Source organism: Acipenser ruthenus, chromosome 49 (genome assembly GCF_902713425.1).
Source record: "Acipenser ruthenus chromosome 49, fAciRut3.2 maternal haplotype, whole genome shotgun sequence".
Classification (NCBI taxonomy): domain Eukaryota; kingdom Metazoa; phylum Chordata; class Actinopteri; order Acipenseriformes; family Acipenseridae; genus Acipenser; species Acipenser ruthenus.
This window is the reverse complement of record NC_081237.1, coordinates 8088610-8227551: the sequence shown is the minus strand read 5'-3', so window position 1 is coordinate 8227551 and position 138942 is coordinate 8088610. Positions and strand designations below refer to the sequence as shown.

Below are 138942 nucleotides of genomic sequence, written 5' to 3'. Positions count from 1 at the left end.
GCACGCTCACAGAGAACGCACCAGGCAGGTCTCGCTGTAAGAGCTGAGCCTGGTCTGCAGGATTCATGTCAATGCATTCGTTCATTCACAAAGGGCAAGAGAGGGAGTGTGGTGTCATAATGGACAAGCCTTTTCAAAAGCAGAGCTACTCACTATCAGAATAGCATCTACAGTGTGCAGAGCTCTTAATGCACTGCCTGTGAAAGGACTGTAACATTCAAACCAGCCTTTGATGCAGAATGGATATTACACAGCAGGCAGCAGTCACTTTGTCAGTCGGTATTTCTAGTCTGGATCCTGATTATTATTATTATTATTATTTATTTCTTAGCAGACGCCCTTATCCAGGGCGACTTACAATCGCAAGCAAATACAAATACATTCAAGTGTTACAATATAAGTCATACAATAAGAACAAGAAATACAATAATTCTCAAGTGTGACAAACCACAATTCAATAATACAGCAGATAATAGTGAAAGTTACATCAGGATATGATTAAGTAGTGATAGTTACATCAGGATATGATTAAGTACAAAATACTACAGATTAAACACTTGGGAGATTACAATATTCTGAGGTACAGGATTAAATGCAGTAAAATAGGGGGCAGATAAGAGCAAAATAAAGCATATTTAAATGAAGGGTGATAGTGTCCCAGGATACAACAGAGGAGTTCTACAGGTGCTGTTTGAAGAGGTGAGTCTTAAGGAGGCGCCGGAATGTGGTCAGGGACTGGGCAGTCCTGACATCTGTAGGAAGGTCGTTCCACCACTGCGGAGCAAGGGTGGAGAAGGAGCGGGCTCGGGAGGCAGGGGAGCGTAGCGGAGGTAGAGCCAGTCTTCTAGTGCAGGCGGAGCGGAGAGGTCGAGTGGGGGTGTAGGGAGAGATGAGGGTCTGGAGGTAGCTGGGTGCAGTCTGATCAAGGCATCTGTAGGCTAGTACAAGAGTCTTGAACTGGATGCGAGCGGTGATCGGGAGCCAGTGGAGCGAGCGGAGTAGTGGAGTAGCGTGGGCGAAGCGAGGTAGAGAGAACACCAGGCGAGCAGCAGAGTTCTGGATGAGCTGGAGCGGACGGGTGGCGGACGCAGGGAGGCCAGCCAGGAGGGAGTTGCAGTAGTCTAGGCGGGAGAGTACCAGGGCCTGGACCAGGAGCTGGGTAGCATAGTTGGTGAGGAAGGGTCGGATTCTTCGGATGTTGCTCAGGAAGAATCTGCAAGTGCGTGCCAGAGTGGAGATGTGCTGGGAATAAGAGAGGCAGGGGTCCAGGGTGACTCCAAGGTTCTTAGCTGAGGAAGAGGGAGAGAGTGTGGTAGATTCCAGAGGAACAGAGATAGAGAGATCAGAGGAGGGGGATAGAGAGCTGTGTGCTGTTGGATAGAGTGTGCCTTGGATAGAGAGCTGTGTGCTGTTTCCGAATTCAATCTCATATAGATAGAGATATAGAGATTGATTATTTGTGCGATTTAGCCCATTATTTGAACCTCACAATATTTTTTCTTGCCTGCTCATATTAAACCACCATTTCATTTAAACATATTTTCTATGAATCTACTTTGAAGAATCCGCGCCAGTAGTTATTGAATAAAAGGGAAATCACACACGCTGTTGTAAGGTCAATAATAATAACATGAATCATTACCACTAGGATACAAAAATATGTCCAGAAAATGTTACGACTGGAGAATAAAAAAAAGCAACGTTTTGTCTCTCGTTATACAAGCAGCCGAGGTGACGGGGGGGGGGGGGACAAACAGCTGGTTTGATTTTCTTTAATTGGGAACGCTGAGCACATTCAGAGCAATAGCAAGACTAACAAACAGCAGCAGGGCCAGGTTATTCATTTTAATTGAGAGACAAACACAGGAAGAGTACAAAAGCTGAAACATTTATAAATAAACACACACACACACACTGAGACACACACACACACACGTACACACACACACACAGTGACACACACACACAAACACACACACTGACACACACACACGCACACACTCACGCACACTGACACACACACACACACATACAGACACACACACACACAGATAGATAGATAGATAGATAGATAGATAGATAGATAGATAGATAGATAGATAGATAGATAGTGGCTGTGATAAACAGATACTGTATGGTGAAACAGATGGTGATAGAAACGTATCTTTAAAATGGACGCCCCAGATGAAAAGAGATCTAGATAAAAGATAGAAACAGTTAGAAACTGGCCCTGGAAGTCTTGTCTGTTTTTTTTTTTTAACTCAGGGTATAGCTGTGGGCGCAGTTCCAACTTTATCAAACAATTGATTTTCTATTTCAAACTGTTTGTAGTTTTTCCACTTAAAAATATATATATATATATATATATATATATATATATATATATATATATATATATATATATATATATATATAATGAAAGAAACCTTCCTCCTTCCAGAGAGACTGCGAAGGAACAATCTGTCCTTCTCAGTTATCATATGCATGTGAACATATAATACAAATGTGTGCAACTGGAGTCTTTTTTTTTTTTTTGGAGCAGCAGCAGGTGATCAGATGTTTACAAGTAATAAAATGGAGCTTGTTCATATTTACGCAGGTGCAGCAGAGAGAGATTTCTAAAAGCAAACAGAACCGGACAGCTTGACACATTTATTACAGCAGCTGGCTTTATCATCCCTTCTCACGTTATCTAACAAGATCAACAAAGCTGGGTTTGGTTTGAAATCCCTCGCCTGCTGCTGTGTTCCTGGATTTTAATTTGCAAATCAGATTCAGTTCAGTGCTTGTTCTTCTTATTTACATGTCTTTGCTGTCTATGGAAGTTCCAAAAAAAAACAAAAACAGTCGTTGATTGCATTCCAGTTTGTTTATTCGTCCCACGTGTAAAAAAGACGAAACGTTTGTCATTTCATGTTTTAAGTTTCTTATTTGTAAATTGAATTGGTTTTGGCAGTGCTGTATGCCGCTATTGCAGTGGTGGTTAAACAGTTCAATCTGCTGTATTCTGCAAAAGGGGTGAGAGACAGGAATATACTCTCCTGTTATTTTCTCATCTCATCGGAATCGTTTTGAAACTTTGTTACCTCCATCCCTTCACACGCTGCTGCTGAGCTGCAGCCCTCTGCTGTCTTTTCATCTTGATTCGAATGCAGAAATCCTGGCTGACATATCGGAGCCCCAGGACAGCAGCTTTTAACACCCCTGAAATGCGGTGTCTCAGCCTGGGCAAAGCACCACACCGCCATGCTCTAAATAACACTCGCGGGACAAGCTGACAGCTTTGTTATCGTTCAAAAGCCATTAATGAAAATCTAGCTCCCCCCGACTCCAGTATCTCGCTTTGGCAGCTGGCCCCGAGTGAACCGCTTGGCTAGATTATCGCGGGAGGGAAGCAGCAGGATAGACAGCAGACTTGGTTTGATCAAGGCTACTGTTCATTTAGTACTGTGTACTGTATTGAAATAGTGACAACTTATTTTTGTATAATTTTTTTTAACGTTGTGTAACACATGGTAGGTATTGACATACAAATCTCATTGAAATGTGCATCTCGTTTTATTACTGCAGTATTGCTAATGTAAGTCTTTCGTGGACGGACACGGAGTCCGAGTTGCGGGGGGGGGGGGGGGCACTTTCACAACCCTGTTGCTGTAGGGATCGGATTCTGGAAGGTCTGAGTTCGGTTCGACCGACGGCAGACACTTCCAGGAAACTCTCAAAACGCAAACTTCGACCTGCGCTGATGCAGCCACAGGCTGTGAATCAGCAGCGACGGAAAGATGCGCTCAGTCGATCGGTCTGTGCCGCAGCATGCCTGATCAAGCAGGGCAGCCATGCCTGCAGAGACAGCGCACAGGGCTGTGTTTAAAATGGGAATCAATCGAAGGTATGGCAGCGTGTCAGCTCAGCTGTCAACCGCAGCTGTAGAGTTAAACCCAGTTACACAACTGGACCCAATGCCAAGCGCTTTCATTAACCGAGGCAGGAATACAATCTGCAAGTTGATGTTTGTGGACGCTAGTTATAAATCTGTGGGTTTTTTTTTCTGAGATGAGATTATTGCATGGCAGTTTTCTTAGTATTCATTAATAAGAAAAAAATAATATGGTAATTAATATGGTAATTAAGCATTTGAATAAAACCAGAGAATACACTCACTGATTAAATACTGACCCCAGATAATTGGAATGAAAAGTCATTCTCATCATAATGCAGCTTCGGATTTGAAAACACAGATTATTGCATATTTATAATAAGCAGTTGGTTAGACGAGCTGGTATGTGGATTCCTGGTGTGGTTACTGAACTTCAGCCAGGATTAGCAACATCATTATGTCTGTGTGTCTGTCAATATTATTTTCTGACTTACGGAGTTCTTGATAAACCATTGGTGATTAAAAAAAAAACAACATTCAACATTGGACTGGAATCCCCTCAGTTTAGATCCACAGCCTCTCATATCTGTCGCTCAAGTTTCTTTTTTGACAAGCAGTCTGTGGGGTGGAATGAATTCGTCAATAACAAGTAATTAGAAAAAGTGCAGCTTTGAAAGAAACACATATTACAGTCATCATTTCTGGCACGAGGTTACAGAAATTTCTCACTTTGCTTGCTTTGCTTGCGGCTGCAAAGGAGGCGGAGGGGAGGAGCTTCAAGAGATTGGGGTAAACCAATGAGGGGAGCAGAGGGGTGCTCATCTGCAAGCCTTTAAAGAGCTTTGAAAACTAGGCAATTCTAGTTATTCTAAAATGCAATTTATAAAGGAGTTCCACTTTTAGTTTCGCAGCCTGAATGGATTTGTGGAAGGGATGCGCTGAAAGGTCATTATGCACTCACCTCTCCTCCTACATACAGCTGTGAATTCTCTGTTCCTGCTCCAGCACCAGCGGGTGGGTTTGTGAGCCAGGCTTAACTCTACTGCTGTCAACTAATTAGAAAAACACTGCAATATTGGAAAATAATATACAGTATATAAATACACACAGGGATGGAAATAAGACTCTCATTGCACAGCAGTTTGATCCATTCCTGAGTTTAATAAGACACACCTGAGCTTGTTACCTACACTCTCAAGCTCGTAGTAAAACCTGGGTGAAACTGCTATGCAATAGGAGTCTTATTTCCATCCCTTTGATACATATAAAGCTACAAAGTTTTGGCTTCTTCAGGTTGCATGGATGGAATTAAGATTGCAGGAGGAGCGGTTTTTGAACACAGTGTCTTTCTGTTTATCAGTTACTTCTTATCTGAAATGGTCCTGCTGTGATTGGTTTGCATCCTTTGGGATAGACATGGGATAGACCGTGCTGTTTCTGTGTTTAAATCTTTATTTGCAGACTGCTGATAACACCAGCTCTTCCTTTCCTATATTGAACAAGATTGATTGAGCTTTAAAAAACAAAAACAAAAAAAAACAGAAGAAAAACAGCCGTACTTTTTTTTTGTACAAAATTATAACAAGATACAAAGTAATATAATTGAAAGCGTTTTTAGCTTATTTTTTAGTTGGTGGAATTTTCAACAAAACAAATTGCAGTTAGTTGAAGACTGGAGGAAACACCTGAAAAAATCTGGGTATTGCTTAGTCCTCTGGTCACCCTGCAACCCAGAAGAAAAGTGAAACCAAATCCTTGACAGGTTCACTGCACTGCTCTGATGAAATAACAGGTAGATCTGGAGAAGTGACAGCCGCTATAAATACTCAAAACTAAATGTTTAAATGAAACCTTTAAATTTTGCTCTTCGGGGGATCAGCCATAATTACAAAGGCAGAGTCACGCTGCGATGGAGAGCAGTCGGACGCAGTGGGGTGAGGGATTTTGTAAAAAGTTCTCCTCACAGCCAGCGCCGTTTCTAACATATTGATTAAAAAATAAATGAGGCTCCACATGCCATTATAATGATTCTTTTTTCGTCTTTCTCTTACCCTTTGCAATCAAGCGCTTCTCAGTGCTGTTGCTCCTGACTTTGAATTCTCACAATTTTTACAAATTACTCTCCAACTAATGTCAGATAACTCAAGCCTCTTAAGGGGGTGAGGGAGCAGTTCAGTCTCTGCGCCTCAAGCCTGTCCTGGACTGGAGGGAGCACCCTTTCTCTTAGGGGATGAGGGAGGGAGGGAGCAGTTCAGTCTCCATGCCTCAAGCCTGCCCTGGACTGGAGGGAGCACCCTTTCTCTTAGGGGATGAGGGAGGGAGGGAGGGAGGGAGCAGTTCAGTCTCCGTGCCTCAAGCCAGCCCTGGACTGGAGGGAGCACCCTTTCTCTTAGGGGATGAGGGAGGGAGGGAGGGAGCAGTTCAGTCTCCGTGCCTCAAGCCTGCCCTGGACTGGAGGGAGCACCCTTTCTCTTAGGGGATGAGGGAGGGAGGGAGGGAGCAGTTCAGTCTCTGTGCCTCAAGCCTGGAGTCTGCATTGAGACCCAATGATGAGGCTCAAGACAGATTTGAAGCCCAGTAAACCCCTTCAACCCCTGTGGTGTTTAGCTCTGCCTGAAACACAAACATTACACTGCAGAATATGCCTGTCCTTACTGCTGTTCTATAAAGCATGATAAATAATACAATTAAAAAATTATACCATTTACTTGATAATTACAACCAAGATAATTGGCAGCGTTTCCAGCGTTTTTCTGATGCGCTTAGATGCCTCCTAATTAACAGGAGCTCTTTTTCAAAGAAAAAAATGTTTTTTTTCGCCGACGTTGGAAATGTGCCATCAAAAATGAACAGTTCAAACTGAAAAACAAAAAACAAAAACTTGCACTAATGACGATTTGGACAAGCTTTCAGGATCGAGTTACAAAGCTTTGTGAATAGGGAGCAGGTCGATTACATGCAATTCACATATCATTTCTGAGGTCACGTAAGATCCGAATGTTGCTTCTTCCAGGTTAGAGTATAAATCCAACCCAAGGTTTTATGAAGGAGCTGCACGCTTATTGACAGGAGAGTGACAGGAGATTGACAGGACATTGACAGGAGATTGACAGGAGATTGACAGGACATTGACAGGAGAGTGACAGGAGATTGACAGGACATTGACAGGAGATTGACAGGGCATTGACAGGAGATTGACAGGACATTGACAGGATACAGCCCAGTTCAGAATACCAAGCAACAACAATGGCGACTTCTCTTGACCTTCCTCTAACCGGAAGTTCCGCCTTCAATTAGTTCTCCAGGCGCATTAACCCGAGTGTCACTCATTCATGATTGCGATTACAATACTAGAAGAGGCGCACGGTCTAGTGGAGAATAAGCGATGTTGACTCAACAAAATACAAACCTCCTATTCCGGTAATATTACAGAACTTCTGCTATGGGCAAATAAACAAAATCCTATTTGGTTAATTGGAAACTCTACTTGTAGTGGGATGGATTTGAATTTGGAATCACACACTAACGGGATAAAGGGCAGTCCAGTAAAGTCAACAGGATTGTCAGGGGAGCTGAAGAACCGCCCCTCTGGCTGCCTCTCTCTTCTGCACAAGGGTCTTTCAAAGCACCCTCATCTTGCAGGCAGGTCGCGTGTTTAACCAATTCAAAGAGCGACTCGGCCCATTTTGCTAAGACGTGGATTTTAAATTGATTTTCAAAAGTCTCCTTGACAGTCTTCAGCGGAGAAGGCCGCAGGAGAGATAGATGTTCTGATTGTGTGCGAGGGCCTGGGTTTAATCAATGTGCATTACCTCTTATTAACTCGAGTGACATTATCACTGCGTGTGTGTGTGTGTGTGTGTGTGTGAGCGCTCTGTGCTCTGTGTGTGTGTGTGTGCATGCTCTGTGCTGTGTGTGTGTGTGTGTGTGTGTGTGAGAGCACTCTGTGCTGTGCGTGTGTGTGTGTGAGCGCTCTGTGCTCTGTGTGTGCATGCTCTGTGCTGTGTGTGTGTGCATGCTCTGTGCTGTGCGTGTGTGTGTGTGAGCGCTCTGTGCTGTGCGTGTGTGTGTGCATGCTCTGTGCTGTGTGTGTGTGTGTGTGTGTGCATGCTCTGTGCTGTGTGTGTGTGAGAGCGCTGTGTGTGTGTGTGTGAACGCTGTGTGTGTGTGTGCATGCTCTGTGCTGTGTGTGTGTGTGTGCATGCTCTGTGCTGTGTGTGTGTGTGTGTGTGTGTGTGTGTGTGTGTGTTTTAAAAGCATCTCAATGCTATTTATTAGATTTTGCTCTGACCAAATGTAATGATATTACTGTCCTATTGAAAGTGTCATTTTAAACATCACTTGTTTCTTTGCATTGCTTAATTAGGCATCCCTGTGGGGTTGGGTTACACGTCAGGGCAGCCTGGGTCCACCAGTGCAGCTGTGTGACCTGCATCTCAGGAAGAGCATTTAATCTAATGAAACATGTTGATCTGTGGAGGAGAGAAGCAAAGGAGAAATAACAGCTGGGTGTTTGTCTCACCGAGCCGGGACCCAGGGCAGTCGCGGCTCCTGTCACTCCTCTGCAGTCATTAATTACCGTGAACGCTGGTGGGGAAGTCACCGGAGCACGCGTGAACCAGCATGCAGCCGCCCACAGCTACAGCTAACGATGCATCATTTAAAAACGGGAAAGGATTCATTTTCACGAGACACCTGAAGCAGGATCTCTGGCCTCCAGTCGCTAATGAATTTACCAATTCAAACTGGTAAAACAACAGTCACTTCACTTCACGTGATTGCTATGCATGGTATGTAACGAATGTGATTGACATAGTTCTTAATGCAGCTGGCCAGCCCATTAAGAAACCAGAACGTGTGACATTTAGAAATCCCGTTCGCTCCGAGTTAATGATCTTGACTTGTGATCCACAGGGAGGATCGCTTTACCAGCGTTGCACTGGAATGAAAGTCTGAAAGATGAAAATGACGGCGCAGTTAGCCATGAACTAATTAAAAAATGCATACCCAGGTAGGTTAAAAATAAAATCGAGTGGGTAGTTTTATATGGTTTTACAAACTCCAGCTTATCTGACTTGACCTAAGAACTCCGCTCCACAGCAGATACGGACCCTGAGCGGTGGAGTTAGACACGATTAGCCCAGGGGAACGCGCTGCAGCGTGCTCCCTCCATGCTCGCTGTCAGTTTGAATTCTTCTCTCATTTGATGCAAAGTTACGAGGTGGGATCCGGAGCGAGAGTCTGTGTTCAGTCCTTTGGCCCCTCTGTGCAGAACCGGTAAGTTTCCCTATTAGAGAGGCTAGCTTTTAGAGAGGCTAGCGAAGGTGGATGTCGCCTTTGAGGTGAGTGGGCGCTTCGCTACGCAATGCCGATAATGAACAGATAGTTTGGGGCGTCACGCACACCCAGCGCCGTGTACCGCTCTCCTGAAAAAGATCACAGATTAGGAGAGCCGGTTTTTCCAAGAAATACAAAAAACAAAACAAAAAAAAAACAACATCTCTGGTTGAGCCTGTTTGCTGTAAGATTTGAAACGCCTGCCATAGAATTGTTAACAGTACGTTGGTATTAGCGCCTACTGGAAATGAGGGATTTCGTTACAGCTACAGTGGAACGCAGATTCAAATGCAAGGGCAGTTCGATCACAGTTACTTGATCAAACTATGACACATGCTTTATTGTTTTGCCACGCGTGTGTATTTTCCTGAGTCACGACTTGTTGTTCTTCTTCCTCTTAATACGGTTATATTCTGCACCCTTAAGCAGTCTAGAAAAAGCAACGGGAGGTAAAACGCAAGTGCCCTTCCTGCAATGAGCAATAACATTAAAAGTTATAAAAGCATCAAACCGGATAGTCTGTGTTTTTGTTTGTTTACAGTCTGGTACCATCTCCTGCTTTATTGGAATACTAAAAATGGAAACTCCATCATCCGTCCCTGTTTGCAACAGCTGCCCCCTCGACGCTAGCAATTACACCCAAGCGTGATCCCAATACTGAGGCACGCAGAGACCAGCCTACCCTGTGTGAGCTCCCTTCGAGAGCCTTCCTTCTGCAGCGATATACTCTTGGGTCCAGGGGTGCTGAGGGTGCCGTAGCACCCCTTGACTTTGCATGGCAGTTTTGTTCAACGGCTTTCAGCACCCCCACTTTAAAAATGGTTCCAGCGCCACTGCTTAGGGCCTAATCTGCTCATATCGATTCAAATGTTCAAATCTTAGGCCAGGAGGCAGGTGGAATTGGGCAGTCACTGCGCAAATCTGAGAAATGTAACACCACAACCCTGTCCCCCACCTCCCTGCATGCTGTTGTCTTAACGAGGCACCTGACTGTAGAATCTACAGAGCGCTGATCAAGGCTTGTTCTTGAGATTCTACAACTACAGCGCTGGCCAAAAGCATCACCCAGAATTCTAGGATTGAGACTAAATCTAAAAAAAAATCTATATGAAGACAATTTAGAGATTTTATTTAACATCGTGTAATCAAAGAAACTACAAAATGAAATTGCAATTGTAGTACAGTAGTATTTCATGTTAGATTTCGAAATTTTAAAATCGTTGTCATATGGAAAACTACAAAGCGGCGCGTGATTCAATATGTTAAGGTAACATTATTCAGCAGGTTTCATTCGACTTGATGAAGCTAAATGATTTGATTATATAGGGAGATGCTATAGCTGTACTGCTAATTCACTGCATTCTAATAGATACTTTACAAATGATCCTCACAGCAAACAGACCTAAAGAAACAACATGTTGTATTATCTACAGGATTTTGTTCTGGCTGCAGGCGTACAGACTTGAGGTTTAACACTTTTGGTCTGTTCCCACTGTTAATAGCACTTGGGTAAATGGGTATGAAATATGAGAGTGTTTTTTTCTTATATTCACTGGGGGAGTGTTGCAGGAGGGACAGGTTAATGGTTACACTCTGGTGTACCAGACATGTTTGAGGGACTCTAGAGTCCACAGGGGTTCCATTTGTACTGCATGGAGCACTCAGCTTCTTTCTATTCACCTGCTGTCACTGTGCTACACTTCCTGTTGTGTTTCTGTTTTCATAATGGTATATACCAGCACCCCTCCAAAAAAAAGAAAAGTGAGCCAGTCTGTTTCCAGGGCAACACCCTCCACTTATTTTGCAAATAAATTATGTTCATAAGTTTACACAGGGTTATCTAAATAAGACTAGTTTTAAAAAGTCAGCAGGATGTGAGCAATGTTATACAAAGTGCTTTTAAACAACAAGAGAGAGAAAATCAGCAAAGATATTTTTGTAACAAGTTGCTCTTCAAATCTATGTTTCTTTACAAAATGCACGTCCACATATTTACATATTTTAAACGCAGTATAATTAGGCTGCATACAATGCAATTTTAAATATAAGCATTTCTGATGCTATAATTATATTTATGGCGGGGGGGGGGGGGGGGGGGAGCACTTAAAAAAACATAACAACCTTCCACTTCAGAAGTCATCTTGTTCTGTTTTTAGATGATTACAGCGCAGCGACACAGCCCGCCTTGCATTCGCTAAATGCCATAACCATGGAAATGCGAGCGTCTTTTTCTCGGCCTCCTCTGCTAACATTGTCGGCTTTTTTTGTTGTGCTAATTACTCTTTATCATTCAGAGCACCCCGCGGGCTCATCAGGAATCTAACCAGCAGCCCTTCTCTCCTCTGTTTCAACGAGGAAAAAAAAAACCCTTCACCAGTCTTTCTAAACCCAGCAGCCTCTCCACTCTCCAAGTTTACAGATAACGCAGCAGCATAATAAGACAGCGAGCTGATCGTTGACATTTCATCCAGGAATTAAGTTTCCCAGGAAACTCTGAACAGGATGAATATGTGTCTGTTTATTAAAGCAATTGAAAAAGGTCAAGTCTATAATAAATAAGAGGCCGATATTTCCACTTCAAGAGCTGTCAGATGCTTCCGTATGTGCTCAGGCGTCCCTTGTGATTTTGTTTCATTCCTTCTTCTCTTTCTTTTTTATGTCTTTCTTGGCTGGGGACACACCTAGGAAAGGGACAGCAGTACAGACTAGGAATGTGCCGAAACTCGTATTTTCCCCAGAGTACTTGCTTTGGAATCGCATTAATAAGCAGTTGGGTTTTGATTTATTTAATACTCAGCACACCCCTAGTAGAGATGAATACCTAAAAGCCTGGGAAGCAAATACAAGCATGATAAAAGTACAGCACAGCTTTGAAAAAAAATAATCGTACAATATGTTAAACTGCAAAATTGCACCTTGCATGAACATCAAATCACCTGTCTTTTCATGTTTAACATTCACAGTGGCGTGTCAAATTGAAGATGCTTTTGTGATGGTATAACAGCAGCTATTTCTAGGGAAGTGAACTCAGCGTGAATATGAACGACAAGCTCTGGAATATATAATTCACCTCCACGACGCAATAATAATAATAATAATAATAATAATAATACAAAGAAGCCGTTTACAGCCGTGCATTCAGACTTAATAAGCACAAAGGAAATGAATGTGTCTGCTTTCCGAGTGCAAGGAGAATCAGGCTGTTCAATATCACAGCTGGCTGTTACACAAAGCAAAAAAAAAACTATTTGGATGGGATTTAAACGCTCAAAGAAACAAGGTGTTTTGGGCACAGGTAATCCTCCCAGTGCTTCTGTTTGATTCCTCTGTTGTTTCTGCTGCTCTGAGTGCAGTCGACACGCTCCACTGCAATCTGAAAATCAGGAGGCAAGCACAATTTTCCCATGCTTTTCCTATAGTTAGACTCTGACTCTAGTTTGCCATGTCTTTCCATTTGCTTTACCACACCTCTCTGGTCTTTACAATGCTGACCTCTGCTTTCGCTTGGCATTGCTTCCCTTTTGCTGTGGGTCCTGCCAGCTTCAAAGCGTAATGCTAAAACGTAAAGCCTCTGCTACGTAATGGGTGAAAGCAAAGTTGGAAAAGACTTTAACGAAGATAGTTTTGTAATGCTTTGCTGGTGCTACCGAGTCCTGGTACTGTAAAGTGCTCTAAAGAAATCAAGCTGTGGGGTAAATCCAACTCGGGCGGGGTAAAAGCTGCTCAGATCAACCCCTAAGACTTCGCCACAGGCTACAGTACTATCTGTCAAGCTGCCAAACAGCTTGATGCATTATTACAAAGTGCCTGCCACACTGAATATAAAGACAAAACAGGAAGGGAACTGGCCTGCACCTCCGCGGTGCCCCGGCCTTTAAGTGTGCAATTGTGAAAGTACAGCAGAGTGTGCTTGCAAAGAAAAGACACGGCAATCCCATTCTGGAGCGAGCAGCGGGTTTGCAAAGCCTCTGCTTTCAGCTGCTGCTGTCGCAAGGGCTTCTGCAGCTCCAGCCGAACTGCATTCAGAGACAAAGTGCAAATCCTGATGGGGTGGAATGTCAATCAATGTGTGTGTGTGTGTGTGTGTGTCTAAGTCTGTAACTTAGAGCATGGTAAATGTAACTGTTTGTGAAACGTTTCCCTTGAGATCCCCTCGTAACACGGATAAGGCTTTGTTTATGTGATACACTGAAGCATCATTACCACTGTGTAATTGGATCTTCATATGAAAATTGGTCTGGTAAAAATGTTACGCATTGTTCAGCCTCTACCAGTGCAGAGTATCCTGATACTGGGAGCAAGGGTGCCTCCATCCAGCCCTGTAGTATTTTATTTAAAGTGTTGTTGCTAAACCAATTCAAACACTATTAAACCGCGCTGTAAAATAATTCCTAGCCCGTAAACCGCAGTATACATATTTTGATTAGCTCTGTCTCTTTGGGTTTCACATGCAAATGGAGGAGAATCCTTTTATCTTCCTCTCACAGCTCCCACAGACACCTGCCTGCCAGCTTTTCAAAGACTGTTATGATAATTCTCTTTGAAATGACTTAAAGATGGGCTTTAATTAGAAAAATAAAGCATGGTTGTGCATTGTGTGGCACTGTCTCCTGGCTATCTCTGCCTCTCAGTGATGGATACAGTGGCTCATGCTAATGCACAGGTGTTTGCGTCATCCTGTTACCATGACGACACTTGAAGAATCAGGGGTTATTGATGAGGGAGTTTTATTAGATTTGGAAGGAAAATGCAGACTCCTGTTTCTGTCCCTTTAATTCAACTGGCGAGCTCCAGCTTGGTTTGCTTCTTTGTTTGTTTTGTTGATTAATGTATTTATTCATCAGGGACACATGCAAATATAACATAAGTGTCACTTGCATGACACAAGATGCATTGCATTTTCAATTGAGCTAGGAGGCTCATTTCCATTGACAATCCCCGGGCAGACATGGATGACAACTCTAATAAATCTCCATATTACATCTACTCTAAACTATAGCAATAACCTCCTATTGCATATTTGATTAAAAATACATACAACATTAAAATCATAAATTACCTGTTAAAAGTGCATAACAAAGAACAGCTTACATAATCAAGCTACATTACAATTTATATAATATAAATATACAATATACGGAATTCAAATACATCCTGAATAAACGAGTGATTGCATAACTGATTATGTTTCAACCAAGCCTTAAGTTTATTACAAAATATTTTAAGATCCCTTAATAAAGTACCTCTTCTAGAGAGAGCTGTTTGGGCACGTGATGGTTCTATGCCTTTCCACTTTACAATTCCCACATACAGCGTCCCTTGTGAGCCTGTTAGTATCTTCAGAGAGCTTTTTCATGAATTCCTTTCAGGGTGGAGTACGTAATCCATGCACAGTTTTAAATACCATTTTTGCATAAGAAAAGTTGACATAATTATCAAAGCTCAACAAATGGTACTTAGTCAAAATGTTACAGTGACGATATCTCACAGGTTTTTTATCCAAGATTTTTATTATTATTATTTATTTATTAGCAGACGCCCTTATCCAGGGCGACGTACAATTGTTACAAGATATCACATTATTTTTTACATACACGTACCCATTTATACAGTTGGGTTTTTACTGGAGCAATCTAGGTAAAGTACCTTGCTCAAGGGTACAGCAGCAGTGTGTCCCCCACCTGGGATTGAACCCACGACCCTCCGGTCAAGAGTCCAGCACCCTAACCACTACTCCACAGAGCTTGCTTATAAAGAGAACGGATTGGTTTAATTACTGATTCACTTGAGACCAAGAGGTAATACAACCTGATATGTGAGAGAAGATCAGTGTGCATGAATAGTGTAGCAGCGTTGGTAGTTAAATTACCCCTAATATGTCTGAAAGTTGCTGGTGGTCTGCTGAGTCACCCTGGTAGCCTCGTTGGTATAGATGGAGTTCCTGTTTCTTCATCTCCAGCACTGGGTATGGCAGCAGTGTGTCTTCTCAGGGAAGGGAACCCTGGCTGATACAGTGAGAGGAGACGGCAGCAATGCAAACACACTAAATGCATAGCAACTGGGGCGGCTGAAACGCTCTGCCACTTTCTTCCTTGGTACCAATGAAATGTTAAGTGCATTCGTGTCTGAATGTACAGCTGTGAAGGTTTGGGCTACAGTACCTGTGTTTATACCTGGAGAGATCCGCCGAGAGGAGCTACGGGTCACAGCTGCACTATCAATGTCAACACAATGGACATGGAACCCCAAACGCCGATCCTGATGTGACAACAAGCTGTCATCAAATGAACCCTCGCAGAACCGATAAGACTAGTGGAACTTCCCTTCAGTTCAGCTGTGACCGATAACAGGGGACAAGATTGTTCATTAGATTTTATTTGGCAATTGAAGACAGTTAAGGTTGGCAACATTCTTCTCGTAACAAACACATTCAAACAGTGTGGAGGCTGCATGTCCTGTCTTTCCTTGATGCAATTTCACTTGTTAACCATTTCTCAGAGAAGCAGCTCCTCCTCCCTTAATCTCAACTAATCTTAACTAAATGCTGATCGATCGGCCAACACAGGCCCTTTCTCCAAGGCAAGCAAGTGTAAGACTAGTAAACTGTACTTGTGTATATTAACCTGGAACGCAGAGCTATTGTATATTTTAAGATTATGTAACATTTAAATACTCATTCCAGACAAACGGCACACGCAGGGTTAGGGCATCGTAGGTAACACTCCATTCAGCATACACTCACAGTACTTTAACTCAGAGAGAGAAGAGAAGACCTCACTACAATGTTTCTCCATTGGGGTTTGCGTTTACAATCAACCTGGAGAAGTCTGATTCACATAGTGTTCCAGGTAAGTGAATGAATGAACTAAATCAAAGCACACCTGTAACCACACACACACAGAGCAATCACAATGGTCTATTAAATATTGCTCTTTCAGGTGCTGTCGGCACTTGGAATGAGTCCATTTCATTGAGAGCAAATAATTATTTTCAGGGTTTTGTTTTCATTCCTCTCTCTCTCTCTCTCTCTCTCTCTCTCTCTCTCTCTCTCTCTCTCTCTCTCTCTCTCTCTCTCTCTCTCTCTCTCTCTCTCTCTCTCTCTTTCACACACACAGACCAGGCGATTTGCACATGTATAAATAGCAGTTGGTTGATTTGCATGTGAACAGCCGGACACACGTTCAGCTGTGTTTGATGCTGAAATTGCGATTGCTTGGTCGCTGATAAGCCTAACCCTTCCATCTGTGCTCTGGGGCCCGCTTTGATGAGGAGAGCCAGCCAGGAGGGAGTGGGCGGCTCAGGGTGTAAAAAGAGTCCAGGCTGGAAACACAGGGGAGGGACCACTGGAAGAATGGAAGTCTGTTCTGCGCACTGATCAAAGATTAAACAAGTGCTATCTTTAAAAGCCCATTCTCTCACCTCGTGTCTGATCTCTACTGGGGCAACAGTGTGGAGTAGTGGTTAGGGCTCTGGACTCTTGACCGGAGGGTCGTGGGTTCAATCCCTGGTGGGGACACTGCTGCTGTACCCTTGAGCAAGGTACTTTACCTAGATTGCTCCAGTAAAAACCCAACTGTATAAATGGTTAATTGTATGTAAAAATAAAGTGATATCTTGTAACAATTGTAAGTCGCCCTGGATAAGGGCGTCTGCTAAGAAATAAATAATAATAATATTGGGCTCGGGATCTTTGGGATTTCACTCGTTGTGCTTTTTATGTTCAGAGTTTGCAAATGCATACAGCGCTCCCTCGCTATTTCATGATTCGATAATTGACTCATTTGGGTTATTCGCTGCCAGGCCATGTTGACAGCAAATTGTAAAAGCCCTGTATTTTACTGTGTAAGGGCTCTGCTAATTCACTGCTTCCTCTACTGAAGAGAGAGAGCTCTCTACATGTCATTATTATTATAAACACAACCACCACAGATAAGCTGCAGACACCAGGAACCTGAAGTGTAAAATACAAGCAGCAAACCAACAGGAGGAGGAAGGACGGGCCCGGTAATAATATCGCGGGCGGAACTTTCTTTTGCTTTCAATGTCTATCTATTCAAGGCACGTATTCGCTCTCCTTTGTGGAGGACCTGAAAGGCAGCCTCCCTTCGTTCATCCGCCAAAGAAATGCCCCTCTGACCCAGTCGGAAATATCTTGTCAGTTTCTTTATGCGAGTCACTATAATTAGCCCCTCGCTTGTCAACTGAAATGTTGAGCTAAATGCTATTAGTCAGGTTTGCAGGGTATTCCTGGAGATCACACCCCTGTCGTAACGAACGGCCGGGAACGATTGGCTCCCTGCGGCATGCTACAAAGCGACGATTCTGTGAGGAAAGATGGATTCGATTGAGTGTGCACCCACACATCAAGGAACCGCTGACCTTCCACAGTACCGGCAGACACTGCCACACAAGAAAGGGAAGCTCTTACTCACAAACCAAACCTCCGGTCTCCCCTTATGAAAGTTTACTGTGGAAAAGCACAGTGGAAGTATGGTAAAGCCGAGGTAAGGTAGAGACGTAAGGTAAAGCATGGCAAACCATGGTAACTGCATAGTATAAAACCGCAGGAACAGCATGGCTTAGATCAGATTTACAAAAAAATAAATCAAATCTCTGTATGACATCAATAGCAGGGTCTGTGCTATATTACAAGCAGAACACACGAGCAGGATTCTGATAAGCATAAGAAGCTTGAGAAGCTGCTGTGATTGTAAAAATGATATTTCTGTGAGAGGCGGCAGTCTGTCACTGAGGGACAGGAGAAAGATAATGAGCATGAAAACACAAAGGAAATGCAATCACGCAACGCTCCACAGTGCTTCTTTCTTCGTCTCTTTCTCCGGGGCGAGCGACTTGTTCTTTAGATAGATTTAAAAACTCATTAAGGCTTTGCATTCCAGCAGCTTCGTGGTGTAGACTTGACTGCCAGCCATTTCAGCCTCACAATGAAAGAACAGCAGGTTACAGGCGGCCCAGCGTGGCAAGTGTTTCGGTTGGCTGCGTTTGCTGCCCTTTTGTTTTCATGAGCCGGAGTTTATCACGCTTACCAGCGCATTTCGCTACTAAATTAGTCAAGGCAAATGTTTGAACAGCGTTTGCCCGACACGATATTGGTAAATTGATTAGGAAACTGGGGTTTTCATTGCTATATACTGTGACAGTATATTAATTCATACACCAGAATACTATACAATCCTATATACTTTAGCATTATTCTATACAAGTGCATACACTAGAATACTATGCAACCCTCCTAACACGACTCTGTCTGAATGCTACAGCTGTTTGTTAGTAAGAGCTAGGAATGCTCATCTCAATAGGGAGGTCATTCCATACAGGGTGGTATTTAATCAAGGCTTCACTGGACATTTTGACTAAACCACGGGGGCAGTGATACAATTCCCTGGGATGTTGTGATCAAGTCAGCAGTATTTATTTTTTAATGCTCTTTCTCCCCATGCTGGCACTGTCGGAGCTGAATTTCCATTCTTTGAAGGACTAGAAGACTCTCTCGAGTGTGATTAACCGAGACACACAGGGGCAGGAGCTGCAGTGAAGGATTTCATCAGTGCTCAACGAGATTAGACTCCTGCCTTTCTCTCTGTCACTGTACATACCTGCTAAATCTAGCTGTACTGTAAAACTCCACTTGACTATTAATGTCCATTTTTTTTGGTTTTGTTTAGCAGTGTTGCTTTGCTCCTATGGTGGTGTGGCGGGCAGTGTCGTGCGATGCAGTGCCGTGGCGGATCCTGCCCCCTGTTGGTGGAAAGGCGTAGGGGTTGAAGGCTGTAGGACCACGAATGCAGACGAGCCCGGCTCTTTTACACTGCGGTGTAGACGCTGTCATACAGTATTCAGTAAGATTCAGTATTAAGGCCACCATCAGCATCCCTAAACTTATCAAACCACTGTACACTACCCAGCCCTCTGAAAACTTGGATGCAACACAGTGCAAAACATTTGACTAAAAAAAAACACTAAGAACAAAAACATTAATTGTGTTGACTGCACATTGAACGAAGAGGAATGAGTCAGTGTGGCATCACTCCTGATCACGCCTCCATCACACCTCCTGATTAAAAGCTGTGATGCAAAACCGGTCCCTCGTTGTGACCTCCACCCACTGACCACACAAAGACCTACGGGGGTGCAAGCCATTCTCCTTTAACCCCTTCTTTACACCGCTGCTGCCTATTGGCTTGCGCGACAGTAAGAATCAGAATGCCGACCAATGGGAGAGGGTCTGGTATTCAAACATTCAGCTTTTCCAGAGGCATGCTTCTGTATACACAAGCTTGCATTGTAAAGCCCAGAGAGCTGTGGCACACTACAGTAAATGGAGAGCATAACCCTGGGAAATGCATGTGGGGAAGCTGCAAAATGACATTGTGAATTCACTGTGGTCGCTTCACGCGACGACGCACACTTTTGATTGATAGGAGCCTATTTTTTTGCGTCTATTTGGGTTTAATTTATTTTTTTGAGCTAATGATTTTTAGTATTCCACTCATGCAAACCCTGAACCTGTAAATCATATTAAAAAAAAAAAAACAATTTAAAAACCTAATTGCATCCACCCCAGAGTTTAATACTGCACAAGAAGCCTGTGCAGTTACAGGGAAGCAGCTGTGGTCTCTCCACATGCATACAACCCAATCACCAGCCCTGTGTGCTTTCACCTTGCAAACCAGACTCATTCACTATTAATAGCCAGGGATTACTACACAGATCATACATATCACTATCGGGTGGAAATCACGCCAGAGAAATTGATTCCTATTAAACGTCTACAGTGGCTAATTAATGGAAATGAAGGATCTAGACGTAACAGTTATGATTTTTTTTTTTTACACATCCTTTTACACAGAGCCACCGCACATTCCCTTGCAGATCGTGTGATGATCTGCAAACAGAGCGCTTGTGAAGCCCTGCACATTTAAAGAGTATGCTCCTAATTGTAAATGATGGTGTTTCCGCATCAGCCTCTTTCTGAGCGGACACCTGCCCCCTTGCGCGCTGTCCAAATGTTAATACCATTCATCTACTATAGTTTGCCATTGTTTTCAATGATTCCTTACCATACCGCTCTAGGCTTTATAATGCTTATCACTTCTGCTTCCTCTGTGCTTTATTACACTTTGCTAGGATTTTAATATAGTGAACTTTTGTTAGGGATGTATTATTATCCAGGATTAGTGCAAGTGTACAGTATTTATTTCAACTCCTTTTCCAGGAGGATGAACACAGCCAGGAGAGTGGCTGTGCTTATCAGGTAATAGTTTAGGAGCTGATTTATGTCAGCCTGTGTTGATGAGCGAGCGAATCTCTCCCTAGGCCTTTCTTTGTTCATTAAGCACGCAGTCAGAGGCAGTTCTTGGCGCAGGTAATGGTCCTTGACTTTGTTGTTATTCTCTTAAACTCCTCCAGTGCCTGTCAGACCGATCCCCTCCCTGCTGCCCCGGCTCACAAGGGACTAACCCCACTTAGGACTCGGATTTAGAGATCAAAGTGTATCCAAATCGAGACACGGGCCCTGCAATCAGGACAAAAGGGAAGCCAGGCAGGGGCTTAACAAGCGCCACGCGTTGCCAGGGCAACCGAGGGCTATTTCGCCCTGATAAAAGGTCTGCTCCTGTCCACCTCTTCTTGATTGTAAGTGCCTGCACTCTGGGTTTCTTTGTTTGTCAAGTAATTAAATTGTTCCTGAATATAAACCCCCTCTTTGACTCTCTCTTGGTGGTCGACTGCCCCGCATTCCCATCAGTCTGTTATAATGGACCTCAAAGCTCTCCTCTGCCAAAGCTACAACAGGCTCTGCCTTACACAAGTTCTTGAAGCCTTATACATTCTATAAGGTTGTATATTCTATCTAGCATGAGGACCTTCTATATAAAGTTATCATGGCTGACTTGAATGCCAGTTCTCACCTGCTTTTGCCATGCTCATGCTATTCCACGGTTCCATGTCTGGTCTCATTTGCAAGCATTTGCAATGTCTTCATTCAGATGCACCGGTAGCATCTACACTTAGAACTTAGCAGAGAGTGTAGATCTCTCGCTCAGAATGTCCACGACACATTCTAAATGTTCTGTGTTCTGTGTCACCAGATGGAATACGTTAGTTAATTAGGCTTTCTGTCTTTTCTTTTGATCTCGTTTCGTTCGCTGGCCTGAAACAACAAAGCCTGCGCGAGGAGGAGCACACTCTCAGGAGGATTAGAGGTAGCCAGCGAATACTTCGAAACATTCAACGTGACCGCGTCTTTCCATAAGAAAGAGGTTCCACATGGCAGGACAGGCTCGTAAAAACACAGGCAGTGCAGAGAATGGGCCGAGACAAAGGTGACTAGAAACACGAAGACTGACGCAACTGCAGAAGAGCTTTTGTGCGTTTGAACTTCAAACTCATTTCAGAGCGCAGTGGGAGCGCACAGCTTGAGACGCAGTCTAAAAGCAGAACCTTTTCAAGGGGAATGGTTTTGGAAAACCTTCACTTTCACCTGCCTGTGCTTGGGGGTAACTGTTGTCAGTTCCCAGAAATACTAAGTTGGTACGACTGCTTTTATCTTTCTGTTGGTACGACTGCTTTTTTTCTTTCTGCAGTCGCTGCGCGCTGCTCTTTCTCAGCTTTCTGAGCCTCTCTGGTTGAGCAGCCTGTGAATTGAAAAGGTTCATGATAGTGACTCCCCGGCTAGTCATTAGGGGAGTGCCCATGCTCCTACTCGGAATTCATCAGCAGGTATTCCAGGAATCCATTCACTAATGTGTGGAATTCAAACCAAGAAAAGCTGTCCTTCCCTCACCTTTACAACCAAATTCCAATGAATGGAGATTAACTTCCACATTGAGAGTTTTAAAAGTGGATTGGAGCTGAAATTTCATTTTACAGCCTCGGTATGGCAGTGAAAATGTCAGGTTTTCAGAACAGTGTACAAGGATATAAAGAAAACGACATCATTATTTTTATTATTATTATTAAATATAGACAGGGTAGATTTTGATCAAGAGCTTTATTTTAATAGGAAGCACATATAGTACAAACACTTTAACACAATATATGTGCTCTATTTTTTCAGACAAACTGCTATCGCTTTTTGCCATTACCAGTATTACAAATTCAGCATCTATTAAAGTGTGCCCTGTGCTATAAGAAGTTCATTTAAACAAAAATATAAAACCGTTTTTTTTTTTTTTTAAATCAAACAGATTTTGCCCCCTCCAGAAGCCAGACTCCTTTGTTTCAGCGCTTATTTCCAGGTAATTGCCCGCGCCACTCTACCATCTGAGAGCGTATATTTTTATCCAAGCAATTGCCCTGGCATTTGCTTTCCCGTGTTTAAAAATAAACAAGGGATGCAGTGCGCGCACGAACGCACTTGAAGACAAAGGCTCCTTCGCTGAAATGGTATTGCAGACAGCGCCGTGTGCACTTGAGCAGATTGGTGACTGTGTTATTACAGATGACACACCGCAGTTTAATGTGAGTTTCAACCAGCATCCCGGTCTTCCTGGGATGTTTGCTAACTGTCTGGCTGGCTCTTAGCAGACCAGAATTGGAATTGTGGAATTCGGAGTTAATTGCAATTACAATGGTGATTTGCAGCGGAACCTTGGCACACCTGTGGAATTGTAATGATACTGTATAATTGATTGATTACAGTCCTATTACGTCTATTTGCACAACAGATCAAAATGCAAGACACGGGACAATACTCTCAGCTGATGGGTCAGAAAAAGGGATAACATGTTAGGAATGCATTGACCGTATGTCTTACATATATGAAAAATGTGTTGGATATTTCAGAATACAAAAACTGCATTGCACGTCAGACACAGACATACATAATGAAGCCTGCAGAGGAATCAAAAAGCTTTCAAATGTTTAACAAGGAGTAGAGCCATTAGTGCTTCTGGAGTACTGCAGGCAAGGAAAGACCTGTTATTGTCTATGAGGTGCAGGGCAGGCGTGGGAGGAGGGGAGAGACTGGTTAACCGTGTCTCAAGGAGCTCATCCAATTAAGAGCCCACCAGCCTGCATGCCTGTCTGCCTGCCTCTGTGAATCCCCCCTCAGAGACCCTGCTGCGCACAGTGCTGCTGCTTTATCGGTTTATTGATGACGATGGTTCGGCCCTGATGTTAGTTGTAAAAAGGAAGTCAGCTTTTCAGAATAAATTCTGTTACACAAGAGGTGTTCAATTAGTCCTGGAGGGCCATTATCCCACTCCGGGTTTAACAGGTACAGTGAGATCATGAACTGCTCCAGGGGCTGGATGAAGCTGTAATCAGTTCAATTAAACAATTTGAACCGATTACAAAGACCAGGAGTGGAGGAGCGAGCTTCGGCTGTCCCTGTGTTACACAATGCCAGAAGACGGCAGCAAAGCAAACAGAGGACTCTGTTTAAAATGTTCACTGAATAGCAAAACAGCGTGGCTTTGTAAGAAATGACCAAAAAAAAAAAATCTCTTAATTTAGCTCTAAAAGTATCCCATTAGCGTGACTATTAACAAATAAAACCCACCACACATAAAAAGAAAAGAAAATGCCTTTTGTTTTACAGGAATCCTTTTGGAATATGAGTCCATAATTGACACTAAAAGTGAATCAGCATCAGCCACAAAATCATCAAGTAAGTGCCAAGCAGCCACAATCATGTTTAAAGCAATGCGAAAGACAAGTGCTGCAACTGAGTGCAATTTGTTTTGTGCTTAGACTGAGCTGAAAGATCAAACCCGATCCAAACCTCCATCAATCGAGTCTTATTGAAAAACATTTCACCCAGCCCTCGCTGATAATAACGATGACGCCATCCTCGCTTTCAACGAAATTGAATGGAAGTAAATGCTTCACCGGATTCACATGAAGAGCCTTTCAGAAAGAGGTGTCTGTAAATCCAACCACAGCGGCAAAGCAACGTGACCACAATGCCCTCACCTGTTATTGTGAGCGTCTCCTCTTAATGCCCTCACCTGTTATTGTGAGCGTCTCCTCTTAATGCCCTCACCTGTTATTGTGAGCTCCTCCTCTTAATGCCCTCACCTGTTATTGTGAGCGTCTCCTCTTAATGCCCTCACCTGTTATTGTGAGCGTCTCCTCTTAATGCCCTCACCTGTTATTGTGAGCGTCTCCTCTTAATGCCCTCACCTGTTATTGTGAGCGTCTCCTCTTAATGCCCTCACCTGTTATTGTGAGCGTCTCCTCTTAATGCCCTCACCTGTTATTGTGAGCGTCTCCTCTTAATGCCCTCACCTGTTATTGTGAGCGTCTCCTCTTAATGCCCTCACCTGTTATTGTGAGCTCCTCCTCTTAATGCCCTCACCTGTTATTGTGAGCGTCTCCTCTTAATGCCCTCACCTGTTATTGTGAGCGTCTCCTCTTAATGCCCTCACCTGTTATTGTGAGCGTCTCCTCTTAATGCCCTCACCTGTTATTGTGAGCTCCTCCTCTTAATGCCCTCACCTGTTATTGTGAGCGTCTCCTCTTAATGCCCTCACCTGTTATTGTGAGCTCCTCCTCTTAATGCCCTCACCTGTTATTGTGAGCGTCTCCTCTTAATGCCCTCACCTGTTATTGTGAGCGTCTCCTCTTAATGCCCTCACCTGTTATTGTGAGCGTCTCCTCTTAATGCCCTCACCTGTTATTGTGAGCGTCTCCTCTTAATGCCCTCACCTGTTATTGTGAGCGTCTCCTCTTAATGCCCTCACCTGTTATTGTGAGCATCTCCTCTTAATGCCCTCACCTGTTATTGTGAGCGTCTCCTCTTAATGCCCTCACCTGTTATTGTGAGCGTCTCCTCTTAATGCCCTCACCTGTTATTGTGAGCGTCTCCTCTTAATGCCCTCACCTGTTATTGTGAAGCTCTCCTCTACTAAAGAAATGTGTGTCTAGTCTTTGATGTTGTTGATTCCCTCCCAACTCTAACCTAAAGTGCAATACACCTGCATAAACACAATTGTACATTTCTACAGAAACGGTGACTGGGAGTCTCTGTAATGTGTTTTTTTATCCAACCTGTACCATTTCCTGTTATCACACGGGAGGAACAGGATTTGGAATGAATTATTACTTACAGATTCTAAATAATATCACTGGTCCGGATTGCAAGATTAGAATATGCTTTTTAAATCATTTCTCTTTCTATACGATGTGATCAGCATTCTACCGGTGTTTCATATATTATTACCTGGTTATAAAGATCTCAGACTCGTTTCCTGTTGTATAACTGTTAGTAGGCCTATTCAATTCATTCAGGGCTTCAGAGGTTCAGAGCTAACAGACTGTCATATACCACAAGTGTTGTTATCTTACAACGATCTCAATTGCTGGGCATGTGCTCACTGTCCACTGAACAAAGCGACAGCAGTGAGCAGCCGCTTGATTTGAACAGCCAGGCTTTATAGAAACACCAATTAGAGATTCGAAGTAAAGCGAGTGCGTTTCTGTTCTAGGAATGCCTGGTTTGAGCTGCCTGGCACAGGGTGTTTGTCTCCAGTCCGGGCTCTTGGGAATTAGCAGTTCGGTTTTGACAGAGTGCTTTCACCTGCTACAGTCACAGCCGATAGAAACAGGTGGGCGGTTTGTCCGTCTGTCCCCCGCAGTATTACTCTCCCGCTACCCAGAAAAATGTGAAAACGCATTTATAAATAGAAAACCTAAAATAAAGATTAAAAATACAATGGGTTAATAAGACCCTGCAAATCCACCTTTTTTATTGAGGATATCACTTTATACAGACATTTACAAATGCATTCATTATATACATTACAAACAAATACAAAAAAAAACCCAACAAACACATCCCCCCTTTTTTATATATATATTTTTACATACACTGAGAACGTACACCAAAGTTATCAAAACCAAACCGAGAACATTGCTGGGACGTGCTTTGTGTAAAGTGTTGTGTGTGTGTGTGTGTGTATATATAAATTCTTCATGCGCTGACGTGTTCTCCTGCTTGAATGGTTTCGTTTATACGTTTATATTGAAGCGGTATTTCTGATCGAATAATTAGAAACTGACATTTGATATCAGACTAAAGGGAAATGGAATATGATCGCGTCTGTCGTGCTTTAATTGAAGCTGGGACATGAATGGAAACGTTAGCTTTGGTTGACTGAAACTGCAAAGAGGATTCTCTTCCTTATTTACACGTTAATATTGACATGTAATAACCATGTGCGCTTATTTCATTTTCATGAATTGATGACGTGTCATAAATTAATACTCCCCACTCTCAAGGGGGGGGGGGGGGGGGGTAATTAAGACAGATAAAAAAACAAAACCAAAGCTATAGAACCCAACGACGTCGATAGAACCCAATGACGTCTATAGAACCCAATAGTGAATAAAGAGCTTCCTGGACTGTAAGCGTTGTGCATGGTGCGGTATTTCTCATTTACCAGAGACACCAGAGCACAGCGGCTGGTTTTGTTTTTGAAACTCACCCAAAGAAGACAAAACGTTGCACAGTAATTATATCGTATAAACGAAACCATTCAATTACTAATGACACAACACAGGGAGTTAACTTTACCTTTTTTTAAGTGTGTTGACTTTTGTCTTTTGTCAATAATAGTGCTTAGCTTATCATACAAACATTACTGTTTTTTTTTTGTGTAAATTTCCCGAATCACTGAGTTAAACAACCAAAATAATTACAATCACCTGCTTCCAATGACTTAAACAGTAAGTGGCAGGATTTTTTTCCCCCTCTTTACAATACTTTTCAGTAATTCTTATCAAAGCGGTTTTCAGTAACTCTTGCGTTTCCTTCACAGGTACCTCCATCACAAGTCCTTCATCACGACAACAGTCCGTTTCCAACAGTAACCATACATCAACACGGGCGCCTTTAAACCAACACATCAATAACGTGTACAAGGAACGTACATGCAGCATATGAGAGGCTATGTAGTCAGATGCTTTCGTTTTAATACATTCAATTGGGTTCAGGAGAGCCATCCGATAAAGGAGATCCTTGGAGGGGGAACCCATCTCCAGAGGGGTCAGTCTTCACAAAGCCAGGTTAGTTTACAACCCAGACAGCAGCTTGGCCAAGGGCAGCTCCCGCTCCCCTAACAAGGTATCCCTCTTGAGGCTGGTGCCCTTGTTGACCACCTTCAGCTTGAGGGAGAGGTTCTTGATCTGCACGGAGGGCACCCCGTCGAAGAAGAAGTCCTCGTTGAAGATGGGGTTGCGGCTGTTCTTGATGATAGTGCTCCTCTGCTTCTGCAGCTTGCCAGGGTTCAGGTAGAGGGCCACGCAGCAGTTGATGCTCTTGATGTCAAAGTGCTTGTCGTAGAGGTCCTCTGCAGCGATCACCCTGATCCGCAGCCGGGCACTGCCGGCGTCGTACTCAGCGTAGAGCCGGGCGGTGCCGCCCTTGTGGAGGTTGACGGTGTGCTCCTTGAGAAGCCGCTCCTGGCAGTGCTGAAGGTCCGAGCCGCTCGCGCCCCCACCGGCAGACAGAGAGGCCAGGCAGCGTACCCTCCGCGGCACGTTGGGGCTGGTGTCCGTGGAGCTGCACTCGTCCGTGGACAACGAGCTGTGGCGGGCGAAGGGGTGCTTGGCCTTCGCCACCTTGGACTGGGCCTCGTGGGAGAAGATCTTGAGAAGGGAGGCGGAGCGGGAGAGGAGTGGGGAGTTGAAGGGGGATGACTCCGCGGAGGAGCAGGTGTCGCTCTCCCCGCCGCTGAAGTAGCGGTACGGGTTGACCAGGGAGATGTTGAAGTCGGGAGTGTTGAGGTGGTGGCTCTCGCCGTTCACCTTGGCGGTGGATTTCTTCCGCGGGGAGCTGGGAGACTGCACCGGGCTGGTGTGGTCGCTGTGGAAGAGGGACTCTTTCCTCCGGGTGTGGGGGCTCTCCATGAGGGTGGCAAAGCCGTAGGAGGTCTGGGTCTTGGGGATGTAAGGGAGGGACATGGCCGTCTGGGCCTGGGGGTCTGCGTTGGTGTTCAGGTCCCCTGAGTCGCCGTCCACCAGCTCGTCCGCGCTCTCGATCTGGATGATGTGTCTGTTGGCGGCTCTCAGAAGGTTCTTGGTGTCGCCGGCCAGCTTGCTCATGAGTCGCGGGCTGCTCGGGGGCTTCCTGGTGCTCACGTTCTGCTCGGAGCTGGAGGGCTTCAGGTTGGATTTGGGCTTGACGTCCGGAACCTCCGGCTCCGTGGGGATGCAGGTCAGCTTGGGAGGGATGAAGAAGTCGGGGATCTTGTCCGGGGTCAGGACGTTGCTGTACACGGGAGCCTTGCCCTGCTTGTCTGCAGACTCGCCCTGCCGGAGAATGTTCTCCTCCACAGACCCCCGGATCTTCTCCAGCATCCACATGGTTTGCGTTTCGTTCGTAGTGACGTAGCGGATTTCCTTTTAAAGAGAAAACGCAGCTGTTAATTTCCTTCGGCTTATTTTTTTTTTTTTGCTCTTATGATGCAACTTGTTTACAAAGGGGTACCATCCTATGCACATTAAACCAAGATTTAATAAACACCTCAACAAAGATTTATAGAAGCCAAATGTGATACCTAGTCTACAGCCTGAGACCAATTGCCCATTACAAAAGTTCACCATGGTAAATTTGCAAGGTAGTTTTATAGTTTCACCATGCATTTCTCAAGATCATGCTTTGCTTTTACCATAGCTATCTCTGATTTGCCATGTTTTTTTTAAATATGCTTTACCTCTCTTGGGCTTACCAGTTTGATAACGGCTATTGAACCAGTACGATTCAGAACATAAAATATTATGAAAACACTGTCTTCAGCAACAAGTGTACAGTGAAACAGGTGGAAAAACTGTATCAGTGTGCCAGCTAGCTGCCTGCTACGTACTAAAAGGCTTGTGAAAGTGGGTGAAACGGCTCTGATTCGTGTGCGTCTTGTACATCTCAATCCCTGCTGGGCAGCGCTGCTGTCTGCCATCAGACAGGGACTCAGCCTCAGCCAACAGATGGGTCTTTATGGGAAGATAAAACAATGAGGCAGAGCAGACCTCCCTCCCCAGCTCATTAGAGGTAATTGAAGGTCTCGCCTTACCCGTTTATCAAGTGTTTGTTCGCTGGATATTGAAGTGTGGCCGAAATGGAAAAGGGGAATGGGTAAATAGATGACTGCTTGCTATGAAATTTCAAGTATAAATATATATATATATATATATATATATATATATATATATATATATATATATATATATGTATATAATTTCAGATACAGGAGTTGTATTTGTTGGCCCTGTGCTATATACAGTATGAAATGCTGCATACAGGAGATGTAATCTCTTCTGGAATGTATTCTTCAAACACATTTAAGACAACTTATTTAAAAAAAATAGAGACACAGAGTGTGAGAATGTGAGTGTTTGGAGAGAGAGAGAGAGAGAGAGAGAGAGAGAGAGAGAGAGAGAGAGAGAGAGTGAGAGAGAGAGAGAGAGAGAGAGAGAGAGAGAGAGTGAGAGAGAGGGAGAGAGAGATCTATGTGTGTGTTCATAATTATCTTAGAAAATTTGAAAACAATTAGAGAAGTCCCCTTGGAGAAATCACTTTTTTAAAATTTTTATAGGGCTTGTCCGTGCACCACCAACACAGACGAGTCGATATGCGTTTGTCCGTGTTCTTGAAATGACTTAATTGATGTGCAAATTAACATTCCCAGTCAACTGTGTCTTTATTTACAATAGAAACCATGCATGTACTAAGAGCATTGTAAGACCTGCACACAATGTATTAATTCTGAGTAATCCTTTTATCCTCTGTATGCATCTACCTCAGTTTTAATGTCTGTTTTCTAATTACTTATTTGATCTTAGGGGGGATTCAGTATTCCATTTTAATTACAACAGGACTTCATGATATTGTACCATGTATAAATGTAAACATTATCAATAATATTTCTAGTCAAGAAAGCTAAACTTTTTTTTAGCAACTGTTACGAGTTCTCTTTCCTATACTTCTAGAGTTATGACACCTAGCTTCATAAAACATTATTATATGTACTGTAAATATTAATATTGAAAATAACGACAGTAAAATGTACCTGTCAGTTTCCAGGAAAACAATTCTTATTATTTACAAGATATTGCATGTTTGCAGTGGATTGTCATTATTAGCACTCAATAACCACTACAAAATTAACTCAATGTTATATATTCATGAAAAACACGATACAATGTATACATTTTTCCACATGTAATCTCCAGCTGATCCTAATCTTGCATTATTTTGCCTCTGTACTTTATACAGAGCATTAGAATACATTGCAATTAACTTTACCAGGACATGCATTAAAAAAAAAAAAAAGTTATTTAATATAGCTGCAAAAAAAGAAAAGAAGATCTATCGCTTCATTTATTACTAAACCAAGCTAGTAAATAACAAAGAAAAAAAACTTAACAATATGAATAAGATTTGCACTTCAAACCTGTCCCCCTGTGCTGTTGCTGTATACCCTGTATATGATGCTGCAGTGCTGGGTTCATCCCCATTAGGAGGGCTTCAGACATGCCGAGACATCCCTGCTGTACTTACTGTGGTGCAGCTGTGTAGCTTTAGGGTTCAGGCAGATTGAATCAGGAGTCCGTCGCTCTCTGGGCTGTGAGAACTGCTTGACAGAATGACACTCCAGCACCTGCAGTACCTTCATATAGACACGCAAGTACCCCTGTTTGTTAAAAGCAGCCAATGGCAGGCTGCGTCTCCACAGCTACCGTATTCCTCCTAATAGTTTTTCTTGCACTTGCTGTGGCATGCTTCGCTAAGCTCGATGGCTTGTGCTTGCTTTCATTGCATGCTGTTTGTTATGGTATGGTTTGGTTGTGTTGATCAGGGAGATAGTGATGCACACTCAGTCGGAGCGAGTATTCACAAATATCATTTCTGGTGCTTTGACTTCGGCATCTCTGGTGCAGATCATTTTGAAGACTTGATACTGTTTATCAGATTAGCTGTGATATACAGTACAATAGACATTTTGCAGGTGTGGAAAATTAAAGAAACAGGTACTGTCAGAACAGGTATGGTCAAATATTTGATTTCCAAAAACCTGACAATTTCTCAATGTTTTGTGCACTGCATATTTTCATAAGGACCATGTCAATAAACAGTTCAGGGTCAAACTGCCAGAGGCTTTATTTCTCATTAATCATGAGGATCAATATGTGCTGTTCTAAAAAAAAAATCATTTAAATATGTGATTGATACAAAGTTTACCTAAAGTGTTTTTAATGACATTCCAAGAAATGTAAAATACATGGCGGGTGAGGCCGTAATCCTTTTCAAATCTATCAAACGCTAAACATACAAGTGCGGTTTTGCTGTTCTCAAAGGATTTTTCCATTCCTTAATCTCTGATTTGACCTGCCATTGGTTTCCACGGAAACCTAGCTAGAGCTATGGCAACAAATCAAATCTTTATATGTATAGTTTCATCAAGCACAGAAGCTGTCTGGGAGACTCCACTCCAAGGGGGCGGTTCTTTCAGAACAGTCAAGCTGAGAGTTCTTTGTGACGTCACAAAGCAGTCACCTGTGCAGGTCTGTGTAGATAAGGGAGCTGAACATGCAGCTGATTGGATGGGACAGCCCTGACACGCCCCGTAAATGATTCTATAAACTGGATGATCGGATGACCATTATGGTAGGCTGGACAGTTTGCCCCCTTGGTGATTGCTGAAGTTCTGTGAAGCTTGCCTCTGTGACTAAATAGTGACTAAGTATGTTCTGAAAAGCACTGTGTCCAGCAGACCCACCACCTCATCTCCTCACCCCTGTGTGGCTGGGTTCATCCCGCAGTCACAGTTCCTTCTTGCTCTGTGAGAACATGGTGTAATCTATGTGAACCATGCTTTCCCCATGGCTATGCATGTACTTGATTACACTATGCTATGCTTTTACTGTGAGGCAATTTTGTATTTGGTAGTAATGGCGTCTAGTCGTTACAGGTATGCAATTATTAATATGAAAAGCTTATAGATAGATAGATAGATAGATAGATAGATAGATAGATAGATAGATAGATAGATATTAATTAGTATACAGCATTAGCCCAAAGGTGTGTGTGTTCTTGTCTTGGAAGATTTGTCTTGCATGGGTGGACCCACAAGGGATTATTTTCTGTTCCTACCTGTCAGTGGGTAGCCATGGCAACCTCACACAAGAGCACCGGCAGACACGCGCACGCAGGACTGAGTAAAGTTTACCCTCCCGGATCTCAGAGCAGCTTCTCCGGATCACATGCTTACATACTGACCTGGAAATGCGCAGCGTTGAGATTGACGTTCCTGGCGAGTGAACACAGCCTCATAATCCCTCACACTTGCAGGGTCTGGGAAGTGCAGCTTTGAAAGAAACACATATCGAAGCAAAAAAAAAACACGCACACTCGTTTTTAATACAGCTAGAGCTCAGGGGTCTCATTTGTAAACAGACAGCCCGCATTGCGATTTCTGTTTGCACAGGGCTCAGGGTAACATTACAAAAAAAAATACTTTTCATCTTTCCCAGCTCTTAATGCGGACGCTGAAATCGTGTCATCTGTTGTCTTAGTAACATTAAAAAGCCATTAGAAATGATGCGGTGGGCGCTCAGATCTAATTAGCAGGGCGTTCCGCGCTATTGCACAGCTCAGAGATGCTTCGGAGGAAATAGAGAGTTTATAAATATTTTATTTAAACGACGGTACCTAAAAAAAAAAAAAAAAAAAGTGATGTACGTTTTTCTGTCGTCTTGTTTAACTGTTTGTTTCTAAGTGTTCGCTTGCGGCACTTTCACAGTGAAAGCAAAGTTAAGCACAGCACAGCGCAGGCGTGGTGCAGCACAGCAGCGTGTAGCCCTGAGAGCTGTACAATGTGTTTCTGTTCTTAATGTATCCCATCTCTACGAGGCTGCAATGCTTCACTGTGCGGGACGACTCGTGTTGACGTCGGAGTCCTCAGAGGCTTCCGGGACACCAGGACAGAGATGTCTGTACAATGTATACAGCATACCCTGATACTGATGTGACACAGCCATCTGAGATGTCTGTACAATGTGTACAGCAGACCCTGATACTGATGTGACACAGCCATCTGAGATGTCTGTACAATGTATACAGCAGACCCTGATACTGATGTGACAGCCATCTGAGATGTCTGTACAATGTATACAGCAGACCCTGATACTGATGTGACACAGCCATCTGAGATGTCTGTACAATGTGTACAGCAGACCCTGATACTGATGTGACAGCCATCTGAGATGTCTGTACAATGTGTACAGCAGACCCTGATACTGATGTGACACAGCCATCTGAGATGTCTGTACAGTGTGTACAGCAGACCCTGATACTGATGTGACAGCCATCTGAGATGTCTGTACAATGTGTACAGCAGACCCTGATACTGATGTGACAGCCATCTGAGATGTCTGTACAATGTGTACAGCAGACCCTGATACTGATGTGACAGCCATCTGAGATGTCTGTACAATGTGTACAGCATACACTGATACTGATGTGACATTTTATATATATATATATATATATATATATATATATATATATATATATATATATATATATATAATGCATCAGAAATTGCACGTTTTCGCTTTGATAAACGACGTTTATCAAAAAACGACTCAGCCTGGACCTCGTTGTTCTCCAGCGCAGTTTCATTTCTACAACGCGGATCGGAAGCTGATCCCACACTGCTACCTGCTGGCCAAACAGCAGCACTGCAATTCTGACCAGGTGGTTGTATTTTTTGGCACTGCATCTTCCAGCACTCTGGAATCAGTTAGTATCGTGTTTACAAGTGGACGAAGGGGTATGTATTAGTGCAGTCACAGAACACCGGAGGAGAAGCCACATGCTTATTCCTATGGTACACACCAGGAAAGTATCTGAAAATCCTTTAAGTCACCACCCCCCTCTCCTCCCCTCAAATCTTGTCATCCCTCTCGTAATCACAGAAGCAGTTAGACCGCACGAGGAAGGGAGGGAATTCATTATTTTCCTCCTTAAAAAAAATAAAATAAAAAAACCATTGTCTGTGTTTGCTGCTAGCCAAGAAAAAACTGCTATGGAAAAATCCTACCTTTTTTTATTTTTTAAAAGCACATCCCTCGTCCCCCAATCGGAAAAGGCAGAGCGTTTGGTCTGCAAGTAACAGATTTGGGGTTCATGAAGGGGGGCAACCCTTGAATCTTGGGTATCCCTAGTAAATAGAGAAATACTCTGACATGTCAATAGAAATTCTCATGCGGGCTATTTAGCCAAACCAGTTTCGCAGCCACCCTGTAATGCACTGGGTGATGTTTTCATCTCTGCTGGTTCAGCGGCCCTGAACTCCTCACAACGCTGGCCGTCCTTCAGTCCACAGGGGAAGAAGATTGTCTTGAATGATAGCCTCATCTTATATACTGTGGACACGGCTTAGAGTGACCCCGAGGTCTTTGTCAGTCTGAGAGACAGGAGAATGCCCCAGGGGTATCACAGCAAACCTGGGTCACTTTGAAGGAAGGGTCCAGTAGAACGTTTCTGAGACTTGTTTAGAGTATTTTTTTTTTTAGATATAGCCCATCTGCTCTGACTTTAAGAAGGTTCAGTAAGATATTTAATCATTTTTTTTATTGTTTTTAAATAGCTTTACAAACAAATAAGAAAATACACACAAAGAAGAGGAAGTGATCATAAAAACAGGTGCATACGAAACAGGACTGGGGTAAACGTCGTTCTTTTCTTATTACAATCCCGTCAAAAGGAACAGGAATTGATTAAAAGGGAATAGGAACTGGAAATTCATTTTGAAAAAGGAAAAGGAATTGAAAATAAAGAAATGAAATCGACCCCAACCCCGCATACAGATGTAAACATGTAAGTTTAAGAGGTGAGAGCTGTGCCTGAATTCTGACAGCCCCCTTACATGTACGAGATCTTTATACATTCAAATAAAAGCATTCCTCCTGAGGAAATCATCTTAAAACCCCCACAGTAGATTTGTACTCGCAGCTGGATACATGGTTCATGGTATTGAAAACCAAACAGAAATATAAAAATCATAGAATAATTCTGCTTAGCTAGTCTTAAACACCACGAAACACCCCTAAAAAGTGATTGAAGTTTAATTATTTAAATATACTAGGAGCTCTGAATCGTGTTGCCGGCTCTCTGATTTTAAATGCACATTATTGTTGTGTGTTTTTGTACATGTGTTTATTACAAAAAAAAAATAGCAGCACCCACTGCTGATCCAGCACAGTGCACTCACAACTTTACAATATATATACACACACGCACGCACGCACGCACGCACGCACGCACACACACACGAGAGAGAGTTAACCATGCCAGCCCCAACACATTCAGAAAGTATTAGTCTTTATACAACTGTGACAAGAAGCAGCTCCAAAAGCCAAGGGAGCATTGTGTTTATAATATTTATAAAAACACGTTTTTAGTTTTAGCAATGCTCAAGAAACCCAATTCTGTTATATTATTATTATTATTATTATTATTATTATTATTAATAATAATAATAATAATAATAATAATAATAATAATAATAATAATAATAATAATAATAATACAATTCTTCCAGAGTAGCTTGACAATACACCCAGCAGGCTTTGCACAGGATATTTCTCAAACTGAACAGTTCAATGCATTTCCGTTCCTCACTCGGACACCACCATGAAATTCATGTAGGTTATGAAGTCAAATCTGATTTAAAAAAAAAAAAAAGAGGTGAACACCTCAACAGGACAGCCAGGCGTGAACACTGATGAACCTACATGTTAAAAATGATGAAAATAATAATGAAATCCCCAAGCAAGTCATTTCTACAGACCGCCACAGGGTTCAATTCAAACAGCCTTCACCTGTTGAAGGTTTTAGAAAGTCAAGCTGTGTTTGAACCTGTGAACTGGTGTCCGCTCCACCCGTGTGGAAGTACAGTGAGCCGGAGGTAGCGTTTGTGTTTTGTTTTACTTTGGGGGGTGTTACCATGACCCCTTTAACTTTCTCTATATAGATATATAAAGGGGGAGGGCACAGAACTCTAGTGGATTATAAAGCGAGCGTGTTTGCAGTCATTTCAGGATTATTGGAGGCTCAGCAGATCCCTCAGTAGCAGGACACAGGCGTTAAGCGTTTAGCTGCTCCCCCCCAACACACACGGCTTCATTATTATAATTACTGTTATTATAATGAGATGTTAGTTCGTGGTACTGAGGTCAGTTATTTGCTAAAAAAAATAAACAGGAACTTATTTGAGGAATTCTTAATATAATTGTTTTCACTGCAAGAGAAGCAAATTGAACTGTGTTCATGGCAGGAAGGGGGAGAAGAACAAAGAAATAGCAAGGATGACTTCTCAGATAAGAAAACACCATCCCCTTCCACACACACCCAAGCACACAACTTATAAGAGTTACTTATATACAAAACAAGAAGTCAGACAGGTTCGACTGTAAAAGAAAAGTCAGGTCGTCAAATCCCAAAACGTACCCACCGCACCCAGACCGAGCTCCGATGGGCATGAGGGTTATTTCATCTCTGTACCCCCAAAATCCACACACAAAAACTATTTAAACAAAATCGAAGACAAGACAGCAACCTCACATAAAAGCTTACAGTCTGAAGGATAAAAAAGGTAGAGACCTACATAACATTCTCAGTATTTCGTGGTTTTGCTGTGGACCACTTAGCAATTAAAGGGCTGAATGTGTGGCAGCTATTGTCAGACTCCCAGGACGACGCGAAAAGAGTGAACACAGTACCACAGTACTGCAGCAACGCCCTCCCTGCAAAAGAAATCTCACATCGTTTATAAAAAGGATGTTTCACAGCCTTGGGGTCACCCAGGCACGTGTTTAAATAAACTTAAAAAGAAAACGACAAGGAGGAGTTGTGACGGGGGGGGGGGGGGGGGGGGGGGGAAATAAATCAATTAAATAATAAAAAGTGGTTTGTGTTTTTAAATCCAAAATTTGTCGTTTCCTTTTAAAAAAAAAACAAAAAAAAAAACATAACAAATAAAAAGGTTGCTGCTGTTTAGTTTTTTTTTTTGCGTGCGAGTCTGTCCGTTTCAGTTCGTTCTTTTTATTCTAAAGGCGGCCGGCGTCACGACTCCTCCGTTCCGGAGTCGTCCTCGACGTAGCAGCAGTCCTCCTCGTCCTCGTCCATCTCGTCGTCGTAATAATCGTCGTAGAAGAGATCAGAGCCCTCATCCAGCGCCGGTGCCTTCGTCTGCACGCAGTACTCTGCCAGTGTGGTGGGCACCTTCACCCCGTCCCGCTCCGCCTCCGCCTTCGTCGCCAGGACCTGCTTCCTGAATAAAACACACAGGCGAGGGTTACAGGGGGAGAGTGGGGACTCACGCACATTACCGTGAAGGTCGTACGCTCACAAACACCCCGATGTGCGTTTCCTCTGACCTGATAATCTCTGCGTATTCCCGGTCCTTCCCCTTGCTGTCCCTCCACTTCCTGTACATGACGGACGCGTCCACGTTGGCTGGGGAGAAGGTGTTGGGCTCGTTGAGGAGGGAGATCACGCTGAGCAGGATGGTCCTGGCAGGGAGAACTGAAGTTAGCCAAGTGCCAGCCTGGAGCGCGAAACAGCAGGTTTCAGCGTGAAAGCCTCCAAGCCGAATGTGGAAAAGCAGACCTGCTCTTAACTGAGTGCACAGCCGGTGCGACCGAGCCAAGGTTTACTAACAAAAACATCCTGGAGAGAATGCGTGGCTTATTGAGGTGGGGGACATTGCACAGAGAAAGATTTACAGGTTTAGTAGCACGATCCAAGATTGAAACACCTCACTGCCTTACTGTTTCTGAACACCCCCTCCCTTACATTGTAACTCTGTTAATGCAAGATGAAGTACAAGGGTAGTACTTAGTTACCCCCATTCATTTGATGCCTTAATAGATCCTGGAACCTGCAGCTGTACCTCAAAGCAAAGGACTAGCAAACAAGCACACAGCAGCAGCAGCGAGACACGAATGGACTTGCAATGAACTCCACGGCAACGAGGCAAGGCAAGGAAGGGGGTCTTAAAACCCCTGGTTATAACCACACCCCCTTTTTTATGCACACTGACAAACACCAGAGAGAGAGAGTCTATTTCTATTTAGCACTGTTGCCGTGCCGACAGTACAATGCAGTATTTCAATGATGTATGTTACGGGGTCTGAGGTAGTGACAGGGAGATACAAAACCACGTGACATGCCAGTCAACGCTGTGGGGTTAGACTGGACTCCCGCTCCGAGCCCCTCGCATGCTGCAGCCCCCCTTACCGGACGTTCTGGGTGGGGTTCCATCTCTCCGAAGCGAGCTCTCCGCTCTGAGGGTCGTCCACTGGGGGGTGGAGGATGGAGATGCACACGTCGCCGTTCTGAAGACAAAGGGAAGGAGCGAGAAAAAAAAAAAAGGTTAGCACGCTCCGTGAGTTTATTTTTTTTCTTTTCAAAATTACATACAGAACTTTGATATTACACCCCCCCCCCCCCCCCCCCAAGTTAATGACCCTGTTGTGCTGAAGAGAGTCTTAAAAAGAAAGAAATCTTTAGCAGATACTCCCCAAGCAAGCTCGTCTCACCTCGTAGATGTTGGGATGCCACATCTTGGTCAGGAATCTGAAAGCTGGTGGAGAGTAGGGGTAATCAACCGGGAATTTAATACGAGCCTACAGTGGGAAAAAAAAAAAAATTCACAATTAAGAATCAAAGCAAAATCGCTTTAGAGCCATAAAGCCACATTTCTACACCACTTTACAAGGGATGGAAATAAGACTCCCATTGCATTGCAGGTTGATCCACTCCTGCTGAGTTTAAGAAGACACACCTGAGCTTGTTACCTACTCACTGTGGCTAATCAAGCACATAGTTAAACCTGGAATGGGTGAAGCTGCTATGCAATAGGAGTCTTATCTCCACCCCCTGTTATAAGAATCTCAGAACAGTACAACTTCCGTTCACAGTTTTTGCCTTTGCAGGTATTAGTGAACTTGCTCCCCTTTTTCAGTCAATCCGATACTGGTGGCACGCGTTACAGAAACAGGATATTCATTCTCCCTAACCCAGCGTCAGGAGGAGATCGGCAGTGTACAACAGCTTTGATTCCTGCTGATCTGAAAGAGCTTTAAATATTCATACATACAAGATGATCAGGGAGGGCAGAAAACACAACACTCCCACAGTTTTTTAATTTTTTTTTTAAATGTCACGTTGAATTTTTTTAAAAAGCTTTGAAGATGCACCAAGGCAGCAGTAGCATGAATTAATATTTATATTTAAATTAATATTTATAAATTCTCGCTTCTGTTGTTGAGGCCTAAAACGCAAAAAACGGGGCAGTTTGAGAAGAAAGCTTCTGTGGATCAATCAGACCGCAGGATTCATCAAGCAGCTCCTTCGAAAGGTCGATGGGACGTGTGCTGCATTTAGTTATACTCTCTCCATGAAAATACAAACCACACACAGTGAACCGGGAAGCACACAACTTGTAATGGGCTGTGGCTGGGTTCAATACTTTAATCATCAACCAGAACCATTAAAAAAAAAAGCACCACGCACAGTCACAGCCCTCTCTCCACTGTATTGGTCTGGTACTGTACATGCATTTGCCAGTGCTACACTATTAAAAGCCCTACCCCTGACCTCTTTGGCGCACACATTTCAACAACGACTGCTAAAACAAGGGTTGCTTGCTTACACTCAAGGTTATAGGATAGCTGCAATGCCACGGCATATTTAACACGTACATTACGAGTCATTCAAACCCCTACACTGAGCCACACTGGACACATTTAGAAGAAACAGGACACTCGGGAGTCACCTGATACTGCACGTTCACATTCGGGTATCGCTTTGCATACCTACCTGAACTAGACACCATTCAGAAGGGAGCGTAGAGCTGAAGTATTTGTATTGGAGGGTGCAAGTTATACTCATTTGCAACCCATACTAAACTGTCACATATTAAAGACTGGAGCTAATAATCCTGGAGTGCATGTTAGTCCCAGGGCAGGGAGTCTCCCAGCTGGGGTATGGAGTACACCTGGCCGACAGTGCAAACCGAGCCCTGAAACTACAGGATTACCCCAGGCATGAAGGCAGAGGAAACGAGTCCTACTTGTCTAAACACAACAAAACGAACAGCGAGAAAAACAGACGAGAGAGAAAACCACTCGCTGGGGTACCTGGTGTTTTCATTTCTGATTCCAGAGAAACGCAGTGGAATGAAGCTGGTGAGAGACTGTACCTATGAAAGCTAACCGCAGACCTGTGTTTCTACATACTGCACAGAGGTGCAGTGTCTCTCCAGGAATGCATGTGCTTTTGCACAGCAGGGTGCTGCCCTGGGGAATGAGTCACGGCATCAATGGGAGAGATTTCCTGGGAACACCAAACAGGATGTACCGAACAGTTCCTCATCTGCACCTGCTCCAGCCAACACAAAACTCAGAGACACAGGAGATAAAACCCCTTCCTGCAGTAAGCAAACTGGAAATAGGCAAAGAGGACCTACGGTCTAATAACAGGGACCATATACTCGATTTCATCATGTTTCCATCCCTCTGTCATTTAGAACCACAAACTGATGACCTATAATCTCTTATTTAATCAATTAATGTAACACGCCCATTAAATGCTCAATGACATGCAAAATAACTGAGGATAAATACATCATTCCAGGAATCACGTTTCACTAGAACAGCAGAGAGCCAAGTCTGGCCACCCCTGATCTAAAAGAAGTGACATTTTCACACCTCACTCTGGTTAAGTTAAAAGTCAGTTACCTCTTAATACAATCTAGGAGCAAAAAACGAAGGACTTACATACTTGCACAGAAAAAAATGATCATTTCTGCAAGAAAACTAGGCAAATTCACTCTGTAGCATTTACCAAAAGGCTACCAGACAGACTACAGGGAATAAAATGACAATAATATTAAACCCCCCCTTCCTTCCGTTTCTCTCACTTTGCAGACTGGCAGGCGCATCCCAGGCAGTAAACAGACCGGTTAGCTTCCTGCCTGTCCAGCAAATCAAACCCAAACTGCGCTCGCCAGTCTCTACAGTCGAGGACTTGGAGGGATTGCTGTGAAATCCTGCTGCTCTACTCTGCAGAAGCACCGAGCAGGTTTAATTGAGACAATCCATCAAGCAGGGCTCTCCAATCCAGCCCCTCCAGCTCCTGCTTGAGAAGGGCAAGCCCACAATTACTTTCACTGCCTGATTAATACATTCTGCTGGAGACAGCGGGGTGGGGGGTGGGGGGTACACAGGTTTGCAAAGCATACCAGGAAGATTCGGAGCAAGCTTCTGTTCGGGTCTCTGACTGCAAAAGGAATGCACTTGCTAGCATATCCAAGGTCTGTATGGAAAGGTTTGAACGTAGAGGCCAGAGCTCTTGGGTCCTGCAGGACCACATGCTAAGGAATGCCCATACCGCCAAGCACAAATCACAACTGTTCAAACCTAGTGTAAAAACTCTCAGCCAAACGGAATGCGCTGTGAGGTCATAGCTCCAACAGTAAAGCTTTGTGCTTCATAGGCAGATTGCTGGAGTAACAATGTGCTCAAAAAGACGACTGGACAGAACGAGCACGCACGCACACACACACACACTTCGGTGAATGAATATACTGACACTTCCACGCTTGCTGGCCTAGCTACCCGATACGATTCTGGACTGCAGTTTTAAAAGACATGACATTAGCCTTTACTTTTTAAACGTGTTGAAAAAATAGAAAAAAAAGCTCCCTGGCCCTTTCTCCCAAACCTCACGTCACCAGGAGTTACATTTTCTATGCGTCTTGTTCCCAGATCCAGGATTGAAGCGAACGTGTCAGGTGAACGATGCCCTGCTGTCCAGTCTCTCTTAATAATGTACAGCAGGTCAACTCACAGTGTCGGGTCTTCGGGGTTAAAAGAGGAAAACGGGAATTCACGATGCAGACAATAAAAAAGCCTAACTCAAAGGTCATTAGGACTCGCACATTATAACAGAACGTGCAAGAGCCCACCTTCATCCCCACCAGTAATGGAAGACAATAGGCAGCAGTCAGGTTTTAAGCTATTGCTAAACAGAGATACGGGCCCCTGAATTCACTCAAGCTCCTTGGCTTTGTTTCTGTTTGAATAGTTTTAGTGCACTCTGGTTACCAAATGCAAGGCAATTCCAGCTCGGAGATGACTTTAGCAGCAGCACCAGTATACATCATCACTTCATGGCAGACAGATCGACACACGATACATCACGATTACGTCTGCCACATCCGAGGTACAAAAACAAAAAAAAAAAACAACAACACGGGACCTCAGAACGTTAAGAGGGGGGGTTGTTAAAAGTGTAACCTCTCTTTAGAAAGCCTACACATCCAATAGGAAGCATTGATAATGTTACTACTACAGACTACATTGACAACCAATTCATACAGCGTGCTTCTACTGCAGTGCCATTGTATCCAGATTTATCCAGCTTGTGCTCAGATGTACGGTCCTGGCATTTAGTGTTCTTGGGAAGGCACGTTGAATTCCCAGGACACATTCCTAAAAACTGGGAAGATCCCAGGAACACAGGGGCAGGTGGCAACCCTAAAACCAGGATATTATGGATCACCTTTATCCATTCTTGGGACAATTCAGAACACCACCTACAGCAGTGAGGGCAGCAGTGTGGAGTAGTGGTTAGGGCTCTTGACCGGAGGGTTGTGGGTTCAATCCCTGGTAGGGGACACTGCTGCTGTACCCTTGAGCAAGGTACTTTACCTAGATTGCTCCAGTAAAAACCCAACTGTATAAATGGGTAATTGTATGTAAAAAATAATGTGATATCTTGTAACAATTGTAAGTCGCCCTGGATAAGGGCGTCTGCTAAGAAATAAATAATAATAATAATAATAATAATAATAATAATGAGGTCCTTACAGGGAAATATCAAAACTACAGAGGAGGAACTCGCTTTCTGCCAACATTGAAGTAACTCAGAAACTAAATGCGTCGTCTACAAGGAAGGAGATTTGCATTGACGCGCTGGTGCAACCAGTAAATAGATCAAATTACTGGTTTTAAAAAAAAACAAACTTACTTCTTACGATTGACATCCATGGGGGAAAGCGCCTGTGTTTTAACCCTGCTTATCGACACTGTTTTCAACACCACGATTTCCATTGTTGTTTCAAACAAAAGAACTCCCGTTTGGAAACGGAGTCAGGGACCTGTATGTGGGTTTGTTTGTTTTTCTGGGGCCCTGCAGTGGCATATTTTGGCTTGGAGAAACAGCTCAGCGTATTAGCTGGTATCGAATATTATTCTCTTTAAAATCGTGTTTGGTCTGTAGGCTTACGAGCAAAGGCAAAACCAGACCGTGGGGGTGGAGGGGGAGGGGGGTCGAGAATATTTACAGTACCGAGAATACAGAACCGTTTGTGAAAGTGTTTACCAACACAACACACTGCTAGTCGTACAAATACATACTTCAGTACTGGAAAGTAACAGCGTTGGAACAGAAAATCACTACGAGTAGAAATAGGGAAACAGAGTGACACGTATATATATATAATATATAATATATATTGTTGTTCGTGATCCTACTGCTTCCGGTTTTTGTCGGGTGGTAAAGCCGGAAGTTAAAAAAATAAAAACAAAACACGTTTTTAGTTTTATACCGAGACAATAAAGACAAAAGAAAAAAAAAACGAGTTCATGATTCAGTTACTGCGGAAATTAAATACACCGAGTGCTTCGCAGTGTAACGCCTTGGTCACAACAGCCCAGTGTATGCATGCTTCTTTCTACACGTAAAATAATGAATTATTATTTTAATTACTTAAACCTTTTGTGAACATACAAAAAAACAAACACACACACACGTTATATATATATATATATATATTATATATATATATATATATCCAAATTAATAAACTTACGGTACAGTATATTACATTTACCTTAAAGTATCCGCCTTCGTAGTGCGTGTTCGGGGGCCCGAAAATTGCCACTTCCCAGTTATACAAATCCGCTTCATCCACTAAAGTGATTCTGAACCCCTCCACTGGCTCCTCCTGCAGACTCCTCATCTCCAACATCAGGGCTTTCTGAGAACTTGCTACGGACTGTCCGCGGTGAGCCATTGCACTGTTACTATTACTGCTGAATAACAAATACCAACGCGCTTGTATGTTTAAAGAAAACGAGAAAAACAGATAAAAAACAAACACGAATAAAATGAAAAGCTTTTTTTTGTTTGTTTGCAAGTCTACCGTTGTTTCTGTTTGTAATCTACACGGAACAAAAAAAAAGACGAATAAAATGATGGTATTTATATAAAAAAAAAAAAAATCTGTTTCACAGTGGGACGGGCCTTACCCTTTTCCGTTTCACCAGATTTCTAAATAAATGAAACACAACAAAAGAGAGAAGGGCTATCAATTTTGCCAAACACACCGCGGAAACGATCGTGCCTGCCTGAGCCCGTCGCTGCTTCTCTCTTTGAATGCACAGCTGATCAGTGGAGACACAATGTAGCCGCTGCAACAAGAGACACCCCGCCGATAAGCAAGCTCTGGGAGTTCTGGGAACTGTAGTTTTAACCCACGGCGCTGATCAATAGCCACTCTATTTTAGCAACCAAGAAAGAAGACTTACACGGAGAAAAGCCGCTGTGCCATCTGTAAATAAACTCGGGTAGGAGTCTTTTAAATGATTGCAGGGCCCTGGCTTGGTTTAATGTATTTTTTTTTAAAAAAATCCTTCCTTTTTTAAACGTATTTCTTTCTTTGTCAGACTACACTCCCCACACTGCTTTGCGGCAAACCCGCATGACGTAGGAGGGCAGGCATTTGTTGTGTCGTTGCGGAGTGGCAAGAGGCACCACGATTGTGCGTCACGGTTTTTAAACGAGTTGTTTTGCGGGGTCTGCAGACCGATGCGATAGAGATTAACTCCTTTTTAAATGATGTATATGTATTTTCCAAATGATAACTCATACGTGTACTTTTTTTTTTTATATTCCAATGTAGGTTTCTCACAGGTTCCTTTCAAGGTTTTATTTTTTAAATGTTTTACGTCATGAAGCCTGGGTTTGGGGGCAGGGGCTGTGAAGTGTGCTATTGTGTGTTATTTGCTCTCCTTTGTGGTATATTTCTTTTGACATAATGCTTACCAGAGGACAACAAAAGGCACCCTAACCCAGAGGGGGGGTCTGTGACCAACCCTGTTTCATACTGTTTAATTCAACCTCCATCCAGACTCACACCCTGGAGTAGTTAATGGTATCATTCTACTTTACCTGTTAAACCTGGAGGGGAACGTCCCAGCCCAACCCTTTTAGAACACCCCCCCACATCCCTCACAGTAAGTGAAGGACCCCTCCAGTACGTCTTCACTGTGCCTGCTTAGCACTGGCATGAACGATTAGAATTCTCTACACCCTGCCAGCCTCTCCGACCTATACTTACACTCAGTGTAGGAGAGCCCGTACATGACTCAGTGAAACTGCTGCTCTCTTACTGGAAGAGCGGGGTGGAGTGGGGTGGGGTGGAGTGGGGTCACAGCATTACTCGTTTCTCTTTGTCTCAACCCTTTCGTGCATGACGACCTCATCTGGGAACGTGTTCTTGATGATGAATTCTTCTCTTACTGCTTTTTTTTTGTTGGTACATCAACCCCTCCGAGGTTTTTGGTAAGTGAGTAGTCAGATGCAATATTCTTTTCACGATAGAAGCACAGAGGCTGTCTGTTTTATTAGCCGCACAGTTCGGACCCCGACGTGCAGAATCGTACAGCGTTCATTTATTCACACCACTCTTTTCACTGTTTTTTTTTAAACTTCTATAGTTAACTTATATTTACATCAGCAAAATAATACAAAAATGTTAAATAAATAACGACCATCAAAAAAAATAATAATAATAATTACATAATTTAAAAGGCTTCAAAACGTTGAAGTGCAAGTTTAAATCTTTGCTGTAAAAAACTGCACATTTGGGACCCAGGCAAAAGCTAACAGACATGAAAAAACAGATGATCTAGGGATGGAAATAAGACTCCTGTTGCATAGCAGTTTCACCCCCAATCCAGGTTTTAATTAGCCCCAGTGTAGAGGTAACAAGCTCATGTGCGCCTTATTTAGCTCGTAGTGAAAACCAGGAATGGATCAAACTGCTACGCAGTGGGAGTTTCCATCCCTGGTTTGATGGACTCATTCTGTAATCTTCAAGCACTTTAGCAGGGATTCAGGAGACCAGCTTCACCCTGCTGATGAACAGAGCCGAGGCCTCCTCGATGAACTCCTCCTGGCCCATGAGCGTGCTGGGCGTGCCGCTGGCCAGGGTCTGCGCTCGGTCCATGGCCTGGGCTAGCCTGCCAGGGGTCAGCTTGGCGCTCGCCTCCAGGTACCTGGCCGGGTCAGAGCAGCCCGTCGTCTCCAGGGCGTCCCGCAGCGAGCCCAGCACCGCCCGGCACAGGATCCCGTCTGACGGGGACACGGCCTCGAACAGCGAGCGGGATTTCCGCATGAAGTCCGCGAACACGAAGCAGGTGAGCACGGCGTGGCGGAAGAGGTCGAAGGGCACGGCCTCGTGGTCCTGGCAGTGGAGCTTCTTGATCAGGGGGGCGGAGACAGGCTCGGCCACACCCCCGTCCCTGCAGACGCGCCGCAGCAGCTCCGTGTACATCCTGCCCTTCAGCCCCGGCTTCCTCTTCCTGCCCCCCCGCGAGAGGAGCGAGAACGCCACGGCCACATTGTTGTTGAACGCAGATCTGCCGGGAGACACAGACAGAAAGGTTAGCAGATGTTACTGCCAGCAAGATTGTTTTTACTGGCACTAACTTAGGCAGCTGATTCCACGGCTGCCAGCAGCTGCACAAAACAAATTCTTAACATAACCAACCATTTCACTTTCTCTTAACTTAAAGTCAGTGAAATACTGTTTCTCTTTGAAAAAGTGTCTTCGGCCCTCATGTTAAACTACTTATATGTGAAATATATTTTTCAATCTGGCCACAACGTGTCTGAACGCACTGCAGAATTGTGAAACTTGTTTACGTCTCTATAAAAAGGTCAGGTACAGTTGTGCTCGAAATGTTGAAATCAAGCAGCTAAATTTAGACACAGGCACCCACCCTCCCTACCTCCCAATCACTACAGGGCTTCATCATTGTGCAAACTCCAGAAAAATAAGGACAGTCTCATGTAATATTCAATGCAAAGAGCGACAGACAGAGGAAACCGGTTCTACATGTTAACAGAGGGGGGCCGAGAGGGAATATGATACTGAATAATGCTAATCTTTGTTTTGTTTCTGTACTGGGTCTTATGCTCACACAACCCTAGGGCACTGTTTCAATTTGAATATCATACTTACTGCACCTGTCTGTGATTCATCCTACTTCTTAGCATTTCACCATCCACACAAAACTGCAGTATATGTGGAAACCCCTGCCATAACAGTGTCAATATACAACCGACATCAGCAAACTGCGAAGCCTAGGACAGAAAAGCATCCGTCAACTGAGCCCTACTACTCAGCAAGATCTGCCACCCTGCCTACCGAGAATAAAACTGAGACACGGGCAGGGAGATGCAGCTTCTGTTTATTACGCGTCATAGACGCTGAAGCTTCTGAACTGTATTTGTTCAGTTTAGTCTCACCCCTGTATTGCAGATGGGCTTGGCTGATTAACACTGTTGTAACCTGCTTCCCAGAGCAGAGATCACACGTAATGCAGAAGTGAAAGGGTTAGAGATCTATCAACCCACAACAGAAAAGCAACTGTCCACTTTGGCACAACAGCCTTGGCTTGAAACAGGAGGCCCTTGTTCCTTTCTTAACCCCGCCCCCCCACCAGCAGCAGCAGCAACAGATGGGTCCTGCAGGCTTGCAGAAGGACAGTAAGAAATTGCAGGCTAACACACCTGCTGATGCAAATGCTTTACCTACAGTGCGGACTGACAGATGGGCCGGCTTCCTTAATCCACAGAACCCCCCTCCCTAACTTAAAACAACAGTCCTAACTGTTTCCAAACAAAGACGCACAGCTGCTTTCCACAGGGAGTCTGCCCGGGGCTGCTAATGATTAAAACAGAGACCGAATTACGTTCGTGTCTTTATTTCCTGTAGAAAAGCCCACAGGTTCGCTTGGGAGGCCGCACACAGCACTGGGCTGCAGTTCACGAGGTCACAGGTTCACAGCAGGCCAATCAGGGCGCTCAGCAGATGGTGGGCCGCAGCCTCTCTTGTTATGAGCCATTGTGCCAGGTGTGTAACTGGAAGTATCTGTGTTCCGTCATCACGATATGAAACCATCCTGCTCGAGAAATCGATAGAGACAGAATTCACATGGAGGGGGGGCTACACTACTGTCCTTGTGTTGAATATACTGAAGACATGAAAAAAAAGTTCCCTACACCCTACACAAAGTCGAAACGTCTGTCATTCAATTGGTTTCTTTTAGTATTTTCAAACTCTGTTGAATATATTAATAATGAACTACTTAAGGGTTTTCTCTTTTTATGTATCAGCGTTATATATTTTATATAGCAGCTTGTATATATTAAAATAACCAATCATGCATTTGAGGGAACCGACTATAAAAGTATGCGTTGCATGTGCCAGGTGCTTATAAAGCGAGGTGTTTTCTCATCCCGAAGGAGGGTGCGTGCATGCATGCCTCCCCCGTACCTCTGCGAGTGGTGTGCCTGTGTAAGGTGCCACAGTGCTCTGGCGTGTTGGTTTTGCTCCTCGGACGCCTGCAGCGCTTGCTGCTGATGTTGCTTCTTCTTCTGGTCTCCTTCGACTGCGCTCCCCGAATCGCCGTTTTCCAAACTCTGGGCCAGGTTTCCAAAATGATCCGCCAGGAAACCGATGGGGTCCTCGGACCTGACTTCTAAAAGCTTCAGGAGAGCGCCTCTCAGTACAGCACCGGCGCCCACCTGGGTCAGGAACTCGGTGTCGGTGTCCGGTTTGGAGGATCTCGAATCGGTCACGGCGGCCGCACCAGACTGCAGCGCGTTCGCCATTTTTGTTTGGGGCACCAACGGCGTTCAGTCAATTGTGATTGTGTTTGCCGCCATCTTAACTGCGGGCGCAAGCGTTGAATGGGATCTGAACAAGAGTATGTTAAAATATTTTGATTGTCAACTTTTGCGTATCATATCGGGCGTCATTTTAATTTGGGTTGGCCTTTTGAAATCGTAGATACCATCTCAAAATTGATGTAGCAATACGTTAGTTGCCACGGTGATTGAGGTTGCTAAGGACGCTGTCGTTTGACCCCGGATGGCGAATGGAAGAAAGTGACGCTATGGAACCTGGTGACTCCTCCCACAAACGTCGACGCGCATACAGCTGGTACATTGTCGATCATAATTAAAGGTACGTGTGGTTTTATAAATGTGAACGATGCTCTAAAAATGAAGGCTGGATCGGCTGTTTTAATGGACGTGGCTAAAGCGTAACGCAGATGCACGCAGTAAACACTAAGATGCAAGCGGAGTGCGGAGTGAAGTTTGCCTTGGCAAAACAAACCAAACAGTAATCAGCCACGCTAGTTTGCACGTTACTGTGATTTAACGAGGTTCGGTGATTTCGGTATCGTGGTTAGTTTTTTTTACGCATCGAGTCTCCGTTAAGGAGATGATTAAAATCGAAGTATTTGATTTATGTAATGCACGCTGCTGCACAGTGGTGTTCACTGGCCAGCCTATCCGAGCATTTTGCCGCTTCTGCACATTAGTCTAACCCCACTAACCAACTGTAATGCAGGACACTGTGTGCAAGCAGACGTCTCATCTGATAGTTTTAATGAGAACGTACGAAATGGTGCCGGGCTGGTTATTGATAACTTTAATTATTATTTAAATTACAATAGCAGAAAATCTGTTCTAGAAAATCTAGGTCTGCATTTTCCTTTTCCAGAAGGAGGAGAAGAACGATGGATGTGAGAGTGAAGAAGGAAGAGGAGGATGAATGTCCGATATCGCAACTGCAAATCATGCCAGGAACGCTGGTGGAAACCGCACCCCCAGACCCAGTCACTGAAACACAGCCAGCAGTCCCAATCAAGACGGAGAGCGCCGAATTACCCCTCAGCACAGGAGAAGCCGAAGCAACGATGCAGGCAGCGGAGAGCAAGACTCCCAAGAGGAGAAAGAAAAGGAAGCCAGTCGCTGCCAGCAAGACCGTGTACAGGTGTGACCTCTGCGAGAAGAACATCAAGCACCTGACCAGCTTCCAGGTAAGGGGGGAGGAGGAGGAGAGGGGGGAGGGGAATAGACAGTATTCAATCCAGGTGTAAAGATTCTTCTAAGATTTTCTGTCTAGTGAACTGCACCTGGTGCTGTACAATGCTCTATAATAATAAACCCAGCTGTGGCTGATCACTGGGTATTAATGGATCACATCAACCCCTCCTCGGTTTCTTGGGTGTTTTACTCTGTAGTGAACTGTACCAAAATTAGAGTCCCATTGCATAGCAGTTTTAACCAGACACCCCTGAGCTTGTTACATACACACTGTGGCTAATCAAGGTTGTGGTAAAAACCTGGAATGGGTGAAACTGCTATGCAATAGGAGTCTTTATTTCCATCTGTGCTGTAGTGTAGTGAACTAGTGAGTGGCTCCTGGTGCCACTTGCATTTCGCTGAGGTTCATGGGGAGAGGAGGGAAAGAGTTTTTTGTGGAAGTGGCTCAGCTCGGCTCTTGTTCCCGCAGGATCACCTGAGGATCCACACGGGTGAGCGGCCGTTCACCTGCTCTCAGTGCGGGAAGAGCTTCGTGCGGAGCTCGGACCTGATCAAGCACCGGCTGGTCCACTCGGAGCAGAGACCCCACCCCTGCCCCACCTGCGGCAAGCGCTTCAAACTGCGGGGGGACCTGACCAAACACCAAGCCGTCCACTCCGAGGTCAAGCCCTTCACCTGCCCCTCCTGCGGCAAGACGTTCAAGCGCGCCGCCTGCCTGGTGAAGCACGAGCGCGTCCACGACCCCGAGAGCCCCTTCAGCTGCCCGGAGTGCGGCCGCGGGTTCAAGTGGGAGGCGTCGCTGACCGAACACCGGCGGATTCACAGCGGGGACCGGCCCTTCGTGTGCGGGGCCGACGGCTGCTCCAGGAGCTTCACCCACTTCTCCACCTACCAGCAGCACAAGCGTGCCCACCAGAACCAGCGACAGTTCAAGTGCGGGACCTGCGAGCGCGGCTTCAACCAACGCTCCAACCTGCTCAAGCACGAGAGAACCCACAGCCAGAAGAGCTAGCGCCTGGGCAGGACTGTGCGTCCGTCTGTTCATGTACAGGGCTTAGATAACGGGTGCATCAATTAATCATCTTATTTCCATCCCTGTATTAAGTGGGTTCATGGATCACCTCCGGGGGGGGGGGGGTGTATTTTAAATGACCAGGCGAAAGGGGAATTATATATAGGTGCTGAGATCAGGGGTTGACTGCAGTTACAAGAGGACTTACTAGACAAAGAGAATCATGTTGTTAGATTTGAAAATACTGTAAAATGTACCCAAGGTTGTGATTTTGGATGGTTGTGGTGTAAAAAAATAAACAAATAAAATATAAAAAAAACAGCATCAGCAGTTTGAAGCAGTGAGCCAACTGATTAAAATAAAGGGTGATTACTGATGAACTGAAAGAGACACACGGAATTACTGTGAGATGATGAGGATAAAACTTATACACATACAAAAAAACACATCTGAATCCCATTTCAAATAAAAGAAGGTTTCACGTTGCAATCGCAGGGAGCCACACCCACCTTCCCGTCAAACTTCCTTTCTCTCTTTTAACTTCTTATTTTATTTCAAAAGTCCTGATTGAAAAGAACAGCATTTACAAGAACTCATGAGAACATCTTCAAAACTTTACAAAGGACTCGGCACAGTGCAGAACAGTCCATTCTCAGCACCGTGGAGGCAGATTCATTATGATCATGCTTCTCAGGGTGATTCTGACAGCAGCGTGGTACAATCCTCTAGCAGCACTGCAGTAGCACTGGCTAACGTGGTTCAGGTCTCCTTGCACGGGCAGAGGGGAACTAAAATGATTTTGTTAGCAGTTCAGAATGCTATTGGAATGTATGGTTTATTACGTGGAAGATCAAGCAGCATTCTTTTTGTAACCCGAGCTTGTGTAAAGAGAGACGGTATCATATATATACTGATGGAGCTGCGTGTGTGTTTTAATGTGCTCTTGATGAATCTGGAGCTCCTAAAATCACTTCAGTGCTACCCCCGCTTACATAATGGAAAGAATCGCTGTGGTTTTGTACAGTAGTGCTTCAGTGTGTTAAACGTCCTCCCCCCCGGGTGCAGAAAGAGTCTGGGGCGGCCGTGTCAACCTCCTGTCTGCTTGTGCTCTCGTAGAAGCCTCGTCCGTTCCCCCAGTGTCTTGTTCAGTCTTTTATTCCTTCAAGCACACAGACAGGACATGGTTTAAGGACGGTGTGCTACCAGCATGCCTTAACAGTTTTTTTTTTTTTTTTTGCAATCTCAGTGTTTAGTCCTTGGCTGGAAAATCCCCATGGTTATAGGAAACAGAGTTTCAGTCTGGCCTGTGCTGCGCGTCTCTCTCTCTCTCTCTCTCTCTGGAATCCAAAGCCATTCCGGAGAGCAGTCCTGCAGACTTATCTACAGATACAAAATACATTGCAGGAATGGGTTTAGAATGGAATACATTTGAAACACATTCAATCTAAAAATACAGAGCTTAGTAAAAAAAAAAAATAATGCCTAACTCGTATGTTAACAAGCTCCTATTGAATACAGATACATACCGCCCGGCTAGAATATTTAATATCCATAGAACAGAGATATTAAGGCTGTTGTAATGTCAATGGTTGTAATGGCTCCTGATTGTAGTGCTATTTAGGGGGAGCACTATTTTGGGGAAAATCCTGATGAAGAAATAAAATAATGGAAAAAAAAAAGAAAAATGCACAGGCAAGTTTTGCACTGGTGCCAACCAACAGCACTACCAAGAAACTGAAAATCCATTAATGGTGAACCCCGATGCCAGCTCTGAACTCCCATGATGCCCCACTCACAGCGGCCGTCACTGCTTCCTCCGGACCACCTGCTTCAGGTGCAGCTCGCTCTCCGCAGCCACGATGGGCAGCCCGTCCTGCAGGTGGTAGCTGATCAGGTGACTGATGCTATCGAACAGGACGTCCTTCGTACGCACCTGTGGAGGGGATAACAAAGATGTGAAGGAAGTTTAAAGGTTTTTGGTGTAGCCTACTTTAAATGTGTCATTAAAAAAAAGAGGATCTGCTGACCTCTAGTGGTAGCAATTAACTGAAGAAATAGTCCAAACTCAAGAGTAACTTAGAGTTCCTTTTTAAATCCCTGTACAAGCGTTAAGGGTGTTCAGTATTTCACGTTTCTTATGTTGTATTCCTTGCACGTATGCACTGGATTAAGCAGGGTTAAGTAACGACAGTCGCCTTAACACCACATGACAATAAACCGTGTCTCGCACCAGGCCCATTCCAGGCGGTGCTGGCAGATTCTCCCCAGGCTCATGGACTCACCACGCCCTCGGGGTCCACCAGCAGCAGGTGTTTGGGCAGCCCGCTGTGCATGCCCGTCAGCACGTACTGCCCCGGGTTCGTCACGCTGTCCCGCACCAGGAAGTCCCCGTCCATGGCTAGCAGCTTCTCGGCGTCGCGTCGGCTCATGCGGCCGTGGTACCAGGGCTCGTGGCGCAGCTGCTCCTCCGTGGGAGCAATGGGGGCGCGCCGGCGTGGCGGGCTGGGCCACGCATCCTCCAGAGCGGGGCTCTCCCCGCCAGCTTCGTGCAGCTTCAGCGCGTCCTCGAACGGCCCTGAGGGGCGGGGTGAACGGAAGCCGTTAGTCTGGTGAGAACGCTGGCAGGCAGCTTCAAGACACGCTGCAGTAATATTGTTGTGTTACATTTGTTTATAAAATAATCAATAAATTAATTAATTGTCGTCCCCCACCACCTTAGTGCTGATTGTAATTCACGTGCATGACATGGTTTCACCACTAGGTGGCAGAGTTGATCCATATTTTTCTGCAATATATTTTCAAGCCACAAGGGGGTGTTGTGGATTTATGCACAGTTGTAGCAAGCCCCAATGGTGTGATACAATTACAGCTGATACTGTGGTTGCCTTTCGCCTCTGGCTGTCCCCATTATGCAAACTAACACTGAATGCTCCCCACAATGCAGCACACTCACTCATGTCAAAGAGGTCTTTCTTGGGGCTCTCCTGCGCCCCCTCGCTCCCCGGCTCCCAGTTCTCCAGACTCTGCGTGTTCACGTACAGGTGCTCCTCGTAGTCACGGCAACCAGGAGGGCGCCCGTCCGCACACAGGTAACCGTCGCTGGTCAGGCCCGGGCAGGAAACTGGAAGCAGTTGAACTGCCGTGTACATGAAAGTATTGAAAAGCAACAGATCAGTATCATTTTAAAACATGCACCAGGGGATTTCTGATCACGCCTTTCTTGTGCTGGACACGCTGCAGCAGGGGTTTAGTATATACAGAGGATTCAAACACGACACACAGCTCACTATCCCAGGAGAATCAATCAGGATCCAACAGGACACTCATCCATCACTAGAAACTCGATAAACCGATAACTTTTGAATAATTCGCTACACTGTTCCGGATCTGTTTAGTTAAGCTCAAGGAGGGAGGAAGCTTGTGTGCAAGAAGCTAAAACTGAAACGAACCGATAAGCCAACCCTGCCTGCGTCTGACGTGTGCACAAAGCTCTGGAGGAAGGCTAGTGACGTTACCTGCTCCTAGGACCCCTACTGAGTGCAGCGCTCTACGTGCTTGTGGTGCAGCGCTGCTCCAGGCTGCTGTTCTTACCGGAGCTGCTCTGACTGTCCGTCTCCCAGTGCGTCTCGTAGCAGGGGGGTCCCGAGTTCTGGCACCCCGCTCTTCTGACAGGCGAGCCGAACTGCAACGCAGAGCCACACAAACACACTTTAATCCCGAGTAGAAACGTCCGGCGGATTTGCAAGCACCTCGTTGCGTCTCGCTCACCTGCGGGGTTCTGTTGCCGCGGCACGGCTGGGTGTGAACGTGGCCTAGCAGGGCCGCACCAGGCCTGAGCCTGGAGTCTACCAGCCCCCCCACAGGAGGCTCCTTCCCTGGGATGCTGTTGTAGTAATCGTGCTCGGAAGAGTCTTCATCGTCTCCCCACGCCGACTCCTCCACCCCTATAATTCTGGGGGAGAGGATATCAGAACAAACATGTTGCATACATTGTAACAAATTATACTCTGTAGTATTTATGCTGACGGTGTGTCAGGGCTGGAAATAAGACTCTGAATGCATAGCAGTTTCACCCATTCCAGCTTTTAATACGTGCCAGTGTAGAGGTAACAAGCTCAGGTAAAAATAAAAAAAAAAAGGTCTGGATCAAGCTGCAATGCAATGGGAGTCTTACTCTGTGTGGGTATTTATTTTGAATTTCACATTAGTGTTTATTTTAAGTAGCCACAGAGAAAGATGACGTTTCAATATTTTCAGTGTCACGATACAGAAAGATTATTGAAAATGTAATATCAGTTGTGAATTCTAAGCCAATCCTAACTTTCATGATAAAAAGTTTACAAAAGTTCCAGCATGCAATCGGACAGATGACTAAATGCAGGCTGGGGATGGGGTGCTTGGGGACCCACAGTACCCCACCCAGTACCCCTTGCCATGCTGAATAGATAACTCCGGGTGAAAAGGAGAAGGAGGCTGGCTCTTACCGGTCGGGTGCTGAGATGGCTTTGGGAGGGCTGTGGAGGTACTGTTTGAACTGCAGCTCGAAGGCCTGTCCTATCGTACTGATGATACTCTGAGCCAGGCCGTCACAGCACTCCAGTATGTGGCAAGCTAGTGGAAACATAGGTACCATTGACATGATAGCACAGGCGTTCCAGGGAGGGCAATAAGACTCCCATTGCACAGCTGTTTGATCCATTCCTGGTTTCACTATGAGTTTAATAAGACACAGCTGAGCTTGTTACCTATACTGTGGCAAATCAGGCTTGTAGCAAAACCTGGAATGGGTGAAACTGCTGGTGTGCAATAGGAGTCTGATTACCATCTCTGGGTTCAGATATAGGGACATGGTAGTGTAGCTTTGCAATGCTTACCTATGCGTTTACCAAGCTTTATTACACTTTGCTGTGCCTTTACTATAGGAAACGTTTATAAAGGGGACAACCAGCTTATCAGGGAAAAAACGCAACAGTGAGTCGACTTGTTACGTTATTTCATTTTGGTTGCATGAATGCAGCAACATAATATTTTTTTTCTTGTTAAAATCATTTTCTTCAAACCATGCGTAGAATATCAAACAACGGGTACTGAATCTAATAGGCTGTTTACATATGATACATATTGGAGACGCTGCATGCTGGAGAAGCATTCAAACAGTAGGTTCAGTTAATGCCTCTGAAGGAGCTGCCCTCACCTCTTTGGTTGACAGGGTCCTTAGCCACGTACGCCACGTAGTCTGGAGTGTCCTAAAGGAGACTGCGCGTTAGGAAGAGCATGTCTGCGAGTTCGGACTGTACTGCACAGGGCTGTACTGTGAATGAGCAGGAGGGGTGCGCCGATCCTCACGCTGGTAAATAAATCCATTCACCAACGTGCCGATTTCAAACCAACAAAAGCCTGTCCTTCCCTCACCTTTACAACGCCCAATAGTACTTCACCTCCGAGTGTTCTAAAAGCCGACTGGAAGATTAGTTTCCTCTCCTCTGGGGGGCGCTGACGTTTCTACCGCCGCACTGAAGCCGTGTTTTCATTGGCAGTGAAAATGTCAACGCCCCGGACGAGAAGAAAATGCCCTTCCAATTTTTAAAATACTCATAAATACTGAATACCTGCTGATAACTTCTTAAAGGCAATTACAGAGCATCAGCACACCCCGAATAGAAAAACAGGTCAGTCTTACCGTGTCTCCCCCCGACGCAAACGAGATGGACTGCATGGGGTGATTGGCGATGACCTGTGACACCGGAACATCATCATTATTATTATTATTATTATTATTATTATTATTATTATTATTATTATTATTATTATTATTATTATTATTATTATCATTATTATTATTCTGTATTACTTCTAGAGGACTGTGGTGTGTTACTGCTTGCTACAGCATTCCTCCAGCTTGTGTTGTCCAGTAAGCATGTTTTGCAAAGGGCACAGCAGTGCCCAGCGTGGCAGGATCACTCGGATAGTGTTTCGTTGCATTGTAAGTTGCTGCAGTGTGAAACGCTCTCTTATATCTAGGGCGGTACAGAGACGGTTACCTGCCGCGTCGTTGGCATCATCAGGTTCAGCCCGTCGATGGAAATGTTGACCGCGATGGTCATCCCGGCAAAGCGCAGGTTACTCTTCCCCATGACCTGCAGCAGGGCTTTGTTGGCAGCCTGAAACGATACCAAAGAATGATACTCTTCAAGAACTGCAGTCCGTCCCATAGAAAGAGCACAGCACAGAGTATCACAGCACGCTGACAGCATGATAAAGCATTATAAAGACCAGCGAGGTATGGTAAAGCATATTCAAGAACCAGGGTACAATATGGGGAAAAAGCACGTTGTAACCCTGGGAAATGCATGATAGAACTGCAAAGATACTGTGCAGAAAATAACACAGTAAACATTTTATAAGGGATATGTGCGGACACCTCCTTACCTTCTTCTTCCACACTCCTTTCACGCCAGGTACTGCTTCATATAATCTGTTAATCGCCTCCCTGGAATCAAGCAAAGAACATGTAACGGAGTAGCAGTGTGCGTGTCACATGAATTGAGCTGCGCTCGCCTCAGTCACTGCACATCCTAGTTCTGTCACACCGGTGGAAAAGTGTACTGCTGTACTGGAAGACTCGGCATGGTCTTGCAAAGCACAGTGCAGTGCAGTGCAGGTTCAACAGCTACAGAATCAAGTGCTGCAGAATCAATAGCTGCTGCTGCTGCTGCTTCCTGGTATGGAATCACTGCCTGTGCTATAGTTTCAGTTCAAAGGTCACCCTGTCATTTTAATGACACCATATCACTGTGTAGCTAGCTAGCTAGTTATGATTCTTAATAATTACCTACTTTTTTTTTTTAAATAACATCCTTAACTTATTTAATTATTTCTCACGTACCTAAAACTTTATCTTGTGTAAGAAAAAAAAAAACTCAGATCTTTGGTCACAGTCTAATGCCAGCTAAGTGATTACAATCAAGCTGCACACAAATAACCTCGAGACTTATTTACTGCGTTGTTCATATTGCTCGCTCATGAACTGTATGCGCACGGTGTGCCTCTAGGTGAAGCATATGTGCTTGTCTTGCCCTGCCATGACCCCGTTAAATGAGCCTCTATCATTATTCCCCTGCTTAATTAAATTCATTCATTACTAGAGTCCCGAAAAGCATATGCAATGCTTTTTCTGCTCCAGCAGGTTACATACTGCGGAGATTTTTTCATGCATGCACAGCCTTCCTCCCCAGGAATTCTGGGTGTTGAATGGGCCAAGCTTCAAGCGTCAAGTTTTAGTTTTTCCAATGCTTTAAACTGACACCATGCATCTGCTTTTGTTGCTCACAGTGCGCATGAATGCGAGTGGCTTCTGTATGTCTGGTGGGTGCAGGTGATGCATGCTGCCCATGGTATGCACCAGCGAGCTCCTTGTATTGCAATTGGATAGAGACACCTCTGAGTGCTGAACGGCACTGCTAATGGGATCTGTGGAGCTGTTAGGGTGCCTTCCTGACTCGGCAGCCCACGAGGGGTTAACCTGCTCTGTTTTGTTTCTGTGATTTTCCAGCCTGTGTCCATCTGCCTCTCTCTGCTCTACTCCAATGTCATTAGGGAGCAGCATCAATAATACATTGCGGTGCACTTAGCTCTCGCATCGCAGCTCACATTACTCTTATTGATCGCTGTGATCCTTCACTTTCCACACCGGCTCTGGGAGGGAGGGAGGGAAGGAAGGAGGGCTGCCCGCACCCGTACCCATCTACAATATAGTAAATAAACCTGGCTCTCACAACATTGGACTTCATCGCTCCCCTAATTCAAAGCCATTGCCAATCAGCATTATTGCAAAGCTAGTTTATTCAGCTATCAATGGGCTAATGGGCTGCATTGACCACATTAACAGGCGACTCCTATTGTGTGATTATGCCATTAACCAGGCTGAAGCACTCTGTTGTGTTCGAGAAGAAACCCAATTACTGTAAGAGAAAGGTTTGTAACAGAAACTTTGTGTATCCAGGAAAGACTAGTGTATTAATATAGATTAGACTCCTCAGAACACTCACCCACCAATCTTCAAGCTCTGTTTGCGGGCACCGCCCACTAGGCTGGACCATTGGAGACTACAGGAAGTGATTTCATACCAGGAAGCAGCAGGAGTTTCTAGTGCTGTAGCATTGCCATTCAACAAAGTGCATTACAGAAAACATCTTTAACAGAAGAAAGGAGAGGGTTGCTAGTGCTAATAAGAGGTATAGACCTCAAAGAACCTGGTTATTCTTTAAAGGGGTGTAGGTGTTGCTGGTGAGAATGAGAGGCAGGAGGACGCACTTTAAAAGCTGGCCTGGCTCTCCCTCAGTGCGTTTCAAGGTGAACACTGTTACGCCGTGTTCTGTTGTCTGCTCACCTTGTCACCTGGGTCCGAGTGTTGAAGTCCAGGGATCTCATCGATTTCAGCACCTCGATGCAACCCATGTACTGCAAAGAAGACAGAACAGCTTTGAAACATTCGTCTGCCAGGGGGCAGATTCAAACATGTTCGACAGAGCAATTCAATTACAGCAAAGCAGCTCTGTATCCAAGGAGAATCAGGATCCAACAGGATACCCGGCAATGCCACAGAGCAGGGAACAGACACTTTGTACTGATTAAAAGCAACTAACTAATCATCATCATCTTCATCATCTTCATCAAACCTAATCACAATCACAATAACTAATCCCCAGTTAAATCTGCTCTTGTTTTCAGTCTTCTGTATCAGGAAGTGTTATTTCATGTTCTCCACGCTGGCCATCATTTACAAGAAACATCATAATTGACACTTACATGGTCTTAATTGTCCTGTAAAGAGATCACGACGCAGAGAGCTTGCTGTAAGAGTGTGATTAGGAGGAGGGGTGGGGGGGGCACGACAATACTTAGGTTTCATTAGTCTGGCTAAGTGTTCTCAGACTCCTATCAGGGTTCCCTGTGGAGACAGGCCACCTCACTGGCAGCTGTTCAGGGGTCTAAAATCCTCTGCCATTGTCCCTCTCGCTGGTCTCCCTCCCTCTCCAAAATAATAAATCATCTCATTTCTAATGCCCCCTGAATAATTGAAGCACTGATCGGCACCTTACTCAGTACTTTAATGACGTCACACTCAAATCAGGGGCCAAGCAACTCGCTGTGATCAATTAGGAAAATGACTACGTCACACAAGTGGGAGCCAAACAAGCCTGCTCCTGTTACTACTTGCAGCAGTAGGAGGTTATGCACAATGTCCTACGGCTCAGACAGCCAAACAGAAATGACTGAGAATATTTTATTAGAGGAAACACCCATCTGGAGAGCTAGATGTTTTGATGACACACTGCCGAACCGTTCCTATCAAAGCAACTGGAGAGAAAGAGACAAAGGAGGGACTCAGGCAGCAGCAGCAGCAGCAGCAGCCCTGGGAGTGACTGTGGAAGCCAGTGTGATTTAATTTGTGACATCCTGCCTCGTTGCTCTGTCTCCAAGACGCTGCTGCTGTTAATGGGGCCGGATCATAAAAAAAAAGCTGCTTTGTAGCCCTGTTTATACTCCATCTCATGTGATACAAAATGACTTTAATCAAATATAAGCATGAATAAATCTCTCTGTGTAATCCAGTTAGGAAGCGTGCGCTGACACACAGTGTAAGACGTGATGACGTCAAGGGGGCTGCTGAAACTTAGATTTTGAATCGGGTAAAGGTCCTGCCGCACAAAGTCATCGTATTTTCTGTGGTGTTCTCTAAGGACAGCGCCGTCGTCATTTAAATCCCCGGGCTTGCTCCTGACAACCAACAAGATTGTCACGTTAAATAGCCCTGGTGCTGTTTCAGCTGAAGCATAATTGGGGTTCAGTTTCACTGATAACCTTTTGCAAGACACACCGATAGGGCTGGCATTTGTAACATGGGTTTTAAGGCGGTACCCTTTTTAACTGCTGGGGTTTGATTATGCAAACAACAACCACCACAACAATGGACTTCTAACCCCCACAGTGGTAGACATCAAGGATCACAGTACTGTAATCTGCAGGGCATTTCCACAATCAAACAAAGTCTAAAGAATACAATTGTGTTTTTAAACTCTTGCCTGGAACACAAAACGTTCTTTTTAAATCTGTACAGGACCCAGGACTGGCACAGCACTAGAAGGGTCTCAGATAAGCACCAAAGACTGTGGAAGCTGAATTTCCCTGTCTAATTGTCCATGCAGGATTTTAAAGGGACGACGCAGGCATTGTGTGAGTTCACTACGTTGTTTGGGTTTCCACCTGCTTCAGACAGACAATGAGAGCGGCACTGTGACATCCAGCTATGGTGCATTAGCAGTGTGGAGCTTACTGTGTGCCCTGTACATAGATGTGCAGGATATATCTAGTGTTACTATATGGAAAAACACCTGATATAAGAGCATGACTGATGTAATAATGTAAGCAATATAACATCAATAAGGAATACATGCATCACATGAAACGACACAATAGAAAGGCTGGGTGAGTTATGATCAAAACAATCAAATGAATCCAATGCTTTTTTAAACCAGAAGACTAACACAAAAAAAACCCCACTAAGATAAAGACCTTACTCTTACTCAAAGCCTACATAAGCAAATGCACAAACCCTGTAACAAACTGACAAGCAAGCAAACACAGACCTACCCTGACAATGTAGGCAGCCCCTGGTCCCATAATCTTCTTATCTGGGTGCAGCCAGCCCTGGGTCGGCTTGTTAATGAAGCTGCCCTTCTGAGTAACCCCTTCGCTGGCCAGCCTCATCCCCGCCACCCGTCCCCTCCTGCTGGATCCAGGGACTCCCGTGGCTCCCGTGGCTCCTGAGACTCCTGAATCCAAGGCTTGGGCCCCTGGACTCCCGGCACTGCCGCTGGGACCCCCAGCCCCAGCTCCACCGCCCCTCAGCCTGTGCATCGCCTGCAAAGAACAAGGGGTGACACAGATCGGGTCGCAAGAGTTCAGCACGGCTGCCAGGCTAGCCACGGGGCCAGTCGCTGCGCCGTTGGCCCCCGGCCCCACCATTTTCCCCCCTAGGTCCTTGCTGCTGCTGCTGGAGCTGCTTGAGGGGCTCCTGCTGAGGAAGGACGAGGCGTTGGAGAACTTCCACTGAGGAATCCTGGGGATGAGCATGCAGAAGGTGGTGGCGGCGTCCTGTTCGCTCTCCGGGCAGGGGGGCTCAGCCGGGGGGCAGGAGGGGCGCTCCGGCGGGGGCAGAGGAGGGGGTGGGGGCGGGCGGGCTGACGGGGATGCAGAAGGGACCGGCGTGGCTACCACTTTGCCGCTCATAGCTAGGCTCTGCATCAGGTCATCGGAGGAGGTCACAGAGTCGTTGCGGAAGCGGCCATACTTGGGCTTAAGTAGCATGCCCGGGACGGTCTGGAGGAAAAAAAAAGAACCCAAAAAGGCCTCTGCTCCCGGACTGCTCTCTCTCTCTCCCCTCCTCTGACCGTCTCTCTCTGGCTGTCTGCTCCTATTCTCCCACTCTCTCTCTATTAGCTCTGCTCTCTCCGTCCCGCCCCCTCCCAGCTGTGTCTCAGCCCCCCCAAGCTGGGATGATGTCATCATGGTGTTATTGCTGGTCTGTGAGCCCCGCTGCCCTGGAACTGTGTCCGCACGTGAGCATCTTGCTCTCTTTCCCTCCCATTGGAGCAGGCAGGGAGCTAGCGGGCAGCCAGGAGAGAATTCACGTCTTCGCGACGGCGTTATAGTGAGGTTTTAAAGGAACAGGGTCCCTTTTTAAAGCAAGTGCAAAGCCAAGAGGAGGATGAAATCACTGTAGCGTTATGTAACTAGCAAGGGATGACTGAGAACGGTGATGTAACTGCACCAGCCTTCAACTAAGTTGGCATTTTTTGCACTATTACATTCATCGTATTCCCTTATTGTCTTTATCGTATATACTATATAGGGTCCACAGTGTTGCTTAAAAAAAAAGTTATATTTCTTAAAGGCATGCGTATCGGACTTGACCAGACTAGATTTGCATAGAAATCGTGGCACTCCCTTAAGGAACAAACATGGAAATGCGTAATGAGCGGTGCAGTTGTAATTAGCACGTGCACTAATTAGCTGAGTGCAGGACCCAACAGCTTTACCCTTGTAAAAGTTTCCCACAGTAAATTAGCATCCCCCCCTCCAAGCCACGTATGTTCATTTCCTGGAGCTGTTTGGGTCGGAAGCCGCTGCCCTGAATGCATTACAACAGCATTTTAAAAAAGAAAACCTCTCGAAAATAACTTTAATAATTGATGCGTTTCAAAAAAAAAAAAAAAAAAATGAATTCAATTAGCAAAATGAGCGTAGTGCTGTACAGCCGAGGCAGACGTACAGAGCTGAGCTTGTTAGCAACCAGGAGACCCTGAACCTGAAATGCAATCACACAAAATGGGTTTAGCAGTGCTCAGAAATGCGCACCTTGACTGTTACACACAGTTTATATATGCACGTGCAGAGTGTGCTCCAAATAAACCCTAAAAAAAAAAACTGTCGAACGCAGTAACTACACATATGGTCAAACCTTTAATAGAAAATGAAACATCTTTTACAATTGTACTTGAATTGCATCTGGTTGTGTGCTGTGGGTTTATAGGTGTTCGGGGGCTATCTCAAGAGGAGAGCGGATTTCTCGCGCACTCTTTGCTGTGTCTAACCCATTAAAATCTAAATAACAAACAACAGAGTAAACATGATATGAATGTACTTCATTTGTTTTTATACAGAGGAACATGCTGTGGTTCAAAAGTTAAAATGCTTTGTCCTTGACGTTATGCCTCGCTCTGGGGGGAAAAAAAGTATTTTATTAAATCCAGATTAAATAATAAAAAAGAGCTGTTGTATAATGAAATAATCAAATAGCAAAGTGTAATTTAGCACAGAGAAACACCTGTGCATGTTACAGCGAGTTAAACCGACCCTCCAATACAAAACCACAAACGCATAACTTACTGAACAATCTCGGGTCTGTAGAAAGACTTCAGATCTAAAACGACGTCGCAGTGTCAGGTCTGTTATAGCAAGATGTCGTATAAAACAGTGACAGGTGCAAGTACTTACTTTCTTTCTTTTCGTTTTTATAGGAAGCCACATCGACCACTCGGATCCCACCCTCTCGTCACGCCAGTCACAGACACTTCCTTGTTTCAAAGCACAAGGTGACGCTTTGATGCGTGGAACTGTTGCTTTTTTAAAAGTTATATATAAACTGTTGTTAATGTTTGAAAGAGACGTGACATTTAAAAAAAACAGCCCCCCCTCCCCCCTCAGCTAATAGGCTGGTAATAGGTGGAGGATTGCTGATTCTGCAATGTGTCTCTCTGAACCTTTCACTCACTGAAACATCTCTACCCTGTAGTCAGTCAGGGCACAGTATAGTGCCTGCGCAGTTCTCAGACTTCGGGTGAGGTGGGGGGTCCCCAGATAAAGCGATGATCAGCTGAGGGGTGTCTTGAGAAAAGCTGGGGCTCTCACGTTTCCTGATTTCATCAGGGGTTTTATTTTTTTTTGCTTAATTTTACCATCAACAAAACTTGATAACCTCTCAATATTTCAGTTTTCATAAAATTGGATTTGGTTGCTCATCCGCAGTATTTAGATGCGGTTGGACCGAGCCGTTAATGAGTGCGGTGGGTGAAGAGCAAACAGGATGTCGATGCAGACCTTCATTCAGCGCTCTGCAAAGAGCACCGAATCGCCGGCTCACATATCATATTGAGGTCACTCTGCTTAACCGCAGACTGACAGCACAGAGGCAATCTGAACATGTAAATAGGACACGCAGTCAGGGGTCTCATTCCCAAAACAGGGACGCCCTGATGCCTTGATTTTGAACCAACCTGGAAGACTGGACGTTGTAAACTAACTGGACTGTCAAGAAGGCTGGGTGTTAAATAATGATTATAGAAAGAAAAAAAAGACAAATAAATTAGTGTATAACGTTACCCCCCGCCCTCCCTCCGTCCGTCCGTCCGTCCGTCCGTCCGCTTGATGTTCGTGTGTTTTTCTCTCACGGTTTACAGTCAATGTGTTCCAGTTTGTACAGTGTACTGTCCTGTACCACCTCTCTCAATGGTTTACACAGTGAAAAACAACAACAGAGTAGGAGTTTGGATGTAAAGGTCATTCCGCCCCCTTCCCTACTGAGCCGCTAACCCACTGCTCCCCCTGCGCTGTTTACAAAAAGATACACAAGGTACAGTCTTGCGACCTCTTTTAGAAAAGTTGCCCGGACGATATTAAAGTTCACCTCAGAGGCTTTAGTTTCCAAAAAGGTAGAGAAACACGGCAAAGGAGCTTTCATTTTTATTTTTGTGTTATTAAAGTAATTTGCTCGTATTGGGCCTTTTTAAGTTATATATATATAGGAGGCTGTGTGGTCCAGTGGTTAAAGAAAAGGGCTTGTAACCAGGAGGTCCCAGGTTCAAATCCCAGTAATTTAGTCATTTTAGCAGCCTGGCATTCCCCACCCCCGCAGCCGCCTTAATAATGTAGGCATCAAATGCCCTGTGTAGAGAAAAGGTTTGCTATATTGACAAACGAAAAGCTGATGAGTAGGCCTCTACTGCGTGACTGAGTCACCAGTCCCCTCTCACAGCCGCATTTCTACCCACGTGTGCTGATTTTAATATTTTAATACCGCAAGGACTCAGGGAGAAATTAATTTAAACTAAGCGCTCTGACTGAGCTGTGCTGTACCGCACAGATTTTCATCAGTGCATTCGAGGATAAAAACGTGCGCTTTCTGAGAATTACAACTTCAGCGACTCAAGTTACTTAAAACGCATGACAATCCCAAAGCACCGCTTTCAATTTAGCAGAGCGAAGACAGGGGACGCAGACGGAAGCAAGTACGTTCAGAGATCAAATGTAGCAACCAGAGTGTTATAAATGCACGAACTAGACAGAGTGCTACGTAGGTATCATATAATTGACTGAAACCCTTTTATAGAAACAATTAAGAGTCTGTCCTGTTAAATTAGATTAGGGGCGAGCGGCGTGCAAGGAAGGACAGAGCCTTGATGGGTCGAAAGATCTCTGGCCGTTCCCAAATTTTGCATACGTAAAATATAAACAGCATTGTGTATAAATTTGGAGGTAGACAGATTAATGCCTCGGTCTCTCTCAGTGCAAGGTGCAGAACGCATCGCTAATGTAATGACCGCCCTGGCTGACGTATTCTCCTCAGAGGCGTGGCCTCGGGAAGCCGTTTGTTTTCACCCGGCGCAGCTGGTCGGGTCTCCGCCAATCGGAGCGCAGGAGCGGGCGGTTTAATTTTAAATCTTGTTTCACCGGCAGCGGGCGGATCCAACAGACTGAAAAATACTGTCAAAGTGCACCTGGACAGAAGAGTGTCCACACTAACCGGTCTGTACTTTCTAAAAGCTACGGGTATAACATATACTAACACAGTATAAACACGTTTCTGCGAACATGTCGAAGAAACAGATTTACTACTCGGATAAATACACGGACGAGGAATTCGAGTACAGGTAAGAGACACGTAAAAACATTGTTGTTGTGCAATTCAATATTATCACCTCTAACCTACTGTACATCAATAAATAATGTACATTATTAACTTTAATAATACACACTCGGCTATTTTGCCACTGTTGATAAACATTTAAAAAAAAGCAAGTTTTACAAACACGTCGCATGTAAGAGTAATATACAAACTGAAAACCGTGTACCTGATTAAATCTTCCTAAATTTGAAAGAATGTGCCGTATGCAGGCAGTGAGGTGGTACAGGTGTAGCACTGTGGTGGTAATGAAAGAAGTCCCGCATTTGAAGGTTAATTGCATTGTTTTTGTGTTGTGTAACGGTGATATTTCACACATGAGTGACGCTGCTAGAAACGTGAAGTGGGCCTAAATGTACATTCTGTAGCTTGTTTTTTGTCTGTAGTAAATATTAAGAATCGGTACCCTGTAGCCACAAGACTAAGGGCCAACAACAACAAAAGAAACTCTCATTTTTTAGGCTCTGTTGGTTTCCTGTGCAAAATAAAGTGATGCATATAATTGCAGGAGATTTGGTGGACATTACCAGTAACTTTATTACACAAATTAACCTGCCACCATCGTCTAAGAACACAATTCAATTGGTTTATTGGGAATGGGTGCAGGCCTTCTTGACAGTCCATTTGTTTACACACGTTTACAGTAGGCTAGTTATGCTTTTACAACTGCATGCAATGATAATATTGGGGCTATGTGATTTAAAGTTGTATCTATTGCAACGACACCAACGTCACATTTTTTTATAGCGCCTTTCAAGACCAGAAGTCGTCTCACGGTGCTTGACATCAGGGTTCGACAGCTGACTTGAGCTTGCTGTTCAGAAAAGGCTTGTTCAAACGAGTGGGTCCTCAGGCTAGATTTAAAAACCAAGACAGAGTCAGCACATGTGAAAAGGAGACCCTGTGTTTTTAATGTGTGCAGAGCAAGCTTGCCCATTACTGGTCTGTTTCTCTTCTGCTTGGTGAATGCGCTGTGATGTGTTCGCTGTCTCCACCCAGGCACGTCCTGCTTCCAAAGCAGCTTGCCAAACTGGTGCCAACGTCGCACCTGATGTCCGAGGATGAGTGGCGCAGTCTCGGGGTCCAGCAGAGCCAGGGATGGGTACATTACATGATCCACAAACCAGGTGGGTAACAGCAAAGCCCTTTTCGGGCAAACTCTTACACTCTCAGAGCTTAGAGATCAAATCATGATGGTTATATTGACCTACCTTTTCTGTGGCACTGCTGACAAATTGCACTGCAATGTAACTGGGTTTAATATGGAGAGCATCTTGTTGCAGGCAGTCACCTTGCATTGAGTAAACCCATATCGCATTGTCTTTTTTTGGATGCCATCTGAGCTCAAGCGACTTCAGTGTGTATTGCCAGATCACTGCCCAATGTACTAATTAGGGTTGGACATAAGACTCCCATTGCATAGCAGTTTGACCCATTCCTGGTTTAACTATGAGTTTAATAAGACACACCTGAGCTTGTTACCGATGCACTGGGTCTAATCAAGCTCATAGTAAAACCTGGAATGGGTGAAACTGCCCTGCAATAAGAGTCTTATTTCCATCCCTGGCCTTTCTGCAGCTTCACTTTGTTCACTAAACAAAAAACTATTAGGAAATACTAAAAGAAACACAAATTCAATAACAAGCCTTTCAACAAGCTTTTAGTATTTCTTCATTCAGCACTATATGGAGTGTTTAGTAGTTCTGGATCATAGACAAAAACGATCTTGGTTACCCATGTGCAGAGACCTAAATTGAACTGTCGGTTTGTATGGTAAATGCATGTTTGTATGATCAGAATGGTCTGAGAGGTGTAATACGAGTCCAGAGACAGCTGGACCTGATTTCATTGCAAAGTTTTATTTATTGTGCTTTTAGTTTGTTAAGAAAGAAATTGACTTTTGATCTTGGCCGTTACCCTGGCTTGCTCGTAGTTCTTTGCTGATCAGTTCATATTCAAATGCACTCCTTCACAAATATCAGACGCACACGATGACCAGTTTATTCTTTGTTTTTACAGAACCGCATGTGCTGCTGTTCCGAAGACCTCTCCCACAGAACTGAAGGCTGGGGCTGGGGCTGGGGCTGGGGTTGGGGCTGGGGCTGGGGACTGACACTTTTAAGCTTGTTGTTTCTTTTAAAACTGCAGGTTATTTAATCTGAACTGAAAATGATATACAGTACATATTTGAACATGTATGTTACCTATTGTATTATTTATAAACCCTACATAGTTGACCAAACTAGAAAGAAAAAATACTTTTAATTGCATGAGAACAATTAGAAAATTGACCAGGATGAAGAAACTGGAAAAGTACTAACTTTACTTTTATTCTTTCTTTCTGTACGTTTGTTTTTTTGTGGTGTTTTGTTTGTAAAACTGTATGAAACGCAGCAGTCTGCATGGTAAATGACTGCCAGTCCTTTCCTTTGGCTAATGTCTGTCAGTATTCCTGAACAGGCGTGTCATCTGGATGCTTAAAACACAGTTCACACTGGAATGACAGCTGAACTGTGGCTAACTCTGGGGTTTGATTCACTTGTTCCGTCAATCCATTGTATTTAGAAAGCACTAGATTTACTGTTGGGTCATTCCACCCTAATTCATCAACGATGCCAAAGTGGTTGCATATCTTTAAAAAAAAAAAAAAAAAAAGCTAAAATGCTTCTTTGCCTAATTGGTTGAAAATGAAGGGCATTTCAAAAGTCAAACCAGACAGTTTCTGGTATAATTTAAACACTGGAATTCAGGAGGAGGTCTGAATGTATATTTTCCCCTAATAGAAGGCTCTGCACATATATATATATAAGGAATGTGCTCATTGACTGTCAATTTGCTGAAAGTTGAGCATTTTAAATGAAAAATGTGGTGTTTGTGCTAATCATCCATTGGTGAAGAGGGCTAGAACGACTCCCTTGTTTTTTGTTTTTCTTAAGTATGTTTTTAGAATATTTAAAATAAAAAAGGGGGGTTATGGTGCACACGCATGGAATACAGTGACAGTAAATGTTCAAAGCAATTTAATTAAACTGATCTTATCAAAGAAAGTGTGTACAACACATGGTGATACATGGGCACTGATGCACACTTGTAGGATCAGATCTTTAGATGTGGTTTCCACACCTTTCGGTTTTAAATGCAACTTTTCCAAAAGTTTTTCCCCCCGTCAGACCTGGATCCCTGATTCTGAGGTTTCATGTGTTGTATTCTGTGAATACTGTGCAGGATTCTTTTTGTTAGTTGTATCTCTTGGTGTTTCTCTTCTTCACTCTCCCACAATTTCAATTGTTTTTTTTTTATTTTTTTATGCTGTACAATAGATTCATGTTTGTTGTTGTTCCCCGCAGTTCTGATATTTTCAAATGGGTGCTCAAATGCTTTTCCACTGTATTTGCAATCTAATGTGTAAACTTGAGTATTTGCATTGTACTCTTCTGAAAGTTAGCTAAAAGGGGTTGAGTATATGGACAGGAAAGGCTGCTAAAAGCAATGCTTCTTGAGTAGCTGGCCTTTAGATAAGCTCAATGTACACTCTATTTGAAGTATATAATTGCAGTGAATGTTTTCCATACATGTGTGTGTATATATAATTTGCTTTTAGACGCTTCTCTTACTGTAATTGACACTTGTGCTATTGTATATGTATTGTTCTTGGTATATAAATGTGCATGTTGAGATCTGATGCAGTTCCAAGGCTCCATGAACAATAAAGTTGATCTACATAAGCTGGACAAATAATAATTTGATGTCCTTGGTCTTTTTTGCAGCTGACTTGCTTAGCAGAAACCCTTTCAAGTACTCTATTAAGTTTTGTGTAAAGAGCAGATGTATTCGTGTCCTAAGTGAAAGACATGCTAAGAGGCTGGCTGCAGCACATAACCCCCCCCCCCCCCTGCAATATAATCTGCCTTTTTGCCAATTAAAGCCTTTTTGTCATTGGATTTTCAGCTCTTGCATATGGTCCGTTTGCACTGCCCGCCGTTTTTCAGAACATGGCTCAGGCAATGGAAACTCTGCTATTTGGCAGGCATTAGAGGATCCATCACACAAATGACGTGGCAGAATATTGTGGTCAGCCTAAAGCATGGAACCAAACGAGGTACATTATTAGCTGCTCTGCTGTCAAGAATTTATAGGATTAGATTCACAGACCATTTATTAATTCATTCAGGCTCCAATTTGCACCTTTAAAGTTTCTTACTTGTTAGCAATGAAAGCTTAGTTGTATAGAAACAATATTGAAGAAAAAAAAACATTTGCACTGGAGGAAAGAGATTAAGTAACTCCGTGCCTTTTTAAATCGGCATTTCTAAATCGGACGTGCCGATAACGAGTGGGGTCACGAACTCGGAATGCCGGACCCCGAGGGAGTAGGCAGGCGGCCGAGGCCTGTGGACCGTGACCTTCTCCGGGCTGTGGGTTCCGGGCCCTGGCTTCTTGGTGGCATCGGAAGGCAACTCGTAGCGGCCCAGCATAGAAAACGCCGGCTGTCTGGGGAGATAGGTGCTGGGGTCCGTGCTGTTGTACCTGCCTGGGCCTGGGGTACGAGACAGGTCCTCCGAGTAGCCCCCTGATTTAGTGCGACCTGACACTGTGTAGCTGGCGCTGGCGGGCTTGGTGGGCACTCTGGACCCCAGCAGGACAGGCAGGGTGTACTTGTTGGGCGCTGGCACCGTGTCCGTCGTGCGGTACCTCGTACGAGAGCCCATGGTGTAAGATGGAGGCCTTTGTTGTCTGTTCAGGTGAAGGGCATTTTCAGGGCTGTAAGCCCCCGGTCCTGGGGTCTGGAAAGCAGCTGTAGTGGACAGACGTTAGCTGCTGTAGCCAGGGTCTGACTAGCACCGCTTATTATGTAGTGAGCCTGCCCTTGCGTCATCTAAAACTGAATTGCATCACTGTATGTTAAAAAAAACGCTTGGCGTAACCACATGTGAACTAACAAAATGATATTTCAAATTAAAAATGCTACTTCTGTAACCCAATAGAACTACAATCTATCAATTGCATTCAGTTAGATTGTAAAAAAAAAAAAAAAAAAAACTCAGACCTGCCACCTCCAGCTGCCTGAGAAACAGCCACTTAGGTCTGCCATTGACTTCTGTTCCTGTTATCTGATGCCTACACTAACTGATGCTGTGGCCGTAAGAGCTGTGTTGAAAACTTGCACGGTGGCTCACCTTCCCTTACCCTGGATTTACACGCAAAGGTGCAAATATAAGCCTCTCTGCATTATTCTAGGTTGAGTATCGCTATTTTACTCACAGGAGTCTCTGATTCTGCCCAGCATTGAGTACGCTGGGGTGCCGTCTCTTCCAAAGCGGGTCACTTTGGCATCAATGTAATACCGGGGTCCGGGGCTCGAATCCACAAAGTACACTAAACAAAGAGGTGAAAAAAAAAAACACCCCTGTTTAAAACGATGACAAAACTGTCCACACACACACACACACAATCATTTCAAATCGAATCAATTCCATTGCAATTTTGTTCGTTTATAATGCAACTGCTGCTGTGTCATTCTGACTCAATTGTGCTATTTTCAATACATGATTAACACAAGATTAGCTGTTCCACTTGCTCCCTCTGGTGGCCGGAGCAGTGTTAACACCCTCCCTTCACTTCTGGTCCTAGTTGTGTTGCTGTGAGGTTTGAAGATCCAGGCATTCGATTCAGGGCCAGTGTCTGCACGTTTCATTCCAGATAGCTGGCACTTTTTAATGTCAGAAATGGCAGGCAGTCATATTCAGAAGCCACGCGTGAGTTCTGGTGCTAACTCAAGTGCGGCAGATAACTGGCTCACGTTGAGCAGGTACACTGGAGTGAGAACTAACATGTTTTGAAAATGAACGCTTCCGTCGCCTGCAGTTTTAAATACTCGGCACGCACTTACTTGCGTTACTCATCCTCCCGTGAAAGGAGTATGCCGGGCCGGTGGCTCTCGTGAAATCATGGCCGATGAAGCCGATGGTTGGGGGTAACCCATATCTACCAGGACCTGGACCTTTTGAAACGGGGAGAACGGACAAACAATAGAGAAGTTTGGGAACAAGAAAAGACCTTCATTTACAGCTCATTAATCAAATTATATTTAGCAATTCGTTTTTTTTGCCTGTCTTTGCAATCTGAGTTATACTAGTACTGTAATAATTCTTCCTACAGTATTCTGCAACGTTGGCCAAAGATTCTGCTTGCTGCATGTGCGTGGGAAGCAGAACCACGAATGAATCTAAATAAAAGAAAACAATGGAAATCACTGAAGCTGAGCACACATACCTCTCTCACGGGCAGCGATCAGGGGCCTCTTCTTCTCTGTGTCTGCCATTTGCTGCTGCAGAGTTATTGCGCAGGAGGAGTGGGACCCCAAAAGTGGCTTGTGCTGTGATGTACAAAAAAAGAGGTCACCCCCTGGCCGGTCAGTGCCTACAAATACAGATGGAGTGGGGCTGCAGCTCCAGATAAAACTGACAAGACATCCCGCACCCAGAATATACTGCTTTTTTTAAACCCTTCTTGAAATGCATTAGTTTATTAGGCTAGTTGGTGTATGATGAAGCCTTCGTGTGATTGTTCTATTCAGATCTCGCATGGTAACAGTTCTCAAGCTTCAGTAAGCTTCATCAGCAATCATGGGTTCCAGTCTTGCTCATGCAATTTGGAAAACTAAACTAAGGCTGCCTGCCGTCTAACAATCCAGCTATGCTCAGCAGTATCAGTAGTGTTGCATAGACAGCTAAGGAACCTCCAATTGAACTAACCCTCCACTGCAGACTGATAAGTAGAAAAGAAGGTCAATATGAAATCAGAGCTCTAACCCAAGTCCACCTGGCTACCAACCTCTCGTGAAAATCCCTCTCGAACTGTCTTCTAGCGAGCCTCCTGCATTGCAACTGGAGGACCTGCTGCTGCCTGTTACTCACAGAGAGTGGCTAGCAGGGAGACAGCGTGTCGGTATCTGGACTGATTCAATGTAATGTTATCTTTGTCAAGCCCTCCCCCTCGCTGGCTGTAGTTACGGATCTCGCACCTCCAACAAGCAGCTGGCTGCCCTGGGAGACGGCTGCATCTTGCTCATCCAGGCATACTGTTACCATGTCCTGCAGTCTCCCACAGTGGGGGCTGCCAGGAACACTGTGGGGGAGGGGGGGGGTATCACATTCTGATGAGGTCAGCACAGGGGGCAACTTGGATACCCCACAGCGCACGGGCACCTAGACTTATACTGAGGGGCTTTAACACAGCAACTGCAATGCAGCATTTTTAAATCCACTGTTGATGTGCTGAGTCTTAATAATTGAAAATGTTGAGACAGGGACTCTTATTTAATTTATTATGCTATTCTAACTATTGGAGAACTCTCCCCCCCCCCCCCCCCCCCTTCAGACTGTGTCTTCAGATCTGGGTCACTTTGATTCTTGGGCATGAGGTTAACTGAACCTTTTTCTAATGTTAATTCACTCCAATAAGAGGTTGGCTCTCAGGTTGGGATCCTTGTATATCATGTATGGATAGCTACCTTCTCTAACGAACAGCATAATACAGTGCATTTCAAATGAACTGAACTAACCCAGTGATTGTTTTGCAAATCATTTCAAGTAAACCATTCAGCTGTTCTCATGGAATAATGACCTGAGGACTGGGTGCTGAACGGTGCCACTGCAATGCTGAAGGCAGCTGGCTCTATAGAAATACATGTAGAAAATACATGTCTAAAAGCAGACCAGACCAGGCACTGTTGTATGGCACAATCTCAACAAAAGGTCTGATCCCAGCTGGTCTGGATTAGTGCACTGCAGCAGCGAATGCAACGCTTTGCAGCTTTGCTTGTGTGCTCTTCATCATTGGAGAATGTGCTGACAGAGCAGAAGAGTGACTTGCTGAAAAGCAGATAGCGGTCCTGTTTGGAAGTTGCTAGGAGCTCGGGCGAAGCTCTAGGGTAACTGAACACTTAAACTGCAGCGCCGAGCGGCCGGACTATTAAAAATTAACAGGCTCTAAGCAGCTGGTAACAGGTTTCGCAACCCTACTCTCGTTTTAATAAGGTTTATCATTAACAGCCAACAGCACTGTGAGACCCAGCGCAGTGATATTACAGGAAGGAAAAACCACAGAGGACCACGTTAGTGTCGACGAAATCATTGTGGGACGATGATGATGATCAGGTACCCCCCCCCCCCCCCCCAAAGAAACCAAACAAACACACGATCCATGAGTTGTATACAATGTTTTTTTTATTACAGTAATATTTAAGTATTTGAAAAAGTTTCAGATCACTTTCTTTACAGTAATTTCAATATAAACTTTTGTTTTGTTTTAAGACACTAGATGTTACTTTAATAAAATAGCTTTCGCAGTAACGAATGGCCGCATGGTAAAGCAGCCTGATGGTCACTGCATGTGGATGTGCTTGAAAATGAGAACCATTATTCTGTTGTCTCTGGGAGATGGGTGGGGGGTTCTGATTAAAAAGAAAAAAACACAAATTGCCCATGTCATACATTTACTCTGGAGTGGGCAATTTGTCTGCAATTTGCCCAGAGTGGCAAATATACACTGCGGTGTCAATGCTTCACTGTAATCAACTGAAAAACCAAACGGGTACATTTCAGGGACAGTCCACATTGCAAACAGTGTTTTCTCAGCAGGGAAACCTACCATGCAATGTAATAGATAAAGTTCTAAATAATATATATATATACACACACACATACACAAGCTTCCTATTACCAGTCAAACATATTTCAAAGCAAATCATTTTTTTAAGCTTTACAAAGCTTACAAACCTGATGATCATGTAAGCAGGGCAGAGAACATGCCTCAGACTTTAAAGGGTTAAGTTTAGGGGGGCAGTGATCGATCATCGCCACAGGGTGGCGCTGGGGGACACGTGCATTGATGTGTTTAACCCTCACAGATTCATACAAATCCCTGCAAGTTATTTAAAACAAGACAAGTCACTGAGCAAAACGAGGGCATGTCTGCAAGTTTCAGGGTGATTGGAACCAGTGGCTTGTATGTCTTAGCATAAGGGTCTTTCAGATACAGTGCACGGTGTTGCATTGCAACATTTTGAAGTCAGTACAGTGTATCTATCTTTAGGCAAGACTTAAGAGCCAAAATGCACAAAGTTGACCGAAATGACCAGAAGTTAATTAAAACACGTTTTTTTTTCTATTTTCAAATGTATTTTTTTATTCTTTTAAAATATAACAACAAAGCAAAACATATCTTTTCATCATTGTTTTTTTTTTTTTTTTAATCCACCACTATGAAAAGAAACACTCCACAGGTCAAAATGTGCAGGTCGGTACAGAGCCTGGCATAGCAGCTAATTTATCGATCGCGTTGTGTCACACGCGGCCTCAGGGGGGAGTCGCCAACGCGTCGCATGGTCAGGATGACACTGCGGTCGCCATGAAGACTCCGGAACACGTCACAAGTGTTCCACTGGGTCAGCATTCTAACCATGTGAGGTGGTGGCAGCGCCCCCTCTGGCCACATACCCAAATTGCCCTTATTATATCCTGTGTTTTGTACATTAATGCGATCAATACATATGAATATTTACTGTTATTTTTTTATTGGTTACTGCAATGTAATGCACTTTTTTTTATTAGTTCTGGGGATGCCAAACTGAAGTTAAATTCTAATTCTACTATAGTTAGTATAGTATAGTAACATATATCCTAAATAATTAGCTACTAATTTGTTTTCCAAAACCACATTTATGTGTTATGCTTTACATACAGTTTAACATTATAGTTCCAGAGAAAGGTTTGCTGTAAGTCATGATTATCCAATAGGAAGTGGGTTCTGCTGCTAGAGCACACCTAGTGGAAACAAGCGCAACTGCAGCTCATAATTTAGTCAAAATAAAGCTTCTGGAAGCTCAAAAGCCCAGTTTCCACTACATCTATGGGGGGTGTGGTGTAACTTGAGAGAACAAAACAACAAAGCACTGACTAATACAAAATAAATACCACAGTTAGAAATCAAATATTTTTTTGCGATGTAAGTATAATTACAAACATAAATACTCATTGATTTTCTCTAGTGATCCTGATTCATTATATATAATATATATATACTCTCTATATATCACAATGCATCAGAGAGACAGAAGAGGCTATCGCTTTCCTATTTATTGTGAATGAGAATGCATATAAAAAAGGCACAGACAGACAGACAGACAGACAGACAGACAGACAGACAGACAGACAGACCTCGGCTACTTGCTCGCTTGTTCTTTTGTTCACAGCAGTGGTCCTCTTCTTTATTTCAGTCGAGTCAGTTCAATGTATTAACAAACAATATACAATTTATTCACCTTCTTTTTCCATGTTAATTCCAAGGGGATATTCTGGGGAGAGAATGGGAGATATAGTGTTACAATGCTTTACAATGCTTCCCTATGCTTTACCAGACCTCTCTGTGCTTTACAATGCTTCCCTATGCTTTACAATGCTTCCCTATCCTTTACCAGACCTCTCTGTGCTTTACAATGCTTCCCTATGCTTTACCAGACCTTTCTGTGCTTTACAATGCTTGCCTGTGCTTTACCAGACCTCTCTGTGCTTTACAATGCTTCCCTATTTTTTACCAGACCTCTCTGTGCTTTACAATGCTTCCCTATGCTTTACCAGACCTCTCTGTGCTTTACAATGCTTCCCTATGCTTTACCAGACCTCTCTGTGCTTTTTGAATAGGGTCCCATAGCATCTGGAGATCAACTCCAAAAGGGAGTAAAAATCTACAGCTGCCAAACTTCCAAAGCTGCAACAGCTATGATATGAAAGCAGCCTTCAGCAGTACCACTGTGTGACGGTGTCCTCCATCTCCAGTAAGTGCAGCTCGCCCTCCTGCGTCCTGTCTGACTGCGTCACCACCTCGCCCCCCAGATCGAAGGCGTCATCTTCCCCCTCCGACACGTAGGGGTCGCTGTCGTACTCGTAAGAGTAATACGAGACCTCCGCCTGGGGCTCGGGCTCCTCCTCCTCCTCTCCTGAGAACAACAATAACAATACAGCCCTTTAAAGGGGGGTTCACGCCTCAATCCCATCGCATTCACGCCTCAATCCCATCGCATTCACGCCTCAATCCCATCGCATTCACACCTCAATCCCATCGCATTCACATCTCATGTGGAGGGCGATTTATAGACTATTTGGTTGTGCCACCGTCTGTCGATTCAAGGTACCAGGGCTGTCAAACAAAAAGGTATCCGATTTGAGATTCGCTGCGATACGGCATTAAATTAATTTTTTGTGCCATCAAAGACAATCAGATGTAAAACTTATAACAAACATGGTCAAGCAGACAACGTTTTCAGCTAGTGACTTCTACGGTAACATGGTGATACTAAAAAGCTACAATAACTTTACCATAAACATGTAATCCCATATATTTTTTTATTTTGTATTTTTTAGGACATGTAAAGTATTCATATTTACCCTGTCAAAACACTTCCAATAGCCTCGCCTGCCCTGTAGGTGTCTCCCTTTCCTCACAGAAACATGACAGTTTTGCGTGGTCAATGGGAGCTACTGTAACGTACCCTGCTTTAATACACTTATTTACTGTACCATAAACTGCAGTACCGTTCTGTAGTTGTGTATATGTTTGTCGATTTAAAAGAAACACAGCCTTCGCAACTCATTTCGGTTTTAACCTCCTTTATTTTGATAATATTGCACCATTAACGTTGCAGTTTAACTGTTAGCGCCGGAGTTAAATATTACGAGACGGTAATGTCCAGTTCTTGCCTTCGTATTACCGGGTTACCTTTCTTTGCAATTGCCTGCTTGGTTCCTTAATCTCTTCTCTGATTGGCAGTTTAATGATTTTTCTGTCCAATTACAGTGCGTGTGTTTTAGCTACGTCATTTGCATTCTGAAGTTATATAGGCGGGAGAGTTGGCGCGCCAATATTAGTTATCGGCGACCTGCGATTCTTATCAGTCGTTATTGGATGTGGCTTGTATAGATGCTAGTGAAGGTAAGTTTTACTACAGTAGGGAGTTTAGCTTAGTTGTTGTCAACACCGATAATTAGCAGGTCTTGCGCTTACTGTGCTATATTAATAAGTACAGTTTAGCTTCAGTGTGCAGTTTGTAAACAAAGAGCCGAGGCCTCCTTCTGAAGCCGGGACCTAAGTTTACCGATCAGCGCCGATCATCTACTCCTCACTTCTGCACACGGAGCTCAGGTAGTAAGCATTACTGAATGTGCGTTTCTGTGCATTATAAACCTTTACAATAACGCTTGTTCTTGCGAAATGCAGAGCCGAAGGGCAGCGTTACTGGATTACCGTTTCTAAATGTTGCTGCTGTTGTCAACAAATCGTTTACGTTAAATGGCTCTGTTCAGAACTGTTGGTGCGGAAGTGTTATTTCTCTGTGCATAAGGGCTGTTTGGTTACTACATGCACTAGTGAGTGTTTAAAGATTAACGTTACTGGGGCCTGCGCTGCTGTTTTATAAAAACATCTACATTGGATCTGAACCTTCTTCAAATAACCGGCCCTTACAGTGGCTGGCTGGGAGTAAGGCAGGGAAGGGAAGACTGTGTTTATACTGCTGCGTTCTGCACTCGAGTTACAATATTGTATTGGGCATGTGAGTTCAGATTCATTCATTCATTCTACATTAATATGAAACTCTTGGTAAACTATTTCATTCTTATTATTAACCTGAATCGTGCTGGCAGACATTCATTTAAAATGCGCTGTAATTTAATTGAATGTGTTAGGGGCTGATGACAGTAGAGAACACGATCCGGCACAGCTGGGGATCAATTCCAATTGTAATTGTGTAATTTGTAATCCATTCCATTTGTAATTGTATTGGAAGCTTGGCACGCCTGCGTAATTGCTATTACACCACATGATCGATGGATTCCAGTTCGATTACACACCTTTACAAGCCTACCCATGTTGTGTTTTACATTGAACGCACATTGTAAATGTATTTTTCAACCACTTTTAGTGACCCCGCCCCCCATTTGTTTGAAAAAAATACCGTAGTAGTATGTTTGTATTTGTACCTGTGATTACTGCTTGGTAGAAAAGGACATGCATGTTGATGTGTGAAGCTGTTTGTTATTTTCTCATTTAATTGTAATTATTACTACATCTACACATTGTATTTATTATTATAATTATTGCAGCATAATTGTAACTGAGCAAAATATCATTGTAATTTTGGAAAACAATGCTACTGTAATTGTAATCATGAATGACTCCAGGTCTGCTGTGCAGTAGAGACCCTGCAGACCCCAGTGTGTGTTCATAGCCTCCAGGCAGCAGCTGTGCTTTGGGTGTCAGGCTGCTGCAGAGGCCTGCATGTCTGAACAGCTCCCTGGTCGCTTCAGAGGTGGGATCATCCTCAGACTGTATAATCAAGGGAAGGGGGGGGGGTGTCCTTGATTTAATATTTGTTTATACACCCACCCCCCCATCCATCCACCCACCCAAAAAAAAATGCGTTTGAAATAAAGTTGTCTTTGTGTCTGAGATATCGTGATTTACGTCTCTTTAATGAAGGTGGAAACGAGAGAGGGAGAACAGAGGCAGATAAAAGCAGGCAGCTGTCCTCCCTCCCTCCTCCACCCTCCTCCGCAGGGGGAATGCTACAAGATTGCCAGATGAGGAGAGGGAACACGCTGTACTGCAAACACCAATTGTGCTGAAAGCACCAAGCTCATTGCCAGCAGCTCTGGTGTGTTCAGAGCACAGCACCAGTTATTTAACTAGGTGCTGGTTCAGTGTGTTCACGGGGACGGGAGGTGAGGTGGGGTGGTGTTAGACGGAGAATAAGGAACAGCTGCAATACGCAAGATGCATCTGTGTAAACGGTCTAAACCTGCTAGGTTTCACTGCTCTGTCGTTACCTGGCGGCACTGGAGGCAGGTCCTGTAGCGCTTCGATTGTCAGCTCCTTTTCTTCAGGCAGATTCTCCACTATAAACCAACACAAAACACAGCCTGGTCAGTCAGAATGTCATCTACAGCGCAAATAATGCAACCAGAGCAGGCTCATTCACGGTCTTCATCAGTCGCATTTATTTTACGAACACTCAGTGTTTGGTGATTTTTATCCCACAGTGATTTACATTACTGCTGAAAGTTTTGGAGTTTTAAATATTGATGCCGGGCAACCTTGTCTAACTTAAGGATGTAGAAGCCATAGGAAAAAATAGATTTAAACCGGGTAAAATGGTCACTTGGAAGAGGGTCAGTTAACAAGATATTACAGCTGTGAAATAGGTCTATTTAAAAATACAACAGACACACAAAAAAAAAACCAGAATACCAGATCAGACTGCAGTGCAATTACCTCGCGTTAGTATCTGCCCAGACAAGCATGATAGGAAAGTTGTTCAACCCTCAAATCAAGTGGAAGAAAGAAAGAAAGAATAACAGTGTGGTTCAGAGCTGTGCAGAAACAGCTGTCCAGGTGAGAGAGGGTTCATTATCAGCTAAAGTTTCTGAGATGGGTCGTTGGTACTGACTATTACAGGGTATCAAATTACAGAGTGCTCTCGTCTCCCTGCTTTGAAGCTCGCTTCAGATTCCTTTCTAACGAAAGCCCAACAACAAAGCCTTACAGTCATACAGGTAAAAAAAAAAAAAAAGGTTTTGTAGAAAAGAGACGCTGTGGACTTTTAAAGATGTTTGAATTCTTCTCAAGATGTAGAAAAATGTGAAGCTTGACATAGGTACATATGTTCATCCACTCTATCCCATTTGTAGAGCATTTTAACTTACTATAAAAATCACAAAAATTAAGTTCTTATTAGACAACGTTTTTTTTAAATGTGAGTTCTGTCATGTTATATGGACAGGGCGACCTCACGGTTCAAGATATACAAGATGTTATGGAAGTTTTTATTTTAACTTTTTACCAATCCTTAACGTTTTATTTCTCCTAACTGATTTATAATATCAAACCCAAGTCCTATACCAGGGATGGAAAAAAAGAATTGCATAGCAGTTTTCTCCCATTTTAGCTTTTAATACAGGTGTGTCTTACTAAACTCGTAGGTAAAACCAGGAATGGATCAAACTGCTATGCAATGGGAGTCTTATTTCAGTCCCTGCTGGTTGATTGCGAGATGCTGTAGGAAGCTGTGCAGACGTACGTGAGGGGCACTGGGACATGGGCACTTGCTTGATGCGGGTGCTGTTGCGGCAGGCTGCCACCTCCATCTGGCACTGGTTCTGGTAGACGATGTTGTCAGAGGCGCAGACGGGCTCTCCGTCGTATCCGCAGTCCCGGTAACAGGTGCACTGCTCGAAGTGTTCCTCCTCCAGGCAGCCGAACACGTTGTTACACTGGCCGGACTGCGCGAAGCCTGCCGGGACACAGACACGTTATAAATCACTGAAAACTGTTGACAGCAACTACACTTTTGTAAATGTCATTGAGAGAGTGTAGATCTAGCATGTGGAATTTCAACAGCAAAGCATTCTAAATGTTCAAATACACAAAAGGTTCTACATAAACAGATTAGATACGTGATAAATCAGCATTTTGTCAGTTTTTCATGTTCAGGTTTTGCAGAGTGTTTGTTGAACACGGAGGGCAGGCTTTGGGGGCGGGGCTGAGTTGGAATGTGATTGGGTTACAAAACAGAAAAGCAGCAGCAGCTTCCATTCCGACCAGGAAACAGCTTGACCCCGGGCAGGCCTGTCTTGTAAATCATCTCCCCCCTGCTGCTTGGAGACAGGCCCTCTCAGCAGGGCTCAGAACAAAAGCGCACACTGTTGGAGAGGTCAGCGTCTCGGCCTGTGAATTTATAAGAGGCCGGAGAGGCACACAGGGTTCTATTTGGGCAAGGCCTTCAACTCTACACAGCAGGCCGCTGGGGTCTTTGTCTCAGCAAGCAAAAAAAATCAGAACAGCAACAAAAAGTCAACAAGTCACGGTCATTACAAGGTCACCATGGCGACCGTTGGCAAACTTGGGAGTTTGTTGTAGCAACCCAATCCAACCTTAATGACTGTGTGCGTCTCTAAAAAGTACAGGGGCTGCAGCTTCTGCATGGAGCCAGTGGGCTTTTTTTCTATGTCCCCGCCCCCATGTCTGACATGTTAACTGCTAGGCGAACTGTAATTTTGGGGGGGGGGGGATAAGAAGATTTAAGAGGAGAAAGAAAAGAAAACAGAAAACCTGAAGTCAGTTCCACTTGCTATAAAACCAAATACAGCCATTGCCTAAGAAAAGATGTGATGGCAGAAACAAAGTTTCTCCAAAGTTACTCCGGCCTGCACGCAATGACTTTTTTTTTTTTTTTTTATATATATAGCTTACGGTTTGCACGGATAACGATAGTCCTACAAACCAAAAAAAAAAAAAAAAAAAAACACCCAAAGGTCCCAGATCTCATTGAAAAGTTCGTACCGATCCACTGGTTGGCTGAACTCTCCACCTCGTTACACGTGGTCCCGTCACACAGCTCCCTCGCCAGCAGGCTGTGCTCGCTCACGTTGTAGAAACGAGTGGCCTCGAATGCTGTGGACAAGAAGACACGGGTTACAGGAGGACAGGGAGTGAGGGACGGGCTGTCTCAACCTGCACTTCCTTAGGATGCCTTCCACTGTGGGCAGATTGTCCGTGCAACACATTTACTATGATGTTATTACTATTACAAAGCTTGTACCTTCAAACAATGTGATCTGATGTACAGTTTGTTTTAAGGCACAGACTCGCTGCTTGTGTGCCATTTTCAGACATTCACCTGGTTCGTAGTAGTCATACACCTTGACAGGAACAGGAGCGGTTTTCCCAACAATGTACTCCCGATACGCTTGGAACTTCACACAGGTCCTGCACTGGCTGGGAATCTGGGAAGAGGGAGAGGAAGGAGACAGACTGTAGAACTGTTACAGGATCACGCTGGGGAGCAACAAACAAGCTTGCCGAGTCAGCAGCCTGTTCTGGCAGCTCCCTAGTTTTACCCTGTAATGGAAGGCAGCAAGAATCTGGAAGAAAAGCCCCCCCAAATTTAGAAGCTTTTAATCCGACAACTGCTACAAGCGACGGGAGAAGGGGGAACAAAATGGAGTTTAAGGGCCATTCAAAGGAAGTGGTCTGATTGCTACGCTCGTCGACGGCAGAATAAATCGTAAGCCTCTATTTCCTGAACTCATGGGGACCAGGTGGTGTTCGGATGATCAAATTACAACTGTGATTTGTTTGAAATGACTTGAGAAAAAAAAAAAAAGACGTCCGCTACCTCGTCAAAGTAAAACAGAACCTTCCTGCCGTCCACCTCGTATCTCTTCAGTCCGATCTTCTTGTCCAGGAGAAGCTGAAAGGGATAAAAGGGTTGGTTTGAAATGCATTTAACTGGTCAACTCAAGCATAGTGCCCATTAGGTCTGGCTTGCTGCTTGAGGACACCCCAGACCAGCCAGCCACAGGGTTAATCTCAGTGCCTCAAACACATTAAAGACTGGCTCACACAAGCCAGGCTCCAACAAGCGTGAACCCACAACAAATGTTCCCTTTTTTACAATCTAATATGTGAACATGTGTTTGAGTTACCCACACCATATAAAAAAGGTTGGGTTTAATTTGTCAGTGTAATTTTGCAGCCCGGGGGTGGTAAGAGAGGGGTCATGTGTTAATACTTCATTAAGAGCTCGGTAGAGGGGCGATGAGGGTTTACGATGTGCTCAAACTGTCTGGCGCCACTGAAACATGTCCGATGCAGCCAGGGGCTGGGGCTACAGACTGGGGGAGGTGGGGGACGGATGCCAGCCGAATCTGATCTCCGGACCCTCTTGGAACCCCTGTGCTGGTTTTAAGAGTTCTGTCTACTCTGTTATTTTTAGAAAAGTACATTATTAAAAAAAACAAAAAAAAACACACCACCGGGCATAGAAAACAGGCTCGCCAGCTGACGATGTGTTCGTCTCGTTTGAAGGTTTCTTTTAAGGTGCTCCCAGATGTATCCATTGGACTTGTGTTTTTTTTTTTTTGTGGTCACATTTATTTGCACCAGTGATGTTATTTCTATGATGAATTTCTGTTCGCTATCTGCATTTCACAAATAGTATTTGTGTATTAATTGTCGATACACAATAAGTGGATTCAAAAGGCTTCGTTGAAAGAGTTCAGTGTTGATAGCTGTCTCCAGCCCGGCATGTGCTTTGAACAGTATTTTCAGACGCATTTTTTTTGCTGAAATAACTAAACATTGAGCAATACAAAACACACATAACAGGATAGATATATAAACTAGGAACGATAAGCGTATCTCTTTAACATACAGTGAACCCTCATCAAAGTTTCCCACAATAAAAGCACAGCAAAGTGTAATAAAGCACAGTGAAAGCAGGGTAAAAGCACAGGGGAGCGTAAAGAATGAGGAGGTATGATAAAGCATATTAATAAACATGGCAAACCAGGGGAAACTATGCATAGTAGAACCATGGGAAAAACTGCAAAACTAGCGTGGTAAACTTTTCGAAGGATTTTGGCTGCTTGGTGAGGTCAGGGGTACCTTGTTTACTCCGGTGTATGAGCCACACGCACGCACATTGCAGCCTGTAAGAAAGTGACGGAAGGGCCTGATAAATTCCAAGACACAGCGCCTCCACTCAAATGATCTCCAGATGTGGAAGATGTTCGGGGGGCAGTAAACAGCTCCGGCTTTATCTAGCAGGGAGCAGTTTCCTCCAGCCTCTAGCTGCAGCACAGGATGCGCTATTAACCCATCCGATGAAGGAATTAACGAAGGGGGAATGAGCCGAGCTCTGTGGCTGTACTGCAAAAGTTTTTTTTTTCATTTCTTTCCTATTTAATAGCCTATTATGTGTTCTGCATGATTCCCTAATGCAAAGGTATTTCAGAAAATTGCTTCTGAAAAGACTCAAAGTTCATGGTGGGGAAGCATATTGGAGTTGCACTGTGCACTGCCTGAAGCGCCCAGGTGAACTATTTTGCACCGAATCCTGTGCAGCAATGCTTCCCCCACAATCAGCCTGTGTAAATGGGTCTCCCGTGTCTTACCTTCTCCAGGCTCTCCAAGTCTGCTCTGAAGCCGGACAGCAGTGGCACCTCGAGCACAGCCATGTTGGAGGAGCCGGCATGCAGCCACCTGAGGAGAGACCAGAGTCTGAGTAAAACCCCTGGAGAGAGGGGCGGGGCAGCCAGGACCTGCAGCCCTTACATCTTCATTTATAATACATTGCCTGCATGCATCCCTCCGTCTTTACAAGCTCACAGCTTCAACTGCTAGTACAATAATTATTTCCGTCGCTGACATATTTCTAAAGTTTGGAACCAATTCAGAAAGGCCGTCATTAAAAGCCCTCCGATAGAGAAGTACTCCCAACATTTACGCGAGTACATGAATAAGGATGAGATTTATATAAATGCAATTTCCATATTTTTTTTTTTAAACCTTTAAAAAGTCAAATTTATATTCTGTCCTATGGCTGTGTTGCAGCACGGGAACCCCCTTCCCGGGGCGTGAGACCCACCTACCTGGCACAGGCCTCCAGGCTGACCTGGTACTCTTGGTGGTCCTGGTCCGCAGCGGGGTCTTCATCGTCCGTGGCAGCCCGGCGACGGCGGCTCAGCTCCGAGCGGTTATCGGCGCGGGATTTGGGGCGTGCAGCCGGGGGGCGTTGCTGCTGGGGGTGGTGTCGCCCCAGTTTAGGCTCTTTCAGGGTCACAGTGAGCTGGAACGCCGGCTTGGCTACGGGATCAGGAACGTTGTAGGACACGTCGATCTGAAACACAGGTGTGCCGTCACTGCACTGTACGATACAGCCCCTTGAGAGTGTGCAGCTGGTACTTAGGTCAACCCTTAGATATGTACCATAGCAAAGGCATAGCAGAGTGTGATGAAGCACAGTGAGAGCATGGGAAAGCATAAGTAGGAAACCATGTGAAACTATGGTAAGTGCACGGTATGACAACGGAAATAAAACACAGGAAAACTGCAAAATTAAAAGTGCAAATACATTTAAAAGGATAAATTACTTTTAGCCAAGTGAGTCAATAAATAGTCAAGAAACGCACAAGACAGGTAAAAGTATCTAACCAAACTAAATCGATCAATAATTAAACAATTGTTATAGTAATAATAATACACGTTTTGAGTTTGCTGACAATCTGAAAATGCACTTCAGCAAACAGACCTGCATGCTCTCCTTGTAAGGTAGAAAGCATTTCTTTCTGCTCAGATGTAATCCGGACACCTGCAATATAATAACCGGCCTGCTTTGCTTAATCTGCCTGCCGAGGGCAGAAGAGGAGAGCTGTTGTGTTGTATGATGCTGTCTTACTGAATTGATATTTTAGGGTTGTGCAAAAAGCGTTGTCTTGGAATAACTTAGTCGGCGGCTCACTGTACAAGCACACCTGATGCTGGCTTCATTTCAACTCAGCAGAGCCCCCTTATTAAAGAGAACAGGTGTCTGCAGTCTCTAAACCCAGTCATCTTCACGTTGTTTAAACTGTGAAACGTTAAATGTGCCTCAAGACTCCGTCTGCTCAGGGTTTGAGCTGAGCGGTGGGATTAATGCATCAAGTCCCAGATCGCTTTGCAGAGCACAGAGCCTAAGGGACCATGATTACCTGCTTTCTTTTGTAATTATACTTGCTTGAAATGTTTTGCTCTTTACCTGCATCAGGCAGCACCCTTCCCCCTTGGCGCTGACGAACAGTCCTGTAGGAATACTGGGGATCTGGAAGAGACAGTAAACCATCATCCAGGGATTCCTATCATCTCAGGATCTCTCTTGGCATTTCATTGATAAACCTCTCTATCCGAACCTGCCCTAATCTTTGATGAGATGATCACGCCATCACAACCCTGGTATCAAGTATGGGTCTTATGCTGATGTCTGAATTATGAACTCCTCAGCCGCTAGGAGGAAATCCATTACAACGTGGGGTATTGTTGCTTTGAAAGATTACCAGGGCAGTCTGCAGGATCTTCTTGTTGGCCTTGTTGAGCTCGAAGGTCTCCTGGAAGTCCAGGTTCGTGGAGGCCAGAGAGATGGTGAGGTTGACTCCACCCACGAAGGACAGGATGGCGTACTCAGACAGGGCCTGCAGCGCCACGCATGTGTCCTGGAAAACAACACCACCACAAAGGGTTAATCAGTCGGTATTTAAAAAAAAACACTTGAATTGATGGTAAAATGATCAAATGTCATTAATAGCATACTGAACAGTGCTTCATTTTTGTGTAAACTACTCTACAAATCACTCCGTGGTAGAATATTTAGTAACATTAAAATAAACCTCAAGGAAAAGAGAAGGGCAAAAGGGGGGGTACCTGTGTGGATGAAAAGCCCCCCAGGGCGTTCCTCTTCTGCGAGAGCCACTTGACCACGGGCAGGGCTGTGGCCACATCCCCCAGGAGGGTGTAGGTCAGCAGGGCGTAGGCAGTCATCTCCACCTCTGCCGACACGACTGCCAGAGGAAGACACACACTACACACTGTCAGGATGTAATGAATTGGCATTGCAGCCCATACAATATTATTAACTCATCAGACAAACAGGCTGGCCAATTGCCTTCCTGGTACTTTTTGAAAGGCTAACGTTTCGCTCATCATGACCAGCGTGAAGACCCTTTACCTGACTGCGAGAGGCCGTCGTTGAAGCCCATGAAGGTGTCCTCATCAGTCACTGTGGTTCCAGTCAGGCTCCAGTGAGTAAAACCATCTGGAGGGACGAGAGGAGACACCGAGCAGGGAGGTTAACTTTTATCATTAACTATTGGGAGTTGCACTAATTACTGTTGAGTTTCGATAACGATTGGGAGCTATTGGCAGCTATGGAGGAGAAACCATTTAATTTAACCAGGAGTTCACAGTAGATTTTGCCCGATTTGCTCAAAAGCCTGGCACCTACTGGGTAAATTCAACAGTGCACCCAAGCACACCGCAGAACGGGAGCAGCGTGCCCTGCTGGTTTGTAACCCACCCTGCGTGATGGCCATGTTGTTGAGCTTGCGGAGCACCACGGGCGCGTAGGTGCTGCGGAGGATCGTCAGGGCGTACGCTGTCAGCGCCGTGGTGTACGGGTCATCAGCGGAGTACACGTTCGTCTCCAGGAAGTGCTTGGCCTTAGCGACCGCCGTCTTCTCTTCCTGTCCGGGAAGGCAGAAGTGTTTAGTGAGAGAACGTCGTCGTGACAGAGCAGTTACACTGCAGCTCTGACCTTCCTGCCTTGCATGTCCTACAGGTCGTACATTCAGCGTTGTTTGACAGAGAGAGATGCAGCATTGTAAGTATCTGTTTCATCTTGCGTCTTCCTCATCCTTTGCCATGTTTTAGGTTACGGATCTGTGCAGGGGGTCTCCCACAGTTACTAGAACGAGTGAGTGGAAGGTCAGCGCCACATAGCCGTTTCCTGACCCCGACATTCCCGCAGACAGGAAATGCCTGGGAATGTGCCCTCCATTCATCTTTCTAATCCCCAGCAGCCTGTCAAAGACACGGGGGACCCCAGCCAGCTGCTGGGAATGCAAGTGCTCCGGGCTCGGGATCACCTTTTAAAACTTTAAAAACGCTCAATAACAATTTCTAAGGCAAAACTTGTAAGAAACTTTTTGTCTAATGCCTTTTCTTCTCAGTGAATTGGCACAAGGTTGAACGACCTTTAAACATCCAATGATGCGTCACTCTTTTTCCACTGAAAATTAAAATAATAAAAATATATTTTTTCTAAAAACTACAGTAGCATGAAGCAACTCTAATAAGTCATTTCTAGTTTTTTTTTTTATTCCTTTCCATCCTTCAAAACAATGACCCTTCAGTTTACTGAGGCTCACGCTGGGAACAATGCTGCTCAGGGGAGAGATGGGGTCGTTGCAATGTTTGACGCGCCAGGCAGGCCCCTTCTCTACAGCGAGGGTGTCATTAAAAGAAGTCTGTCAGCACCTGGAGCGAGCGACCCCGTTTTTATTGCGGGCCACATGACTTCACCATGCAGGAACTCGCTGCGGATGGTTTGGAGAGGAGCTCTAATTGAACCTGATGTAATTTAATTTCCTTGTCCCCATGGTGGCCTCAACCTCCTGACCCCCTAACCCCAGCGCACACTTCATTGGAAACAGTTGTTCTGGTGTTCGCTCCGAGCACGCTGCTCAGATCGAGGTGCGCTGCTTCCCCAGAGGCCAGACTGCCATTCCTGCATTTACTGCTGGAACTAAACCATTATTAAAGAGCGCCCAGGGAATTCTGTTTAAAATAATAATGGTATTTTTTTTTAAAGCAATGGGGAGAGTTATTTGACCCCGTGTGGGAAATATTTCAGTTGGAATCATTTTGACATTCTGTATTCATGACAATCTGCAATTTTATGTTTTCAATACAACTGCGTCCGATTGAATGAATGCATGATAGCATTTTGCTTATCCAGCGAGTTGAATACAGTTTCCAAGGAGAGATGAGCTCTTACCTCGGATGTTATCCCGGTTTCCAGAAGCGCTGCCACCACATAGGCTGTCAGCGAGATCTTCCCATGGATCCCTCCCTTCAAATAAAAGAGGAAGAACATCAGAACCCAACCAACAGGCGCTTCTCAGGATGACCATGAGCTTGAAACTCGCACTGGCCTTGCTGTTCCCAGTCCTGGGGTTCAGAACTGCCCTTGTTTAGGTTTATTATTGAGGTGCCAGGAGAGTTCCACTCTGAAGAGATGCTTCTCATCAAAGCATGAATGTCACACTCGAGCCTGAAGGTTCACCAACAGGAGTTAATGCAACTACGAGAAAGGATCCATTTATTTGACATAAAATTCCTGGCTCCTGATGAAGGTAGTTCTGAAACCCAGGATTATCGTTCTGTCTCCCAGGACACTCCTCACCTGGATGTCCTTGTTGAGGATGCGCCCCACGGCAGGGAAGGAGCCGTCCTCTTTCTGGTGCTGGATGATCCAGTCCTTGGCCGCGCTCAGCTCCTTTGGGTCGATAAAGATGAAGCCGCGGGACTGAGCGAAGGACTTGAGGACGAACGCAGTCAGCCTGGAGAGACGGAAGAGATGGCGGGAGTGAGACACACACACACGGCAATACTGTACATAAGAGTAAGTGAGAGACACAGAGACTTCTCAATAGTGTTGCATGTACCTTGAGTTTCAACTTTTTAATCAAGAAAAAACCTTCAAACTAAAGCCCAACTCCTACCTAATGCTAGAAAACATTTTGGCAAAAGAAAAGCGCAAACAGTTGCCTGCATTCTTCAGGGGCTTCTAAAACGCATTGCCGCTTATCCCTTTCATTTAAACCCAGCCTGGAGCCTAATCAGAAAAAGGACTATTTACCGTAACAACCAAAAAAAAACAAAAAAAATTTCCTCGAATGACTCTTAATTGCAGAATTACTCTGCATTACCACATTCCCCTGTTCCCACTGCGTTTCAAACCGATGAGGCAAACAGCAGTAAAAAAAAATGACTTGTGTGGGGCTGAGAAACAGGAGAGGCAGCAGAGCCAAAAACACAGAACCGGACCATTAAATCATGGGGTTTGCAGGGCTGGGGTTATTTCTCCCCAGAGAGTGGTAGGGATGGAGGCTCGATGCCTGAGGAATTTTTATAACCTCAAGTAACATTGTGTCACCGAGTTTAACAGCCCAGGCGCTGGGGTGGGTGGGTGGGTGGGTGCTCCATAAACAGGATTTACAGAATGGACGTTGTGTAATAAGAACTTGATTGATTTATTTATATATTTGTATATATTATGTACGGGGTGGTTGTTATGTCGCTTAGCATCTTTGAACTTCTGCTGAACAAAAAAATACTTCTACCTAATGGATGAGAAGTGTTGTTTATACCCCTGAGGATGCTGCAGGCATTCACTCTGCAGTTTTTAAAATCCAAAAAGCACAAACCTGCCTCTCTAACATTCAAAACTGCTGCGACTGCCGAACAAAGTTCTGTCATTACCGAACCTGAAATCTGATTTCTCGAACACGGCTAAATTTCGTCTCAGATTACAGTCGAGATTGAGAATGCCAGTCGTCAGTTTGGCAGCTGCGTCGCTTTGCATTCAGCCGTGACGTTGGTTTGTGAGATGCAGTTTTGTTTCCCGCTGCTTGTGTTTTTTTTTCTGCATTGAATCGGCTCGACTGTGGAATTACTAACTGGCCAAGTTAGGAGATGTGGAGAGAGATGCAAAATCAAAACGCAAAAAAAACAAAGGCACTTTTTTTTAATACCTGGTTGGGGATTGGTGTGCAGTTTTGAATCCTAGTAGCAACCCCATCAAATTTTTAAAAAAAGCAGAGGAACACTCTTCTTAATTTACAGTAGAACGTGTGTTATTCATTTCAGATGTCATTCATGCATTGGTTTCTGGCAGTTCTACATTTTGTTATATGAACGAATATGAACATGGACATTTCTGCCACCGAATGCAGTTCAGGCACCGTTTGTTTGAATATCAGGATATTTTTCCCAGCGCTACTATATTGCTGCCTGATTTTATTCCCTCTCAGTTGTGGTTAGAGGCGGTATTGAGTCCAGCGTCTGCTTCCCTGCACTCAGCTGGGATTCCAGATTAGCGTACAGTAGTTCCGCAGATTAGAACGCGATTCCCTTATTAAAAACAGACTAGTCAAGTATGTGGAGTCTCTGTCAAAGAAAAGCGCTGGTGGAGGAGTGCTGCCACATCCAATCTGTGCCTGACACTCAATAGTAGACAGCTCTGAATTTCCTACAAATTACTGCACTTTGTCATCCAATCTGTATTTGGAAGCAACCTAGAACTGACTACTATTTTTTTTATTTATACAGGGAATCTCTTGGGCAGTTTATCAGATTCACAGTCATAGATCAAATCGGTACTGATTGCTCCTGGTACTGCTTGCAGCAGTAGGAGGTTATACCCGACCATCAGAACCTATGTGCTTTTTTCTGCTCAGGGTACAAAAAAGAAATTTGCTGGGCTGATATTTTCTACTTATAAGGCTTTACAGGGTAACTTTTGCAATACAGAAAAACTTCCTGTCTCGCAGACCCAAGAAACCAAAAGTGTTTACCTTTTAAAACTTTTTTATTTTAGTTTGTAACTGCGATAGCCACAGTAGTAAGCCGGCAGCCAGCGGTAATTGTCTGGACGCAGCCAGTGGTGCCGAGTCTGGTTTTAACCACTGTGTCAAGCAGCTAATTACGAGTTTATGTATAATGCCCCAGAGTTTACTAAACCCAGTGTTTTACAGAAAGAACTTCGAGCTAATAAATGGCACTGCCACAGCCCTGGCGCGTGGCCAGCTGTGTCTCCACAGGGCTCCTGAAGCCTGCCACTCAGAATGCAGACAGCTTTGCTGAGAGACCGGGGGAGAGAGACACTGTATTAGCAAAGTGTAACAAATAGAGCAAAGTGAAAGAATGGTAAAGCACATGCAAGGATTGTAACGCCCACAGAGCCGTGGTAAAGCATATTAAAAAAAAAAAAACATGGTAAGTGCAGAGTATAACAATGGGAAAAGCATGGGGGAAACTGCAAGGCCACCAGGTGCAAGTGTCTGGGGTGTCTGCGTCAGTCACTCACCACATGCTGCCAGACGAGTCCCTCTCTCCGAAGGCGCTGTATGAGCCGTCCTGCCTCTTGTAGGTCAGCTGTCTCTGGTATCCTGGACACAAGGACGGCGGGACACGTCAAACTCAAGAGTACAGGGACAGAGGAATGGCATGGAAACACAGAGTCCATGTAACTCCATTGCTTTATTGAAGACACTGCAAGGACATCGGGACAGTGGTTCTGGAAACCCCTGGGAGGGTCAACAGATTTTACAAACTTCTTTATACAATTGTATATTTCATGTGTTCTTTCACTGCTGGTGAGAGACAGGGCTTGTGACTAACTTACAGACGGTATGCACGTTAAACATTTAATTTCACACCAGCACATTTTTCTTTCTTGCTTTCTTGTTTGCAACTTGCCATATTGCTCCGTTTATCCCCTCTTTCCAAAAAGAGCTAAATCCCAGTGCAATAAAAATCACAGGTCAATGAAATTCTGTCCTGGATGAACTACCTCCCTGCTGTACCCTGTGTAATTTTTCAGTTCAAGACTTCAGTTCCCCCTCCTCCTGTAAATAAGAGACCGGGCTTTCCTGCAACCGAGATCTGAGCCTCTTTATTAAAACCCATGTGTGTTCGATACCTTGCACCAGGTAGTCTGTGGCCTCCCCCTCCACCTCCGGGTTGAGCTGCTTGGTTTTCTGCAGGTACTTCAGCACAAAGACGTTCGGAGCGAAGTGGATCATGTTCTGTTCCCCGCAGCCGAAGGGCAGCCGCAGCAGATTGTCCAGGTTATTGAGGGTGGGGCCCATGACATCGCCTGCAAAACAGCACGGGCACAGCAAGAGCAAGTTAACAAAGCAGAAGATTTTTGAAGACCACCAGTCGAAATGTTTGTAAAGTAATTTCTATTCTACTACGGTCAGAAGACACCAAAGCGGTAATTCCTGAACTACCTACAAACCTAAAATCACATTTTCCTTATGAAAGTAACCACAGTAAATTTGCAAGGCAATTTTGTAGTTTTCCCCTGCGTTTCCCTTGGTTATACAATGCATTTGCCAGACCTATGCATTACCAGGCTTTCACTGTGCTTTATTACACTTTGCTGAGCTTTTACTGTGATAAACCTAAAATGGACACACCAGGACAATCCTGAAAATGTCGTATGTTAATGAGCTTCCCCAGTCTCTCCATATGGACTGCCTGTCTGCTGGTGCAGGTTACCTATCATGGAGGCAGAGGCTCGCTCGCTGCCCGGGACCACGTTGTGCGGGACCCCCAGAGTGAACGCCTCATTGTGGTTCTCATCCGAGTCCTCCTTCCTCCAGATCTTGAACTCGCCCACGGACCCCCAGCCTGTTGAGAAGCCCACGTACTTCACCTGCGGCAGCTTCAGCCCTGCCCACTCTGTGATGACAGACTCGTTAGAGGGGTGCACCCCATGGCCCACCTGTGGAGAACATGCACCTCGCTGTTTACTGCATACGCACATAGTCATGTATGTTTTGTGTGTCTATGAGGACTTAGCATTGACCCCCATACAGTCTAGATTTTCTATTCTAAACTCCAGAGGAGCATATGGGTATTTCGTGCTAACCTGCACCACACCGTTCCTCCAGCTGACCCAGAAGTTGCGGAATTCGTCCCAGGACAGGATGCCCTCGGTGCCAGTGCTGGCGAGCGGCTCGCCCATCTTGCTGGCCGACACCCAGGTGCGGGAGTTCTGGCGGCCCCCGATCACGATCTCCACCATCCCGGCGGTGTCGTGCGGCCCCGAGGACAGCGCCAGGTGCGCGTCGTTGTGAGCCTTCACCGCCACGTCGAAGTGCGTCATTCGCGACGGCTTCTTCACGTACTGATACTCGTACTTGTTGGGAGTGGAGATGTGGATTTTCTCTGTGGGGAGCGAGAGCAGAGTCAGAAAGCAGCATTCACTTTACCCTCATTAACAAAGGCTTTTAACGGACTCGACCATACTTAGCCCATCCGTTACCATATCAGTCTGTGCTTTTATCATGGTCTTTACTCAAAATGAGCCCTCCCCCCCTGCTTCCTTCCTTCCTTCCCTCCCGCCTTCATTCTTTCCCCAATACTCTGTTTGGTACACTCACCATTAGGACAGAAGAACACACTGTAGGTATATTCTCTCGGCAGACCTTCCGGCTGTTGTGGGGGGTGGGGGGGGGAAGAAAGAAAGGTTTAGAAAGTGGCGAGATGCATCCTGACGTTCCCTGTTTGAGCACGTTGCTAGTGCAGCGATACCGTTTCGACTGTAATCCATACCTATGAAACAACTCGGTAGATTTTAAACACTGAAAGAAAAGTATGCTGGCGCGGCTCTGTTACGTTCTGCTCACCTGCACCAGGACACTCCGCCGCACGGAGTCCATGCCCACCGCGGTCCTTCTGTCCAGCTCGCTGTCCTCCAGGTGCTTCCCATTCTTAAGGGGAGACTGCACCCCCTCCTCACAGCAGCCCACCTCACTGTAGGCAAACGCCCGAGCTTGGAAGGAGAAAAAAAAAACAGCTTTGATATTATAAAGCTAAAAAGCATCAGGTAGGAGGAGTTTGTGGGTGGTTAAAATCATTTTAATATAAAAAAATAGAAGTTCTCTCGGCAGAGGAACACGTTCATTGTTGGGAAGTAAACTTGGCACTTTTAGTATAATACTGCAGTAATCGTTTTTTTTGTGATTATTTAAAATACTGGAGTGCTTTTTTTAAGGTTGTTCTTTTGAAGTTCCCTTCGTACTGATCTAGTGACTAGAAAACAATACAAAAGAAATTGAGGACCACACCACCACTTCCAGGATGTTAGACTCACTTGCACACACAGAGACAGACAGACACGCACACAGGGACTGTCCACTCCACTGTAGACGAGCTGCCCCCCCCCCCCCCCCCCCGTGGAGATACCCAGGCATCAGGAAATGCCTGCTTCTCTTGTGCAAGTCTGCTAATTTGGTCCCTTTGTCCGTGTCTATTGAGAAGAAAAGATTCTGTCCCTGTTGAAGGAATGGGAACGGGGCTGTTTGGCTGCGGTGACCCGTAAGCGGATCCATGGGGCAGAGAGATTCCGAAGCTTTCCTAGCTCCCTGCACTCCTGTGTTTTTATTTAGCTCTGGGTCTGTTTGTTTACAATTGCCTCTCTCCCTCCTTCCACTGTCTTTGAACAGATTTTCCTGCATTCCTTGTGCAGTCTCTCGGAAGACAGTCATTCATTCACCTAAACTCAGACGGCACGCTCGCTGCTCAGCCGTAACGTTCGGACTGCAGAAGGGGAGTGAACCTTTCAACAGGGGCCTGGGTTGTTGGAGTCATGGCCTCACAAGCAAAGCAAGTCTGATTTCCCCACAGGAGTGGGTCTCACCTGTGATGTTGGCCAGTCCCAGCTCACTGAAGGACAGGACGATAGAGGTGGGACGGGCTTCTCCGGGCGGCACACACTTCTTCCGGGTCAGGTGGTGCCTGCCGGGGTGACCCACGAACTTGATCCCTTTGGGAACCGAGACCTTGACATGGACCTAGAGATCCAAACACAACAGTGTCATTTTAACTGGACTAACAAGTCTGCAGTCAGAAGAGAGACAGAGGACGACACCTACACTCCTAAAACACTCTCATGATAATGTAATAAAAAAGAGACGATGTTTGGATTAAGAGAGAACTTCTTTGGGATGGAGTCTGTAACTTTTAATTTAAATATGAACGCTCACAGCGTTTGGATGATCTCTAAAGCTCTTCTCGAGGAGCGAGCTGGGGGCAGCAGCAGGCTCTCACCTCCGCGCACACTGGCAGGTAGTTGTACACAGTCAGCAGGATCTTGCTCTGCTCCCCGCGGATCACGCTGTAGGGCAGGGCAAAGTCCACGAAGAACGGTTTGAATGCACGCAGCTCCGTCTGCGCAGCCAGGCCCAGCCCCTTCCCATCAGACAAGCCGACAGCCTCCGTGATCCAGGTGGTGATAGAGTCCGGAACCTCCAGCCGCAGCTCGCCCTCCCCGGTGATGTCACTGCAAAACACAGGGCAGCTTACCAGGGGAGCGTTCGGCCGCTCGCAACGCTTGACAGCGTGTCGATGAACTCTTTCCTTTTGTTGGAGAGTAAAAGGACATTCGCTAAAGTTTGAACAGTTGAACACAGACCAGAGAAACCGTAGGAATTTGCAAAAAAGGTGCATTAACAAACAGGCTCATCTCGTTCTCAGAGTTTCTTATGTTCTAAGTTTAAGGTCAGAAGGTGAGCCCTATCATGCCATCTGTCGTCTCCGAAGAAAGGTTGTCTTTAAATGAACGTTAAGTCCTATTGAGTGATCACACTATTGCAGACCAAGGCAACTGGACTGCAGTATTTTTGCAGCGGCATCATTTTATACATCTATCTCTATCACTAGCTATATAAAACTTAAGAATATATTGCATGTATTTAATAATTGTATTTCTTCTGCTGTGTGCACATTCATCAGTTTTCTCTTTTTAAAGGTTTATTATATGTGAAGCCTGGAAGGTCTCGAGTGAATAGAGGTCTCAATGTGATTTATTATTATTTTATAACCTGCCCCCCCCCTCCCCAGCTCTGGCAGCACTCCAAATCCCACTTACCCGGACAATTTGCGGCAGCTGATTCTCTCTCTAAGCCCCGTTCCACAAGGATTACAGCTCATAACCAGTAATAATGTTTTTATTTTCACAAATGAGAGCATTGACGCCTCTGGGCGCAGGGCCAAGGTATGCAATCATTGTGACCGTTACATTTTCCTTGGCCTTGCATTAAGAGCTTTGAGAGAACAGGGAGAAGTTTCTAGGGACGGGGGGGGGGGGGGGGTGTTAGAAAAAAAAAACCCAGAGAAAAACTAGCTTTTGAGTTCCTAAAATAATGTGCTGTGGTGTCGCCTTCCTAGGAGAGAATACTTTTCCGAGCTGTCTAAGTGCAGACTGAGGTGCAAGAGTTAAGTAACATTGTGTCCTTTTTATATAATAAGTTTGCAATTCACTAGGACTGTTCTGTCATTGTAGTTCTGTATAAACACCATGGCGCTGCTTTAGTGTTAGCCAGCACAGGGTTTTTTAAATTATTATTTTGCTTTGAATATTGTTCATCATATTAAGTTGAGAAAAGTGAATTAATGAATTAAGCTCCCGTCTCCTTACAGTCTTTCTGCAGTAGCCTGGTGTTATACTCCTCTGGCTACTTCCCAAAGAAATCCGACTTGACTCTGTCTATATGATTCACTCCACAGCTAATAAAAACGGTCTTGTCTCTGGTGTCCGAGTCACACCCAGTGATCAGAGAGATCAGAAAGTTTCCCATTCCGACCTCTGCCAAGCTGCGCAATTCATAGTTACGAAACTGTCATTTTTTAAAAGCAACATTGGTCCCTTTCATGATTAGAGGAAAACTTGAACCGTGTGATCTAAGGAGCTCACAGACAGCATGACGGCAACAGTAACATCTGTAATCAGCCCTGTTCCCTGTTTCTCATACCCTGGTGCCTCTCCAAAACTCCACACCGACAATACAAACAGCTCCCTTTCAAACACAGATCAGTTTTAATTTCCTATGTACGGAAGCAGATAACATGTATGACCGATTTCCCAGTTGATTGGAGCAGTTTGTGCAATTGGGTAAATGGTTTCAAATGCAGGGATGGAAATAAGACTCCCCTTGCATAGCAGTTTGACCCATTCCTGGTTTTACTAGTTTAATAAGACACACCTGAGCTTGTTACCTATACACACTGGCTAATCAAGCTCATAGTGAAACCTGGAATGGGGTGAAAAGTGCTGTGCCATTTCCACAGGCCAGGTGTAGTGTTTATACAGTGGGAAGATAAAACAAACTCTCAATAATATCACAGATAATGGGTTATTGTTCCAACCTGACATTGAGGCAGTGCCAAATCCAGGTCTCTGGGAAGAAGGTTCTTCTTCGTTTCTCAGCCCTGGAACAAAGAAACGACAGAAAATGAGGTAAGGAGAGAGATGTAAATCAGTCTGAGATTTGACTTGCCAGGTCATTTCACCTCAGCAGCGTCTTCGGGGGCAAAGCATGTCCTTCCATTCAACTCTTCAGTGAAATGAACTGGGGAGTGTAACAGTCCACCCAAAGGCATGCCACACGGACTGGTAAGACTTCTTATCGAAATGTTTGCCTCTGAACTTATTGTGTTTAAGCTTGTCTAATTACCACACTACTGAGTGTGTTTAATAGTAATGGATTAAAAAAAGGAACAAGATCATTATTTTCTCAGGTGTACAGTATTGATGTCGATCCAGCCGTTGGAATTAATTGAACAGTAACGGAGAGGAGAGGAGGTCAAGTCAGGGAGTCACCTTGGCACGGTGCGGGAGTGCACGGCTCCCACCGCGGTCCCGGTGTGTGGCTGGAAGGCGGGCACGGCCTCGTTCGTGTACATGCCCCCGTTCTGCCGGTGATTCAGACTCACCATGTCTGTCATCACCACCAGGCCCGTCTCCTAGGCAACCAACAAAAAACACACAGGTCAGGACAGAGCACCTAGAACAGTAAGCACTGTGCTTATCCAGGCAGCTTGCTGAGCTCTACAGTCCCCGGGTACATTTAGGAAAAACACTCTCGACACTTGACAGATGAAAAAGGCCAAGACGTCGAGCAGTGCAGTTCCACCCAATAACAGAATATCGATACAGATAAACGTTGCATCGGGTGAGAGAAGCCTCGTTTGAAGTGCGCACTAGGGTTTTCCAAACATCTGCTCCGTTCTTTGTTATGTTTTGATATATTTTTTTTGTATATCTGCTTGGATTTGAATTTGAGACAGAGAGAGAGAGAGAGAGAGAGAGAGACTGGTCCTGTGCGTCTGGCTGACAGCTGTACTCAGCAGGATCTCCTGAATACGATGATGTCATTGAACTAAGCGCTGGTGGGCAGAGGATAGTTTGATCACGACATCAGCACGGATAGCACTTCTTTCAAAATAATCTGGAGCTCTTAAAGGTGTAGCCATCCCCCCCCCCCCATCCACTCACAGTGAAGGCGAAGCGGGCATCCTTGGTGATATCCCAGTGCCAGGGGAAAACCGAGGAGCGTCTCCGTCGGCGTGACGACAGGCCCGGCCACCAGAAGTGACCATCGTCCTTGGGTATCCCAAAGGCGTCCGAAACGTCGAAGTCCACCAGGTCCTGAAAAATCTGTCCCAAGAGTGAACGATAAGAAAGTTTAGATGAGTTACACATGTAGCAACAACAAATCTCACAGCGTGGTGCCAGATAGCCGGCCAGGTGCCCTCTCTGTGTACCCCTCCCCTCCACCCACCCCAGCCCCTCACCTTGTCGGTAGTGAGCTGGAAGCCTGGCTTCAGCAGATATAGGCTCTTGTCGACAGTCGCCACGCACACACAGGAACCCCTCTCCGCTCTGACCCGCATGTTAACCACGTCCCCGGGCATGGACTCGTTAGAGGACAGGGCTATGGACACCTGGACAGAGAAATGCAACAGGAAATGCTTAGGTTTGCATTAGCAATAAACATTACCAAAAATCATTAAAAGCAATAATGGTGGAAGTTTGTAACCCTGTTGTATGGATCGGTACCTGGTTCTCGTAAGCTGGCTGCACTGGGAGCTGGATGCTGTCAGTCACCCCCTCCCCGTTCTCCCTCACGTAGTAGACCAGCAGGCGGCTGAGTGGAGCCATGTTGTAGGTCACAGGGAAGTGCAGGATCGTCACGCAGACGTCTGTCTCCGCCGGAGATGGGGGCTTGGGAGCACCTGGGGGAAGGAGAGAGAAACACACAGCGCTGAAGAGTCAACTGGGTCTATTCGAATCTTCACAGTACTGTTCTTCAGATCTATCGTATTAATCCTCCTGGTGTTTCCCCCCACGGGTGATTTATTGATTGATTTATTGACCCGATGCTCACATGTGATAAAAGGTGAACAAAAAAAATAATTGATCCATTGATACAAAGTAGTGCTAAATTTAGAACATACGAAAATAACTTAAGTTCAATGGCAAAAGTTTCGGCAACCGGAAGTCTTTCTCAATGTCAGAAGACTTTGAGAAAGACTTCTAATTGAAACATTTGCCATTAAACATATTAAGTTTCTTTTGGTATTTCTAAATGCCTAGACCTTGTAGAAATGTTAGACTGCATATATACACACAGCGGGCTGGCTCTGGGTGTTTGATATTAAATGTGTCAGTCTGGCTGGGCAGCAGCTCGCCACCGTTGCTCACCTGGTCTAACGGGGGCGCTGGTGCGGACGTTCTTGTCGAAGGTGACGGTGGCTCTCTTGCTCCGCTGCAGGGTGACATTGGAGGGCTGGTAGCCGGACTGCACGATGTTCCCCCGGGAGGCGAGCTCGTAGTGCAGGGTGAAATCACACGGGCACGTGGACTTCAAGGACACCTGAGCCTCCACACCCACCTGAAAACAGTACAGGAGTGACTGAAACATTCACGCTGTGATCAGTTAATTCAGAGCAGATTTAATCCTGGTCTCCCTGTTTGCCCGGTTCTCTTTGCATGGCTGATTGGATGGCTGACCTGCAGAGGAGCGCTGGGGCCCTGCAGCTGGACGTGGCACTTGCTGGGAGAGTACCAGCTGCTGATGGACAGGTAGTTGGGAAGGTACTGGTCTCCTGCCGGCCTGCCGTCGATCGCCGTCACTTTGGTCTGAAGCAGATGAGGAGAAAACAGTTACACTCCAGCTCCGGAACGTCTTCTGTAATTTGAACCTCTGACAATTACATCCCAGATAGAAAAACTGCTTTGTAAAAATGACAGAAAACCTACGAGTATTTCCATGTAGTACTACAAAAGAACTGACAAGTTTTACTAAAGTGCTACACAAAATTTGAGTACAGAGGCCTCAGTCCGTGTTGTTCGCAGTGCAGTTCACAGCTCTGGTCATCCTCCCACTCTCTCAGTCTCACCTCCAGCCACACGTACTGGGCAGCAGTGGGGATGGAGGGGATCTCGAACTCCACCAGCCCCCCGCGGGAGCGCAGCTCGCTGGTGTACACGTTGTCCTTCGGGGTCAGCTCTGCCTTGATCCGAATGGTCACTCCGTCCGCGGGGCTGCCATCAGGGTACGTCACCTCCACCTGGAGCAGGGTCAGGGGTCAGGGTGGGCTTGCTATAACTGCGGTGGCATGTGCGTCTTAACAAGAGTTTTCACAAGTGCTGGGACAACTATTCCAATATTGGAACAAACACTGCTTGAAATGACCAGGTTCGTGTTTGTTCATAAGAGAGAATTTATAAGTGTTCCACAGTACAGAAGTGTGCTCTCACCTTTGCATTTATAGGTAATTTGATGGGATACTGGGTTTGCTTTACTCCTGAGAGATTTTTTTTATTACTGTAATACGGTACAAATAATACTGTTTTCCAGCTAATTCAAAATTAAAGGAACATTTGTTTAAATTTTGAAAAAAGCAGTTTCGTATCAGCACTAGTTCTATAGGCTGGTCTGTTTCCACCAATCAGATTGGTTCCTGAGCTGTAGCACAGCTTTGCAACATCATTTATAACCTCCTGCTGTTAAAAAAGGAATGCCTATTCTGCTCACTAAGCGACGTGGAGGCGAGAAGGTTTCAAAGGGAGTAAGCTTGGTTTCCTGCAGCTAAAACTAGAGCAGACTGCGGACTGGGCAGCAGTGAGGAGGGCTGGGTTACCTTGCCTCTGTACGGAAGGCCTGGTTTGAACTGCTTCCTGGTGTCCTTGGAGTACTTTATATCAATGAGCTGCTTGTGGATGGGCGTGGAGTCGTCGAACATGACCTGCCGACTGCCGTCCACGCTGCTGACCGCCGCCCAGATGTTCACCGCACCACGGAAGTGGTCCGCCACGTCCGCCGGCATCATGTCCTTCACGCACAGACTGAAGGTTGCAGAGCCGTCGATCTAAAGGTATAAGATAAGAAGACGGAAAATTGTTCGCTATGAGAACTGTGGATCCAGCACTTCTGTGCAACTTAAAATATTTTTCATTGAACTGAAATCCCAAAACATAAAATGCAGCGTTACGACTTTGTAGTAGACAAAATAAGAACTTGAGCCGGGTTCTTTGAATTACACCGCCTTCGCAGTAAAGCACCAAACAAACTATAATAATGGCAGCAGTTATCTTCCCCGACAGTTTTTTTTGATGATTGATTTATTTTGTTTAAAAGCTGCTCTGTAATTTAAAACGCAATCCTATAGCAGCATCAGCAGCAGAAGGTTTAATCTGCAAGCCTAAACATCTCGCTTACGTCCATGGTCTTCACCACAGGCTGCCCCACTTCGTGCCTGTAGTAGCCCACTCCGTTCACGGTCATGTTGACGGTGAGCTTTCCCGTCACGGGCTTCCCGAACGTGTACCTGGGGAGGAATGAGAGCGCATGGGAGTGATCGACGGGATGATGCACCTTACTGCGAACAATAGAACAACACCCGGACAGAGATCAGCGGCTGGTTCATTCTGCGGTAGGAGGAGATTCATTACAAGGGCAGGGATCTTGTCAAGTGCATTACACCAGTGTCCTCTGGGGGTCCAAGCTGGACCTGAAGGTGAAAGGTGAAAGGTTCTGCTTACCTGGCGTGCACAGATCCCTTCTCGCACGAGGCCAGGTCACGGATGAACCTGGGAGGCTCGATGATCAGTTCGAACTTTGGCAGGACTGGAGGAAAGGAGACAGAGAAGGAGGAGCCGTTAAGGGGGGGAGGAGGAGGAGGTTGAAGGCTCAAAAGGAACAAGCAGGTTTGGTTTTGATCTCCCTTTTTCCGGCTTTGAGAAGCCTGGTGCATAACCACACCAGAACCTGACAATGAACTTGGTGAGAATTCCAACGGCAGCTCTGTATTGTCTAGTTCTCTCTATAAAACACAGCAAAACAATTCAACAAAGGTCTATGGCACCAGTAGATTATTATTATTATTGAGTCCCAGAATTTTTTTATGAAGCTCAAAGTGTACTCCAAATCTTTAGTTTGCCAGGGGTAGACTCACCGTACTTCTGCACCTCGAAGGACTTGTTGTAGGTGTGGCCCTGCATGTCAACGAAGACGAGCCACTCCCCCAGCACTGGCTGGTCTGACAGAGGGAAGCTCATGTTCACAATCCCTGGGAAGAGAAACGAGAACCGGGGCCTTGAAACAGCTCAACAGTGGAGCAGAAGCTTTCACAAAAAACTCTCAGTAAATTTGCAGGATCATTTTACAATTTTTTGTCATGCATTTACCAGAGTTAACCATGCTTTTCCATGTTTTTTTGATATGCTTTACCATACCTCTCTGGGCTTTACAATGCTGTACCATGCTTTCACTGTGCTTTATTACACTTTGCTATAGAATTGTGTCTGAGACAATGTGACAGGCTGATATACGTACCACAGCAGATGGGCTTCAGGTCAGGCCACTGGATCATCCTAGACCCCCTCGGATCCTGTGATGAATAGAACCAAGTCACTAAGTTCACGTTTGTACTTGAACTTATAGCTAAAACTCCCTCTGGTGAGGGGGTGATGTTCTTAAACTGGACTGTCAACCATGCCTGTTTTCTAGGGCGCACTGAACGTTGAACTATAGAATGAAGTAAGTAGACACCAGTGCAGGTTTCGGGAGGTAATAAGCACAGTGAGAATATATTTACTATATATCATAATTTAGGACAACCTTTAAAAAAAGTTTTACTTACCACGATGTAGGCTTCAATCTGCAAAGAAAACAAACAAATACATATATTCGTAAGTAATAAACAGGAACACATTAGAGGCAGTGTAAGTATGATTTCAGAGCCCAACAGCCCTACAATCAGCTGTCTGTGCGAGTGTCACTGCAGCTGCCAGTGCCCAGGCTTTAGTACAGCGTGATCAATAGCGCTCTGTCTGTAGCCAGCCTGTACTGGGCATGTACTTAGAAATGCAGTAAGAAACTCCAACAGAGCTCAAGCAGGTTTTGTTGATATGACTTCCCTTCCTATCCCCAGCTCTTCCACCTCTCTGCCACTCCCAGAGCCAGTCCACGGGCTGTTCTTTTAGAAAATGCACGGTTCTGAAATACTTTATTTTGGAGTACAAACTAATTAGCCAAAACATTTTCCTACTGGACCCGTCTCCCATGCTTTCTGCGTTGAGAAAAACGAGCTGTAAACTCCTTCAGTAAGACAGACAGACAGACAGACAAGTCTGCTTTACCTTCTCATTGGCAGGCCTCAGGTCAGGTGTGACTGAAAACACATTGATCAGCACTGCGGAGAAACACGAAGAGAAAACAGTTTAGTGCTCAGCCATCATCTGAGCATTTTAACCGAGACGGGGCGTCTTTCTAAGTGCAACTTCAACCAACGGGAATGTAAGCAAGTTGGCTGTTGGCACTGCGATGGATTGGCGTCTCAGCCCATTGAATTGAATGGGAAGGCAAGGCCTGGATGTGAGCCGCACACCATACGGTTCAGAGACGAGCGTCTTACCGTTCAGTTAAACAGCAAGCTCTGTAGTCGAGAGGCGAGTACGTGTCTTATGCTGAAGTTAGCATTATTAACTGATCAACAGCTAAGAGGAGCCGATGCATTACAGCAAACCTTTCTGCTTGGGTTTGTAGACGGGCTTGTCAGTCTGGATGAAGACAGAGGAGCCCTTGGCGTCGACGGTCACAGTGGTGTAGTTGTGGAAGATGTAGCCCTCGTCCGCCAGGTGCCGATTCCCCCACACCTTCAGGTGAGCTTGCCCGCGCAGGCCGGAGGGAACCTGGGAGGGAGAGAGAGGAAAGAACCACCTGAGTCATTCATGGGGGAGCATTAAAAAAAAAAAGTCTACCTCTTAACAACTTTTTTGCAAGTCGATTGTTTTAGCTTCCCCGCACACATTTATCCTGACACCACTCTGCAGATTCGCGTCCTGTGCAACGTGCATTGGGGCCCCCACCTTGGCCAGGTGTGAAGCTCAGAATCCATCCATGCACCTCTGTGTTTCACCCTGCAGGCTTGCAATTAAACACCTGTCACTCACCTTTAACTTGATCGTTCCTTTCTCTGAAAAATAAAGAGACACAGGAAAACATTACATCGAGAATGCTCACAGACAATGTGAAAAGTGCATCTGTGTGTAGCATTTAATTGTACATGGAAAATACTGAACGGGAAATAAATTGCCCTGAACTATACACTTAACCTTAAGTAAAAGTGAAGGCTAACTCCTGTATGCAGCTTGCATGTATTTAGGCAAAATTGTAAATGTTTAACATTTGGCTAGAATTAAAGAGGTTTAAGTTCCTCTTATAAAGGCTGACCATGGTATTTTTTGTAATCCCCCCCCCCCCCATGGTTATACTATGCATTTACCATAGTTTATCCTGCTTTGCAATGTTTACTAATATGCTTTACCACACCTTGCATTTCTTTACCATGCTTCCCTATGCTTTACCATGCTTTCACTGTGCTTTATTACACTTTGCTGTGCTTTTACTGTGGTAAACTTTTAAAAGGGTCTAAACTTCCAACCGTAATTTTTTTATTGGATCTAACTGCTGGCAGAGTATCAATGAATGCGGGAGACACGTACCCAGCACCGTGCCGTGGCTGTGTGCCACCGTCTCCCCCTTGACTGCGAGCTGGACCTGCACGGTGGTCTCCTTGACGGGGTTGAAAATGGTCACGCTGACAGCTTCCTCCACCCCGGCACGGAACACAGAGGGGGCCGCTATCAAGTAGCCTCTGAGGAACAAGGAAGAGAAACAGCTGTTCATTGTCCTTTTTACAATGGCTGGGCTACAAGAGACCCAGCTGGAGGTTCCTTCACTCACAGCGCCCTTGACAGGTTAGACGCTGCAGTAAACTAAAATGGACACGCATTTGATTCAGGTGAAACTGAAACCGGTTTCACTACTTTTGTTCAAGATTCAAAATGCATGCCATAAGCTGCAGAGCACAGCCCTACACAAGCACACCCGCATATCATATATCCTGCAAACACTGGATGGTAAAATGTCAGTGGTAAGCATCCATGTGCGTTTCTACAGATTACAAAGCATAGCTTTCCTTTTGATCACACAGTACATAAAAGCTACTTGGTAAAAATAAAAAAGCCTTAATTCCTTTTAAACCTTCATTAAGCTCCCACCCCGGTGTTTCTATTGTCCTCATGAGGAGCAGATGAAAAGGCTCTGGGCTTTTAGAGCTTATCTGACAAGAGCCACAGTAGGGCATGCAAGCTTCATCCACAAAGACACTACAAACTCAATGACCCTTGAACGGGCACAGACCCTGTGATGCGATGAGGAAAACAGCCCCCAAGATGTAGCATCCATCCACACAGCCAATAATCTAAATTAATAAAGTTTAGAATGTCATCTACAACCAGAACAACGCGGACGGTTTTCTATGAACAATAATATGCAAATGATTGCATTAATTAATAAATTGATTGAAAACTAAACGTCAGCCTTCGCGAATACACTGCCTCGGGGGTCTTGCTGTTTTTAGACAACTTGACCCCTTACTTGGGAGACACCTTTAATACCAGTGCTGGCCGCTGTATGTTAATTATAGCCCGAGTTTTTTGTCTTTTTAGTTGGTTGTCAAACACGTCTTCGGAGACTCGCGGTCGCGGGTATTGTTTGGGCTGGATGTGAATTTATAAACGATCCAATATAAAAACACTTAGCCTACAGCTACCGCTTCATAGACGCGTGAATCATTATTATTATTATTATTATTATTATTATTATTATTATTATTATTATTATTATTATTATTTGGGGGCCAAGCGCTTCTTACGGACAGTTCTGTTCTTTTAAACGATCACCGCAGCGAAGCAGATCGTGCAATTCCCAGCAAAAATCTGAAAGAAATAACCTCCATCTATAACAAAAATAAATCAATGGACTTGAAAGTTAGAGCATGGCATACTTTTAAATCCTCCAAATCCATTTACATTTATCTGTAGCTCAATGTGAACCCCGGGCTGCCCTTAACAGTACAAACACCCCCCAGTCCCTCCAAAAGAATACTTACTGTCTTCCACGGGCATAGCTGGACTGAACCAGTAACACCGACACAACACAGCTTATCCAAAGCGTGCGGTATTTCTCCTGCATTTTCATACAAGTCCAGAGCGGGCGGGTTTCTTATTTTAAATTGAAATCCAAAAGGAATTCCTTCCCCGGAAAACTTAAAAAGTAACCCGTCATGGATTTCTTCGCTTCAGGCCACACAATCCATCGAGTTTTTTGGTAAGTGGTACAAGCGGTATTTTCTCAAACGCGCCCGATTCTGTCGCTTCAGCACCGCTCGCTCACATTTTTCAGCATTGAGCCTTGTTTATTCTCTGGGAAAGTTTCTTTTTCCTCTCTGTATTTTCTTTTATTTTCACCCCTTATGTTTTTTTTCCTCTCCGCTCTCCCTCTCGTCCACTCGCTCCTCTCCTCTCCTTTGATGTTCGCTTTTGTCTCTATGCCTGCCTGCGCGCGTCCCTCAGCCAGATCCTTGATAAGCACAGCAAGCCCCGTTCTGTGCGCTATTCCGTTTTCCCCACCCATAAATTACAGTGTAGCCACACCAACTAACAAGCCCGCTTAAGCACAGAGAGAGAGAGAGAGAGAGAGAGAGAGAGAGAGAGAGAGAGAGAGAGAGAGAGAGAGAGAGAGAGAGAGAGAGAGAGAGAGAGAGAGAGAGAGAGAGAGAGAGAGAGAGAGAGAGAGAGAGAGAGAACGTTTTTTTCAAAGCAGTACAACTCCTGCGCTAAGAAAGCGATTCCCAGTTTTGTGATTTGCGTGTGGTTATGCGGTTTCAGCGGTTAAGGGCCCCCCCCCGGTAATAAAGGGTTTCACGCTTAAGTGAATCCTGCGGTACTGGCACGCACTGTAGTATTGTGAACGCCGTCACTTTCAAGTATGGGTACAGTAGTGCAATACGCACGCAGAAGCGCTGCAATGTTTTAATCTAAAACCACTCATTACATCGCGCTTTATTGATATGTTTTTGTAAAGGATATAGGGTGTAGTAGTTCTATTATAGGTACTAGCCCTTAAAAACACTAGATTTATCTTTGAAAAAAAAAATATATAGATCACTAAAGATTCTGAAAGTTGTTTTGCTTTTTTCCTAGATATAGGAATTGATCACACCCGTTTCTATAATATTTCTATTGTTTTCTACAGAGATCAATTGCTCTAATTGATTAATTCTGCAGATTTCTATAAATATCTATGTAATTTTTTTTTATCAATGGGTTTTTATATAAGTAGTCCATTGTTCCCAGAACTGTAAAGGATCCCAGTGATTCAGCATCAACAACATGGCTAGGTAACCCATTCCATCACCTCACCACTCTGTAAAAATGTGTCTTCAACCCTCTGTCCTAAGTCTGTCTACACTTAATTTCCAGCTGTGTCCTCAGGTCCTGCTTTTGTGCTGTGCTTGCAAACAAGATCACGTAGTTGGCAATATAAGCAAAGCAAGGGTGACCGAACATGTCTACGTGTAACTTAATACCGAACTTTTAATAATGAAAAAAACCCCAAAAACTGCATTTTACGGTGCTCACTATCTCGCTGGGAAATAATTCGTTAATTGGTGTATTTTAACTTCTGTACACCCTGTCAATGTTTAGTTTTGTTGACACTCTGATGTAAAGGGAAGCAGACGTTGGTGTTAGTCCAGTTTGTGAAAATTCTCCCCCTTTCCCCAGTGGTTGGTTTAACTGTAAGGAGATAGAGCTTCATTTCTCCTTCGTGTAATATGCATGCTGCTCTGAAAGCCAAATCAAATGCGTTTTTTTTAACCCTATATTTTATTATTAGAAACAACTGTAGATTCAAAACCGCCTTCAGGGGTGCATTATAAAGAAGAACGTCTGCTAACATATGTATGATTAGCACATGCGGATATGTATACTGTATGGAATGCCGCATTGTGAAGCTATAGCATCCTCTGCTGGCATTTAGAGGTATTGCATCTTATATTTTGCATTTTATGGTCCATTTGTAGGTGTGCAATCAAACGCCTTTAAAGATGGTATTTGTATTGAATGTCATCAGGGTTCTTGTATTTTCAATGCTTGCCAAATGCACAGATATTTCAGCGACGATTCTTCAGGGATATATACCATAGACAAAACACGTGCTTGGTTATTTATTTATTTATTTATTTATTTATTAATTATAAAAAAAAGTATAGATATATACATATTTTATTAAAAGGCATTTTTTTGCCCAAGAAAAAATATATAAAACACACAAGCATATCAAAATACATCTGAAAACAATGAAACACGAGATGTACTGTACAATAGTTCAGAAAGAAAATTGTGTAATATATATATATACACACACACTGTATAACTGTAATTCCTGAGTAAGATGATAAGGTACTATATTTCCTAACACCAAACAAACATAAGTTAGAAAAAAAAGACCCACACATAATGTAAACCCCATAAAAATGTTGGCCTTTGAAGATGGCCTGTAAAAACAATAGGCAAATTGCCCATGTAATACATTTTCTATGGATTGGAAGCAGTTTACCTGCAATTTGTCCATAGGCAAAAACATACGTCCTAATGCAGGGATGGAAATAAGACTCCTATTGCACAGCAGTTCCACCCCATTCCAGGTTTTAATACGAGCTTGATTAGACACCTTGTATAGGTAACAAGCTCAGGTGAGTCTTACTAAACCTAAAGTAAAACCAGGAATGGATCAAACCGCTATGCAACGGGAGTCTTACTTCCATCCCTGTAATGCTTCAGAAGTGGCAAAGAAGAATTGTTGCTACATCAATGGGCACTACAGGGTTAAATATCTCCGTCCCACCCCCAGCAGTAAATTAGAGATCACATTAACACAGCAGATGTGTTGGCAGCGCGGAGACTAGGAGTAGCCGTGGATAACGTCCGCGATGCTTCTGTCTCCCTGTTTCCTGTCCACCAGCTCATAGGAGTGTCTGCTAACGAGTGCCTGCGGGTATCTGAAGGCCGTCTTCAGGAACGCCACGGTGTCACCGCTCACCGTGATGCCGTGCTCCCGGCACAGCTCTGCCGCCTCGCCAGGGCCCTCCAGGGCCAGGAGCTCGGCCAGCAGCGGCAGGGGGTAGCGGCAGTTCCTGCTGCTGTACCCGTGGCTGTAGAAGAGCAGCATCTCCTGCCGGCAGCGTGGGAGGTGCCGGTGCACGGCGCAGCTCTGCAGGAACGTCAGGCTCCGCAGCAGCCGGAAGAACCGCACCAAGTTGCCCTCCAGGTACGCCCGGCTCACCGACGCCGCCAGCCTGACCGGCGCAGAGCTCCTCACCGGCTCGGGGAGCTGCAGGGTGTGGTGCAGCGCGTGGAGGGAGCCTGAGAACAAACCCAATAGATGTTAGTGCTGCCCACACAAAAAACGTGGGTTATTCGCTCTTCAATATTCTTTCATTTCAGGCGCAGATCCACTCCAGGTTTAACAGGTACAATCGTATACTGAACTGCTTCAAGGTCTGGGTGGAGGTTCACTTAAAACATTTAGAACAGGGTTGGAACAAAGACCAGGAGTGGAAGGGACCACTTTATTGACACCCCTGTTCTAAACCAAGACAACCCAGCGAACAGGTCCATGTGCATCCCCAGTCCGTGCCAGGCCTGGGCTACTCACCTAGATTATAGAGCAGAGCCAGGGCCTGGACCTCGGGCTCGTTGTCGTGGATCCCCTCCTGGTAGCAGTCCAGCAGCCAGCTGAAGCACTCCTGGACGTGCGTGTCGTTTATCTTGGGGTCGAAGCAGCGCAGCGGCTCCTGGCACAGCCTGTAGGAGGCGTAGACGAGAAAGCGCAGAGTCCGCTCCAGCACAGCCACGCACGGCCTCCCGCTCACCCGCTGGATCGTCAGGTCCTGCCGCGCGCTCCGCAGACGGTCGAACACGAAACCGTAAACCTGCGGGCGAGGCAGAACAGAAACTTCGACTCGTCTTACAACTGCACAAACCCATCTTCAGGACAATCACACCGCATTGGTGTCAATTGAGCTGAGTTACCGTTCCCATGTGAAGCAGCTGAAGAAACAGCCACTCGGGAGTTGTGTGGGTCGCTGTTCTCCACAAAGCAGCAACCATCACAAATCCACAAAGCTGTTTCTTCACTGGGGTTGGTAAATTAGCTTGATCGACACCAATGACCCTCGCCTGATATCAGTGGAGAGCTCAATCCGATTAATCGGATAGTTGTTTCTTTCCTGCAACACCTTTAACATCTTCAAGAAACACCAAAGGGAAAAAAAATGTAACTGTAGGTGTCAGATGCACCTAGCCATAGGGCCTTAAAAGGGTGCGGTTTTATATTCCAGGGATGGAAAGAAGACTCCCGTTGCATAGCAGTTTGATCCATTCCGGGTTTTGTCTAATACCTGACACACCTGAGCTTGTTACCTAGAGACTGTGGCTGATCAAGCTCACAGTAAAACCTGGGAATGGGTGAAAGTGCTATGCAATAGGAGCCTTATTTCCATCCCTGCTGCAGACTTCCGTTTCTGACTTTTAAAATGTAAAGCGAAACAAACCAACCTCTGTCCAGGGTGCCCCGGTCTGCCCTGATGCGATCTCGTCTGTCAGGTAGCAGACGGTTTTGAGCAGGACAGCCGGCGGGCGCAGCTCGCTGGGGCAGGTGGAGTCCTTGCCCGCGGCTGGCCGGCTGTACTCCTTCACAGCCCGGCCGGGGTCAGCGCTGGGCAGCCTGTCCCGCTCGGTGCCCTGCAGGATCTCGAAGCGGTGCAGCCGCTTCTGTCTCTGGCGCTCCAGACGCTCCCTCTCGGAACACATCCCTGCACACGTGCCCATCGGCGCCGCCCCCTCCTCATCCACCCGCACCGTTCCCCGTCTGGGCTTCCAGCTGCTGAAACACCAACACAAGCGGGGTTCAGACCTGCGGCGTCCCACCAGCTCCACGTGGTTAGCGGTTAGTGCCGGGATGAGCATTCAAACGTTCGAATGTTCTTTTGAAATACAAAAGAAAGCCCTTTACTTTTGCATTACAGGGATGGAAATAAAGACTCCTATCGCATAGCGCGTTCACCCATTCCCAGGTTTTACTGTGAGCTCGATCAGCCACAGTGTACAGGTAACAAGCTCAGGTGTGTCTTATTAAACATACAGCAAAACCAGGAATGGATCAAACTGCTATGTAATGGGAGTCTTATTTCCATCCCTGCCTGATTCTGGAGAGCAAAAGTATATTCTTACTAACTATATTAATAAAAACATAAACTCATAAAGTATGGTGTACAGTGGAATGGATGTTTATATGACGATTAAGAGCATGGTCATTTTTTTGCAGTTTATGAATATTCGTCCCAGAGAGACCGACCCAAAGCAGCCTTTGTATTACGTCACGGTTACGTCACGGTGAGATGCAATAGCTCCATACTGCTAGTTGGCTATCTCTGTGACGGCAATTTTGAATCCTGTACTGTTCCATATATTGATGTAGGTTGGAAATTGGGAGATTAAGACCACAACATTATCAAGCTGTGTTCAATTTCACAAACAAATACGGAACAACATTAAACATTAAAAAAAAGCTAGCCTAATCTAGCTGATGGTAAGCAGAAGAGACCGCTACAGCGAGTCACTGAACTAATCGCAGATAACCTAGTAGGGAGAAAATAAAGCCACGCTCTTGTACGGTGCTGTATTAAAATATCATGCTGTAGTATTGTTTATTATTGTAATTATCCCCTATCGCACAATCACATCGTTTTAATACAAAAACAGCATCTGTAAAAGTGAAGCCATAGTGTATGTGAAAGCTGACTGCTTGCATTGTATATTATGTTACACGGCAAAGCAGCGTGCCATGAAACGAGTTAGGAAACCATCAATACTTGATCGTGTGATTCTACATTTTATAAACCTCAATCTTCTGGAGTCCTACAAAAAGTATCTTAATAACAAAACAAACACAAAAATCCATGCAAACGGAACCGTACTCCACTGCCAAATACGGTATACCCCTAGAAACAGCAACACAAAACTAAAAAACGCGTTTTTAAGAACGACAACAGCACAGTTAATACGGCGTACTCACATGGACACATTCGCTCTCTTGTTCATTTTCAGCTGGCTTGAGTTCGGCGTCACGCAGGGCATTGCCCAATCAGCGCCGACGCATTGAACTATCGTTTTTTTGGAGGTGGGGTTTAGGTCAACGTTCACTCATAGTCGCCGTATTTATTAAGGGCGGAAGTATCCCCATCTAAGCTTGCAACCTGACAGCTAGCCAATTAACAGCGGGAATGTGTTGAGAGAGACAGGCTTCCTAGCCAATAGGAAAGTGACCAGGAGAGGCTTTACTTCGAGATGTATTTAACACATCTAAGTTCATGCCAAAGCCTCAAAGTGCTTGACCTGTTTCGGCTGGGACTCTTCACTAAGTTTTAAGGAAACGGGACCACAAGACAAGAAAAGGATTTTTGTGACTTTGAACCATGAAAGATATATTTTGAACCTAGATGATTTAATGCAGGTTCAAGTTGCAGTGTGGACAGGACGTTCGTGTCTGCTTGCTTACTACAGCCTAGCAGAAAGAATAAAAGAATGCCTTATTGATGGTCCGTTTTGTTTACATTCCCCAAAGGTAGGATGCAACAGGTTTTATTTTGAAGTGTCGCTGTGGTCCGGGAAGTTGGGAATTGCTGGGGCTGCATTACAGTTGTGAAGTTTAAAAAAAGAAAAAAAGAAAATAAAAACTGTTAACTATATTGCAGCTCATGGTAATAAACCTGCAATAAGCTTAATCTCATTACATGCATGCATGTGCATTTGTCATGATGTTTGCAAAGCATGCAGTGCCATCTGTGGTGAAATGCAGTAAGCTTGGCTTCTTTTTTCCTTTTAACATAGTACCACCGAGTGACAAAAGAACCAGTAAATCTGAAGACAACAACAGTTTTGGAAAAAAAAAAACCACTGAAACTTTATTTAACAAACATTATAAAACAGTAATAGGAAAACATTGCAGCTGTTTTTGCAGGTAGTGGAAACACAGCTCCAGACACCCTCACATTCAGTTTTATGTTAACAGTCCTTCGGGAAATACAGATCCCGTGCTACTGCCAGGCCCGTCGATTCTTCGGCGCTCCTCTGATGAATCAAAACAGTCTCCCGGCTGACCAACGAGGACAACTCCAACACCTCAGTAAAAACTCTGCAAGGAGAGAGAATCACTCATTTAATATAAAGCGCAAAAGACATACGAGCTGCAATCCTGTTTGTTTTATCATGTGGTTTTAGGGTCACACTCATTTCACGTGTGAGACGAGCTGGACTGGACCACAGGCGAAGGCTGGGTGCGTGATAATAAATCATTCCACATCTTTCCTTACTCCTCTCGCTGTCAGCAGACTCACCTTCCTAGTTCCTCGTCCACGCTCTGAGTTGTATCTTTGACAGCCTTCAGGAGCTCACAGGCTCTGTCGCTCTCCTCAGCAGCCGCAGGGTTTAACTCTGACAGTAGCTTTTCCGTTTCCTTAAGACAGACTGCAGCTTTATCTATATATAAAAAAAAAAAAACACATTTAAAAAATACAGAAAGCTACTAGAAATGCACCTGTGCCAGCAGCAATACTACTCCACTCTTATATAGCACTGGGCACATTGTCAAAGTCTTTACCCGAGTCTGTGAATATGAGAACAAACATGAGAGACTGTGCTACACACTGCATGTAGAGAACATCCCTCTCCACACCACAACACTAGTATGGGAAACCCCTTCTACTGCACCTCACGACACAGTGATGATGTAATAGCGTTACATTCTGATTCCATTCAGGAACGCCGCTGTTTCCATGTCAGCCGATGATTAAAAATATTTGCCGTAGGTTAATTAACTTTAAATAATAAAATCACAGCACTAAAAAAAAACATCCATTTACAGACTTAACACAAACACGTCTGACATTACAAATATATACTGCAGTCTAGAGAAATAATACCAAGAAAGGCTTGTCTGTCCCCCTCTATGTGTATGTTCTTCACAGGCAGCTCATGTCTCGTGGTATCCAAAGCCGTTGCAAAGGTCTTGTACTCCTGTTTAAACTTTTCAGCTGCTGCAGCCAGGGGTGTTAATGCTGCGATCTGCAACGAAAGGCAAAATCGGAAGAAACACCAATTCAAATACTGAAAAACAAATTCAAATCAAACGAGGTTTAACTGGGACCTGCAGCAGGTTGATCTTCTCCTCGCGTTGTATTGGCTGCCTGTATTGGGCCAGACAAGCGCAGCAAACGTGCGTGTGCAGTGCTGAACCCATCCTAACAACGGTGGAGTTTGTCTAACCTCACGTTTATGTCTATAAACCAATACTGCCATCCACAGCTTTTACAGCCAGGGCTAGGTATCCATTCTGCCTGGCGAGAGGGAGAGACACAGAGAGAGGGAGAGAGTTTATCTACAAAGCACCTGCAGATCCAACAGGCTGTCCAGCTCCTTCTCTTTCTGCCACAGTTTCAGCTGCCGTTTCTGCTCCTGCACTTTCCTTCGGAGATTCTCCTCCTCTTCCATCACCACTAATAAACTCCTCTCTGCTTCCTCCTTCAGCCTGGTCGTGTTTCTTTCCATCTACCAAATAAGAAACACAACACATGTTTTAAGTTACATACCCATCCCCCTGCCACAAATACACTGTATATGTGATCTAAATAAAATACACGAGGTAGCCTTTCTGCTATATGCTTTCGTTGGGATAAAACAATGTGTTTTTTTTTTTTTTTTTTAATTCACATACTTCACTGTCATTGTACTTACCAGCACTGTTAGGCAAGTTAGCAGCCAGGTTTGATTGTCAATGGCGTGCTCCAGATCCATATCCTGTGGCTCGGAGGGCTTATGCACAGTCTTATCTGCAACGTGAAACACATGTTCAGAAATGTACTGTGTCTGCCAGGTGCTCTAGAGTGCATTGTGTTCTAACAGCAGTATTCATAATAGTTTGGCCGCGTGTGCACGTACCACACACGATAAGGTATTACCATTAATAACAGAGATGTCCAGTTCAGGAAGGATAGAATGACCTTCAAGCAACGTTGACTGCAGTTCGTTTTTTCCAATCCGCGTAGCATCCAGGACGTTTGACTGCAGCTCTAAAAGAAGATATTAAAATGATATATGTATATCTCAAATACAAGCCTTCCACAGGCAGCAGATCTTTCTCTTTGCTAACAGGTAAGAGCACTTGGATTTACCTCTACCAAAACGTTTCCATTCGGTGATTCACTAATTTGTTTAATTCACTGTAAGGCCATGCTGACAGCGAATTATAAAAGTCCTATATTATTTCTAATCGATCACCGCTGTACTGCAGGGACCCGCTGCACAGGAATCAGGTGAACTTACTTGACGGTATTTTGTATAAACGGGGGGGCTCGGACCTCCTGCTTGGTGTGGTTGGCTTCGTGGGGGTCCCCAGTTTAGTTGGGGTCCCCAGCTTCGTAGGTGTGCCTGGTCTGTTTGGGACACAGATGGACTGGTTCATCACAGCGTTCTGTGAACACAATGCAAATACGCTCCGTTAAAAAGGTAAGCAGCTCAAAATAGTCATTTCTTTTTTTCTTTACGTTTCTTTTAATATATTATTCTGTTTGCAGTCTCTCCGAGCGGTTCTGGGTTCTGTTGCCCCCTGGTGGTGTCGCTGTTCATCTTCCGTGACGTGGACCGCAATCTGTACAGAGACTGCAGTGAACAGAAAGATCAGGCGTAGGGTTGACAAAAAGAGCTTTCTGCATACCTTTGCTGCTGGTTTCTTATCTGGTACCATCATATATCGAGATTTCACAACTTTACCTTTTGCTGTAATAAAAAAAAAAAAAAAAACTAATTAGGAAGTACACCTCCAATGCACCCCCTTCTCCTCTGCACTGCAAGCTTTGGTATCTTTGGTATACTAAAATTTAAAAAAAAAACAAAAAACAACTACACAAAATCAGGATTTCTTTTATTACTATTCACAGAAAAGAGATACAGTTTGGAGTAAGCAATAGCTGGTATTAATGAACTATAACAAAGTTAAAGTGCGTGATGTCTTCAATTTACGTTTGGGTTTTTTTGTGGGGGCACCACTACTGTTCCCAGCGCTCGTGTTGCTGCCATCGCTAGACGTCGACCTAGTGAAGAGAGGAGGGAGAGAGGGAGAGAGGAGGGAGAGAGGGATGAAGCAACAGCATTTCAGTATCTGAGCCGCTGAGCCCTGACCCCCCCAGTTACTTCAATACGATACAGGGACATGTGTGTCCCACAAATACAGTGATGCAAACCTTCTCATGTTTGCAAAGAGGTGCATGCAAAGGGGGTTAATATTAACTGAGTCACTTAATGTGTTTTAAGAAGAACCCGTTTGAACAACCTAATAATGCAAAATAATGTATTTAGTGTAAACTTGAACACGAACTGCATATTATTTAAATCGTGAAAAAAAACGTCATTATTCTTACAGTGTGTCTAGACATTATACTAAATGTGTAATCAAAAAGGTGCATATCTTTCTTAACTTTTGCAAACCCGTAATCGAATGACAAAGATAAGAATTTTCGTATTTATTGTTATAACTTACTGTGTTGCATCTCCCGAAACACACACCTTCCGTGGCTTGGGCGGCGCTGCAGACGCCATTCTTACAGTGACGTATTATTGTTTTCGAACCAACCCGCCGGGCATGCGCAATAGAGCACAACCGCCAAACACAGTTAAAAAAAAGAAATGGGCCAGTCCTTTCAAATATAGGGGTGGACTACTTTCTAAAATATTGTATTCCTAAACTAATAGTCCACTGTTGAGTTATAAAAAAAAGATATAATATTTGAATGAAATAAAACTGCTGCATTAGTTCGTTAAACACCACTACAAAATAACCCAAAACATTTAAACAGTTGAGTTTTGAAAGAAAACTCCCCCTCCGAATGTGTCAAAATGGACAGCGTACTGTACCCTACTTTCGCGAATATAAGCGCATCCCTGCAGGATCTTGGCTGGGCCTGGGACCCGTAGACAGTGAGACAAGTCCCCGTTATATGAAATGTTTTCAGTGAGAAAGACGTTATCTTTGCATACAAGATCGTTCTAAAAACAAAACAAACAAACCCCCATCTCAAAGCTCTTATTTTCTGTTTAGAAGTTCGTGACCCCACCACCTGTAGAACTCAGTTTTTCCCCCTCTGGACACTTTATCAACCTTCCTTAAATGCGCTTTACTTGCTCTTATCTGCCCCCTATTTCACTGCATTTAATCCTGTACTTCAGAATACTGTAATCTGACAAGTGTTTAACCTGCAGTATTTTGTATTTAATCATATCCTGATGTAACTATCACTGACACTGTTATCTGCTGTATTATTGAATTGTCATACTTGTACTTGCTTGAACGAAAGTCATTGTATTTATCTTGCTCTTAATTGTATTATTACTTGTACTGTGATTCTTGAAATGTATTTGCTTACGATTGTAAGTCGCCCGGGATAAGGGCGTCTGCTAAGAAATTAATAATAATAATAATAATAATAATAATAATAATAATAATAATAATAATAATACTTATAATAATAATAATAATAATAATAATAATAATAATAATAATAATAATAATAATAATAATAACCTAACAGGAACAGGCAGTTCCACGGCGCGCCCGCTGACGCAATGGTCCGCGCCGGCCGGCCCTTTTTGTCGGCGTTTGTTTTTTTTTCTTGTTAAATATGGCGGCGCGGGTGGATGTGTTATTGTTGTCGTTTCTCTAGCGGAAAAAGTGAGACACAAAAAAAAACAAAAAATATCAAAACAGCCGTCAGTTTGTCACAACGGGTATGAAACGGGGGGGAGGAGGAGGATGCTGAGAACCACGGGCTTCTTTCGAGGGATTGACTGTCCATTTATTAACAGCCCCGGGAGTTGCGTTAATAACAACAACAACAATGCAAAGAACGGAGGAGAGCTCTGCAGCAGACCTTACTGTCACTTCAGACACAGCAAACCGAGGAGGGCGTCCTGTAAGGAGAGCAAGGCACGGAGCTCGACGCAGCAGGGTACGAGTGCGCGTCTTTGCCTTTTTTTAACGTCTCTATACAGTACGTGTTTGCATGATTTATTTTTTAGGAGAACGCTCTTTGTGGGCGGTGAAAGGACGGTGCTGTGAAAGGACGTTTCTTTTCGTTCTTTTTATCGTGCTTTTGTTTGACAAAAACGTTCTGATCAGTTGCGTTTGAATTCTGTAGATCAGTGTGTGTGTGGAATGTACTGTATTCAATAGTCTTCTTAATTCATACTCTCTGTTTTTATGAGAGATCCCAGAATCAAAACATCCAAGTGATGCTGGACCGGAAATAAGTGGAGGATTGTGTTCATGCCAAATCGACCTGCAAAACATCTGTGCGCTACTAGTTCGGTTTATACTTTAATTGCGCCCATATTATTCTGTGTAATAAATAAATACATACATACATACATACATACATACATACATACATACATACATACATACATAAATACATACAGATAAAACAGTTGCACCTTGGTTATGTTGTGCTTGCAGATAGTTAAAAAAAACTCGCTATAATTATTTTAATACATTTGTAAATTGTACTATTGTAGCGCGAAATATAGTCATAACAAGCAACACAAACTTAAAGGGTCCATTTGTTATTTTCCTTGTAAACAGCATCGTGTGTATTAATTGTACTGCGCTGTTATGTTAAGATAAATCTGCCCCTTGGTGCAAACCAGCACCGAGGAGACAACCCCCAGAGCCAAGCTGAATGAAGGTGCTTGCTTAGGTAGACTGTGGGAGTGTGTAAACAACGAGGGGCCCTTGCGACTGCAGGAGATACCAGCTGTACATCTCTTTTAACATCTGTCTAAAAGACCTGGCTATTTCAGAGCAGCTGTGGGATCCTGTGTGCCAGCCACTTATACGATTTGAGTGGATTGTCGATTTTATGACCTCAGAATTGCCCACATAAAACTTTAGCCACTTTAGGAGCAACTGTGAATGTACACCCCCACCCCACCCCCTTTTCTCAGCAGGGACTGACCGAACTTTGTGGTGAAGTAGTATGTGTCACCAACATTTTCACAAGCGCCGAAATAAACAAACGCATTGCTGAAATTCTCAATTCTTTACAGAGCAAGGCTGCGACCCGTACAGCCCTGAAGTCACGAGGCCGGCGGGACAGAATGGAGAGGAGTCGACCCGGAGCGACTCAGTGGAGCTGGAGCCCAGCAACCTGGAGCTGGAGCTGGTCAACCGGGCCATTGAGGCTGTCAAGAGCGAGGTGGAGCGGGAGCAGAAGAAACTGTCCTGGCTCGAGGACGTGGCTGAGGTCAAAGGCGACGCCTACAGTTCCCTTGAGTACGACCCCAGTAGCTATCAGATCAGTGCGGTCAGGGACTACAACCCCACCCCACACTCCAGCAAGTACACGTTGGACCCCGATAGTAAGTCTAAAGGCAACTCGCTGGAATACGTTCCTGCGGTCGTATCCAAGGCAGCAATCAAAAAGGCAGCACCCTCAGCATTGATTTGTAATAAATACACTATTGACAAAACAAAACCCACAACCGATCTGGAGTATGACCCTTTGTCTAACTACTCGGCGAGGCACTTGAATAAAAAGAATGCCAAGGACCAGAAAAGAGGCAGGAGGAATCGAGAAGTGAAAGAAGAGGAAGGCTACGTCCCCACCGCCAAGAAACCCCGTCGCCAAACGGACTTCCAGAAATATGAAGTTGGGGCCGACTTTTCTGAATCGGATGATGAAAATGGGACAGGATATCGTCCCAGTCCCATCAGCCGCCTGCAGCGCGGGAGCTTCTCGGACGACGAAACGGGCGACAGCGGGAATCGGGAGGGGAAGGAGAGAGCCGCGCAGCACGACCCGGAAGATACCGATAGTGCGAAGCTTGGGGAGCAGGAGGGAAAAAGCAGAGAGAAGAAGGAGAGCAGTAAAGCGTCTGACAAAAAGATGAAAGCGGAGAAAGTCAAGAACGGAGAGAAGGAACCCTCTGGCAAAAAGAACAAGGAGGGTTTAAAGGAGAGGGGAGGGAAGAAGGGGGAGGAAGTGAAGTCGTCCAGTTCTAAAGAGGCGGCCAAGAAGGACAGAAACGATGGGAAGAAGGAGAACAAAAGCAAAGGCGGAGACAAAGTGAATGACAAAGACAAAAGCGAAGAGAAGGAAGTTAAACAGGAGAAGGGTCAGGGAGGCAGCAGCGGCAAGAAGGAGAAGCACGCGCCGGAGGGGGCGAGAAAGGAGAAGCCGAAGGTCTCGGACAGCAGCTGTGGAAAGAAGGGCGACGGGACAAGCAAAGCAGCGGGGAGGGGAGACAGGAGCAAGAAGGACCCCTCAGGATCCAAGGATCTGAAGAACGGGAAGCAGGGGAGCAAAGAAAAGAAAACAGGGAGCAAAGAATCGGTAAAGGAAGGGCAAAAGAGCAGCTCAACAAAGGAAGAAGGAAAGAGGCCCCAGAAAATAAAACTGAAACAGAGGACGCTGAGTCACGTGGATCTGTTTGGTGACGAGAGCGGTGATGAAGACCACCCGGGTCAGGCCAGCAGCTCCAGCAAAGGGGATTCCTTCCAGGGAAAGCGTAAAACCAGCAAGCGGAAAGCCTCTGCGTTCTCCTCTTCAGAGGACGAGATCGAGGAGGCGGAGGAGGAGGAGGAGGATGACCGGGATTACTCCAGCTTGCAGAATGAACTGGATTACGAGGAGGACCCAATGGAAGAGTGCCTGAGGATATTTAATGAATCAAATGATGTGAAAACGGAGGACAAGGGGAGGCAAGCGAAACAGGTAGAGCAGCAATGTGCATTTCTTCATTTAAATTTTTTTTTTTTTTTCAAATATATGGTTTTTGCATGTCGCATGAATCCAAAATGATTTAATGAAATTCATTTCTCAGTAGTGTGTGTGTGTGTATATATATATATATATATATATATATATATATATATATATATATATATATATATATATATATATATATATAGTGTGTGTGTGTGTATATGTGTGTGTGTATATATATATATATATATATATGTATATATGTATATATATATATATATGTATATATATATATATATTGTGTGTGTGTGTGTGTATATTTAATAAATATAGAGCTGAAGAGCGGAGGTATGTGTATGTTCTGCTGTTTAGATCATTAAACCAGACCTAAGCAGTAGAATGCTCTGTTTGCTTGTTCCTAAGAGCTCCATTCTAAGTGTTTATAATGGAAGTATTTGAAAGGGTGCTAATCGACTACCCTGCTATGGGATTGCTGTACCCTATTCACGCTACCTAAATAATGTGTGTTAAAGAAAAGGGTTTGTATGACAGTATTTACAGAGGACAGGACAGCTGCTCCCGTTGTAACGCTGAGTGGTCGTTTTCGTTCTCGCAGGCACCCAGCGAGCCCCCCGAGAACGGAAGCACAGACGACACTTTAACAACGCTCTTCCCGGGACAGAAGAAGAGAGTTTCCCACTTTGCATGCAAAGGAGACGTAAGTGAGGAGAGCTGCATGACCCTATTACCAGGCTTGTTGAGTAGCCAACGACTTTCTGCACGAGATCCCCACTGCAGGTTAAAGGCATGACCCTGGAGGATGTATAATTCCCCGATGAAACAACTGAAGTGCAGGTGTTTGAATTTGCATTGGTTATCCCACACGGAGAGATGCTAAGAAAAGCTGTGATTTTCTTTTTTTTTCTTTTTTTTTATTTAAATTTTTGTTTTGTTTTTGTCTTAAGTGAGCATGGTCCTTTCTCCACACAAATGCAGGTTGTCTGGATTAAATCAATTGAATAGTGAATGCAAAATATGTGATTTGACTATATAACTAGACTTTAGAAATGGGGGTATTTTTTTAGCAATGTGTGTGGCTTGGGTGGGTAAAACGCTGGGACTTGAAGGGTGTAGAATTTTGTAGTGTGGAAATTAGTGGCGAGGTGGAAATCCAGTCAAAACAAACGTAACAAGTCAACCCTGCTCTTTAGGTGGAAGCAGCCCCGAAGCAGCCCGTCCGACCCTACAGAAGGGCCACTGCCCAGGAGACCTGCTACAAGCGCATCCAGATGGCACAGCAGCAGGCAGTACAGCTGGCTGCGGCAGCAAAAACCGCTGCAACCACCGCGGCATACGCAGGAGAGAAGAAGAGGATTGCTCATCGGCCAACCCTGGCTGCACCAGCTGCGAAATGTGGTGCGACCACACAAGCACTTTTTTTTTTTTTTTAATTTAATTAAATTTTTTTTATATGAATGCTCTGGTACCTTAGTGATCCGTGTTTCATGAAACTCAAACCAGCCCTGCACCCGTTCCTGGGTTTCAGAACTACCTTCAGTATGTTGTTTGACTCATCAGGGGCTAGGAACTTGATGCTTAAATATAATAAAAGATCCCTCTCTTATAGCCACATGAACGCCAAGTAAATTGTAGAACGCCAAGTAGAAGATTGACCAGTTTTTGCTTATTTCAATAATATTCCTAAACAAGGGAGTTTTTTTTAAACCCAGGAGTGGGTGCCGGGCTAGTGCGAGTTTCAAGCACTGGAGTTTAGAAAATGCGAGAGAAAGTGGCTTTTCAAAAGTGTTCTTTCACTGGTTTAACAATCGCTGACAGTTTGTGCGCCATACAGAAAACTAAAAAACGTCAAGAGTACAGTTGGATCGCTCTGGCTACTGAGTAACTATATGTGATCGGACTCTGGGGGTATATGGTGTAAGTTATATCCATCAGTCTGAATGCACGTCACACTTTTCATACATTCAGCGTGATCCTGATGGCACTAATTGTGTGTTTGCAGCTGTGGTATGGTACAGATATGCTGCTAAAAACGGACATTTGCACAGCCAATAATTTTGCTGGAAGCATCTGCAAGGGGGGAGAAATCTGAATTGCCTGTCCATTTCCAGACATTGTTATTTGTCAGAAGTGTGAATTTGGGGGTGCTTCAAACTGTCAAGCAAAGTCCCATTCCTATTTCTTCAGGCCCAGTGGAAGGAAGGAAGGCTGGCAGCAACGTGGCCTCACCCAGCAGGTCTGGATCCAGTTCCCTGACTCTCAAAGCTCACACGTCCGCTTCTTTCCCATCAAAGACCACCAGCACTGCAGTGCAGAGGAGAATAGCGCACACCCCTACTTTAAAGGTAAGTAGGGGAGGGAGGAAGGCTTTTCCACGTCTTGCTTTAGGCTATTGGACTAAAACATATCTACCCCCCACAGAACTTTTCTTCTTTAAAGAGGCCCATCATTCCGACCGAGTTTGGTGCCAAAGTCCCGACTAATGTCCGTCAGAGGTATCTCAATCTCTTCATTGACGAGTGCCTCAAGTTTTGCTCATCCGAAGAGGGTGCTTTTGAGAAGGTGAGTGAAAACTAGCTGGTGGAGGACTTTCGCCAACAAGTGAATGCCAAAAAATGTTTACTAGGGGAGTTGTTTCGCCTCTAATGGAACTAGGTTTTTTTTTCCATGTGTATTGAAAAAACAAAGGTAGCTGATTTAAAATAGCTGCATATATGAGAGAACCCTGTATTTGTTTTCTCCTTGCAGGCCCTGGCAGAAGAGAAGGTGGTGTATGACAGAAGCAGCAACCGCAATATCTACTTGAATGTGGCCGTGAACACGCTGAAAAAGCTCCGGGGCCAAAGCACTGTCCCCACGTCCCCTACCAACAGTGCGTTTCAATACAGCTTTGAATTGCGTTCCTCTCTGTATACTTGACATGGATGCATCGTTCCTGCATAGCACCTCAAGAGTAAAACCGTTTGCCCTTTTCTTTCAGAGCCTCCCAGTGTGAATAAGAAGAGTCTCTCCCACGAGGAGCTGCTGGGAGGGAGGCTGGCAGCCAAGACCAGCTTCACACTGAACCTCCTGGGGAAACCACAGGAGGAGGAGCTCACAGGTGAAGAGCAAACTCGAATGATTAACTTTATATCTGCACGCTGTCCCAGTCCCAAGTCACAGCCTGCAGTCTTTTGGTATATTATTGTCATGAGCAGGTGCCAGAAATTTGAGTGATCGGGTCCCTGCTATATCTGCTCTGGACTGATTGCACTGATCACTGCATGCACAAGCCTCACCCGAGAATGTTTGTTTGCTATCAGAAGTAGTTCCTGCAGCAATAATATAACTTGATTGAGGATAGTTTTGAAAGCCCAGGACTGGATGCAGGAGTTTTTTTGCTTTCATAAATTATTACAGTTTTTTTCATCTTTTAAAATTGTGTATTTAGTTAGTGGTTGAAATGTTTTAAATGAAGATTCATGAAATGGCTTTTTTTTATTTACCAGGCGCCACACTGTACAGGAAAATGAGAGAGTACCTCATGACTGAAGAGCAGCTTCAGGAGCATGGATACCCCCGACCAAACCCTGACAGACCAGGGGGAGCGATCGTCCACACGGCCGCTGAGAAGAAAGTCCTCGATCGTGAGTACAGCCCCTTAGAGAATTCTATCTAAACGAGCTTCATGAAGTTCAAATGAAACCTGCTGAATAATGTTCCGATAACATACTGACATAACGACTTTATCCAACTCCTTTAATTCTGGAGCTTCAAAATGTGTTGATGTGTAAATACAAAGGGAGTGCTGGCTGAGTAAACTTCAGAATTGAAACATTTTAAAATGTTTTTCTCTCTCTTTAGCCTTCACCAAAGTGTGTTGCCGCTGTGGGTCCGAGTACACAGTCTCTGCGACTGGGAACTGCGTTCGAAGGGAGGAGTGTACCTTCCACTGGGGGAGACTGCGGAGACAGAGAGGTGCGTATTGGAGAATGAAAGAGCTTTATACTGCGCTACTGAGATCCTTTACAATCCTGCTCAGAAGAGACCTGCAGCAGTGAAGAGTGGGGATTGGGAGAGGACTGCATGAGACTGAGGAGCCTGTTTATCCAAGACTTGATAAAAAACAAAGTGTTTCTCTAATTGTGAAATTTAAAATTACACAAAACAACTGGGAAATTGAATTTAAGGTTTCTGCATAGCGTTTAAATCTTTCTTTTATTAAGAGTTACAAAACATTTACAGTTTGATTTTATTTTTTTTACCTTAACAGCACGTTGGTGTACAGACCTTGGATAAATCACAAGGGTTGCATTTCAGTTGAGCAGTCCTGATTTTTAGTTCCAGTCAAACCTGTATAAAAGGCCACCTTTTATAGACGGTCTAACTGTCTACAGCAGGGATCCCCAACCCTGGTCCTGGAGAGCCTCAGTCCTGCAGGTTTGCTAGGTGTCTTTACATCATCAGTGGCTAAAGATCTGGAACACCTGTTAATCTTGACTAATTAAGCCAATAATTGGTGCAGTTAAATAACTGAGAGCTTGGTTGAAATGTAAACCAGAAGACCCTGTTCTCTCCAGGACCAGGGTTGGAGACCCTGGCTCTACAGTAACTACTTGCACAGTTCCTTGTTAAATGAACCCCGGACAGTTTTACGACGCTCCCCTGAGCGATCGAATGGTTTAAAGGTTTGCCTGTTCTCTCCCAGCTCCTGATGGATGGGAAACTCAGTACAGCTGCTGCTCTGGAGCGGTGGGGTCCACAGGCTGTCAGGTATCCAAGGTAGGTGGAGGAGATCTTCACAGTGCGGGCAGCATGATCACTACTGTGGGGAAACTGCTGCTGTTACATGGCTTTGAAGGTCAAAATCGAATAGAAAAAAAGCTGTGATCTTGAATACAGGAAGACACAGAAATATCCAAAGGCCTGTTATTACATGCAGTTAAAAAAAATGAATACATTCATGAGAATTTAATTTTAAAACTGAAAAATGAAACGATATGCTACTAAGGTTGAAGGATCTGCCCGTTAAATATGTTGATTTTTTTTTTTAATTGGTTCTTGATTTGGTTTGCCTTTTTATGTAGGCTTAGTTCCACAAAGGATCACAAGGGGGCAGTGCAGCTATGCAATACACAAAATGTTTTCTCCCAATATAGAAAACCTCATACATTCACTTACTGTGGACCTGCTGGGTTTTAGAGCATTTTACATTGCTTGCAGTGTACAAACCTGGTACACATAACTGTGCAAATATCACAGGCACCATACCCCACGTGCTTTTGTAATGTTGTTTTGGTGGGTCTGTAAACGAAAGTAAACCCAATCTCCTTGTTTCAGCAACACGTCCAGGACGCGCGCAAAGAGAATCTGGACGGGTATGTGCAGACGTTCGACAAGCCCGCCTCACAAGAGGGGAACCCTGGGGTCTACGCTCTGGACTGTGAGATGGTGAGGATCTTCTTCTCTCGGGATAATTCAGTGTCATACGGTGCTTATAATTTGTGTCTAAATCCTGTGACATGACTGGTTATCTGGAGGTAAGCTAGTCAGACCCCTGATACGACATTCAGATTTGTTGATATGGCAGATTCAATATATATACATACACAGACACTCAATCCAGTTTTGCATTCAGGAGCTAGTATGCATTTTTCTTAGTTTGATTGAATGAGACCAAAGTAGATCATAAAGTAACTAAAAAATTCTATGTATTTTTATTTATTGAATCAACCAACATTTTTTTTTTTTTTTTTATACTGGATAGATCAGCTGTTCCTATAGATTTCCCTTGGAGCTTGCATAACTGCTAGTGCTCGACAGTGTATTCTGTGTCGTGTTTAGGCTCTCTTCATCAGTCTAGCCTTTCCCTTTGCAGTGCTACACAAAGCAAGGTCTGGAGCTTACCAGGGTCACGGTGATCAACTCCGATCTGAAAGTGATCTACGACACGTTCGTCAAACCTGACAGCAAAGTCGTGGATTACAACACCAGGTAACAACCAGCCTGTCTCGCACTCTGTGGTTTGTAATGTTTTAGTTGCAATGCTCTAGGCTCTGTTATCAAAACCATTTTATTCACACCAATTTTGCTTAACTAGAAATGTACGCACTTTTAAAGGGGAGGCTAACTTCAGGGCTTAAAACTCTCTGGCACCCAGTTTGTCAGTCCTGGGTTTCAAAACAAAGTACATTAAAGTAATTGATGCAAGATCCAATTAAACTGTACATTTTTGGTCAAACGTTTAGTAAAATGCTATAGGAGGCTGTGTGGTGCAGTGGTTAAAGAAAAGAGCTTGTAACCAGGAGGTCCCTGGTTCAAATCCCACCTTGGCCACTGACTCACTGTGTCACCCTGAGCAAGTCACTTCCTCAGCCTCCTTGTGCTCCGTCTTTCGGGTGAGACGTAGTTGTAAGTGACTCTGCAGCTGATGCATAGTTCACACACCCTAGTCTCTGTAAGTCGCCTTGGATAAAGGCGTCTGCTAAATAAACAAATAATAATAATATGCCGTTAAGGATTTAATGTTTTAAGCTTTAACAGCCAATGGCAAAATGTGCATGTGTTGGCAGGTTTTCAGGGGTGACTGAAGAGGATCTTGAAAATACCACCATAACAATCCGCGATGTCCAGGCCGTGCTGCTCAGCATGTTCAGCGCTGACTCCATCCTGATTGGACACAGTCTGGAGAGCGACCTGCTTGCACTGAAGGTAGCGCCCACGAGTCATAGAGGAGGGGCAGGCTGAGGGTTTGTCAGGGGAGTCTTGCATGCTTTTGAAACTTCGTACTGTTAAAGACAAAATCCTATCGTAGCAAGCCACAGTGTGAAATAACAAATGGAGTGTAACTGGATCTTTTAAGCAGTCTACCTCTGGAATTTGAGTCAGGGGTGGGGGGGCGGGTGGCGGGGGGGGGGGGGGGGGGGGGGAGCTGTTGTGTGTAATCGCATAAAACTCAGGTTTGCTTTTTGAGAGAGCCGTGTCTCTTATACCTTCACCTGGTGGGCTTAACAGGGGGAACGGGAGGGGCCAGCTATCGGTGACAGAGCCTAAGCACATAATCCCCCCTCCTATTGTTTTGGGGTAAGAGGTGGCGATTGACAAAACCTGAGAATGGGGAAATTAAGCTGCTTTGCAGTCAAGCTAATCTGGCAGATTACTGTGTAGCAGGGACTGGTGTTCAGAGAAGCTGCATACCTGCTCTGACGACCGTTCCAGAGGGCTGGAGGCACTTTTGGACCAGGTTTGCTAAGCTTTTGCTCCCAGTGCATCGTAATAAAGAACCTGTTAATGCTGCAGATCTACAAGGAACTGTCCTCTGTACACATGCAGGTGTCCTTTTATGGTGTTAATAATTGTCTTTCTCTGTAGCTGATCCACAGCAGGGTGGTGGACACTGCAATAGTCTTCCCTCACCGGTTGGGATTGCCATACAAGCGAGCCCTTAGAACTGTCATGGCAGACTACCTCAAGCGCATCATTCAGGACAACGGTAAAGTTGCATGACTTTAGGGGGGATACTTGCTTTCAGAATGTTGTTCAGGGGTTCTTATTCAAGCCGTTGTCCAAACACAGCTGCTTGGATTTCTCCCACTTTGGTTTCCAGATTAGCTTCAGGTTTTTTTGTCTTCAAAGCACTTAAGGAATCTTGAGTTATCTGACCCTTAAACACACAACATGTGCCACACACACCTTTTTTTTTTTTTTTTTTGCACACTAGATTTAGCTTTGACTGGAGGGCTGAAGGACTTTTCATGATGGTGTGTTAATTTGCTATGTTTGTAGCGTTGCGCGATGACTTATTTAACCCAGTTTGCTCTTTATTGAACAGTGGAAGGACACGATTCCAGCGAAGACGCCTCCGCTTGCATGGAACTCATGATCTGGAAAATCAAAGAAGATGCTAAAGTTAAGAGATGACCCTCCTTTACTTTAAAAAGAAAATATAAAAAAACTAAAAAAAAAAGACACACACACGCAAGTAAAGGACCTAATTCATGTAGGCTAAGCAGGAACTATAACTGCTGCTGAAGAGGCACTTAATAATGGATCATGAAGATGGGCCACCTTGGGACAGGATGATACTGCATCTGTTCTGAAGAGACGGGGCCCACTGATGAGAACCACCGCTCCACCCAGAGTCTAGCGGCCCGCCAGAGAGCAGGAGATGATGTCGTGAGTGGTCATCCTGAATGAGGAGGCTGATCAGAGACAGTATTATTATTATTATTATTATTATTATTATTATTATTATTATTATTATTATTTAAATTCCCAGGATGAGATTCCATGTCTTATTTCCATGGGTGTTACAGAATTGTCCCCAGTTTAGATGGATTGAGAAACTAAGCCAGGAAAGCCTAATGCCCAGAGTTCTAACCTCTTTCATTCTGCAATACCGCAGTTTAATATCCCATCCCGCCATCGTGTCTGCTTGCATCAGGAATTCTGTTCCCGGTCCTGTTTTTAAAACGACTGTAAAGTATTGCTGCACAAGGCAAGGCACGGAAGGTGGATGCAGAATGCTTTGTGGATCAGTGGCTTTTTCTTGATGTTGCTTGGTTGTGTCAGAATCATTCTTTTAAAGGCTTGGACCCAACATGAGTTGCTGAGGCTGGTTCAGAGCCCTGTCCTAACTCCGGAAAGACCTCCCATGTTTAAAAAAAAAAAAAAAAAAAAAAAAAAAGGAAGTTTTGAAATATTTATGCAGGCTTGTCCGTTGAATCTTTTTTCCCCCTAAAAATGTCAGTTTTCTCAGTTCAGTGATATGGTTTGTTCAAGTAGCCTGTATTTACGCAGGTGTTTTCCTTTGACCTTTTTTTTGTGCGTCTTTGCAGTAAATGCTTGATACAGGGTGTCCAAGTCACTCGAGTCCCTCCTTGCAATGAAATCTCACCTACTAGAAATGGGGCGCCTCCGCTGGGCCTGTCCCAGAGCATGCTGTGGCTGCAGGGATCCAGGCTGCTGTTACAGTTTCTGGCCAGCCACTCTATTTCTAAACTAGAGCTGACTTCAGCTTATCTAAGCGGCAGACAATTCACTCAACGATTATACTCCCACATTTTTAAACCGCTTTTGTTATTTCCGTACGTTTTTAGAACTACCTGTTATTAAAATGATCAGGCACCAGCAACAACCCTGCCTGCATTTAAAGCTGCTCTTAACTGATTTAAGGTAAATCAATTAAAGACTTAAGCTTTCAATTGGTTGGCTGAATCATCCGTTCACAGAAGGCTTATCGAGAACTTTATTGCTAGCCCCTGATCATTTTAGTAAAACATCTCAGGTAGTTCTATAGAACAGAACTGTGGATTCCACCCCCCCTGGTCACATGCACACATATCCAGATACTCCGAATAGTGTCATGCCTACAGCATTATGGGCATCCATGCTAGTTTTCCTCAAGAGATCCTCAGACTTTACACTAGTTACAGAACAGATAGCAACAGTAATAATATACTTCATGTTAGCAGTCCAGGGTTTCGCTTGAGCCATTTTTCTGATGATGCACGTAGAATAATCGAAGCAACTGAGTGGTTAAAACCATTTAGACCCTGTTTGAAACGAACCCTGGTCTACAGTATTGCTGGCCTTTCGAGGGCCTGAGTTTTGAACAACAGGGCAAAAGCATTGCTGAGCTGACTGGAAGATCAGATACAACGTGCAGAGAAAGGAAATTTGACTGACCTGTGCTGTAGTGTGACTGCAGTTGCTTTTACAGGGAATCTTGCCTTCATTTTAGCAAATGCATCTCGCCCTGTTTGACGTTGACCGCACAGCACCTGCACTCTTCTATAAAGGCAATTAAACAGCATTCATTTTATATAGCACCATGGAGGGCTATACAATGCAGATAATAGCAGTGCTGACAGCAATAATTAAAAGTTTTCACTCGGGGCTAACAAGGGGTTAGATGACTGCTTTAACAGTCTTGCGGTATCGCTGTAAGCAAAGGCCCTTTTAACCGTTCGTACACAGGCTGATCCTAGGAAAATCCAGCCAGCTTGCTAAAATGGGTAGTGTGCATTGGAACATACGACCGTAGAAATAGATGCTGTACCATTTACAACCTTAAGCTGATTTGCAGTTCAAATGTAGGCTCCCCCTCCCCAGCTCCTCTGTGCATGCCATGCTATCGCAGGAGGCTGTAGGTCCACTTTTATAAGTAGATTCAAAGTCATTCTGCCCCAGCGTTGCAATATGTTACCCGCTTCAGTCTTTGGGGACAATCAGGTTAATGTGTTAATCGGCACTTAAATGTTCATTTTAAATCTGAGCTCTCCTGTCGTGATTACTCTGTGTGTGTCATCAGGCTTGTTTATTAAGACGCTGTTTAATAAAGACCAGGCTGCTGCATGAAGCTGGACTGTTTGTGATCCGCAGTGGCCAGGACTGGGGACCACGAACTTGCTGAAATCAACACTTTCATTCTTCTTTTTGTTTTTGCCGTCACTTACGTTAAGTTTAAAACCCACGGGTAGTGCCGATGTACTCTTACTTTGCATGGATATTGCAAACCCATTGTGAATTAGCCTGGGGTAGTTCCCTTTATGGATATCCTCCCTGCCCTCCACACCTCGTCCGATAAACCGCTTCACATTTATCTAGCTAGGTAGACATGCAATAACTAGTCATTTAAATAATATTTAAAAAAGTAGTCCAGATTATCTGAAACAACGTTATGTAAAAAAAAAAAAAAAAAAAAGTAATGACTCAAGATGTAAATACTCTGTAATATGTTCAGTTTTTTTTGTATTAATTGTTTTTTTTTTTTATTAAAAAGAAAACAATGGTTAATCAGTGTGTGTGTGTGTGTGCGTGTGCCAACTGTTTCATTTGCTCAACCCAGTAATTTATAGTGAAATACTTATGGCAGAAAGTGGGTATTTAATAATTGAATGTGAAAGGATAAATTGTTCTTTATTTTAAGTTTTTAAGAGGACAAGATTCTGCCTGCAGTCCCATCTTCTGCCCTTAGAGGCGAATGGACGCTTTTAGTTAGGATGAGTGGTGCTGTAGGCAGCAGTCAGGTTCAAAGGGAGCTGAGATTAGGCAGCCCCAGCCGTGCCTGTGGACTTAACACCTCTATGAAGCCCCCTTTAGCAGGTGTGGAGGCCAACAGTTCATTTTAACAGATGTTTCATTAACCAGCCTCATTCTTCTTCTCAAGCAACCAACTCTCATTGACTTGCTCTCATCACTTGTCAGGATGCATTCTGGAGGTCTGGGCTAGGACCCCAGGTTTTAAAGAGTAACTAACTGGAGATCAATACGGACACAATGTAGTGGGAGGGGGTTATATCGGGGGGTTTAGGAACGGACATGTGGGGCTTTGTAAAAGCAGGACAAAAAAAAAAAAAAGACTTAATTGCCAAAATCGATCAACTCTGATCAGCCTTGACTGTCTGGGGACAGGGAAGACCGAGGGACACGAGCGTTCGTTGAAAGCTTTGCAGTGCGGCTCTGGCCTCATGCTGTGAGAACTTCAGCATCAGCTCCTGATCCTAATCTAAATGCTCATCTGAGAGATGCATCAGGTTTTTCACTTCTAACTTACATGTAGACCTACTCAAGTTGAATGTCTCGAGGAGGTGCATTGCAGGAATGGGTTGCAGGGTTTAGTGTAAGGTGTCGGGCTGCAATATTATTTTCACTTGCTTACCAGCTAAACTCAGGAACAGATTTCCTTGAAATAACAGCCAGTTGCCTTTAAAGAGTCCAATGACCAAGACATTCTCAAAAGCCCCATTATCATTTTGCTCAAGTTTTCCAGACTTGTTTTCACCTGTCCCCAAACATTACATTGGTTTTAGGGCCGTGTTGGAACAAAACTGGACCGTGAATTCCAATGGCGTCCCTCCAAAACTCCATGTCTCCATGTAGGCCTTTGAGATCCATGCCACCATTGACTTTGCCAAGGGCCCTCCGGCAGTGCACCCAGTCAAGCGTCCAGCTCACGCTGTGTTCATTTTACTCGCCTGTCCTTCCATTTGACTCCTGCGGTGTGCCAGTGACCTCTGGTGTCAAAGGTGGTCAGAGCTGATCGATTGTGTTATCATTATCAAGTCTTTATCCTCCACCCAGAACCACCTGGTACCAGCTCCTTTGCATTGTGCAAACCGTGTTCTCCAATTAACGCACATTTAATCTGCTTCCTCCTTTGTTAAAGTGATCAGCCTGGTCCCCTTTCAAGAGGTGCTCAAAGGTCATGTTACAATGTTGTCATGCCAATCTCTATATATATCATCAAACCAGGCTCACTGGTAAATCGTTTGTTTCTATTTTGGTGGGGGGGGGGGTGAACATATATTTTTCAAGACTAAATAGATTCAGCATCTCCTACTGAAAAATAAGTACAAATGGGCACATATATATATATATATATATGTGTGTGTGTGTGTATATATATATATATATATATATATATATATATATATATATATATATATATATATATATATACATATATATATTGTCTATTAGATTACTTCAACTGGTCTACAGTGTTGAGTGGAGTCTCTTTCCTATACTACTAGAGCACTCTGCAGTGTTGAGTGGAGTTCTCTTTCCTATACTACTAGAGCGCTCTGCAGTGTGGAGTGGAGTTCTCTTTCCTATACTACTAGAGCACTCTGCAGTGTGGAGTGGCGTTCTCTCTCCTATATTACTAGAGCGCTCTGCAGTGTGGAGTGGCGTTCTCTCTCCTATATTACTAGAGCGCTCTGCAGTTTTGAGTGGAGTCTCTTTCCCAGGTCTGCTGTGTAAAAAGTTTTCAATTTTTGATCAGCTAAATTACAAGTAGGACATAATTGCTCTCTGATGACATTAACCAGAACATAGTTGCTTCATATCCATTGTGCAGCCTCTTGCTGGTAATGCTTGGGTAAAACAGTGTAATGGGATTCTAAAGATAGTTCTGCCTCATTTCTGTAAGGGTAGCTTGGTCCAGCTTTAAAAGTAATTACAAAGGGCTGGATTGACTGAGCTCATATAAAACAAGGCACATTTGGAGGGCATGATGTTTTGAGGACTATTCATAAAGGTTACTGGTGTGTATTTAACTGCTCTAAACGGTATTGTCCTGTTTAGATCAGAACACATGCCCAAGTCTAAGCCGTCAAAGGCCCTTTGAATTCCTGGTGTAAAGTTGCCTGTCAGCTCCACTCTGGCAGGCTGAATGCACTCAGCGTGATACTCGTCCCTCGCTGCGTCTCTCTCACGAGCGACCGCCGCTGCTGACCCCCAGGACAATCTCCGTGACACGGGCAGGTCAGAGGTGAGCCGAGCTGATCGATTCCTCCCAAATGAAGAAGTCTTTAACTTCTCCTGAGCCTTCCTGGCATGGGGTCCCTTAAAGACGGCCAATTGTGTGAGTTATCGGTCACGGGTGAGGCAGGGCCCCTGTGAGGCGGCCGTGTTGGTGGATAACTGACACTAAAAAAGCTCCTTGCTGGCAGGCGCTTGTCAATACAAATTTGCACTATTGATAAGCAATTATAAAGGGCGTGCACTGACACAGCTGTTCTAGGAGAAAAACAAAATGGTCCCTTTTAAAGGGCTGTAGGCCCCAGGGGTATTTACTTGAAAGAGGTTTGCTACACTTTCAGTGACAAACTAAAGAGGGAAATACATCAAAACACACATACGTTCAAATTAATTAAAACTGTTACCAAATATAGTGAAAGGAATATGAATTGTAATTCACAAAACATTGCATTATCCCGATCCTCAGCTCTAACCACTAGGCCACACTTCCTCCCAGTCCCACAGCTCTAACCACTAGGCCACACTCCATCCCAGTCCCACATCCCTAACCACTAGGCCACACTTCCTCCCAGTCCCACAGCTCTAACCACTAGGCCACACTCCCTCCCAGTCCCACAGCCCTAACCACTAGGCCACACTTCCTCCCAGTCCCACAGCTCTAACCACTAGGCCACACTCCCTCCCAGTCCCACAGCCCTAACCACTAGGCCACACTCCCTCCCAGTCCCACAGCCCTAACCACTAGGCAAAACATGCAAAGATATGTATTTAATGATTTCTATGTACTATACTTGTGATACAAGCATCTATCACCAGTTGTTATATCATTTTAGAGCGCATACTGACGTGATTTAAGCAAGCACCCGTTTAGTTTTGAGTTTGATAAGCTTGTCGAGTTTCAACGTGCAATGCAAAGTTGCTCAGTTTTCCTCTGCAGCGCATGCATAGAAAGGGAAAAGTAAAGAAATATGTTGCTGGGCTCCCAAACAAACCTCAAGGTGGACTGTCACAGTGGGAAAGATCAGGAAAGACATCTCTCATTTACAGCAAAACCAAAGTGTTTGAGCGTCGGGGCCGGCTCGCACAAGGAGGGGCTTTGTGTGTCCTTAATCCTCCCGGCCAACACAGCTTTAGCCAAGTCGCAGGATGAAAGTGCCGTTGAAATAACTACTTTTTAGCAGCAAATCTCTCCTAATCCTGCTAGGTGGGGAGACAAAGGCATCTCGGCACTAATCCTTCTGCTTTAAATGGGCTCAGGGATCTTGGCAAAAGGCTTCATCTAAATTACTTATTTTTGTTGGACACTAATATAGTTTGACAGCCAACAAAAAAGGACGAAAAAAAGGAAAAAAACGAGAAAGTGGTCAGTGCTTCCTTGTGCTTATCACCAACGTTACAACGTGTTAGACGCTGTGCGGAGTTATTCAGACTCCATTATCTCCATATCATTTCCCTGCGTAGCAGGCTTTAAAAGTTGGGCTTGGATACAGTAAAACAAATTTTGTGGAAACTTTAAGGTTGGTCCGTGACCCAGTAAATCACTTCTAAATCCAATCAGAAAACATCAAAAATCCCATCATGCTGGCACCAGTGCATTACCCTGACAAAACCCTTGGCAGCACTGTCCGCAACAGCAGCACAGTTCACATATTGTGGTCCTGATATGGGAGCAGGCTGTCTATAGTGCTGCAGTGTGTAGTGGTTCGTTCTATTGAGTAGGTACCGTTCTACCATACCACTGTAGCTGCCCTTGAACAGCCCTTTGCCCTTTCGCAATAGAAACAATTGTAGAGGAGGGAGGTTGGTGAGCAACAGAAACACAAAGAATTTACTTCAGATTTTCCCCGGTGCAAAAAGCTGGTTGACGCTAAGCAGTCAATGAGCTGTAATGAAGAATGAAGTTTCTCCAGATACCTTTTTAATAGGATCACCCTTTTGAACTGTCTAATTAGACTGCTGGGAGTTAGCAAGTTGGCTGAATTGGAATACTTGATCGGCCAAATTTAGTTTCACTGATTTATTTTTTTTTTTTTAATTTATTTTTGGTTTCAGAAATAACAGTGTTCAGCTACGAAGTTCTCAATCGAAGCTTCAGTAGACCAAAAAGCTGCGTGCATTTCTTCTGAATCACAGTGACCAGCTTTACAGCAGCCCGGATCTCCCTTTCCCCATCTCTTATTCTCTCTCCTGCTACAGTATTCTCTCCTAGTTCCGTATCAAAATGTGAAGGTGACCAGTTTAATGCTGGCCCATGTACCCCCCTCCCTTCCCTCTCCCAGCCCCCCATCACCCTGAGCTCGGTCCCTGCCTGTGCTGCTCGCTGTAAAAACCCAGGATCTCCTGGTTCCAGCTAATGCTCGTGGGAAACTTAATCCGTGGCTGCCAGCGTTTAAGCACAGATCTGGCAGATCTGTAATTTACATCGCTAAACCCCTGAGCTGAAGGCTTACCCTGATAGCGTACGGTACGGCTGTGAG

The 138942-nt window shown here is 44.6% G+C and overlaps 11 protein-coding genes across 20 annotated transcripts; 3 read left to right on the top strand and 8 right to left on the bottom strand.

The window, feature by feature from the left end:
* Positions 1 to 25914: 25914 nt before the first annotated feature.
* LOC117401361 (C2 calcium-dependent domain-containing protein 4C) lies at positions 25915 to 30858 on the bottom strand. Its single transcript, XM_034001974.3, has 2 exons — positions 30735 to 30858; positions 25915 to 28579 (listed from the first exon to the last, which is right to left on the bottom strand). Exon 2 carries the CDS (start codon positions 28541 to 28543, stop codon positions 27251 to 27253), a length of 1293 nt encoding a protein of 430 aa, XP_033857865.2. The 5' UTR covers positions 28544 to 28579; positions 30735 to 30858; the 3' UTR covers positions 25915 to 27250.
* A 3934-nt stretch (positions 30859 to 34792) lies between these two features.
* LOC117401328 (ubiquitin-conjugating enzyme E2 R1-like) lies at positions 34793 to 44725 on the bottom strand. Its single transcript, XM_034001922.3, has 5 exons — positions 44143 to 44725; positions 38783 to 38869; positions 38481 to 38578; positions 37619 to 37753; positions 34793 to 37512 (listed from the first exon to the last, which is right to left on the bottom strand). Exons 1-5 carry the CDS (start codon positions 44323 to 44325, stop codon positions 37305 to 37307), a joined length of 711 nt encoding a protein of 236 aa, XP_033857813.3. The 5' UTR covers positions 44326 to 44725; the 3' UTR covers positions 34793 to 37304.
* A 1174-nt stretch (positions 44726 to 45899) lies between these two features.
* Positions 45900 to 49349, bottom strand: LOC117966227 (tubulin polyglutamylase complex subunit 1-like). Its single transcript, XM_034911939.2, has 2 exons — positions 48877 to 49349; positions 45900 to 46954 (listed from the first exon to the last, which is right to left on the bottom strand). Exons 1-2 carry the CDS (start codon positions 49212 to 49214, stop codon positions 46429 to 46431), a joined length of 864 nt encoding a protein of 287 aa, XP_034767830.2. The 5' UTR covers positions 49215 to 49349; the 3' UTR covers positions 45900 to 46428.
* A 62-nt stretch (positions 49350 to 49411) lies between these two features.
* Positions 49412 to 51774, top strand: LOC117401421 (zinc finger protein 629-like). Of its 5 annotated transcripts, none has more exons than XM_034002119.3 (3): positions 49412 to 49569; positions 50113 to 50431; positions 50908 to 51774. In XM_034002119.3, the coding sequence occupies exons 2-3, from the start codon at positions 50129 to 50131 to the stop codon at positions 51448 to 51450; spliced, it is 846 nt and encodes a 281-aa protein (XP_033858010.2). In that variant the 5' UTR covers positions 49412 to 49569; positions 50113 to 50128; the 3' UTR covers positions 51451 to 51774. The 5 variants fall into 5 exon arrangements, with proteins under 5 accessions (XP_033858010.2, XP_034767829.1, XP_034767827.2 ...); XM_034911938.2 differs by having other exon boundaries at positions 49566 to 49659; XM_034911936.2 differs by lacking the exon at positions 49412 to 49569 and adding an exon at positions 49578 to 49728.
* A 202-nt stretch (positions 51775 to 51976) lies between these two features.
* LOC117962910 (SHC-transforming protein 2-like) lies at positions 51977 to 64814 on the bottom strand. 3 transcript variants are annotated; one of them, XM_059015207.1, is made up of 14 exons: positions 64510 to 64814; positions 62104 to 62373; positions 59840 to 59910; positions 57880 to 57940; positions 57492 to 57611; positions 57131 to 57184; positions 56645 to 56696; positions 55935 to 56061; positions 55219 to 55402; positions 55042 to 55132; positions 54404 to 54586; positions 53733 to 54025; positions 53247 to 53383; positions 51977 to 52830 (listed from the first exon to the last, which is right to left on the bottom strand). In XM_059015207.1, the coding sequence occupies exons 1-13, from the start codon at positions 64540 to 64542 to the stop codon at positions 53255 to 53257; spliced, it is 1668 nt and encodes a 555-aa protein (XP_058871190.1). In that variant the 5' UTR covers positions 64543 to 64814; the 3' UTR covers positions 51977 to 52830; positions 53247 to 53254. The 3 variants fall into 3 exon arrangements, with proteins under 3 accessions (XP_058871190.1, XP_058871191.1, XP_034767831.2); XM_059015208.1 differs by lacking the exon at positions 64510 to 64814 and adding an exon at positions 64402 to 64506; XM_034911940.2 differs by lacking the exon at positions 64510 to 64814 and having other exon boundaries at positions 62104 to 64379.
* Positions 64815 to 66641: 1827 nt separating this feature from the next.
* Positions 66642 to 69560, top strand: LOC117401520 (cyclin-dependent kinases regulatory subunit 1). Its single transcript, XM_034912033.2, has 3 exons — positions 66642 to 66941; positions 67973 to 68100; positions 68993 to 69560. The coding sequence occupies exons 1-3, from the start codon at positions 66883 to 66885 to the stop codon at positions 69034 to 69036; spliced, it is 231 nt and encodes a 76-aa protein (XP_034767924.1). The 5' UTR covers positions 66642 to 66882; the 3' UTR covers positions 69037 to 69560.
* A 56-nt stretch (positions 69561 to 69616) lies between these two features.
* On the bottom strand, positions 69617 to 73939 carry LOC117966281 (outer dense fiber protein 3-like protein 2). The gene is made up of 5 exons (XM_034912081.2): positions 73808 to 73939; positions 73247 to 73349; positions 72864 to 72974; positions 72236 to 72349; positions 69617 to 71768 (listed from the first exon to the last, which is right to left on the bottom strand). Exons 2-5 carry the CDS (start codon positions 73293 to 73295, stop codon positions 71269 to 71271), a joined length of 774 nt encoding a protein of 257 aa, XP_034767972.2. The 5' UTR covers positions 73296 to 73349; positions 73808 to 73939; the 3' UTR covers positions 69617 to 71268.
* Positions 73940 to 75179: 1240 nt separating this feature from the next.
* On the bottom strand, positions 75180 to 109000 carry LOC117966378 (C3 and PZP-like alpha-2-macroglobulin domain-containing protein 8). The gene is made up of 43 exons (XM_059014945.1): positions 108437 to 109000; positions 106986 to 107137; positions 106434 to 106456; positions 106007 to 106172; positions 105621 to 105673; positions 105122 to 105139; positions 104815 to 104869; positions 104435 to 104548; positions 104022 to 104106; positions 103699 to 103807; positions 103121 to 103348; positions 102377 to 102547; positions 101988 to 102116; positions 101679 to 101868; positions 101034 to 101209; positions 100769 to 100918; positions 100470 to 100631; positions 99795 to 99937; positions 99341 to 99403; positions 97244 to 97475; positions 96834 to 96987; positions 95821 to 95966; positions 95575 to 95626; positions 95061 to 95359; positions 94688 to 94913; positions 94104 to 94280; positions 93489 to 93570; positions 90804 to 90960; positions 90396 to 90470; positions 88917 to 89082; positions 88569 to 88655; positions 88265 to 88401; positions 87901 to 88056; positions 87606 to 87668; positions 86461 to 86708; positions 85984 to 86071; positions 84204 to 84278; positions 83706 to 83811; positions 83369 to 83479; positions 82107 to 82319; positions 80857 to 80925; positions 77783 to 77972; positions 75180 to 77330 (listed from the first exon to the last, which is right to left on the bottom strand). Coding segments are annotated over exons 1-43 (5586 nt in total). The 5' UTR covers positions 108526 to 109000; the 3' UTR covers positions 75180 to 77329.
* A 1631-nt stretch (positions 109001 to 110631) lies between these two features.
* Positions 110632 to 114594, bottom strand: LOC117962950 (SAC3 domain-containing protein 1-like). 2 transcript variants are annotated; one of them, XM_059015181.1, is made up of 4 exons: positions 114466 to 114594; positions 112947 to 113271; positions 112045 to 112321; positions 110632 to 111752 (listed from the first exon to the last, which is right to left on the bottom strand). In XM_059015181.1, the coding sequence occupies exons 1-4, from the start codon at positions 114525 to 114527 to the stop codon at positions 111292 to 111294; spliced, it is 1125 nt and encodes a 374-aa protein (XP_058871164.1). In that variant the 5' UTR covers positions 114528 to 114594; the 3' UTR covers positions 110632 to 111291. The 2 variants fall into 2 exon arrangements, with proteins under 2 accessions (XP_058871164.1, XP_058871163.1); XM_059015180.1 differs by having other exon boundaries at positions 110635 to 111752; positions 112947 to 113274; positions 114466 to 114593.
* A 732-nt stretch (positions 114595 to 115326) lies between these two features.
* On the bottom strand, positions 115327 to 119100 carry LOC117966256 (HAUS augmin-like complex subunit 8). 2 transcript variants are annotated; one of them, XM_034912005.2, is made up of 10 exons: positions 118984 to 119100; positions 118467 to 118537; positions 118162 to 118223; positions 117771 to 117918; positions 117407 to 117517; positions 117183 to 117277; positions 116838 to 116996; positions 116372 to 116513; positions 115787 to 115928; positions 115327 to 115584 (listed from the first exon to the last, which is right to left on the bottom strand). In XM_034912005.2, the coding sequence occupies exons 1-10, from the start codon at positions 119040 to 119042 to the stop codon at positions 115455 to 115457; spliced, it is 1119 nt and encodes a 372-aa protein (XP_034767896.2). In that variant the 5' UTR covers positions 119043 to 119100; the 3' UTR covers positions 115327 to 115454. The 2 variants fall into 2 exon arrangements, with proteins under 2 accessions (XP_034767896.2, XP_058871166.1); XM_059015183.1 differs by lacking the exon at positions 118162 to 118223 and having other exon boundaries at positions 118984 to 119094.
* Positions 119101 to 120078: 978 nt separating this feature from the next.
* On the top strand, positions 120079 to 133924 carry LOC117966381 (RNA exonuclease 1 homolog). Of its 2 annotated transcripts, none has more exons than XM_059014890.1 (16): positions 120079 to 120448; positions 121545 to 123211; positions 123819 to 123920; positions 124414 to 124615; positions 125408 to 125565; positions 125642 to 125782; positions 125969 to 126092; positions 126201 to 126320; positions 126709 to 126846; positions 127064 to 127177; positions 127908 to 127981; positions 128540 to 128650; positions 129078 to 129193; positions 129772 to 129910; positions 130571 to 130691; positions 131031 to 133924. In XM_059014890.1, the coding sequence occupies exons 1-16, from the start codon at positions 120253 to 120255 to the stop codon at positions 131117 to 131119; spliced, it is 3612 nt and encodes a 1203-aa protein (XP_058870873.1). In that variant the 5' UTR covers positions 120079 to 120252; the 3' UTR covers positions 131120 to 133924. The 2 variants fall into 2 exon arrangements, with proteins under 2 accessions (XP_058870873.1, XP_058870872.1); XM_059014889.1 differs by having other exon boundaries at positions 120080 to 120448; positions 124414 to 124618.
* Positions 133925 to 138942: the final 5018 nt, after the last annotated feature.

Bases quoted from the DNA above. Each gene is read 5' to 3' on its own strand.
- LOC117401421 (XM_034911936.2), top strand. From the start codon at position 49,658: ATGCACGCAGTAAACACTAAGATGCAAGCGGAGTGCGGAGTGAAGTTT. The intron at 49,729-50,112 runs GTAATCAGCCAC...TTCCTTTTCCAG, and splicing joins TTGGCAAAACAAACCAAACA to AAGGAGGAGAAGAACGATGG. The intron at 50,432-50,907 runs GTAAGGGGGGAG...TTGTTCCCGCAG, and splicing joins AGCACCTGACCAGCTTCCAG to GATCACCTGAGGATCCACAC.
- LOC117966281 (XM_034912081.2), bottom strand. From the start codon at position 73,295: ATGGCAGACACAGAGAAGAAGAGGCCCCTGATCGCTGCCCGTGAGAGA. The intron at 72,975-73,246 runs GTATGTGTGCTC...CCGTTTCAAAAG, and splicing joins GATCGCTGCCCGTGAGAGAG to GTCCAGGTCCTGGTAGATAT. The intron at 71,769-72,235 runs GTGAGTAAAATA...TGTCCACTACAG, and splicing joins GGGCAGAATCAGAGACTCCT to CTGCTTTCCAGACCCCAGGA.
- LOC117401328 (XM_034001922.3), bottom strand. From the start codon at position 44,325: ATGGCTCACCGCGGACAGTCCGTAGCAAGTTCTCAGAAAGCCCTGATG. The intron at 38,870-44,142 runs GTAAATGTAATA...TTCCCACTGTAG, and splicing joins ACGAAGGCGGATACTTTAAG to GCTCGTATTAAATTCCCGGT. The intron at 38,579-38,782 runs GTGAGACGAGCT...CTTTGTCTTCAG, and splicing joins GGCATCCCAACATCTACGAG to AACGGCGACGTGTGCATCTC.
- LOC117966381 (XM_059014889.1), top strand. From the start codon at position 120,253: ATGCTGAGAACCACGGGCTTCTTTCGAGGGATTGACTGTCCATTTATT. The intron at 125,566-125,641 runs GTAAGTAGGGGA...TACCCCCCACAG, and splicing joins CGCACACCCCTACTTTAAAG to AACTTTTCTTCTTTAAAGAG. The intron at 126,847-127,063 runs GTGAGTACAGCC...CTCTCTCTTTAG, and splicing joins TGAGAAGAAAGTCCTCGATC to CCTTCACCAAAGTGTGTTGC.
- LOC117966227 (XM_034911939.2), bottom strand. From the start codon at position 49,214: ATGGCGAACGCGCTGCAGTCTGGTGCGGCCGCCGTGACCGATTCGAGA. The intron at 46,955-48,876 runs GTACGGGGGAGG...GTCTCCCGGCAG, and splicing joins CAGGCACACCACTCGCAGAG to ATCTGCGTTCAACAACAATG.
- LOC117966256 (XM_034912005.2), bottom strand. From the start codon at position 119,042: ATGGCGTCTGCAGCGCCGCCCAAGCCACGGAAGGTGTGTGTTTCGGGA. The intron at 117,919-118,161 runs GTATGCAGAAAG...TTGTGTTCACAG, and splicing joins ATAAGAAACCAGCAGCAAAG to AACGCTGTGATGAACCAGTC. The intron at 115,585-115,786 runs GTGAGTCTGCTG...CTCTCCTTGCAG, and splicing joins GTGGACGAGGAACTAGGAAG to AGTTTTTACTGAGGTGTTGG.
- LOC117401520 (XM_034912033.2), top strand. From the start codon at position 66,883: ATGTCGAAGAAACAGATTTACTACTCGGATAAATACACGGACGAGGAA. The intron at 66,942-67,972 runs GTAAGAGACACG...GTCTCCACCCAG, and splicing joins GACGAGGAATTCGAGTACAG to GCACGTCCTGCTTCCAAAGC. The intron at 68,101-68,992 runs GTGGGTAACAGC...TTGTTTTTACAG, and splicing joins TTACATGATCCACAAACCAG to AACCGCATGTGCTGCTGTTC.
- LOC117401361 (XM_034001974.3), bottom strand. From the start codon at position 28,543: ATGTGGATGCTGGAGAAGATCCGGGGGTCTGTGGAGGAGAACATTCTC.
- LOC117962950 (XM_059015180.1), bottom strand. From the start codon at position 114,527: ATGCCCTGCGTGACGCCGAACTCAAGCCAGCTGAAAATGAACAAGAGA. The intron at 113,275-114,465 runs GTGAGTACGCCG...TTGGTGTTTCAG, and splicing joins AAGAGAGCGAATGTGTCCAT to CAGCTGGAAGCCCAGACGGG. The intron at 112,322-112,946 runs GTTGGTTTGTTT...CCTCGCCCGCAG, and splicing joins CCGGGGCACCCTGGACAGAG to GTTTACGGTTTCGTGTTCGA.
- LOC117966378 (XM_059014945.1), bottom strand. From the start codon at position 108,525: ATGAAAATGCAGGAGAAATACCGCACGCTTTGGATAAGCTGTGTTGTG. The intron at 96,988-97,243 runs GTGAGAGCCTGC...TTGGATCTCTAG, and splicing joins ACCTGCCAGTGTGCGCGGAG to GTCCATGTCAAGGTCTCGGT. The intron at 88,057-88,264 runs GTACCCCCCCTT...GTTGTTTTCCAG, and splicing joins GGGGCTTTTCATCCACACAG to GACACATGCGTGGCGCTGCA.
- LOC117962910 (XM_034911940.2), bottom strand. From the start codon at position 63,021: ATGATGACATCATCCCAGCTTGGGGGGGCTGAGACACAGCTGGGAGGG. The intron at 57,185-57,491 runs GTAACCGTCTCT...CCGGTGTCACAG, and splicing joins TGATGCCAACGACGCGGCAG to GTCATCGCCAATCACCCCAT. The intron at 54,587-55,041 runs GTAAGAACAGCA...TGTACACGGCAG, and splicing joins GGACAGTCAGAGCAGCTCCG to TTCAACTGCTTCCAGTTTCC.